At 39.1% G+C, this 144,179-nt stretch overlaps 5 protein-coding genes across 7 annotated transcripts; 2 read left to right on the forward strand and 3 right to left on the reverse strand.

The window, feature by feature from the left end:
- The first annotated feature begins 18,321 nt into the window (after nucleotides 1–18,321).
- On the forward strand, nucleotides 18,322–59,818 carry atf6 (activating transcription factor 6). The gene is made up of 16 exons (XM_087785471.1): nucleotides 18,322–18,522; nucleotides 20,898–20,962; nucleotides 21,183–21,261; nucleotides 21,535–21,632; nucleotides 23,309–23,432; nucleotides 24,163–24,363; nucleotides 32,052–32,218; nucleotides 37,007–37,192; nucleotides 37,314–37,405; nucleotides 44,798–44,938; nucleotides 50,065–50,160; nucleotides 50,317–50,419; nucleotides 51,012–51,079; nucleotides 51,598–51,709; nucleotides 53,223–53,307; nucleotides 58,987–59,818. The coding sequence occupies exons 1-16, from the start codon at nucleotides 18,429–18,431 to the stop codon at nucleotides 59,181–59,183; spliced, it is 1,908 nt and encodes a 635-aa protein (XP_087641597.1). The 5' UTR covers nucleotides 18,322–18,428; the 3' UTR covers nucleotides 59,184–59,818.
- Nucleotides 59,819–60,033: 215 nt separating this feature from the next.
- On the reverse strand, nucleotides 60,034–67,235 carry olfml2ba (olfactomedin-like 2Ba). Of its 2 annotated transcripts, none has more exons than XM_087785473.1 (8): nucleotides 66,976–67,235; nucleotides 66,637–66,829; nucleotides 65,770–65,877; nucleotides 65,419–65,580; nucleotides 64,962–65,166; nucleotides 62,511–63,230; nucleotides 60,959–61,135; nucleotides 60,034–60,717 (listed from the first exon to the last, which is right to left on the reverse strand). In XM_087785473.1, the coding sequence occupies exons 1-8, from the start codon at nucleotides 66,993–66,995 to the stop codon at nucleotides 60,101–60,103; spliced, it is 2,202 nt and encodes a 733-aa protein (XP_087641599.1). In that variant the 5' UTR covers nucleotides 66,996–67,235; the 3' UTR covers nucleotides 60,034–60,100. The 2 variants fall into 2 exon arrangements, with proteins under 2 accessions (XP_087641599.1, XP_087641598.1); XM_087785472.1 differs by having other exon boundaries at nucleotides 66,637–66,900.
- A 948-nt stretch (nucleotides 67,236–68,183) lies between these two features.
- On the reverse strand, nucleotides 68,184–71,951 carry LOC148087282 (torsin-1A-interacting protein 2-like). The gene is made up of 7 exons (XM_087783153.1): nucleotides 71,891–71,951; nucleotides 71,018–71,094; nucleotides 70,850–70,948; nucleotides 70,566–70,742; nucleotides 70,372–70,500; nucleotides 69,305–69,460; nucleotides 68,184–69,218 (listed from the first exon to the last, which is right to left on the reverse strand). Exons 2-7 carry the CDS (start codon nucleotides 71,064–71,066, stop codon nucleotides 68,470–68,472), a joined length of 1,359 nt encoding a protein of 452 aa, XP_087639279.1. The 5' UTR covers nucleotides 71,067–71,094; nucleotides 71,891–71,951; the 3' UTR covers nucleotides 68,184–68,469.
- Nucleotides 71,952–72,006: 55 nt separating this feature from the next.
- Nucleotides 72,007–76,824, forward strand: LOC148087283 (torsin-1A-interacting protein 2-like). 2 transcript variants are annotated; one of them, XM_087785475.1, is made up of 8 exons: nucleotides 72,007–72,168; nucleotides 72,568–72,684; nucleotides 72,752–72,922; nucleotides 73,652–73,753; nucleotides 73,868–74,047; nucleotides 74,413–74,526; nucleotides 74,588–74,638; nucleotides 75,007–76,824. In XM_087785475.1, exons 1-8 carry the CDS (start codon nucleotides 72,108–72,110, stop codon nucleotides 75,783–75,785), a joined length of 1,575 nt encoding a protein of 524 aa, XP_087641601.1. In that variant the 5' UTR covers nucleotides 72,007–72,107; the 3' UTR covers nucleotides 75,786–76,824. The 2 variants fall into 2 exon arrangements, with proteins under 2 accessions (XP_087641601.1, XP_087641602.1); XM_087785476.1 differs by lacking the exons at nucleotides 72,568–72,684; nucleotides 72,752–72,922.
- A 31,399-nt stretch (nucleotides 76,825–108,223) lies between these two features.
- Nucleotides 108,224–112,266, reverse strand: LOC148087284 (diencephalon/mesencephalon homeobox protein 1-B-like). Its single transcript, XM_087783154.1, has 5 exons — nucleotides 112,169–112,266; nucleotides 111,022–111,182; nucleotides 110,749–110,927; nucleotides 110,267–110,681; nucleotides 108,224–109,500 (listed from the first exon to the last, which is right to left on the reverse strand). Exons 2-5 carry the CDS (start codon nucleotides 111,173–111,175, stop codon nucleotides 109,100–109,102), a joined length of 1,149 nt encoding a protein of 382 aa, XP_087639280.1. The 5' UTR covers nucleotides 111,176–111,182; nucleotides 112,169–112,266; the 3' UTR covers nucleotides 108,224–109,099.
- Nucleotides 112,267–144,179: the final 31,913 nt, after the last annotated feature.

Consider the following 144,179-nt stretch of genomic DNA (forward strand, 5'->3'; position numbering starts at 1 on the left):
TGGTTCTAACACCATCCCAGACCTCTCATATCTGTTCCCCACTCAGCTTCACCTCCAACCTCCTCCTGTAGGTGTCCTTTGCCTCCCTCAAGCATCACTTCACCTCCTGCTGTGCTGACCTCATGGCGTCCTTGTCCCTGCCCTTGAAACCCACCTTCTTCCTGTTAAGGACATCCTAGACCTCCTTTGTTACCCACGGTTTATTATTAGGGTAACAGCGGACAGTCTTAGCAGGGGCAACAACATCTAAGCAGAAATTTAAATAATCCGTTAGACGGTGTGTCTGACTCTCGATGTCCTCACCATGAGACTTCAGCAGCACATCCCAGTCGGTGGTGTCAAAGCAGTCTCTGATGGCGTCCTCCACAGCTGGTGTCCACTTCCCGATTGTCCTGGTGGTTTCTTTACAGTAACACGCAAGCGTGTGCGTCTCTGTCCACTCTTACCGTGGTGATGCCCGGCAGGTCCACGTTAGCGTCCGGAGTCAGCAGAGTGAGCCACGTCTCTGTGAAGATCAACAAGCTGCTCTCACGGTAGATCCGCTGGTTGTTGAGGGCAGACAGCTCGTCGATCAATGTAATCAATGTTAACCAACCACGATTGGTAAATGTCAATCTGTTTCAATTTTCTTCACAAATCATATCAAATTTTGGGAAACTTGGGCGCATGACCTTGGCTCCTGCAAGGGTTTGAGTGATGTGATGTGACTCAAAGAAACTGAATCTCAGCACATGTAGGAGCTATAATATCCACACAAGAAGGAGCTGTCTCGCCTGCAGTTGATTCAGAACTCTGCAGCGAGAATTCTGACCCGCTCTAGTAGAAGAACTCACATTTCTCCGGTCCTTAAAACTCTTCACTGGCTTCCAGTTTCTTTCAGGATCAACTTTAAAATTCTGGTTCTTACTTTCAGAGCTATTCATGGTCAGGCTCCTCCTTACATCACTGATCTGATCCAGCCTTACACCCCAGCTCGGTCTCTGAGATCTGTGGATCAGAATCTACTTATGGTTCCACGCACACGGCTCAGGACCAGAGGAGAGAAATCTTTTCAGGCTGTTGCTCCTAAGCTTTGGAACAATCTTCCTCTCTCTTTGCGCTTGATGGAGTCTACTGACTCCTTTAAGAAACATCTTAATACGTTTCTATTTGTGCAGGCTTTTCCTTGAATTTCTCGAACTCCTGTGTTGTTCTCGGTGTTGTCTTGATCTTTGAAGTATGTACTGTTTTGAGTATTGTTTTGATTGTTAAAGCGCTTTGTGACCCTGGTCTGGAAAAGCGCTATATAAATATATATTACTTACTTACTTACTTACATTTTAATCAATTAAAAAAAAAAGATTAAAGTTGAACTGAGAAGAGGAATGTGGATAGACCCATTACCCATTAGGAAATATTTCTCTTTGACCGATTTCCCATTTTATCTGTAGAGTGTGAGTGGGTAGAGTCAGGTGCAATTGCTTCGTAAATGTTTCTTTCTTTCCAATTGCAGCTAAACGGTTTTAGCATGGAGACAACAGGCCACCTCAGGTTAATCTTGGCTGACCCGAGGTGCCAGTGAAAGATTAGTGCAGTGTACACTTGCAGCGGATATCTTAACATACAGCATCATACAATGCGAGGAACAAAGATCTCAGCGTTACTGGCAGACAACCAGGTAACTGGGTGATGAGGTGATTGAAATCTGTTTTGAGTTTGTAAATGATATTGGGATTATTAGTTTGATATGAGGGCCATACAGGAGAAAATTCAATCTAGACCTCTTACATATATACTCACTCTTACACACATATATACTCACTCATATACATCTATACTACCTCTCACACACATACAGTATATACTAACCATGTCACAAGGTTAGGTTCATGGTTGGTGAGGCACTGACTCCTTTAGTGTCAGTTTTACAAGTATATAATCCCAGAAGGGTAGCTTATTCTATTGGCTTAAATATTTAATTATCTGAGACCTTTCAATTGGCTATAAATCGAAATCTAAATTCGTTCGAATATATATTATAACTAATAAATAATTGTTATATTAGCAAACGTGGATTTAAACAGTATAGAATTATATGACTGTGATAATAAAGGATTGCAAGGAAGAAGCAGCTGATTAAATGCTCTTCTTTCAAAGCCTAACATTCATTTACTCCTACTATGGGGAGTTTACAGTAAAGTTTAGCGGGAACTGTCCAGATTTTAATTTAGCTCAAGAGTGAAGATCTCAACCGACTGATGGTTAGCTTTACAGCAGAATGATGTCAGTGCTGTATTTATATTAAAATGTTGTTAAGTTATGATCATATTATTGGGCGCTGAATGTAAAATTAAAGACACATTTTTTTTCGCCGATTCAGCAGCACCATTTTGCTAAGTTTTCGCAGATTTAGCCAATATTTCTCACATTTGAGAAACATAAAATCTTAATGTCAGATCTAAATCTAAATGTTAATATATATAAATCTTTCATTAAAATCTAAACGTTTAATCTTAATGTTAAATATATATGTATAAATGTTAAATATATATATATATATATATATATATGTGTAAATGTTAAATCTAAATCTAAATGGTTAATATATATATACATCTTAAATATAAATCTTAAATCGCTCGCCGTTTGTAAAGAGAAGATTAAGAGGATTTAGACACTTGTTTTTTTTGTTGATTTTTTTGTTGTTGAGTTGTTTGATGTTGTTGGCAGATTTGATCTTTGCACGTTCATAACTCACAAACACTAATGTGTTGAATTACAAATCGTACCTCTTTCAGAGTTACCTGCTGTATTGGGTACAAGTGCCTTTGAACTTTAATATTTCGTGGTATTGTCCTGATTAAATACACAGATCTCTATGCAGATGGCAAGCGACGCAGCGTTTAAGGGACCCTCCTTCAATAGACGAACACCGAAAAAGTGTTGACTTCTTTTAATTCCCGTCTTTATAACTCCTCTATTTTAAGTCCTATGGTCACCATCTTCATGTGGCTAAAGAAGGGCCTCCATATTATGTTACTACACTCATTAGTGGTTTTAATTTCTTTTATATCAATATTAACTAATATTTCATAAAGATTTTGTAATAACAACTCTGATGGGGAACCAAATTTACGTAATTTATAAAGATAATTCATATCATGTTAATTTACATTTTTTTTGTAAATTTTTCTAAATTCAGTATCATTTCACCCTTTTCAATAAAATATTTAAACTTGTTTTTTTTGTATGTTCACAGACTTTTAACTCACTACAACAACTTATTTATTCTTTTTGAGGTAGTTTAACTATGGTAGGACTCACTATAAGGGTCAACAACATAATAGGTTGCTACTTTAGCAGGTAACCATGTTGGTAGACAAAGATGGTTGGAACATGCAAAGATTAGTTGATCATCTGGTTTTTACTCATAATGCAACAAATGCAACCAATTGTAATAACAATTATCTACAACAAATCGCTATATATAGAGTAGTGGATAACACGTCATCTGTCTCTCAATAAATTTAAATAATGTCCTAATAATACGTATGAAATGAAATTGTCATTGTAATGGGCTCTCTAGCCTAGCAAGCTAACTCTCCAATCAGTTAAACGTTTCCCAATAAAACTCCACAGCGTGTTGAGGATTACTCATGTAGTTTAATGGTAATTTCCAACACGCTGCGGCCGTTTTTCTAGGGTGCGGCGGAGCGAGAGGAGGCGGTCATGCGCTTGTCTCCTGTTGTTGGGCAGCCGTTGTCTTGGCGATCGGAAAGGCAGAGGTCCGACCCAGCTTTTGGAGCTGTCTTGGTGGAACTCGGCATCCATGATGTGAAGGAACTCTTGATCCTCCATGGAAGGTGCAAGTCTGTGATCATCGGCAGTACGAGTGAAGATGGCTTGGCCTAAGCTGTCTTCTGCTAGCTTCCCTGAGCTGTATGTGAAGGTAGGTACTGGATGGTTTTGATATGTAGGTGCTTGACTGAAGACCTCTTTCACTTTGATTTGGTTGTTGCATGGCTGTAGATGGGTAGCACGACCGTTCTCCAGGATGGATGTTTTATAGCTGTTCACCTGTGGTGGTCTGTGTGCGCCTCCAAGGCAAACGTCGCCGATGACGACCCACCCTAGGTCCAGTCTTTGGGCAAAGGGTGCATTGCCTGGACCATTAATCTGATCCCTGACCTTGTGTAACCTCAGGATGTCTCTACCCAGAAGGAGGAGTACATTAGCATGAGGATCGAGAGGTGGTATTTCATCCGCAATGCGTTTCAGGTGAGTATGATGGCGTGCTGCGTCCGGGGTAGGTATCTCAGCTCGATTATCAGGGACCTCGTTGCATTCGAGGAGCGTAGGTAGAGGAAAGCTAAGTTTCTTATCCAGTGACTCGATAGTGTAACCGATGGCTCTTCTCCCCACTGTCTCTTTAAGCCCTGCACATGTCTTGAGAGTGTATGCGTAGGAGCACCGGGAGATCTTAAAGACATCAAAGAACTCTGACCGTGCAAGGGAGCGGTTACTTTGCTCATCGAGTATTGCGTACATTTTCTTGGACTCCTGTTTGTGTCCAGTCGGGTACACGCTGACAAGACAGATCTTAGCACAGGCTCTCGCACTTAATCCTTCGCCACACACTTGTGTGCACTTTGAAGTGACCTCCTGGGCCTCCGCTTTGTCCTCCTCCCCGCAATGCTCTGACACGGGAGGGGACGACTTGGACTTCCAGGTTGCTGGTCCAGGGTGTAGTGCTGTCGTGTGGTTGGTGCTTTCACATTTCATACATTTGACATCGGCAGAGCAGTTCCTGGCGAGATGCTCTGTGGAAGAGCAACAGCGAAAGCAGATGTAATGTTCTTTGAATAGCTGTTTGCGTTCCTCTAAACTCTTTTCTCGAAAGCCTCTGCATCTCCCCAGGGGGTGGGGCTTTCCATGTAGGGGGCAGTGTTTGCTTGGGTCTGCTGGTTTGTTACCTACTCTTGACTCAGGCTTGTCCACTGAAGAGACTTGGGTCTTGTGAACATATACAGGCGCCTTCATAGGCCTCTCCCACTTGTCCTTTTTCTCTGCTGGAACCTGTGTGAAGAGGTTGAAGCTTGGGTCTGTACGAGCTTTAGCCTCTTTGCGAATGAAGTCTACAAACACAGAGAAAGGAGGGAAACTGACTAAATGGTCACGTTTGTATTGTGATCCAAAGTAGATCCACCTTTCCTGAATGTTGTGTGGGAGTTTCTCGATTATAGGATTGACTCCTCTTGAAGTGTCCAAGTATGCAAGGCCGGTGAAGTAGCTATCTTGTTTGGCTGCTTCTAACTCTGACAACAGATCTGCTAGATCGCGAAGTCTCTGTGGATCCTTTGTTGTGATTTTGGGGAAGCTTTCCAGTTTACCAAAGAGGGCCTGTTCAACGGCCTCCGCTCCCATGCCATAGTCAATCCAGTGGTCGGATGTTTGATATTGACCGATTTAATCCGTTTAACCTGTTCTGCTGGCTCTTTTCCGAGATGCTTGGTAAGGAGGTTGAGCTGTTCTCCAGCAGACAGGTCCAGGTTGTCAATAGCACTATGGAACGACGTCTTCCATGACCAGTAGTTCGTTGGCTGTTCATCGTATACAGTAAGTCCTGATGTCACAAGACGGCTGCGGGCCAGATATTTAGCGAGGTCATTGGTGGTTTGAGAGTGGTCGCATCCAACTCCACAGGGCGTTCCATAGACAGGCTGATATACAGGGGATGGCAATGTGAGATTGTTACCATTTATATTAGCTGGCAAATTAACTTCAGTCATACTGGCTTGCTCTGTCACCTAAGCCGCAGTACGCTCTTCTTTGCTTTTTTTTGATACTTTACTGGATGCCTCACTGACCGTTTCGAAACCCTGTTCTCTCAAATCAGCCATCAGAGAATCGGCCTCTGCTATGGCAGCATCTTTTTCTTTCTCTTAGTTTAATGCATCAAGAGTAGCGTTAATCCGTGCTTGCTCTACCTTTAATTCAATTTCCTTTTTTGAATGTGCCGCTCTAGCTTGCGCTGCTTCAGCTTTTGCTTTGGCCATGGCCGCAGCCATAGACATCTTTGAGCTGGACGATGTCCTGGAAGAGCGAGAGCTCACGGAATTATTATCTCCGTATCTTTGTTTTTACCGTTAGCTGCTGACATAATGGCGGTGCTTTTTTAATACCAGCAACAGGTATGAAGGCATACAGGCTGTATGGATGTCTTTCTGTTAGCCGCTTAGCAATTTAGCTCCGTAGGATGGTTTGCAGGCTGGGTGGATTTCTTTCCGTTAGCCGCTTAGCAATTTAGCTCTGTAAGATGGCTGTCTTCGACTATCTTGTTAGCTGTGTTGGCGTCTTTTCACTGTAGCACTTGGTCAGCGTCTTTGAAAGGATGCAACTTCCAGAGGCTGCTGGAGGATGGAATGAGGGACCCTTTGGTTATGCACTTTAGCTCTTCTGCATAACAGTGGTTCTGGACACTCCTCATGATGAACACTTTAGCTCTCGCCAGCTCTTCCTGTGTAGGACGACAGATGTGTGGTCCTTCGAGCCGGATCATTAACATAGGAAACAAAACCAACATGGTCTTCCACAAACATTACTACAAAACCTATAAAGCTCTCTCTCCCATTGACTAAAAGTTTATGTTTGAATTCTGAATAAATGTAAATCTGCAATCAAGCTAGGTTAAGGTTCACGCAGAGATGAGGGGTTAACTCTGATCATAGAGGGCGTAACAACTTGGATTGGTAGAGTTTGAGGAAGACCAGACAGAGAGTAAGGAGAAGGTAACAGCATAGATATCAGGAGTAATCTGAACAACTAGAAAAAATAAGGTAATATTCCTCCCAGAGCCGCTGTATGATGTGTAAATAATAGCTCTCTGTTTGTTTTGTACGTGCGTCCAACAACTCCTCAACACAATTGTTTTCTATGTTAGTATGTTATGTATGAGTGACAGATGACGTGTTATCTATTACTCTTTGTATATAGTAACGTGTTGAAAATAATAATTGGTATTATTAAGACATTATTTACATTTATTGAGTGAAAATATAGATGTTATCCATTACTCTTTGTATATAGAAATGTGTTGTTAGTATAATTGGTATTATAAGGACATTATTTACATTTACTGTACATTTATTGAACAGGGTTCAATATTTAATTTAAAAAGGGTGAAATGATACAGAGAAGAATTGGACCAAAAAATATTATCATCATGATAGGAATTATGTTTTTAAGTGACATAAATTTGGTTTCCCATCAGAGTTGTTATTACGAAGTGATTACAAAATGTTTACGAAAAATTGATTTAAATATTGACATAAAATAATTTAGCGGAAGATTTGTTAAACAATGAGTGTAACAACATGATATAAGGTGACATAAATTTGGTGACTATTGGAGTTGTATTTACAAAGTTAATACAAAATGTTTATGAAAAATGGCATGAAAATATTGATTTTTAAGAATTTAGGTACAAATTTTGAAAAGGTAATGAGTGTAGTAACTTGATATGATGGTACTTCATAAGTGACATACATTTGGTGACCATCAGTCAGAGTTGTAATTACAAAGTTATTCCAAAATATATGTGAAATATTGCACAAAGATTGTGATTTTGAAAATTAAAAAAAATAAAATAAAAAAAACAACGAGTGTAGTAACTTCATATGATGGTACTCCATTAGGGACATGGATTTGGTGACCATCAGAGTTGTAATTAAAAAGTAATTACAACATGTTTATGAAATATTGCAAGAAAATATGGATTTTAGGAAATCCAGAGGGACATTTTAAAAACTAATGAGTGTAGTAACCTGATATGAAGGTACTCCATGAGTGACATGAATTTGGTGACCATGAGAGTTGTTATTACAGTTTTTACAAAATATATGTGAAATATTGCATGAAAATAGTCCATCCATTCCTCGTCATCCGCTAATCCATCGCCAGGTCGCGGGGGCAGACCAAAAGCTCATGTCCGTATGTTAGGGTGGGTATAAGGATTGATCAGTAAATAGAGATCTTTGCCTTAAGGCTCAGCTCTCTCTTACGCACAACAGTGCGGTAGCGCGAATGAAATACCGCCCCTGCTGCACCGATTTGCCAACCAATCTCCAATTCCCGAACACCCTCACGCAAGAACAAGACCCCAAGATACTTAAACTTCTCCACTTGAGGTAAGGTTAGCTTAATCCCAACCCGGAGAGAACCATCCATCTATCCCCTGCTGAGAAACATGGCCTCAGATTTAGAGGTGCTGATCCTCATCCCAGCTGCTTCACATTTCAGATACAAACCGATCCAGCGAGAGCTGAAGGTTGCAGCTTGATGAAGCCATGAGAACCAAATTATCCGCAAAAAGAAGCGATCGAATCTTCAGGCCACCAAACTATAAACCTTCCGCGCCAGAGTTGCGCCTCGAAATCCTGTCCATGAAAAATAAAAATAAATACTCCCGTAGCTTTGCCACTGTGAAGCTTTCTGATCACCACAGTGACTTCAGCACGAGAGATCAATGAAGCCCGCCCATCGGCCTCCAGCTCTGTCTCCACTAGAGAGGGTGGGACGCGTGGCTGGCTTAGGCATGGAGTAGGTCGCGTTTTCTTTGGCTCCCCAGCCTACGTTATTTAAACTACTTAAATTAACTTTTATCCGCACCTATATTCTACGAAACAGTCGACAAGGATTGGAACTATGCCTAAAAGCAAGAAGAAGAGTCAAAAAGTGCAGGAAACTCGCTCTGGTAGCGAAGACGAGTGCCAACCTCCGGAGCTAACGGGCGCTAGCTCACCTAGCTCACTGAGCCGAGGAGAAACACCTGAAAAGACTGAGGCTCCGGGCTCCTTCTCGCTCTTAATGGACGCTATTAAACGAATGGAACATTCTATGAACGCAAGGTTTGATAGTTTGGAGACTTCGCTTAGAAGTGTTAAATCGGAGGTAGCTGCTAACACTTCCCGCATTGTTAGTCTCGAAGCGACGCAGGAGGAAAATGGAGGACGTTTGGCTGAGCTGGAGAGAACGTGTACTGTGCTGCTGAAACAGAACCGGGTGTTGAGCGCTAAACTTTATGACTTGGAGGGTCGTTCACGGCGACAGAACATCAAGATTGTGGGGCTTCCGGAAAATATCGAGAAGGGCAACCCCACTTCATTTGTTTTTCAACTTTCCGGGCGGCGTTAAGGTGGACCGGGCTCACCGCATCGGTGTGCCAGTCGGCACGCCAGCCGGCGCACAATCCAACAAACCACGCACGATGATCGCCAAAATACACCACGACCCTGTGAAGGAGAGGATCATCCAGACGGCGCGGACCAAGGGCCCACTTAACTATGAGGGAAATCGGATCAGCATCTTCCAGGACCTCGCTGCTGACGTCGTTAAGGACCGGAAAGAATTTGACAACGTCAGGCAAAAGCTACGTGAAGCTAACGCCCGGAGTGGATTTCTCTTTCCTGCTCGACTCATCTTTACTCTCGGAGGTGTCACAAAAGTTTTCAACTCGCCAATGGATGCTGACAAGTATGTTGACGATCACATGAAAGCTTCTGCAGCTGCTGCAGACTGATCTCAACTTGGTAAAGATGCACATCTTATAGACTTTTTTTTGTTTAAATTGCTGTTCCTTAAAATAATTTTCCTGTTATATATTTTTTGCTTTGTTTGTCATAGTTAACTGACTAAATCGTTATTTGTTATTAACAAGAATATAGTGTTAATAAATAAAATAAATAAAAATATTAAAAAATTGTTTAATTTCCAATGTTAAAAACTGGGTGATTGATTCTTTTTTAGGTTAATTTTAAAGTAAAGTTGAAAAAATAGGGTGGGGGTTGCCATGTTTATGTTGCTTTTGCTCTATTCTCTTGAATAGCTTTCCTGGTTAGTTTACCAGAGTCATGGTGTGGTCCACGGACACACAGTCCCGTTATCATGGGTTTTTCTTTTCTTCTAATTTTTGTAGGGGTAGAGGGATACAAGGGTTGTTCACTTGTTTTTGTTTTTCTTGATTTAGTTTTGTTTTTCAGCACTTACTCAAATTTGTGTACATCAAGATCCAACATTTTAAACATTACATGCAATGGTAGGGGGAACCAACATTGAAAATAACGTCAATATATGCTCTTGGAATGTAAGAGGTTTGAATAACCCGGTTAAGAGAGTAAAAGTGTTTTCCCATCTGTTTAGTTTGCATAGTGACGTTATATTCCTGCAGGAGACGCATATTAAACATTCAGATACTTTGAAGTTGCGGTGTGGATGGATAGCACAAACTTATCAGTCAACATTTATAGTAAAGCACGTGGTGTGACAATATTGATTCGAAAAAATGTGCCCTTCAAGCACATATCCACCCAGATTGATCCGAATGGTCGCTTTATAATTGTGACTGGTATGATGTTGACGCTACATGTCACTTTTCTGAATATCTACGCGCCAAATTTTGATAACCCGAGCTTCTTCCGTGGTATTTTCAACTGTATTCCTGACCTGTCCACAACTACCTTAATTGCAGGGGGTGATTTCAACTGTGTCTTAGATACAGTAATGGATAGATCTTCATTGCGTCTAACGAATCCACTTGACTCCATAAATGTTTTAAATAACTTGCTGAAGTCATTGAATCTAATTGATATTTGGAGGATCCAACATCCGACTCAGAGAGAGTATTCCTTTTTTTCCACAAAAAGCTTTTGACCAAGTAGAATGGAAATACATGCTATTAACCTTGAAAAAATTGGCCTTGGTAATAGTTTTGTTTCCTGGGTGGAGATGCTTTATTTGTCACCAACCGCTACAATTATTACTAACTCTGACTGTTCTTCTTCTTTCAACCTTCAGCGTGAGGTTCGCCAGGGATGCCCACTTAGCCCTCTACTCTTTGCTTTGTGTATAGAGCCACTTGCAATTGCCATCAGAAACAGCCAAAATATTATTCCTGTACACCTCGGTAAAGTTGACCACCACATCGTTCTGTATGCGGATGACATTATCTTATTTCTGGAGCAAAGTGAAGACTCTATCCCTGACTTACTTAATATAATTGAAAGAGCTGGTAATTTGTCCGGATACACTGTGAACTGGCAAAAAAGTGAATTAATGCCTTTGGGAAATGGGATAGATCCGCTGTTTTTGAGTCATCTCCCCGTAAAGATAACTGATCAAATAAAGTATCTGGGAACCATAGTTGATAAACAACCAGATTCTTTGTATGATTTAAATTACCTTAAGTTAATCCATCAACTCCAAAGAAATATTGAGTATTGGCAAACACTCCCAATGTCAATGGTCGATAGAGTAAATGCCATTAAGATGATTACACTGCCCAGATTTTTATATATTTTTCAAAATATTCCAATATTTCTGCCAAAGACCTTTTTCAAAACTTTAGATTCAATCATAATGCCTTTTATTTGGGGTTATAAAGCACATCGGATTAGTAAGAAACATATTTGCAAGTCAAAAGAATTAGGAGGTTTGGCTCTCCCTTGGTTTCAACATAACTACTGGGCAGCTAACGCTCACGCTCTCATCTATTGGAATAATGCATTCCCTGGGGAACCTAAAGACTCAACACCACCTTGGGTTGCCATCGAACAGGATATTAATGGTACCTCTCTCCCAGCACTACTACACACTAAATAAGGCAAACCGAAAATTGAGAGAAATCTTAGTTTTATAGTAAAAAACTCTGCGAAGATCTGGAAACAAATAAAAAAAGTATTTAATGTACCAGAAACTTCTAGTTTGGCCCCAATTTGTTAGAATCATTTATTCACCCCCTCAAAACTCGATTCGGTTTTCATAGCTTGGATGAAAAAGGGACTTATTTCTGTTGCAGACCTGTATATTGACAATGTTTTTGCATCATTTGCCCAACTACAGCAGAAATGTTCTCTTCCTACGTCACATTTCTTTCGCTATCTACAAGTAAGGAACTTTGTTAAAAATAACATCCCAAATTATGAGGTTTACTTCCCCCTCGATCAGCTTGAATCACTCGTATCAACTAAACCTGGAAGCAAGCGATTAGTTTCTCTGTTTGTGAAGTTTTTTGATACTTACGTGGCTCCACCTACTGACCGTCAGAGGGTCTTGTGGGAAAATGACTTGGGAACAGAATTGACTGAAGAAATGTGGTCCAAATCTCTTAATAAAATCTACACTTGTTCAATAATTTCCAGGCACCAATTGATACAATTCAAGGTCATACACAGACTTCATTACTCCAGAGAAAAACTACACTCCTTTTATCCATCCACATCACCAATATGCGTCAAATGCAAACAATCAGTGGGAACTTTGGCTCACATGTTTTTCTCCTGCTGTAGACCAGCAAAGTTTTGGGAAGAAATATTTCATATTTATTCTGCAGTTTTGGGGAGAAATTTGGCTCCCGACTCCGGGACTGCCATTTTGGGTTGCTCACTACAACTGGAACGTTTAAACGATTCTGAGACAAAGGCAATTTTGTTTGGAATGGTTTATAAAATAAATTGTTCTTCAGTGTTGGAACAAAGAAGTACCTCAGATTTCAAAATTGGTTATTGACCTGCGGCTTAGGGAGCTCTGGAACCAAGTACACTTCCCTATGTTTGAACATGGTGTTTGTGATGGACAAGCCATGACAAGCACAGAAGTCCAACAACAAGATCAGGCAAACTGTTCTTCCCAATCACGCCTCTCCAGGTCTCTCCATTATTGCCCGAGTGTGTGTTGAAGTCTCCAAGAAGGACAATGGAGTCCCCAGGTGGGGCCCCATACAGGACCCCTCCAAGGACCCCCAAGCAGGCTGGATACTGTTTGGTGTATATGCACAGTTATACCTCCGTTCAGCCTAAGCCGTAGGGAGGCAACCCTCTAGTGCAGGGGTCGGGAACCTTTTTGACTCAGAGAGCCATGAAAGCAAAATATTTGGAAATTTATTTCAGTGAGAGCCATATAAATAATATTCAGATGTAAGAATCTGTGCTTGGCACGAATTCAAGCCCTTTTCCTTTGTTCATCAAAATCAACAAAGAATTCAGATGGGTTCATCCCTTTCCATGCCTCCATTTCAATATCTCGATCATATTCAAATGAAGCACAAGACTAAAATTTCTCCATTTCTGTGATCATGAAAAAACAAAAACAAATGAAAACATGAATTCAAACTAACAGTTTATATTTGTTAATTTTAAACATGTCTGATATGAATCACACAAGTGGATTAATTAAATTTCAGATGAAGTTTAACGAGAATAAAACTGTTCATCAGTAACTTCACATCATCATCGCTTTGTCTGATCGTCTCTGACGTCATTAGAATGTGTGGCTCACCTGCACCTGTTTAATGTGTTTGGGTTTGAGCGTATTCTTATTATATTCGTGAGATAAAGGTAATTTACAAATAGTCATCATGTGATGGTGTATTAGTGCAAGTGTGTTTTAAGGACCGCGATCACAAAAGGTTTCATTGGAACCTGCAGCTTAACTTTGATGGACCTGACGTCATGTTTCTGTGACTCTATTAGAGAAGAACCTGAAGCGATCAAACGCGCATTATTTTGTTCGATATATTATTTAAAAAAAACAAGCTTATAATTCTATATAGTTTTTCTGAATTGCGTAAAATGACTGTCGCAAGTTTTGCTCTTTTTATTCTCGATTCATATGATCTTTTCCGTGCGTTCAGCGGAAGAGGCGGGAGCTCTGATTGGCTGGTGTGCATGTCAATCAAATTTTCAACCAATCGGCGCAATAACCATTTGATTAATATGCACAGCAGCCAATCAGAGCTCTCTTTACTATTTTCTTATATCATGTTTTCTTAAATCACGCGATCTACTCGCAACAGCTTCGCGATCGATTGCCCACCCCTGAAACAAGTGATAATATTTTATGTTTTATCTGAAAAGGCAAAATCTGCGAGCCAGATGCAATCATCAAAAGAGCCACACCTGGCTCGCGAGCCATAGGTTCCCGACCCCTGCTCTAGTGTGTGTGCATGCGTCTAATACTGAAGGTGTTACAGCATGTTACAGATGCTGTATTAGTGACTGTGGAGCTTTCAGTTGGGGGCGTCAGGGCCAGCAAGGCCTTCTCTGCTGGCCTAAACATAATCAGAAAATAAATTTAATTTTTTAATTAAAAAAAAAAAAAGTTTAATTTTTTTGTTTTATTGTTTATTTTTCATAAATATATATTAAAGGATTCCTCATAGTCTTTTCTCTTAATTTATTTCTTCTTGCTTGCGCAAGTTGCGCACTGCTTCCAGGATTGTACTTCACGTGAGAGCGTTTATCCAATCATATTTGAGCAGCCAGTCATGTGTTACACGAGGCCTTCAGTCGTTTCAGAGCTGGCCCTTGCCCATTGAAATCAACGGCAGCCGAAGGATTGTGTTAACCAGTCAGATTCGAGTTAGCGACAAAACCTCAGCGCTTTGGAAGCTACCAGCGTCACAGCTTCCACGATGCTGGACACATTAAGCGTGTTTAACACGTGACACGTTCATGTCCTCTTATTAGATAGCACTGAGACTCGTCACATGAAACGTTGATTTGAGTTAATTTAACTGTTTGTTTTTTAACACAATGGCTGAAGAGCTTGATCTGGTCGTGGATATGCTTGCAAAGCAATTTTGAAGAAGGATATTTCAAGAAATATTATTAATATTTATAGAGAAGACGTTGTTAAGAAAGTTATGCTAACTCCAAGATGAGTCTTTCACGAGCTTCAACGTATTGATTTATTTCCTACATGAACTACGTGAGTAAATTAATTGTTTTTCTAAATAATGTTGCGCTTTATGAGATAGTGGTGCTTGTGTGTGTGTCGCTTTAGCATGTGTTTGTTTGTCACTGAAGCGCGTAGAGTGTGTGTGAGTGTGTGTGTTTGGGTCAGATCCCTGTGGTGTATAAAGAACCTTAAAGTAGTTACCGAGAGGTGGATTCATTCAAACGTGCGCCACTGAAGGCCTATGTGTGAATTGCATGGCCCGCCACTGGGAGCTTCCAATATGTTATTCTTTTATTGATTTCTTTTGAACTCGCCACAGTTACCAACGTCCTGTGAGTCTGTTTCCTCCTCCGCTCCTCATCGACACGGACTCTGTGGAATATCGGTTGATCTCTCGGGTACCTGGTGATTTCCTCAAGAGATTGAGGAGATCTGGGGTTCAGGTCAGGATGAGACACAGAGCAGCGATCGCTTGCGGAAACTCCAACGTCATCTGACGTCATTGATATTTTATCAGCATTCCTCTCATTGAAGAGTGTGACGACACATCAGCGCTGCCATCTGCTCGGACCTCAATGAGTGGTGTTCCGATCTTTTCATTTCCTCTTTTTAATTCGGCTTTTACAACAGAGTTGAACGTGAAGGACAGCTGTGACCCACGTGACCGCTGCTGTTCTCCTCTAAGTAAGTAAGTAAGTAAGTGAGCACGTAAGTAAGTATGTAAATAGTATTAATAGACCGCTTTTCTTGACCAGGGTCACAAAGCACTTAAACAATCAAAAAATACCCGATAAAATAAATACTTAAAAGGTCAAGACAACACCGAAACAAACATAAGAGTCTAATATATAATAATAATATATAATAAGGAAAAGCCTGCATGAATAAAAATGTCTTAAGATGTTTCTTGAAGGAGTCAGTGGAGCGCAGAGAGAGGAAAATTGTTCCAAAGCTTAGGAGCAACAGCCTGGAAGGAGTTCTCTCCTCTGGTCCTGAACCTTATGGAGGAACCATCAGGAGGTTCTGATCCACAGACCTAAGAGAGAGACCGAGCTGGGTTAAACTCAACCATTAATTAATTAATGTGGCTTAATGTACTGACCTTAGTTACAAACTTAAGATTGTGATAGTCTTGACCTTCAAAAGCTGCATAAAGAAGTGGAATGAACCGTGATTGTAGACTTTTAGTTCTTGTTTGGAAGTTTTCTGCTGATTATTACCTTATGGCAGTAGGGGGGTGGGAGGGGACTGTAGCCTATCCCACCATCTTCATGCAAGATGCAGGAACAACCTGGACAGGACGCAGGTCTGTTGCAGGGCACACAAAGAAATATGGCCATTCACATACACACTACGCCCTCTATCAAGCTTTACTATTGATCATTCCATGAGGATGACGTGGATATTTGCTTTCCTAAAGAAGGATACGGCCTTCTTTTCTTTTATACAACATGGCAACTATGTGTTCTTCCTCTGACACATTTGCCACTTCCTCTCGTCACTTGACAGCTCCAGTGACACAGAAAGGAAACGGAGAAGCTGTTGGAGCTGAGGGGGACCCTGGGAATGCACGCGAGGATGCAGGTACACGCCGGAGATTCTCCATGCAGGATTGCGAATTTCTCTCACAAAGTGTGAGCTTGAAGGCGCCGCCTGGACGTTCACAAATGTGGGCTAAGAAACCTTTTCAGCTTGAGAGTTGCCTGATTTTACTTCAGTCCAGATAAGCAGAGGGAAGTAATCAGGTTGGACCGTGCACTCCAATTTATACATTTTACAGGGGTTCTATTGACACACGTGGTGGAGCACCAAGACTAACTTGTCTAAGAAACTATTTTTTTCTCTATTCTCAAAAGGAGGAGAATTATCCGGTGTGGGCTGCAGATTTTATTTCAGCATCTCTTGGCTCTTAATGTGGTAACAGACAGACAGTCCTAATGTTTCCAGGACAATGGGAACTGGTTTTGTCTTGGTCACCTAGTGATGGATCTATTTGCTGCTAGAAGATCCTCAAATTCCCTTAGGTTCTCCCTCAAGGCCTCAGACAGGTCTCGACCTGGCGTGGAACCGCTGGCTCACCAACGGCTGAATGGGCAAATGCGTTGCTGTTTGGCTTTCCTCCACTATGACACTTCTCAATATTAAGACATAATGGGCTCCATTCTCGTAACCTCTCATTCTGCGAGACCTCAGACAGGGAAGAACTGTATAAAGTAAATACTTCAAAACAGAGCATCATCTTTACGACTGACTGCATCTTAAAAGTGGAAGACTTCGACATTTATAACATGTGAGTAAGTGGGGTGATTTAGGTGGAACCAACCACCAATCTTATATCTTAAATCTTAAATATTTATTGCATGAAATTATCCTACTTTGTAAAATACACATCAGTAGACCAGCGAGCACAGTTGGTCTCGCTGCAATGAAGAAAATGTGCATGTCCTAGCTAAAAATTGAGAAGAAGCTGAGAGTAGCAATATCATGCGTCAAATCACACTTTGAAAAACTGCATTGCAAATCTTTGCTCATTGAAGCCATGAGTCATTGTACTGACCTCCTCATTTAGATATCTGGAGACGGAACATCTTGTTTTATTTTTGTTTTGCATATTGTGCTCCTGAGTTGATCAATTAATATTTTTCTGAATTGTATGGTTAAGTAAATATGCTTAAGATTCAGCTAATTTATAGGTATGAATTTTCTATAATTCATGCACTTTAAATATTTTCTGTTAATTACGACTGAATTAGTCTATTGTTGTTGTTGTTGCAGGGTTTATATTGTCAACAAAACTCTGCTGTAGGAAAACAAGTATAGAGGTACCCACTTTGTTTCCTATGTTTGCTATTTGTTATTTATTCTTATTTAAAACCTACCTGAAGGAGGAGGAGGAAGTTTCTAGAAATCGGACACAAGCATCAAAATTAAAAAAACATAGATTTATTTATGCTTATGCTTACTGTCTAGGTGCCGCATAGTGACTGCCTTGGAGCCTATCCCAGTTTCTCCGAGCAAGAGGTGGAGTTCCAGGAGTAAACCCATGCAACACAGGGAGAACATACATACTTCACACAGAAAGTTCACACTGCACCACAGTGCACAATGTATTTTATCTTATTTAATTTATTATTAAAATTATTATTTTATTCTGTACTCAAAAAGCATATGTTGTATTACAACACAGACAATAAAGGTTTCTGAACTGTCATCATTTCATTACCATACAGGCAATTTAGCTTCACCAACTCACACGTTTAGTAGGTATTTGGACCTTACTACATCATCTCTGCTCCTGCTCCAGTTATACAGTCTAATACTGAGGACAGTTTTCAGGGAACGAGCTACGTAATCTTGATTTGCTTTTGTTTAATAAAACTGATTTTTTTTGGGCTTCGTTTGTTTCTCTACGTTATTAAAGGGTATATTAGAGCATTTAAACACCGGGAACATCTGAGCACAAAAACAGCAGACCAACGCAAGAAGTTGAACTGCTTTCATATGTAAATGCGGCCCTCTTCTGGCCTAGCTAATGCAATACATTCTCCAACGCTAAGTTATGACGGTCCCTCGGCGGCTTCCTTACACAGACGTTTAAGCCAGACGTGTATCTTTTACTTAATGACAGGAAACACAGCTACACATGAACCTAAAGCGAGAAATACACCCGCGTTACAACTTGATACAGTCTGATAGGATATTAATGAATTCAATGAAGGATGTCATCGGACTTATTGTTAGATTTGGAAAAGCAACATTATCCTGTGATGGACGGTGAGGAGGGATTTAAACGCTTGAACCAGGCTGACTGTGGTGAGAAGCGTTTAAATAAGGTTTAGACTCAAATGATAGCACAACATCTCTGATATACTGATCAGAAGCCCAGTTATTTATAATCATATAAAGCTGGTGTGTATATTCTTGTCAGACTTTAAGGTGTTGATGCGTTGCCTGGAATTAAATGTATTACGGAAGTTAGCATATGCTAGCTACATATAATAGGATGCAATGTGTGAATTGCCATCCGACATAGCATTAATTATAAGTGACTAACTTTGATATGTTACTTAAAAGTGTTTTACATGGTTTCATGTGTTTTAAATCTTTGACTCCCGAGTAGTTTTTTGGTTCAGCTAATGTAGCAAGTGTAATGCTGTAATACATTATTTATTCCTCGAAGCTGTTTTACAGAAACATATTTATTTTTCTTATTAGTGATATTGTATAGTAAAAATCCTTTGAATTAATTTCAATCCAATTCACGAGGATGATACTCATTATTTAAAAATGAAGAAATAGCTTTGCATTAGTTTTTAAATTTTACTTTAGTGCTTTTAGGCCATTTCAAAAACAATAGTATGCTATATACAATACACACAACATAGAGAAAATAGTTGAGATCAAGTCACTTACATGAACTTTCTACCATTCTGACCTAACAACGCTGCTAATTGATGTACATGTATTTTGCTTAGTGATATATATTTAGTTATATCTATATATTTGAAACCTTTTTATCATTGTAAATATCATTCACATAACTAACAGTTATATTCAAAGGGTCTGAATGGGACAGTGGGTGGTATAGAGATCTATAACACACAAAAGTTACTTTGTTTCTGTTATGCTATATATAAACAGAATAAATATAAAACATAAGTTAGTAACAGTTCACCCACAATGTAATTATTATTACTCCGAGTTCTAATTTCAAAGTAATCTGTTCTTGGAGACAAAAATGCTTGTTCATTTTAACTGAGTGACTGGAGCGCAGATCTCCTCGTCTTCATTTTCCTCCAAAAAGACACTCAAATATGAAGAATTTTTCCCAAAAAAATGTAACAAATATATATTTTAGGCTTGTTGTTAGTGGATGATACCAGGCCTGCAGCTTAAAGCTCTCATTTTGAGGCGTCAATACAAGAGATAGATCGATAGATAAACTTTATTAATCCCTCTCGAGGTGTCCTTCGGGAAATTGTTTTTTCAGCTCACAGCAACACAAACAATATATTTACAAAAAACAAGAACAAGAACTAAGTGCAATAAAAAGAAAAAAGGGCATTATGACAAAATCTAAGTATAAAGAACGTGTGTATAAAAAAATCCACAAAGAAAGGATACAAAGATTAACATAGAATAGAATACATCATCATTTCACTCCACTCCTGACCCTGAACTCAGAATTATACAATCTAATAGCACGAGGAATGAATGAGTCCCTAAGTCTTGTGTTGCATCTGGTGAGGAGCATTCGTGCTCCATCTGCTTCTCTGTTCACTGATGACAGTGTTCAGAGGATGACTGTCATCATCCATGATGGACAGTAGTTTGTTCAGAGATCTCCTCTCTGCAACTGTCACCATTGAGTCCAGCTTCATGCTAACCACAGAGCCAGCCCTTCTGATCTACCTGTCCAACCTGTTGACACTCCTCTTGAACACATTCCCACCCAACACACCACAGCATAAAAACAAGACACTGGCCCCACAGACTGGTAGAACATGCAGAGGAGTTTCCTGCAGATGTTAAATGACATTGTTAACTATCTCCACCTCGTCATCTCTGATGGACACTGGACGTGGCTTTGTCCAGGACAGACGAGCAGTGTGGAGGTATTTTGATGTTTTTAAATGTGTCATTTTGGACGGAGATGAAGACGAAGACAACTGAGCTCAAGTCACTACGTTAAAATGAACAAACCTTTTAGTCTTTAACACTAAAAAGACCAATATTATAGTAAAATGATTAATATTATCTAATATTGTCTGTAACTGGCTGATTTGCTGAAAAATATAAAATATTTTCTACATAGGCTGAAATAAATAATAGATTCAATTTTGTTTAGGTCTACATAATTCTGAAATAACATTTTTGAGCAAACTAAAGTAATGAAGATCGACAAAGTTCATTTTTACAGTAACAGTTTTGTGAAATAAAAGGTAAAGGGAAGGAGAGGTTTGCTTGTTTTCATGTGTCATTGGAAAAACGCTATGAAACATTTAAATTTAATATCCACATTTATACAAATACGTATTTTCAAAAACCTCAGTGAGCGGCATCAGAGGGCTGAAAGAGCCACGGGTTGCTGACCCCTAGTGTAAACTTGTAAAATAGATAAGTTAAATAATGCATACTTAATGTTTTAACCTCAATGTCCTTTTAAATACATTTTCGTACTTTCACAGACATCCCCGGTTTTGATCTGGAATATGCAACAGAGTTGTTTGATGCTATTCAAAATGCTGGCTATGTAAGTTATCTTTTATGAAAATACTCTGCATTGTTTGAGAAAGTTGAAGTTTTACTTCTTTGCCTTCACTACCCAGCATTACATTGCAATTGATTTTAGTGATCCATGTAACAACAATGGAACAATGTAACAAAGTTTAAAATTAAACTACATTTACAGTCATAAGCTATCTTGACACATTGAAATTCCATCTTATAAACTTATAATCTTTGTTTTTCAGGCCAGTGATTGTCCAGGGCTGGACTTTGATTTTGACTTGCCTCTGTGGTGTGATGTGAATGCCAGTAGTATCTATGCAGGTAAAGCTGGACTAAATGCAATGAAGACGACATTTGCTTTTTTAATTTTTTTTTATTAACTTTATTTGTGTATTATTTGTGAAATAAGGATAATCGCCCTTTCTGCCTTTATTGTCTTTCCGTTAAACCTAAAATATATATATTTTTTTCAAGTTACAGGTTCATAAACAATAAAAGGCTTCTTGCATTCTTCTCCCATGAGATCAACTAATATTTGGGTCAAAATGGTATAGCAACTAATTTAACACATTCTCCATTGCCTTGGCCACCCAGATGGTGAGGTGAGTTTGGACTCTCTGTCACCTGCCCACACTTCAAGCTCTGTCCCATCTCCTGGATCTATATCTTCATTCTCTCCATACTCAATACAAGTAAGTCACCACAAATTGCACTGGCAATGTTCTGTTTTCCACATTTGCCTGCTGTTTGTCCAATGCAAATGCTGTCTTGTGTGTGGACCTTAACTCACCTGAGGGACCCTTATTCACAAGTCCTTAATCACCTTGTCATTGCAATATCAAGCTGACAGCAGGCGTGTTCGCCTCTTCAATGTTAAATAAAGCAAAGCTGATGGCAACCTGTTTCTAATTAGCACAATATGGCAGACAGACGTTATCACTTTGTCTAAATGAGGACGAAGGTTAAATCTCTCTGAAACTGATCTTGCGGATGATTATTCAAGGACAAGTTTTCTTTTTGCAATGTCGTTTAATTTAAAACATTCAACCAATAAATACTCCTTGATGAAAGCTGAAATGTTTAAGGGATTTCTAGAAGTGGAAAATAATGACGGATGAATGATAACGGAAAAAGGGAACAAACCCGTAGCAAGCCGTTTTCAAATGTTGAAAATCTTTGGGCCACATATTGATGAATGGAGAGAAGGAATGAGAGATGTTGGGAATATGTTTGAGATTGTCCATATATACACGTTTCCTAAGTTGCATGGTGCATTATTACACCTATCACTGCGTTTAGTGTAGAAATATTTGTCACTAACTTAGGGTTTTGGAATGATGAACTCTGTACAAGACCTTGAAATGAATGAGTGTGAGTCGGGCACAAATTGAACTTGAAAATACTTTTTGGAGTGCTGAATTAATTTTCTATCTGTCAAATCTAGAAATACCAGAGTAAATTGGAGATGTTCTCAGAAAAATTGATAGTGGTTCAATAGCCAATGCAAACAGTAAAGGTGAAAGGGGACAACCCTGTCAGGTGCCCCTGATAATGTAAACTAATTTGACTGGATCCCATTGTCTAATATTCTTGCTTGAGGAGAAGGATACAGTAGAAGAGTAAAATAAATAAAATGACTGCCAATCCAAATTTACCAGGAAAAGATCATCCTACTCGACCCTATCAAAAGAGTTTTCGTCATCCATTAAAATGACCTCATCTGGTGTCGCTGTGATAATTTTAGATAAGAGAGAATATATATAGAGAATATTATAAAATATTTCTCAGTCTTTTATAAATCCTGTTTGTTCATTAAACATTTTAGATAAAAAGATGTTTTCTCACAAGTGTGCTAAGACTTTGGATACACTTTTTGAATCTGCAGCCATAAATGGGCATATAGGAAGAACAATGATCTGCAGCCCTACTTTTTTAAAGAAGAAGTTGTATTGAAGGGTGTCTTAATGTTTGGGGGAGATTACCTGATTTTAAGGATTCGGTATAGACAGAATGTAAATTTGGAGCCACATGTTCTTGAAACTTTTGAAAGAATTCTACCGGAAAGCCATCAGGGCCTGGTGCTTTATTATTTTTTTCATAGTAGGATATTAGGATATATATTTATATATTTTTTACTACAAATATTTTCAAATAACTTTTCTAGTACTGCTGTGTTTTACAGACCAAGAATCATTTGTATACATCAGATACCGGTCAATCTTTATGTGACCATTGTTTGTTCAACATTCTATGACAACAGGAATTATTCCTATGTTGTGTTTACAACACCGGCAATAGACGTTTCTGATTATTATGTCCATGGACTATCATTTGAATTGATATCTGATCTGAATTTTTTTCCACTCAGGGTGAGGCATTGTCTCCACAGTCCCAACCCTCCCCTGTGTCAGTGTGTTCAGATCTCAGTGGGATTTCTGAAGTCAATCAGCCACTTAAAAAGTCTCCAAGGAAAAGTAGTCAGGCCTCGAGAGGTGAGGGAAACACAAATCAAAAAATGTGTCTCAAATCGCATACTAGCGTACGCAAAGTTAGTTTTTTTAGTGTGTAAGTGCGTCTCAATTCTTAGTATGCGAAATGTGCGCCATGCACACTAAATTGGCGTACTAACACGCCCACAAAACTGATTGTGGTTCGATGGACACTAACCACCCTAAACAGCCGCTATCTTAATGACGTTTTAAACGGAAGTTACGTCATATATATATATATATATATATATATATATATATATATATATATATGCATGTACTTACTGGTGCATTTTCCGCAGCAGTAGGAGGATGACACTTCTTCGGTGCGGATACCAGCTTAAATATCTCGCGAATATTTCGATTCTCATATTTTTTCTTTTATTTCTTTTTCCAAAGTTGCAAAACGTGCTGCCAGCAGGTGGCGATAGTGTTCCAACAGCTGGTTGCGACATCGTTAAATAGAAGTAGAAGAAGAAGCTGTCATGTGATTTCCTGTTAGTGTGTAGCAGCAGAGTTTGATTTGAGACATACTATCTGTGGAGAATTAGTTACTAGTTAGTACGTACACTAAACTGATGCATACTAACTTCTACTATACTAAGAGAAGTATGCGATTTGAGACACAGCACTAGTGTCAAGATACAGATTTAAATTGTCATCACAAGCTTTACTGTGCAATTTCTTCAATCCATTTTTTTCTCTCTTTTCCCTCCTCTGTTTACAACAAAAGCGGTCAAGCTTACTCAGCAAATAAAAAGGCCAATTCATGTTGTTCCTAAAGTTTCCATCCAGCCTAAGCCCATGGTTGCAGCTGTGCCTGTGGCAGTAGCTTCCCTGCAGGCAAAGACCATCATCATCCAGCCTTTGCAGAACAACTTGCTGCCTGTCGTCAAACAAACTCCCATTCACATCCAACCAGCACCTCCACAAGGTAAGAGGACTTCAAAAAAATAAGAAATTATATTAATCTGCACCAGTTCAGTTAAAGGCATTTAGTAATCTCGTTGTGTTTATTCAGTCTTATTTCCAATTTGCACGGGATAAGTATTACCTGTAGACCTCTATTCATTGGCATAATTTACATGTCCCACCACTCCTATTGGACGTGATATTCCTATCTAATGATTTAATTTAGAAGTTATTCATAAAGAGATTATTTTTATCTTAGCTATGAATGGTATTATTTTGAGCAGGAGAAACCTAATAAGGATCCTTAAAACAAAGCAATTCTGCCATCGATGTTCGAAAATAGAGGAATTTATTTTATTGACGTTAAATCGTTGACAGGCCTTGGTTACATGTGGATGTATGAATATTCCTGTTAAGTTTCCGCCTTAACAGGCTAACTTAAGTTTAAGCTTAATCCTGTGATTCTTGTTCATCATTCATAAATTCTTCCAGCTCTTCTTTGACTTCTCGTCAATCAATCGATCACTTGGTCATCAATTAAATAACAATTAACAAAGCCCTTGAGATGGCATGAATTTCTTTTCAACTCAAGATACTCGTCTGTCGTGATACTTGTATCTTGTGATACTCATATCTAGTGATAATTGTATCTCGAGGTATACTATGTAATGAAATTCATATCTAGCTTTATTTTGTCCGCGCAGTTCATTCGGGTTGAATACATAAATGAAATTACATTATCAGCTACAAAGATATTCTAAGTTCAGTTGAATCATTATTATTCCTCTTAGATTTGGTTTGAATGTCTATTGCTGAAGTAAATGGATAATATCAATAGAAAAAAGTGCTTATGTGCTAACTATTCTGCAGCTGTTTCTGGACCTAAGTTTAGCCAATAAATAAAAGACTAACTAAGACTTACATTATGAATTTAAAAAAAGTAAAAATCTACTCTATAAAATATTTTTCCGATTATAATTATAATGATTCAATATTTTTCTTTTCTTTTCTTGTCCTTTGTTAGATATAGAACTCCACAAAAAAATTGAGAACCTTATTTTCCATTATTAACCCATTTTTCATCTTTATATTGAAGTCCAATAAAGGTAACCTAAAATAAATACCAAATTAATACTAGAGTTTGTTTAAGACTTCAGTCAAATCATTTTGTCATGTGGATGAAGAGTAGTAATTTCCAATGCTAATGAAATTCAATTCCTTCAATAAATTACACTTGCTGGTCCATATTTTAATTTAGAACTCAACTTTTATTTTCCATCAATCTCTTGCTCTAGTTCTTATTTCTGATCAAAAAAGATTTAAGGTAGATTTTTCTTTAAAAAAAAAAAAGTAATTTAGAGACTGATATGATTCTAAGTTTCTAAATATATTATTCACTATTTTCTTTCCTGAAGGCATCATTTATTAATTAATTTATTTCTGATTCTATTTTTCAGAGTCAATTCTTTTCTCTGCTTTATATTTTGTTCATAAAATGTTTATAGTTGCTTTAGAACATTAGAAGCCACTTTAGAAACATTTCCATTTCTTATTGAACTTTTTCAATGAATCAATTTAATATTTAATCCCAAGTTTCACTTTTCATATTGTGTATTGTATTATCGGCTGCCATTGATGTAGATAAAAGTATAATATTTTAATTTATTTAAAAATATATATATATAAATTCAGAAAATATGTTTTAATCATTAGATATTTTCTGTTCTTTGAAACCAGCCCCTTTGATTGTCCTTTTAAATATATAATACCAATATGTATCTTCTTTTAGCATTAATTGAAGTCTTATTAGTTTGAGGGAAGTTGTATTTATTTGAAATCATGATTTATTGTGTTTGGTAACATATACATCTTTACAAAGAGTAGTTTCTAAAACTACATTTGTTCATACATACATTTAAAAGTATGCTAGTCACGATTTTATCTTTACACATGTTGTCTCATGTTTCTTGTTCACCTTCTAACAAAGAGATCATTTGATATATTTAAAAGTCTGCAGTGGACAGTTGCTTTCTTATTTCTCTCTCACTGGAGAGCTTCTCAACACCACCTCTAACAGGATAAGAATGATCAGAAGTTATGAGAAGGTCAGTTATGAATCTATTCAGGTGGTGATGAGGACGTTGTGTGTGGGTGTAGATCTGTGGATGTCTTTTAAAGTTTGTCATGTGTTTTATTGGAATCAACCTTGAAGTTAGCAGAGAGTTCAAATTATCAGTATGTTTTGACTTCATGGAGAAGAGAGAAACAGAGGCGGGGGTTCGAAGGAATTCTTTCACTCTCTCACACACACTTTAATTAATATTCACTTCAAGGAGATTTCCTCTTAGTCTATAGGTGTTTGGTTTATTCAACTAGAAAGAAACATGTCATTTATTTTTCTCAATGTTTCTTTTAATTTATCTCTTAATGTATTCTTTTTTGCTTGACCTTCCCTCTTACAGTATTTCAGTCTCTATTATTAAGTTTTTAAGTCTAATTCCCAAAGAACAATATATCATAAATTTCACTCGCATCAAGATGGAATGGTTTAGTATAGTCTGTATAGTCTAGTCTATATAGTATAGTCTGGAGGTGACAAGTCAGCAGCTCTAGAAAGTAACTTTTAATTAATTAAAAATAAAATTCTGCATCAGCTGACCACACAGGTTTTTGTTTAGTGTCTTATGGCTGCTTTCATCATAGCTCTGAGTGGAGCAATCAGAGTATGTTATTCTGGGATTAACTGTTTACTGTTACAACTTGGACTCAGTAAGATATCATGTCTCTAACAGGCTAGATGTCTCTGCTTTTTCGTCAAATCGCAAACAACTTTGCATTTCTTAATCATGTGTTCCAGGGCCCTAGCTTGTCCACCAGCAACCACAGCAAGAGCAACACGAGGGACAGAAGTGTCAGAGAGAGCATAGAGAACACCTTGTTCGTTTGTTAGTTCAGCAGCCACAACATCAGGACCCACAAAAAATGTCACCGCAGACAATAGTCAAGTTCATATTTGCGACCAGATCGTGCCATTTGTCTTCATAATCAGGTTCATCCTCCCCCCCGAACATAGTTCATAGTGCAGTGTGGGGGGTCCAAAGGTAGATCATAGGAATGAAGTCTCAAAAGTATTTTCAAGATCATAGAAATCATCAGATGTTCATCACGTTGAACCAGTACAGCGGCCTCCCTCTCTGGAGCAGAAGTTCATTCTTGGTGGAGAGTTGGGCGAGGTTGAGTTCTTGTTTGTACAGCTCAGAAACATTGCTTCAATTGAAGGTGTCACCAATAGGGAACTGGACCAAAGTTCCTGGACTAAAAGCCAAAGATGCGCCATTGTTGACCAAAATCCTTTGTTTGTTTCCATACCCTCGTCCTCTTCTCCTGCCACACCCATGCACTCCAGCCAGTGGCCAATAGGGAGCTATGATAGGACCCTAGAACTATCATCATCTCTCTATTTTTAGTCTTCAAGTCTTTAAGTTGAATCTTAATTAGCTGTATCAAGCTAGCTCATGAGCTCAATAAGAGCAATTTGTTAAACTATTTCATTTATTATGAATTCTCAGAAATCATTGATGTGAGTAACCCACTTATAATAAGATTTACCATTAAGTCAAAAACAGAGTAAGTTTCTCATTTTCTTCCCTGTCAGGAGCTTTAACTTGTCACCTGTAGTAATAGTTACTTTTTTATAAGAGGAGGTCAAGGTAGGTAAAGAAGCAATTACCAAAATAAATAATTAAATGAAAATATGAAAGAGGAAGAATCTAAAAATCTAAATTAAGAACCAAAACTTTTTGTAATTTAAAGTAATAATTGAAAAATTAAGAAAACTAAATAAACTGCAATTGATTCAATTAATTAAATAATTACACCAATTGAGTCAGAACATAATTCAATCAAGAAGTAAAAAAAGAGAAAACCAGCAGGGGGCAGCACAGCAAACACAACACCAAAGATCAGAAATTGAGAGTAGAAGAACAGAAAACAGGAACTAGATATCAACAAACGTACACACGTGCAAGCAGTCAACGACGCACTTGTTTCAGATAAGCAGAATTAGCTAGACAAAACACCAAAAGTTACACGCAATGTGACCAATTGAGAGTTGATCAATTGTGAGTTGATCAATTGACCCTGTGAAATAGGAGGAGAGGGTGGTTAAGATAATGGGGTCAAAAGGTCATTAATACATGCAGAAACAAAGGATGTCAACAATCAATGGTAATTGTGTTATTGTTATTGAACACTGCAGAAGAAGGAGAAAATTGAAATGTGAGTTGTGAGTGTTTGTTTTTCTTCTTTACCAAATTATACCACTAATTACCTGTATATATACATATATACCTTAATTAAGAAATTAAGAATTAAGAAACAGGAATAATAGTAAAATAACTATTGTCAACAAAGAATGTTTCTTAATAAAGAGAAAATATAATTATACCAAACCCAATCCAAATACTTAAAAGGAAAAACATGGGAAGGGAAGAAAAAAGGAAACATTTAAAACAATAATAGTGATAACAAGAAATAATTGAAATCAATAAAAAATAGAAAAAATAGAAATGACAACAATTGCTAAAGGTTAGAGAAAACGACAGAAGTAAAACATTGAAAGGAAAAAAAAAAATCAGAACACCAAATTAGGAACCTGAACAATAACTTTACACATTAACTTTAATTAATATTACTTTCTTTCATAATAAACAGTCCAGAGAATAGAATTCAAGATGAAGAATTTGTGTGCGAAGATGAAACAGCAGGGGGGGTCAGTGAGGAAAAGAGGGAAGACTTAGAAGTCCAACCTCTAAGTGAAACCACTCCCACCAACAAGGAAACTTTCTTTCGGAGCTCAGTCGGACTTGCAGCAGCTGACAAGGCAACGTCTGACAAGACAACGTCTGCCAAGAAGCAGTGTTCTTATCAGCAAGAGATGGTGTCCAAAGACACACACATGGACTCTCAGCCGAGTCACACCGTAAAGTTTAGCAACAACTCTTCAGATTTAATATAGCTCATGAGTAGAGAAACTACAGAAAGCAGTACGATTTCAGTTCTGTGATGTTAAAATATTGTTGACAGGACCAAACTGTTATCTACCCATGTGTGTATTCATGCTGTAATGAAAGATACCAGTTTATTATCATGAAAAAAATAAATGTATCTATATACATGCATTTAATGGGTAAATATAAGAAGAATGGATCAAAATGCATCAGAAGAACGAAATTGAGAGAAAACGAGTCTTGCCTCCATCTGACAAGATGCCAAACGAAAATCAATCTATGAAATGTACATTTCCATACAGTCACCAACCAAGGCCTCTTTACTGCTTGTGAATAAAGTTACCACTTTACCTGTTTGAATATATTCGACCGCAAAGTTTCTGCACTTTAATGCTGATTATGTAAGAATCAGTGGAAAATAGTTAAAACTAGGAAAATATTAATTATTTGTAGAAATCCACATTTATGATGAATAATTATATGTATTATTCTTTCTCTCTCTTTGTTCAGATAGAAATGAATATATATTAACAAAGGGTCCTCTGCACTAGAACATCAGAAATACATTCTACCCACTTATCTCAAATGAACCGGAGACACTGCAAATAATACAAAAATAATAATTAAAATAAACTCGTAAAATTCAAACAACGACAGCGGGGATTGATCTGGTGAAACCCCACATCCTCTAAGGTCAAAACAGTGCGCTCTACCAAGTGTGTGTGACGAGGAAATTAGATTTAGTGCTTATTAATTCATTTAAAATATCTTATTAAGATGTTTAAATGAATTTAAAATATTCAAATAATTAAATGAATTTAAAATGATTGAATGTTAAATTAATTCAAAATGTTTGTATGGTTAAGTTTATTTAAAATGAATTTAGAATGTTTAAATGTTTAAATTCAGTTAAAATTCATTTAAAAATGTTTAATTAAAATGGATAGTTAAAATGTTTGTCTGTCTTTAAAGGTTTACAATCTAAATACTGAGAAGCTGAAAGAAAAATAAAATTGAATCGATTGACGACATAAACAAACGATTTCAATAAAGTTCTATCTATCTATAAACCAAGATTATACTCAGAACGTGAATGCACCAATGCAAATATAGTTTATCATTGTGATGAGTTCTACAAAAACACAAACTCATCACTGTTGATTATTATTTTCAAACAAAAAATAAAAACAATGTCACCTCCGGGGTTCTGTTAAAAAAACGCTCATATGGCATTATTGAAACTTCTGCCCAAGCCATCTGTTCTATAATTTAAGCCAGAAAATCCAATCGATTCAAACAATGTCAATGATGAAGAAAATGTATTTCTTCATCAGCTTCCTGACTGGGACATAAATGAGTGATGTGTTGGACCTCTAAAATTTGAACTTGTCTGTGTTATGCTGTCAAACTTAAGGATCCCAGATGGGTGTTTCAGACATGCCTGTGTGTGTTATGACGCTCTCTTAACTTTCCACAGTTTAGGACTGAACTGTGGGTGAATTTAACATCTTTCTCTGAGCCTGAAGGTTTATGGTTTAGGTTTAGGTTATTTTATTTTATTTACAGTTACATGTTTTCCAGGAAAGCACACTGCATTGCAAGAATGTAATTGTTAAATGGTGCAAAAAAAGTACGATGCACTTCCAAATAATTCTGTCCCTCAAAGACCTGTTGCTTTTTGCTTAAAAAAACCCTCTTCTATCCTCCAGTCGTTTACTAACAACTGTACCTTCTTAAACTTGTTATCTGGATGCAAGCAGCTTTGTGAGAACTGATCAACTGTTGGAGCAAGTATTAGAAAATGAAATGAATACAAAATAACTGACTATCTCCCTCGAGCAGGTGCTCCATGAAATATCTGATCTTGTTGCGTTCAAATGATCTTGAGGACACTGTAAAAAAAAAGACAGTCCCTCATTATGACGATACTCCGTTTTGAAGTTATTACTTACATAAAGTTGTTTCCCTTTCTGAAATCTCGGCGATCGTATCTGAATGATCCCAAGGAGGATTGGTAGAATTTCATGTGTTTCATGTGTGTATAACTCTTAATATAATTGCCGCTGACCTTTTTTTGATGGGGAAGAACTGCATCCCAAGAACAACATTCCACTTTGAAGCATGGGGCTGAAAATGTGATGTTTCAGGTATATGACAGTCGTCGGTGTGGTCCTGAGTAAGACCTTAACCCTGATTGCGCCAATTATTGTGTGATATGAATTATTCAATTGGCTTTAATTTTACTTTAACCCAAACACACTGTTCGGGTAATATGGGTGTTGCTATTTAAAAAGTATTTCTAGGTCCCGGAGTAGCCTTACCAGTCTCTAGACCTCATTTCAATTGAGAAAACAGCAACAGCCCCCAACAAACCATAACTCTTGTTAAGATTTGAGCAGCGCTCCACTTCAGATGTGTGCCCACGTGCACATTTATGAGAACTCTAGCACGTAAACTTAAACGGTTCGGAATGTGGAAGTTTAAGAGCACAGGTCAAGGTAGTAAACCTTTCTCCCATCTGTAATTGCGCTCTAAGAACAAGTCAAGTTAAGAGGTTAATGTAGGTTACCAGTTTGGATGGAATTTCTCAGTGGTGGTGTGTCACATCATTTCAAATGAAAGTGAAGCTTTACTTTGTAGTTAAACAGTTAAACAAACTTTATATTTTATATTTTAAATGTGAATCACAACTCTTGTTTAGGTCATCCCATGGTTCTATCCCAGCCAAGCAAGCTGCTACAGATCAACGTGCCGCAGACGCCGACTGTCACTGGCAATATGGTCACAAGTCCATCGTCGGAGAAGCCTGTTTCTGTTGCTGCTCAACCGATCATCCCCATCACTCTAAAAGCTTCCTCAGATGATGATGTAAGTGAGTCCATTTTTTTTTGTCAAACATTGATCATTTTCTTTTATATAATGCTGTTCCATTTATTCAGATAAATTATTGCAAACTTTTTTATTAAGATAGTCGTGAATAATCGTACGTAAGAATAAACATAAATGAAGGCCAGGACACGTTACTGTGAAGAAAGTCCTGTGTTGTCAGTATTTATAACTGTTGGCCGTCAGTCAAAAAAAGACCCAGAAGTGGAAGCAGTCAGTAATTCCACGGGGAAAGTTTAAAATGCTGTCTTTATTAAATAAATCCAGAACGATCCACAATAGGAAAAGGAACAAAAGGCTCAAAATGGCACCTAGGATGGACGCAGGGTATGGCTGGAGATCAGGGTCTCACTGGCAACTAAACAAAAAGACAAAAGGACTCGCGTGAGAAAAATAAGGTGCTGACATTGTCAGGATCTGTCCACAAGAAGATACAAAAATACAATCCAAGGCAAAACGGCGACAACTAGTTGAAGCCAACCTGGTCTGGAGACGCAATACTCTGGCGAACTCTTCGGGGTTGAGATGCTCCTTTCGAAGGGGAAAACCCGCCACTCAATTATCCCCAGCTGTGCACCTGCCAAGGCAAAGCACACGGAAGGACACTAGCAAAATAAATCCAGACAAACACAACATGACAATATGTATTCCACATGCAAAAGCCATTGTATTTTAGTCATGTGAGTAATGCTCATCGTAATTGCAGTTCAAAGAATTTGTAAACTTTCACGGAAAACTATTTCCGAAATTTTGACAAACCAAATTTTATTTAACATCTCTTTAACTTAAAGAATTAAAGTAAGGTTCATAATGTAACTTGGAGAACAAGTTTTGAAATGTATTTAAATTAGGGTGATACAAAAATAAGTACACCCCACAACAAAAAAATATTAAATCTAGTACTAGATCTACTGTCTATGGCCTCCATGATTTTTAATGACAGCACCAAGACTTCAAGGCATGGAATGAACAAGTTGAAAACATTTTGCTACATCAATCTTCCATTCTTCAAGAATGATCTCTTTCAGAGACTGGATACCGTTTTGAAGCCATCAGTTCCAAAAACATTTATCTTGGTCTCATCACTCCAAAGTACTGAGTCCCATTAGTCTTCATCTTCGTCAGCATGGGCCCTGGCAAACTCTAGTTGGGTTTTTATGTGCCTGGGCTTTAGGAGAGGCTTCCATCTCTGCATGCCATTCTTCTTAAGGGTATGCCGTATTCTGTCATGGAAATAGTCACTCCAGTTTGACTTTTTAATGCCTTGGATAACTGTACTGAAATTGCATTCCCTTTTTTCTTCGACCCATCCTGTCAGGAGACACTCCTGTTGGGGTGTTAACTTCCGTGGACAACCTGGACGTCTCTGTGAGATGTTTGCAGTTCCATCTATTTAAATACCACTTCTGATACAATATTCTGAATGATAAGTTAAGAAAATATATATATATTTTTTCTTTCTCAGGTCTTGAGCCATTTCTAACATGAAATGGGAAGGGGTCTTCTACACCTTCTTAAAAGCCCTATTCGCATGGGATAAGTATTACCGGTTGACCTCTGGTAGTTTGTACTAATTATGGGGAATGTCTGAGTTCTAATCCAGTGTGAATGAAAAAAAACATTCAATTTAACTTTCTGTAATAAACTATATTGTAAAAATAGTTCAGAATATAGTATTATTATATTTTATCACAGCAGCTTTGTATAATTGTTTTATTTATGCATTTTTCTTTTCCGTGATTTGAGCTTGTTTATATATTCCATGCCGTTTTCTGGTGAGACAAAGTCTTTCTAGGCACCTTGGTAGCTGATACTCAGTTGAGCGGGGAAGAACAGGCCATAACAGACACCCTCCTTAAGGACGTTATTAAAAGCAGCTCCAGCCCGAGCAACTTTTGCTGTGTAGTCTGGAAACACAGAGATTCCAGTGTCCCCAACCGTTAGCCTGCCCTTCTTCGCCCATCTCAAAATGTCCACACAGTCACTATAGTAGTGCAGTCTCGCAATGATGGGTTGGGGAAGTTCCCCAGGCTTCGGAACCGGCTGTGCGGAGCGATGAGCCCGATTAAGCCGCAGAGTCTCCTCAATTTGAAGTGCGTCTTTGAGAAGGGTGGCGACGCTGTCAGCGCCGGTCATCCCATCCTACGACACACCAATATTATTATGCCGAGACCAGGACTCGAGGTCTTCACCCTTAGCTACGAGTTTAACAAACTCGGCCGCTAAGTCCTCAAACTTGCTCTTCACGACATCGTCTGTGAATGTCGATAGCAATTCCTTTATCGAGCCCACAGTGTTTTCCAACTTGGCCATGTTTGCATCCGAATCCGCCTTATTGTTAGCGTGTTGTGTTTTCACTGACTGAATATCAGCTTTAATTGTGCTTAAAACATCACCGTGTTCCGCCTTGAGTTAAATTCTAACGATATCGGATATTTATTTTCTCAGGGATTTCATTAGCTCCTACCTGCCTGGGGAGGGGTGAGCTCCTCGGGGTGTATTCTCAATGGAGGACGAGGTCTCTGACTGCGCTTCGGGCCTTACTTGTTGAGATCCCTGTCAAAGTTTGCTGGTTCACTTGGACATTATGACTTAGGTCGCCTTCAGACATCAATTTACATCAAAAAAAGTTTCACAGAGAGTCGATGAATAACAATTTTTGTCAAATTCTGTGGGAGCTCTTGTGACTCGCGTCCTACACCATTAGTTGCTCACTGACTCCCCTTTCAGGCCTATTTCTAAGCTTCCATTCTTGTCCAAGCTCTTAGAGAAGGTGGTGTCTGAGCAGCTATCATTGTTCCTGGTTCAGAGCGACATATATGAGAAGTTTCAGTCTGGCTTCCGCAAACATCACTCTACGGAGACAGCCTTACTGAAAGTGTCCAGTGACATCATGATGACGGCTGATTTGGGTCAATACACTGCTCTGGTTTTTTGGATCTGTCCTCAGGATCACCAGATCCTATGACGTGGGACTGTCTGGGTCTGTGCTACAGTAGTTCTCCGGGTTTGTCCTCTTGTTTATACTATTGCAACAGTTTATTTTCGTGTCTATACAAGAAGGAGCTGTCTTGCCTGCAGTTGATACAAAACTCTGCACCGATAATTCTGAACCGCTCTAGGAGAAGAACTCACATTTCCCCGATCCTTAAAAGAAACAAGAAACATTTAAGACATTTTTATGCTTTTCCCCTGATTTTCTGGGACTACTGTGTTTGTCTTATAGTTCTTGGGCTTTTATAGTATATATTTTAACTGTGTATTTTTTTTTTTTTTATTGTTAAAGCTCTTTCTGACCCAGGTCTAGAAAGGCGCATTACAAAAAAACATTATTTACATACTTAATTACTATTTTGTGCATGCAAAACAATGTGGTCCAGAAATTAACTGTGCAAAATCCACATAAGAACATTATTGTGAGACAAATTGGTATTTAAATGTCAAAATTTCACTGCCATTTCTCTCCTCTGATTTAGTACAGTCTTTCAAGCTCCGCCTTACTCCACTCCCTGGAACTACTTTCTTGCAGCGTTCCCATGCTTCGTCTCATGGCACAGCTCCTAGATCAGAGCTCAGAAACAGAGGGGTTTCTCAGGAGACACAAGAAAAATGCTGGGATCGAAACAACTAAATCACTTGTGGTTTTATTTAGCCCACAGCATTTAAGCCTTATCCCACTAAGCATATCAATTTTAATGTGAATGAGACAAATTATACAGACGGCAAGAGTGTTTTATTGCTAATTATGAATCACATGTTTATTTAATGCTGACTTACTCAAATCTCTGGATTTATCTTTACAGAAAAGGATCTCTGTGCTGTTTATTTATGTCTCATTAACTGACCTATGTGTGATCGTAATTACTGCCAATCAACAGGAACTCCAGTTGTTTTTCCTCATTCCTATAATATAGATAACTTGTGTTTGTGCACATCTGAGGTGGACCGATGGGTTAACTACCAACACACTATAAATACATAATTCTCTCTGTTTTCAAAAGAGGCATTGTATTTATTAACCTTAGGACTTCATAAAGAATGTTGGCGAAAATAATCTTATTGTGTTCTCTTAAATGGTCTTTTGGGGTGATAGGCTTTTTGACATATTTATTTTTGTCCACCTCTGTAAACAGTAGCGTTTGGGACTTGGTTGTGGGCACGGTCAGAATAACAATTCAAGTTTGATTTTCATACTGTGTTCCCATTTCCTTTATTTTTTTTCTTTTTACTAACACGGTCATCTTTTTACTTTTGAAAGCTTACTGTTTTGACCAGCACCTACTCTGCTTCTTGTCCCACCATTTTTTTTCATTTATTTCTCTTAACGTAATTGCATTTATTGAACTATACACTTAAAAACAGAACTCTAAAACTCTTGTCTGTTAAATAAAAGACTAGAGAAAAACATTTGTGATACATTTTAAAGGAGTTCTCCAGTGTGAGTTAAGCCTCACGTCATTGAACTGTAAATGAGTTAGGTTAGGTAGAACTTTATTGATCCGTCAGGAGGTCTCCTTCGTGAAATTGTTTTTCCAATTAGACACAGCAGAGTTAACAGAGTTAATGCGATATGGTCAGTAGTTTGTCCCAGGATCTTCTCTCTGCTATCATCATGGAGTCTAGCTCCCTGCCAAGCACACAGAGCCAGCACACCTGATTAGCTTTCCTTCACACCATCCCACTCCAGCACACAATAGTATAGGAATCCTTTTGAATTAAAAACATCATCAAATGACTGCAACAATGTTGCCTTTTGTTGTCTGTCTTCAGGCAAAATTTTCCCAGAGGCAGCAGCGCATGATAAAGAACCGAGAATCGGCATCCTTGTCTCGGAAGAAGAAAAAGGACTATCTTTTTGTGCTGGAAAGTCGTCTAAAGATGGCTTTGTCTGAGAACGAGGTCCTCAAGAGCGAGAACGGAAACCTTAAGAAACAACTAGAAGGACTGCTCAATGAGGTGAGCTCCCTGAAACCACACTGTCGAATGAATCCATTGAAATGTCAACCCATGGTCTATGTCTAAGTCCCAATATATGATATAATTTAAATATTAATTAAAAAGGTTTCTCCCTATGCAGAACACTGATCTTAAAGCAATTGCTCCCAAGCGGAGAGCTGTTTGTCTGATGGTGATTTTGGTGTTTGTCGTCCTCAATATTGGACCACTTAAGTAAGTATTCAATGTTCAATGTCTACATCTTCATTCTCTATATCTCTCTCTATATCTCTATATCTCTATATCTCTCTATATCTCTGTATCTCTATCTCTATGTCTCTATCTCTATCTCTATCTCTATATCTCTATATCTGTAGCTCTATATCTCTATCTCTCTATCTCTATATCTCTCTATCTCCATCTCTCTATCTCTATATCTCTATATCTATATCTCTATATCTCTATCTCTATCTCTATATCTCTATCTCTATCTCTATCTCTATCTCTCTATCTCTATCTCTATCTCTATCTCTATCTCTATCTCTATCTCTCTATCTATATCTATATCTCTCTATCTATATCTCTCTATCTCTCTATGTCTATCTCTATCTCTGTATCTATATCTCTCTATCTCTTTATCTCTATCTCTATATCTCTAGCTCTATCTCTCTATCTCTCTCTCTATCTCTATATCTATATCTCTCTATCTCAATATCTTTATATCTCTATCTCCATATCTCTCTCTATATCTCTATATATGTAGCTCTATATCTCTCTATCTCTATATCTCTCTATCTCCATCTCTCTATCTCTATATCTATATGTCTATCTCTATATCTCTATCTCTCTATCTATATCTATATGTCTCTATCTATATCTCTCTATCTCTCTATGTCTATCTCTCTATCTATATCTCTCTATCTCTATATCTCTAGCTCTATCTCTCTATCTCTCTCTCTATCTCTATATCTATATCTATATATCTCTATCTCTCTATCTCTCTATCTCAATAGCTTTATATCTCTATCTCCATATCTCTCTCTATATCTCTATGTATCTATATCTCTATGTGTCTCTATCTCTATCTCTATCTCTCTATATCTATATCTCTATCTCTATGTCTCTCTATCTCTGTATCTCTTTATCTATATCTCTATATCTCTATATCCCTCTATCTTGCTATCTCTCTATCGCCATATCTATATATCTCTATATCTCTATCTATATCTCCATCTCTCTATGTATCTATATCTCTATGTGTATATATCTCTATCTCTATATCTCTATCTCTCTCTATCTCTATATCTCTCTATCTCTATCTCTCTATCTATATCTCTCTATATCTCTAGCTCTATCTCTCTCTCTCTCTCTCTCTATCTCTCTCTCTATCTCTATATCTATATCTATATCTCTATCTCTCTATCTCAATATCTTTATATCTCTATCTCCATATCTCTCTCTATATCTCTATATCTGTAGCTCTATATCTCTCTATCTCTATATCTCTCTATCTCCATCTCTCTATCTCTATATCTATATGTCTATCTCTATATCTCTATCTCTCTATCTATATCTATATGTCTCTATCTATATCTCTCTATCTCTCTATGTCTATCTCTCTATCTCTCTATCTATATCTCTCTATCTCTATATCTCTAGCTCTATCTCTCTCTCTATCTCTATATCTATATCTATATCTCTCTATCTCTCTATCTCAATAGCTTTATATCTCTATCTCCATATCTTTCTCTATATCTCTATGTATCTATATCTCTATGTGTCTCTATCTCTATCTCTCTATATCTATATCTCTCTATCTCTATGTCTCTCTATCTCTGTATCTCTTTATCTATATCTCTATATCTATCTCTATATCCCTCTATCTTGCTATCTCTCTATCGCCATATCTCTATATCTCTATATCTCTATCTATATCTCCATCTCTCTATGTATCTATATCTCTATGTGTCTATATCTCTATCTCTATATCTCTATATCTCTATCTCTCTCTATCTCTATATCTCTCTATCTCTCTATCTCTATCTCTCTATCTATATCTCTCTATCTCTTTATCTCTATATCTCTATATCTCTAGCTCTATCTCTCTATCTCTCTCTCTATCTCTATATCTATATCTCTCTATCTCAATATCTTTATATCTCTATCTCTATATCTCTCTCTATATCTCTATGTATCTATATCTCTATGTGTCTATATCTCTATGTCTATCTCTATCTATATCTATCTCTATATCTATGTCTCTCTATCTCGCTATCTCTCTATATCTCTCTATCTCTATATCTCTAGCTCTATCTCTCTATCTCTCTCTGTCTATCTCTATATCTATATCTATATCTCTCTATCTCAATATCTTTATATCTCTATCTCCATATCTCTCTCTATATCTCTATGTATCTATATCTCTATGTGTCTCTATCTCTATCTCTCTATCTCTATCTCTCTATATCTATATCTCTCTATCTCTATGTCTCTCTATCTCTGTATCTCTTTATCTATATCTCTATATCTATCTCTATATCTCTATATCCCTCTATCTTGCTATCTCTCTATCGCCATACCTATATATCTCTATATCTCTATATCTCTATCTATATCTCCATCTCTCCATCTCTCTATGTATCTATATCTCTATGTGTCTATATCTCTATCTCTATATCTCTATCTCTCTCTATCTCTCTATCTATATCTCTCTATCTCTTTATCTCTATATCTCTAGCTCTATCTCAATATATTTATATCTCTATCTCCATATCTCTCTATATCTCTCTATGTCTATCTCTATCTCTCTATCTATATCTCTCTATCTCTTAATCTCTATCTCTATATCTCTAGCTCTATCTCTCTCTCTATCTCTATATCTATATCTCTCTATCTCTCTATCTCAATATCTTTATATCTCTATCTCCATATCTCTCTCTATATCTCTATATCTGTAGCTCTATATCTCTCTATCTCTATATCTCTCTATCTCCATCTCTCTATCTCTATATCTATATCTCTATCTCTATATCTCTATCTCTCTATCTCTCTATCTCTCTATCTATATCTATATGTCTCTATCTATATCTCTCTATCTCTCTATGTCTATCTCTCTATCTCTCTATCTATATCTCTCTATCTCTATATCTCTAGCTCTGTCTCTCTATCTCTCTCTCTATCTCTATATCTATATCTATATCTCTCTATCTCTCTATCTCAATAGCTTTATATCTCTATCTCCATATCTCTCTCTATATCTCTATGTATCTATGTGTCTCTATCTCTATCTCTCTATCTCTCTATATCTATATCTCTCTATCTCTATGTCTCTCTATCTCTGTATCTCTTTATCTATATCTCTATATCTATCTCTATATCTCTATATCCCTCTATCTTGCTATCTCTCTATCGCCATATCTCTATATCTCTATATCTCTATATCTCCATCTCTCTATGTATCTATATCTCTATGTGTCTATATCTCTATCTCTATATCTCTATATCTCTATCTCTCTCTATCTCTATATCTCTCTATCTCGATCTCTCTATCTATATCTCTCTATATCTCTAGCTCTATCTCTCTATCTCTCTCTCTATCTCTATATCTCTATATCTATATCTATATCTCTCTATCTCAATATCTTTATATCTCTATCTCCATATCTCTCTCTATATCTCTATATCTCTCTATGTCTATCTCTATCTCTCTATCTATATCTCCCTATCTCTTAATCTCTATCTCTATATCTCTAGCTCTATCTCTCTATCTCTATCTCTATATCTATATCTCTCTATCTCAATATCTTTATATCTCTATCTCCATATCTCTCTCTATATCTCTATATCTGTAGCTCTATATCTCTCTATCTCTATATCTCTCTATCTCCATCTCTCTATCTCTATATCTATATCTCTATCTCTATATCTCTATATCTATATGTCTCTATCTATATCTCTCTATGTCTATCTCTCTATCTCTCTATCTATATCTGTCTATCTCTATATCTCTAGCTCTATCTCTCTATCTCTCTCTGTCTATCTCTATATCTATATCTATATCTCTCTATCTCTCTATCTCAATATCTTTATATCTCTATCTCCATATCTCTCTCTATATCTCTATGTATCTAAATCTCTATGTGTCTCTATCTCTATCTCTCTATCTCTATCTCTATCTCTCTATATCTATATCTCTCTATCTCTATGTCTCTCTATCTCTGTATCTCTTTATCTATATCTCTATATCTATCTCTATATCTCTATATCCCTCTATCTTGCTATCTCTCTATTGCCATATCTATATATCTCTATATCTCTATATCTCTATCTATATCTCCATCTCTCCATCTCTCTATGTATCTATATCTCTATGTGTCTATATCTCTATCTCTATATCTCTATCTCTCTATCTCTCTATCTCTATCTCTCTATCTATATCTCTCTATCTCTTTATCTCTATATCTCTAGCTCTATCTCAATATATTTATATGTGTGTGTCTATATCTCTATGTGTCTATATCTCTATCTATATCTCTCTATCTCTATGTCTCTCTATCTCTATATCTATCTCTATATCTATGTCTCTCTATCTCGCTATCTCTCTATCTCCATATCTCTATCTATATCTCTATATCTCTATCTCTATGTATCTATATCTCTATGTCTGTCTCTATCTCTATATCTCGCTATCTCTCTATCTCAATATCTTTATATCTCTATCTCCATATCTCTCTCTATATCTCTATATCTGTAGCTCTATATCTCTCTATCTCTATATCTCTCTATCTCCATCTCTCTATCTCTATATCTATATCTCTATCTCTATATCTCTATATCTATATGTCTCTATCTATATCTCTCTATGTCTATCTCTCTATATCTCTAGCTCTATCTCTCTATCTCTCTCTGTCTATCTCTATATCTATATCTCTCTATCTCTCTATCTCAATATCTTTATATCTCTATCTCCATATCTCTCTCTATATCTCTATGTATCTATATCTCTATGTGTCTCTATCTCTATCTCTCTATCTCTATCTCTATCTCTCTATATCTATATCTCTCTATCTCTATGTCTCTCTATCTCTGTATCTCTTTATCTATATCTCTATATCTATCTCTATATCTCTATATCCCTCTATCTTGCTATCTCTCTATCGCCATACCTATATATCTCTATATCTCTATATCTCTATCTATATCTCCATCTCTCCATCTCTCTATGTATCTATATCTCTATGTGTCTATATCTCTATCTCTCTATCTCTATCTCTCTATCTATATCTCTCTATCTCTTTATCTCTATATCTCTAGCTCTATCTCAATATATTTATATCTCTATCTCCATATCTCTCTATATCTCTCTATGTCTATCTCTATCTCTCTATCTATATCTCTCTATCTCTTAATCTCTATCTCTATATCTCTAGCTCTATCTCTCTCTCTATCTCTATATCTATATCTCTCTATCTCTCTATCTCAATATCTTTATATCTCTATCTCCATATCTCTCTCTATATCTCTATATCTGTAGCTCTATATCTCTCTATCTCTCTATCTCCATCTCTCTATCTCTATATCTATATCTCTATCTCTATATCTCTATCTCTCTATCTCTCTATCTATATCTATATGTCTCTATCTATATCTCTCTATCTCTCTATGTCTATCTCTCTATCTCTCTATCTATATCTCTCTATCTCTATATCTCTAGCTCTGTCTCTCTATCTCTCTCTCTATCTCTATATCTATATCTCTCTATCTCTCTATCTCAATAGCTTTATATCTCTATCTCCATATCTCTCTCTATATCTCTATGTATCTATGTGTCTCTATCTCTATCTCTCTCTCTCTATATCTATATCTCTCTATCTCTATGTCTCTCTATCTCTGTATCTCTTTATCTATATCTCTATCTCTATATCCCTCTATCTTGCTATCTCTCTATCGCCATATCTCTATATCTCTATATCTCTATATCTCCATCTCTCTATGTATCTATATCTCTATGTGTCTATATCTCTATCTCTATATCTCTATATCTCTATATCTCTATCTCTCTCTATCTCTATATCTCTCTATCTCGATCTCTCTATCTATATCTCTCTATATCTCTAGCTCTATCTCTCTATCTCTCTCTCTATCTCTATATCTCTATATCTATATCTATATCTCTCTATCTCAATATCTTTATATCTCTATCTCCATATCTCTCTCTATATCTCTATATCTCTCTATGTCTATCTCTATCTCTCTATCTATATCTCCCTATCTCTTAATCTCTATCTCTATATCTCTCTATCTCTATCTCTATATCTATATCTCTCTATCTCAATATCTTTATATCTCTATCTCCATATCTCTCTCTATATCTCTATATCTGTAGCTCTATATCTCTCTATCTCTATATCTCTCTATCTCCATCTCTCTATCTCTATATCTATATCTCTATCTCTATATCTCTATATCTATATGTCTCTATCTATATCTCTCTATGTCTATCTCTCTATCTCTCTATCTATATCTGTCTATCTCTATATCTCTAGCTCTATCTCTCTATCTCTCTCTGTCTATCTCTATATCTATATCTATATCTCTCTATCTCTCTATCTCAATATCTTTATATCTCTATCTCCATATCTCTCTCTATATCTCTATGTATCTAAATCTCTATGTGTCTCTATCTCTATCTCTCTATCTCTATCTCTATCTCTCTATATCTATATCTCTCTATCTCTATGTCTCTCTATCTCTGTATCTCTTTATCTATATCTCTATATCTATCTCTATATCTCTATATCCCTCTATCTTGCTATCTCTCTATCGCCATATCTATATATCTCTATATCTCTATATCTCTATCTCCATCTCTCCATCTCTCTATGTATCTATATCTCTATGTGTCTATATCTCTATCTCTATATCTCTCTCTATCTCTCTATCTCTCTATCTCTTTATCTCTTTATCTCTAGCTCTATCTCAATATATTTATATGTGTGTGTCTATATCTCTATGTGTCTATATCTCTATCTATATCTCTCTATCTCTATGTCTCTCTATCTCTATATCTCTATATCTATCTCTATATCTATGTCTCTCTATCTCGCTATCTCTCTATCTCCATAACTCTATATCTCTATCTATATCTCTATGTGTATATATCTCTATGTCTATATCTATATCTCTATCTATATCTATATATCTCTCTACCTCTACATCTCTCCCTATCTCTACATCTCTCCCTATCTCTATCTCTTCAGATTACTGGAAGATTCCTTTTCCAATTTGTTGTTTAATCAAACCTTATGTAACATGTAAAAATGACGAGTGTTTCATGAGGAGTTACATAAAGCTGTACAAGGAAACACAAAGGTTTCCCCAAACAGTTAGCAGATGTTGGGAATGAGACACAAACCTGTGGCCCAAATAAATATACTAAATCCCTGTTCTCTGGAAATTACTCTCTTCACAAAATGTATACAATCTGCTGTTTGTTCTTGAAAATGCTTCACACAATAGGTTAAGCTTAATTATTAATTATTATTATTAAGTATTAATTTACCTCTGTGCTCTTTGGAATATGCTCATGGTTATAGTTTTTCAGCCCAGAATGTTGTGTCTCTACAGTCACTTTAAGGACAACTCAGGGATGGAGGTTATGACCGCACAGCACAGAAGGCATCTTTTGGGTTTCTCTCCAGAGAAAGATCCTGTTGTTCATATGAGTACCAAGCCCTTAAGTGTCGACACCACTGAGACTGCAGACAGGTAATACACTCAGACCCCTACACCTCTCATTGTATACCTGCCTCCTCAGTACTCCAGGATGCACCTGTGCTGGGTTATACTCTGACCTGTTGCTGCTCACAACAGAATATGTAAACACAGTGATTGAAGGCTCAATTAATATTTGATTCTAGTTTGATTGAGTCACTTTTCTGCTTACTTTCTGAGCACAAGCAATAGAGGACTGACAGAAAGTATTACATCTTAGTCTTACATCTCGTGTAACATTCCATCACAGAAATGAATGTTATCAATGCCTGTAAGTGTTTTTCAGAAGTAAGGGTACATGCAGGAGTAAAGAAGACATAACAGAGCTTATCAAGCAATGAATGCACTTAATCGTCAGGCCCATTCGTTTCATGGTTTCAGGTTCTGGTAAAGATTGACCAACAGGTCAATCTTTACCAGAACCTTCAACATCTATCAATCAACCCCAATCAGAGTTTACTACTAAAGAAAATGTACAGCAGTCCCAGCCTGTTTTCATGGGTTAAATGTGGTTATGTCACATGGTTTACACAAACAATTCAATTCACTTTTATTTAAAGTGTCTTATCATAAAAAAGACAAAGACAATCTCAAGACTCTTTACAGTTGAAGTAAGACTATACTGGAGAAAGGAAAAACAGATTCCAGCAATTCAACAATGAGCAATAAGCAAACCACTGTGCAGTGAGCTATGGTGAGGAAAAACTTCCTTTTAGAAGGCAGAAACCTCGAGCGGAACCTGAATCATTGTTGATGGCCTCTTGCTATAAACCGGTTGGGAGGAAGGATGGGGGGGGTAGACAGATGGATGAAGAGAAGAGTGAGGGAGGATACAGTGAGAGGAAAGAGAAGAGTATGGGAGAGTCCATGGAGGTGCTGGAGAGAATTCTGGATCTGATGACGTGGTGGAGAACCTGGATCAGCAGCAGCTCTGGAAGTGGAGCCCTGGGGCTCCGGGAGAGAAATAAAAAGTGTGGGTTCAAACTGCACAGGTGGTGAATGTAATGCAGAAAAGAAGGATATAGAGAGCTCAGTGTCTAAAACTCCTCCAGCATTCTAGACCTATAGCAGCTAAGATAAACAGTTATGCTAATTATAGGCTTTATGGAAAAGTAAGGTTTTAAGATTGTTTTTAAACCTAGAGAAGGTGTCTGCCCTCCGGACTGAAGCCAGTAGTTGGTTCCACAGCAGAGGGGCTTGAAAACTGAAGGCCCTGGCTCCAAATCTACATTTAGAGATTTGTGGTTGTCAAGTTCTGTGTCTGCTCGGACCACAACTCTGCCTTAACTTGAAAAGGGCTTGACCACTTGTCGAAGGATGCAAAGGACAACTCGATTCTTTCTCTTTGGTTTTTATTTTCTTCTGATGATTTCAGACGAAGATTCCAGTTCGGAATATAATTGTCATAAACGAATAGGTTGAAAACCTTTAAAAACAGAAACATGCATTAGTTTTAATACATTTCAATGAAGGTCAACGTTTTGTTAAATAAAATGTTCATATAACTTGCTTTTCCAACCAAGTTTACAAAATGATTTAAGTAAGTGCTTTAACGATCAGTTTTAAGTGCAAACCAAAAGACAAAATGCAAGCTTAAATTAGCTTAAACAAAAGTATCTTAATAAATTATTAGCACTCAGGAGCAAACATAATCCTCTTTAAAAGTAGTTTCTTTCCTACCAGTTGCATCTTCTGGGTGATCAGGAGCTGTGGTCATGTCCTGTTTCCAGGAGCAGGTGAGAGAGACTGACTGGGCTCAGTCCAAACATTTAGGCCATGCTGTTCTGGTGGTTGCGCAGGTAAATTCGGTCCTACTGGCAACACAGGCCAGGATGTTGGTCCCACCAGAGTCTTTTGCACATGTTCGCCCTCTGCTGGTTTGGAGTGCAATTGAGTCTTGACTTGACAGTGGTATAACTAATAGATCTGAGTTTAAGGATCATAAGGTCCTAGAGGTTTGATAAGTTTGGATTTGTATTCTAAATTCTACAGGAAGCCAATGTAAAGAAGACAGCACAGGGCAAATGTGTTCGCGCCTCTTAGTCTTAGTAAGGAAACGAGCTGCAGAGTTCTGAATGAGCTGAAGAGTTCTGAGAGACTTCTTACAACTTCCTGACAGAAGAGAGTTACAATAGTCCAGCCTGGAGGTAACAAAAGAATGGATGAGTTTCTCAGCAGCATCCAAAGGAAGGAAGTGCCTGATTTTTGAAATGTTACGAATGTGGAAGTAGGCAGTCCGTGAGATTTGTTTTATGTGTGAGTTAAATGATAAGTCCTCGTCAAAGCACACACCCAGATTCTTTACAGTGGTGCTAGTAGCAGGAGCAAGATTGAGATGTTGCGGACGAACTAGTAAAACCTCTGTATTTTCCAAGTTCAGTAGGAGGAAGTTTTTGGTCAAACAAGTTGATGGTAGTCTCGTGTTCTCTTCCTGTGCTGTACCACAGAGGGCAGGAAGAAACACATACAATACAAAAGGGGTTACACAGCCAATGCTATAGAAGGGAGGATGACGGGGGATATATGCAAACTCATCTCTTGCTTGCTCCAAAAGGAAGGCTCGTTCAACTTGTGTGTGAGATGGTTGACGTTGGCCCCCCTAGTTAGTTATTATTGGGCCTCTGAACTCTGACATGCTGCCACACTAAACCATTTCCAGAACTTTTTACAGACAAAATTGGTGCATAGTCAACATGTTTGACGAGAGCAACAGGAGCCCAGTGAAGGGATTACTTTGCTGGTAGTTGTTTTTTTAAAAAGGCCTTTCCCTTTTGCATGCAATGGATGCAATACATCTAATAAGGCATGTCCGCATGAAATTCATATTCACTGGGTCACAGAAAAAGTATAATACTTTGAGTCTTACCTCCAATGGATGGGTTGCGTTCACTACCTTTATAAGTCTTTATAAATCTACAGATTTACAAATGTCTTGTTTATACATTCATAAACCTATTAGAAGTGTTTTGAAAGTCAATGGTTGCCAGGGTGCCCTCTATAATCACCTTTAATAAGCTCTCAGGAGTGAGGGGTCCATGAGGATCAAGGATGAAGTCAACAATCTTAGAAAAACGCCAAGTCACAGTCAATTAAACAGTGATACAAGGGGATCGGGCTTGTTGTAAACACAACACAGGAATTTGTGGTGGCATTACTAATGAACCACCTATATAGTTAGCAAAACCTACAAATCGCTGGACTGTAGTGGGCCAGGTCTGAAAATAATCCCTAGAAAAATCACCCTAAATTCATACTTTCCACCCCAGGAAGGTAAAATTATTCAATAGGCCAAATAATCAGTCATACAGGGTTCCAGAGCCTGCCACTATGAGGGAGACAAGTTGAAAAACAAGACCCTATCTTTGCAAAAAACCTCAGCCAAGTTGTAATACTCTAAAGCCCTTCTTCCTGTAGCCTTCTGACTGAGGAGAGCTCAGGAAGGGAACCTACAGGATAGGAAGTACACAAGGAGTTTGGAGCAGAACCAAGGCAGTGAGATTAACAGAATGAACCACAGCCCAAATAAAGAGAAGTTCTCAAAGTCCATTGTAGGGTTGTGTAGATAGAGCTAGGGAAGAGAAAAAACGATAGGTTAGGAGGGAGAGGAAATAACCAGGAAAGAAAAAAACTTGGAGTGTTTACCCAAAATAGTGAGGGAGTATACATATTTATCTTTGCTGTTGAAAGAGTCAAGGGAGGCAATTGTGTGACCCTCCTTTGTAATGCGCAGAGAGGAGGCTGAATGACTGTTTGGCCTGACTGCATAGAAGGTTGTCAGGTTGACCACAGAATAGGCAGAGACCCTGAGGCATTCTGTTGGCTTGTTGTTTGGAATTTAAATACATACAACCAAGCTGCCTGGATTCAGCCAGTGAGAAGGCCCAAGGTACATCCTGTGTAGTAGGAGAAACAGAGAGAAATACATGAAACTCCCTAGAAAGGTGCTCTGTGCCCTCTTAATGTGTTGTCTATTCTTATGAACAACACAATGAGTTTTTCCAGGCTGCTAGTTTTATCCTGGGTGGCTAATTGTTAATAATAATAACATATAATAATAATAACTAATAGTTTTACCTTACCTTACCTTACCTTAATTGGTCCCTAATCCTCATCCTATAGCCCCTGGATATAAACGGATTTAAGTGCAGGTTAATTTCATTCACACTCAATCAGTTGATACTGTCACAGGTGGAACATCAGAAGACCCCATAGTCAAAATGAAGAATATCCAAAAACATTGTCACTTATTAATAATCTACAGAATAGGATACATCAAAAAGGGCTACAATATGGGATGAGGGATTTTCAAAACTTTGTGCGTCTGTATTTGTAACTAAATTGTATAAAATCTGTGCCTACTTTTAAATGTATGTTTTTAGACTTAAAACTTGTACTCATCTACAATAATAACAGGCTACAAGTAAAAAAGTTTCAACTTTTTCAAAATTACTTAAAAATTATTAATTGATATATTATGCATCAAACACCATTATTTGTGTTTTAATTCCTTTCGGCAATACAGTGTACGAAATGATCCAGAGCTCCTCTCCTCTTGATCAGATTGAGAAGATACATGTGTGGTAAAAACGCCTTTTTCCAATAACATTTCTGAATCCTCTCAAGACTTGCATGATCTCAGTTATTGTTTGAAATGAGAGAATGGAAAAAAACTAAGAGAAGGTTCTAAGCATGTTTCTACTTTAAAAAGTTTGTTTTTCATTACCTCAGTGTGACTTTCAATTCTTCTTCTCTTTTGCCATAGATGTTTTTGTGATCAGATGCAGCTCACCCACCAAACCAGTGTTCTGGCAAAGATAGTCCTGTTGTTTCTTGTTATTTAAATGGTTTCTAACAGCAGTTTTATCTTGTTAGGGTGTCATAGTAAAGTATTGGCAGCATCAAACAATAATGCTTCCAAGTTTGCTCCAGGTTTTGGTTGCAGAATATCAGGTTGTGTAACACTCCAATTCAGCCTATTTTCTTAAAATCTGTGCTCATCCTCACAAGGAATTCATAATCATACAGTTTAATGTGCAGTATTTCTTAAGAATTGTTATTTAGTCTGAGTGTAGTATGGCCTGTGTATTTTGTTTGAGTTTCACTTTATGTGTTTACTCTAGCTCTGAGAACAAGGCACTGATGGTAATGAAGACTCCCGTGTTCATCCGTCACGCACAGCCATGCCAACCACCTGTGAACAGGACCAAATGTATTCAGTAAGTGTAATCTGTATCACATTTGTCAGAGTTGAAGATGAAATTTCTCCAATCCTGATATACAGAAAGATTGCTTTTAAAATGTGTAAATGTTTTCTGTTTTTTAATATCACAGTTAAAAAAGCTTTTTAACAAGAGCTGATTTTTGATTGGCAGGTTGGCCCATGAGTTAAGGGGTTGGGTCCACCGACATGAAGTGCAGCAGACCAAATCCAGGCGCATGAGTAACAGGAATCACAAACCCACCAGGACCATTCTGGTGTGTGACATAAAAGTCTACTTGCTAGACCGTGCTGCTATGTTGATGCTAATCACTGAGTAGAGGTTGTTTTCTTTCAATCTTTTCAATTTCTTGGAATCTGGTTGTTCCAAGAAAGTAAACACCTCACTTGGAGGGGTGTGGCAGCGGACAGTTTTTATGTCTTCCTTACCAGTTTGATTCCAGTTTTATTGTTTATTCCTCTTATTTTATTTTTCTATGAATTTAATTCTGCCAACATTCATGATGTGACAATGAGAAAGCGGCTCAAATTAAAGAAATGTACTTGTTGTCAAACCTATGAAAAGTACTGAAGCGCATTTATATTTTTATGATCGTCATTTAATGTTAGTTAAATTGAATAGTCCCACATGATTGGATGGAACAAAACAGAAACTTATGACTTATTGGACCATAAGAAATGATCAACTTTAACGTAACACCTCACTGGTAACATCCACACTCTAGTATTAGAACATATTGGTCTGTTAAAGAGTCATCAATGTGAAATCCTTGATGAAACAATTTGTCCTTGAGTATATATTTTTCTAAATTCATACACTCTGTTTTTTTTAATCTCCTGTTGGAGCAGAAAACTCCAGCTAAAGTGGGAAGTGGACACATTATGACAGTCCAGTACACTGAACCTGTAGAGGAAAGGTGAGTTATAATGCATCTTTTTTACCTTTTTCCTTTTATTGAACATTCAATGGCTGACAGAGGAAAACAACTGGTGTGTGATATGTGTTCTCTGAACAACAGTAAGCTGGTAGTGGAGAGGGACCTCATTGTCAGTTTAAGGTTTTCTAAATTCAGTTTTTTTTTCAAATGTAAAGGTAAGGACCAGCACAAGATGACAAGTCCATTCCTCTTTTCTCTTGTTATTCCTTTGTACCTCTGTTTTTTATTATTTATTATTATTATTCATTTTAGATAAAAACTTTTTACAGTGAATTATTTCAAATTAACAAACAAGCTTTATATTTGCGCTATTCTGCTGATATTTACTTTTTTAATTTTAAGTCTTACACTTCCTTTAATTCAGCGGTAAGATGTACTTGAATGTAACGCCTTTAAATTTTCTCTCAGTACACAGTTAATGAAAAATAAAAGCCTTGACATCTGTATTGTCAATATTCAAATATATTAATAAATATATATTTTGGTTACTTCACAAGGCTTCCTGGCAGTGAGCTGCAGGTCTACTATGCTCCACGTAACACATACAACGACTTCTTCGATGAACTCAACCGTCGTGGTGACACCTTCTATGTGGTCTCTTTTCGCAGGGTGAGTTTAAAACTGTCACTGCATGTATCATATTTCTTTAAGTTGGCTGCAAAATAGGTTCTTACTCAACATTGTCTTAAGTCTTCACACTTCTTGTTGTAATGGAAAGTTTCTTTGCCAGGATTCTTCTTTCTTTCTGAATGACGAAATATAGGAAGAGGTTGGATCAGACGCCCAAGGGTGTAACTGTCTTTCTAGTTCTGTTTTCTTGTCTGTTTGCCATTATCAGGGATATGTTTTGGTATGGTGGAATTACTTACTTAGCTGAACATGAATTAGCAAAGATTATTAGAAATTAGTTTTATGCCTGGTTGTCACTTAAAACCAGGTTTAATTAATCTTTGTGCTTAGATTGAGACGGATACATAAAACTATCGACATTTTTCTCTAGAGTTAATCTAGCAAGAGCAAAAACCTCCTTGAAAAATAGAATTTAGATTTTGTCTGTGAACTGACCTTTTTTAAAGGTCATATAATACGTTTTCAAAACACAAGAAAAGTAACAATATAATCAATACTGCTGTTACAAATACAAAACTTTTAAATTCAAGTTATTATTCAGTAGGGAGAGTAAAGGTCACCACACAATTCAAAAGTATTTTTTTGAGTCCCACGGTGATCACTGACTCCATCAAATACATACCAGCCTGTGTAAAATAAGTGAGCTGATGTAAAACAATCAGTGGGACCTCGTACTTGCCCGTCGTTTTTGTGGACCCTTAAGTCTTATGTGTTGCTTTAACACTTGTGGCTAGATATAAGTGTAGCGTGAGGCAACCTGCAGGAAACACTGGCTTCTTTCATTATGGACCGTGTCCAAGACGTGCCAGACCTTAGTCACCTGTCATCATGGAAGCTGGGGTTGAGCTGTAAGGCTCACTGATCCCAATAATGAGCAGCAGTGTTTTTACTTCCGCCAACCAAGGGCATTAATTACGTCCCCTGTCTTCAGAATTCCTTCTCTGTCTGCTGTCCAATTTTGTTTCTTACACTTATCACAAGAAATAAATACATAACAGTTTAACAAACATTAACACCATTATACTTTATGTTCATTCTTGTAAACATGTTATTTTTTATTTATGTTCCATTTGAGTGGAACAGATTATCACTCCACTTTTTCACATGATTATTTCACTGTTTTAGCAAATTTGACTTTAACAATCCAATAAATAATTCCTGTGGGGAATGTGGTTGGATTTCACGTCTTAATCTTAGAATTCCAATTGGTTAAACAAATTAGGTCACTCCACTGATATGTGTAATTATAGATTAAACTGCCACAGTTAGTCTGTGTGCCTTCCCAAATCAGGGTTTGCTGCAATTCAGTTCCCCCGGCATGTTTACTTGGACTAAGATTACTTTGGCCACAGTTATTGTTCTTTAATTTAAATACTTGGCTGACATTTCTAGATAATTTTTGCAGATATAATCATCAATTTTAAGCTTTTTACTGTATATGTGAAGAATTTGTGCTTTTGTAAAGATGTATGTCTGTCTTCTTGGTTTCCAGGATCATCTCCTCCTTCCTGCCACACATCACAACAAAGGAAGGCGCCCCAAGATGTCTGTAGTGTTGCCAGCAATGAACATAAATGGTAAGACTTCCGCTTCCCATGAGCCTTTGAGCGACTGCCTCGAACTTGAGCTCCAACAATATTTACCCAAAACAGTCGTTTTAACGACTACATGTCCTGTTATTATGCACAAATCACTAAAGATATGTCTCAAGTATCACGGATCTATGATCACGATGCTCTTTTCAACATCAGAGAGTTGATTGAGGAGTTTGACTCACTCGACAGTAACCAACGTTCTGTGAGTCTGTTTCCTCCTCCACTTCTCATCCACACAGACTCTGTGGAATATTGGTTGATCTCTCGGGATTTCCACAAGAGATCTAGGAGACCTGGGGTTCAGGTCAGGATAAGACATGCAGTCGCGTCAACCGCCTCACCCACGTGACCGCTGCTGTTCTCTTCAAACGATCCCGCTCTGCTCCGTTGATGACGCCGTTGACTCGGTGTCATCAGTGACGTCATCGGTGATGAACGTGGGACTTTTGAAAGTTCGCTCCATTACAAATAAATCCTTTTCTCTGAATGATCTCTTTCAAAGGCTCTTTGGGGAAAACATGGTTTCAGATTGTCTGGGCAGATGCATAAGTCACTTTGAATCAAAGTGTAGACATGAATTTAACTGGTTGGTATTTACAGCCAGAGACAAACATTACATTTGATTTATTATTTATTATTCATTTTAGATAAAACTTTTTAAAGTGAATTATTTTGAAATGAGCAAACAAGCTTTATCTTTGCCCTATTCTGCTGATATTTACTTTATTAAGTTTTAGTCTTACACTTCCTTTAATTCAGGACTTCTTATCTTCCATTATTCAAATGGGATCTTTTCTTATTCTCTGAGACTTTAATCTTTATGTTGATGATGTCACATCTTGCTTTATTAAAGAACGTATAACTTTAACAGAAGCCTTTAATTTTGTACAACATGAAAAAAAAGGCCACATTTTAGACTTAGTTTTTACTCTTGGCCTGGACATTTCTACTGTATCTGTACATTATGTTCATCTGAGTGATCATTCTCTTGTCTTGTTTAACCTGGACTTCATCCCTAAACCTAAACCCTTGAAAGTTATGTCTCAGAGGCGTGTCATCTCAGCCGATACTGCAGACAGTTTGCTAAGTTTGACCCTCTTTTCTTCAACGACTGCCCTAACGTGGACAGTTTGATTCACTGTTTCACTACTCATTGTGTTGAAATACTGGATCAAGGGGCACCTGTTAAATCGAAATTGAAAATTCAGAAAAAACTGTGCCCTTGGACCAATGAAGATCTCCTGAATCTGAAGAGACTTTGTCGAAAGACTGAGCATCTCTGGAAGTCCACGATTAATTATCTTGTTTCCTGCTCCTCAAAACACGCCCGTCTTCTGTAAAGCTGACAGCAATGCTTTGTTATAAGTTTTCATTGACAAAATGAAATTGATCAAAGAGAAAATCTCTCCCTCTTTGTGTGGAACCCCTGCTGTCTCTTAGCCCATCTCCACTTCTTGGTCTTCCTTCAGTTCTGTATCTCTGGGTGATATTTCGGCACTGGTGAACAAGATGAAACCCTGCACTTGCTCAGACGACGTCCTTCCTTGTAGGCTCTTCATCAAGGTATTTGTTGCATTTCATTGATCTGCCAATCAAATGAGGTCTGAATCAGCGGATTTGTTGTGTGGAGTCCCGCAAGGTGCTGTGCTGGGTCCTTTTATTGTTTTTGCTGTACTTGATTCCCCTGGGTAAAATCATTTAGAGATTTCCTGATGTTTCTTACCACATCTTTCCTGATGACATCCAGCTCTACTGCACTTTTGATCCAACTGAGCCCCAGAGGCTGAACAACTTAGTCAATTGTTTGCTAGAAATCAGCAGAGTGAAAATACTTTGCAGCTAAATGTGGACAAAACTGAAACTTTGGTTATTGCTCCTGATGATAAGGTTCAAGGGTGATTCAGTACTTGGGTAACTTTAGGTCAGTCTGTCAAACTGAGCCTGAGAAACCTGAGTGTTGGATTTGACAAAGACATGTCTCTAGTTAAACACTGCAGAAAACTGACCAGATCTAATAGAAGAACTCACATTTCTTCCATCCTTAAATATCTTCCCTGGCTGCCAGTTTCTTTCAGGATCAACTTTAAAATTCTGGTTCTTACTTTCAGAGCAATTCAAGTCAGGCTCCTCCTTACATCAGTGATTTGATCCAGCCTTACACTCCAGCTCGGGCTCTGTGGATCAGAATCTGCTGATGGTTCCTCGCACATGGTTCAGGACCAGAGGGGAGAGATCCTTCCCGGCTGTTGCTCCTAAGCTTTGGAATGATCTTCCCCTCTCTCTGAGTTTGATGGATCTACTGACTCCTTCAAGAAACATCTCCAGACATTTTTATTCGTGCAGGCTTTTCTTTGATTTTCTGAGACTCTTGTGTTGGTCTCGGTGTTGTCTTGACCTTTTAAGTATATATTTTATTAGGTATTGTTTTCATTGTTAAAGTCATTTGTGACCCTAGTCTGGAAAAAGCGCTCTACAAATATAAACTACTTACTTACTTACTGACTTTATTATAGTGAATGGCTGAGCAAGGAAAAGTGCTCAAACTAAATGTGAGCAAGCGCAGAAAGCGCTTCATCTCAACATTGAAGATTCAAGCTCCGGCTGGTGGCCACTCCTTCAGGAATGCCTTTGTTCTCCCCTAACTGAATGATTTTAATTTGTGGAGGTGGATGTAAATCTGGAGGGCTCATTTGGGCTATCTCTGTCGATAACTGAGTCCTGCTTAGATACTTTTAAGTGAGTCTTGAGTTTTTGTCATGCTGAGTGTCCATGGTTCTGTTAAAGATCCTCCCCCTGGACTTTTCTTTATTCTCTGTACGACTGGCTTTGCCTGAGCTGTGTCTCCTTATAAAGGCCGATGTGTGTTTATTTAAAAAGCGCTTGAAAGTAGCTCAATCAGCTCACATGTTTCAGGGATAAGATCATGTACAGGTAAATCAGCCTGAGCAGACATTTTGCGGTCTGTTTGTACTAGTGTTGAATGGCAGCGTTCTTCAGGGTTCAAGGTAGAGCTGTGCTCTATTCGGTGAGCCAGGGGTCGCATTTTCCTACTGCTAATTCAAACAGACAATCACCTACCATGTGACTCAGGCAGCCCGTTGCTGCTTGTATCAAACCTGACCTGTATTTCTTAGTACGACATTTTTTTTGCAAATGTATTAAAATGAGTTTCATTCTGTCCAAACTAACTACTAAACATGGGTTTGAATCCCAGTGCATTCTGCAACCATGTGTAAATGTGGTTTTACTTACGAAGATGAAGAAATAATCCCTCCGAAAAGTTTAACCGTCATTCATAGGTGTATGGAAATACTTAAATGCTTTCTCTGGCATTTGACGCCTGGAGATCGATCACTGGGTCACACGAGTGCAATAAAACAGATATTTTTTGTATTATATTAAGATTGTTCCAATTAACAAGATGACTGTGTGGGGTTTAGACTTCAGAAAGCTAATACATCTTGACTTTTTTTGTATCTAAAACCTATTGATCTGATTTAGATCTGCTGAGCTGTTACACACTTTATCATCCGCTGACTGCTGAAGTGGCTTTGGCTTTCAACGCGGAATTATAAATATCAAGCTGCGCCAAAATGTTCTCTCCGCTTGCAAGATCTCTGATTCATCAGTCATAGCGATCCTTTTTTTTCTGGATAGCAAAAGTATTGATTTTCATGTATACAGTTTGACAATTACCTCATAAGGGCCATATACAGTAGTCATGGTCAAAGAGGTACATTTGCCCCCCCAACCACAGTAACTTGACCCTTATGTGGTCTTTGGGTCAAGGTGAACAACCTCCACCATTGCATATGTATTCATGGAAGCTAGGGAGGTCATTCACTTTGACCCAGGGACAACACAGACGATACCATAAAAAACACTTGTGTTTTCAGGCCACTAGGTCACTTTGATCCAGAAACAACACAAGGGTTAAAGTCTGGAGATGCTGGAAGCTTTTTATTTTTCAGCATTTTTTTGTGTATTTTTCCCTTATCTGTTCAACATGATCCACTTTACACACTTTCTAGTGTTTAAAACGTTGACTATGATGGTTGTCCGATGATTGCGAATTCAGAGTCTTTGTCAATGCTGAACATGAAAATGTTAAGTTGCTTGTATTTAATGTAAATTGAGTTCATTAGGAGCCTAAATAATTTGCATCGTTGAGAGTTTTCATTGACAAAATTAAATTGATCAAAGAGAAAATCTTTCCCCCTTTTTGTAGAACCCCTATTGTCACTGAGCCTGTCTCCATCTCTTGGTATTCCTTCAGTGCTGTATCTCTGGGTGATATTTCAGCACTGGTGAGCAAGATGAAACCCTCCTCTTGCTCGTCCGACGTCCTTTCTTGTAGGCTCTTTATGTGTTTGATATAATTGGGCTCTGTGTTACCAAAATTGTTAACCTCTCCCTTTCCACAGGGGTTTTTCCCACTGAATTTAAACATGCCATTGTGGAGCCTTTGCTCAAAAAGCCAGACTTGGACCCGACTGACCTCATTCCTGTCATTTCAGGCCTATTTCTAAGCTCCCATTCTTGTCCAAGATCTTGGAGAAGGTAGTGTCTGAGCAGCTGTCATTGTTCCTGGATCAGAGCAACATCCATGAGAAGTTTCAGTCTGGCTTCCTTAAACATCACTCTACGGAGACAGCCGTACTGAAAGTGTCCAGTGATATTATGATGTCAGCTCATTCGGGTCAATACAATGTTCTGGTTCTTTTGGATTTTATCTCATCCTTTGACAGAGTTGATCAGCAAATCCTGCTGAGAAAACTGAGGGATGAAGTGGAAACTGTTTCCTTCAACTGAGAAAAAATTCTTAACTTGAGTAAATGTTGTCACAACATGATCTGGAGCTTGTAATCCATACATTTGTGTCTTCTCATTTAGACAGTTTGTTTTCATGTCTTAACAAGAAGGAGCTATCTGACCTGTAGTTGATACAGAACTCTGCAGCGAGAATTCTCTCCCGCTCTAGTAGAAGAACTCACATTTCTCCCATCCTTAAATCTCTTCACTGGCTGCCAGTTTCTTTTAGGATCAACTTTAGAATTGCGGTTCTTACTTTCAGAGCTATTCATGGTCAGACTCCTCCTTACATCACTGATCTGATCCAGCCTTACACCCCAGCTCGGGCTCTGATGTCTGTGGATCAGAATCTACTGATGGTTGCTCGCACACGGTTCAGGACCAGAGGAGAGAAATCCTTCCAGGCTGTTGCTCCTAAGCTTTGGAACGATCTTCCTCTCCCTCTGAGTTTGATGGATCTACTGACTCCTTCAAGAAACAACTCAAGACATTTTTATTCGTGCAGGCTTTTCTTTGATTTTCTGAGACTCTTGTGTTGGTCTCGGTGTTGTCTTGACCTTTAAAGTATATATTTTATTGGGTATTGTTTTGATTGTTTAAGCTCTTTGTGACCCTGGTCTGAAAAAGCGCTCTACAAATATAAATTACTTACTTACTAAATATTAAAAGGCTTGTTTTTATCAAAATGTGGACCCTTCTATTCGGCTCACATTCTCAGCTTAGCTACTGATGCGTCTACAGCTTAACCGGTCGCTCTTGATAATTGTCATCATGGTTCCTATTTTATTAGGTTATTCTGTCTGAAGTTTACACATTCTCCACATTGTCTCATCCTGTTCTCATCCACAGACAGCGTCATCAGAGACCAGGACCACGAGGTTATGATGCAGATCGACTGCGAAGTCACAGACACGCGGATCATCAACATCCGGTCCTCCTCCATCCCTCCTTTGCTGCGCGTCAACCGCACAGAGACGTTTTATCAGCGTACCCCAAACAACAACCAGACAGCCCCTCCTGTTGGGGTGCTGGTGGGATCTGTTTAGCACCACCCAGACCCAAAAACACAAGGTGATAAATAATGTTTAATATACTAAAGCCTTACTAGCTTCCCTGCATCACCCCAGATGCCGCACAGAAGGCCTTTTGCTTATTAGCAGGAAGGAAAGAAAACAACAACACAGTAAACTCAGGTCCCTGCTTTTAATAATAATATAATTTTGTTCCAGAAAATTTACTTCACTGTTTTTTTATTTAACTTTTCTTACTGGTTTAGGTAATACTGCAGTTACCAACATATATAATCTCAAAACTGCCAGGCTGCACTTTTTATACGGTATACATCCACTGTTAATCAAGAGTCATGAAAGTTGATGACGTCACTTATTAAAGTCGTTTCTCAAGCTAAACGTTTTTTTAATCATTTGTGCCGATGCTCTTTTGTTAATGTGTGCCCCTGGCCACACTGCAACCCAGATCTTTGTAGTTAAGTTCCGCAGATGTTCATAAAGTCAACAAAACTTATTTTTTTTACTATTTAGCCTCGTGCATACTTATGTGTGTTTATTTTTAATTTTTATTTGTTTGTTAAAATGTCATCCATTCCCACGTTCCTACTGAACATTGGCATGAGTTGGTTTGTTTTTGTTTAGTCCTCAATAAACACTGGACTTTCTCTGTAGATCTGCCTCATGTTATTTTGACTATAGTAAACACTATCACTTTATCCTGTGTTTATGTTTCAGTGAACTTTGTCCCAGTTGGTAATTTATTCCTGGTCCCCCTCACATTAAGCATTAAATCTGAAACATTGTGGATCTTAACAAACTGAACTGCTGCAAAAGAGAACAGTGAGGTGTGTGTTGACTTTAAAACAATGAAGTTGATCAAGCACTCATAATAAGGCTCTTTATTATTTTTGGGTATAAAAAATGATGAGTACACTGGACTGAATGTCAATCATTCACTTTGTTTCTATGTAAGCAAATCGGACATCGTATGTGACCTGGTGTCCCCTGTCCCATGCGTACAAAAGACCGTCTTTGGGGTTATAGTCCACCTGAGTGGTGAAGGTGTAATTGTTGGTGAATGGCATTCTGGGACTCATCTGAGTGTTCGTGTGCGTGTCGAAGGCGTATTCAAGGTTGGCATCCTTACGTTCATAGCTGTCAACAGCGTAAAGGACGCCGCACACAACAAAGCAGTTTCCGTAGTGGTTTCTCCTGAGACCGGTCCTCCAAGTGGTCTCCCGCTGCATGCTGAGGTCTGTGGGGTTGAGCCGACTCAGCACTATTACCTCATGCAGGAAGCCCTCATTGTCCAGTGCCGGGTAGATGATCCACAGTCCGCTCTCGTCCAGAGCAAAGTCCACATCGGAGTGACTTCTCCATTCCCACGGTGAGGACGACTCCTCAATAACGGCGTCATGCAGCAGGGTCCAGGCTGTGACCCGCCGGTAACCCAAGTTGAACTTGATAATGTCGCGGGAGAAGGCCCGGTTGTAGAAAAAGGCCCCATTGTAGACGACATGACCTGTGCCGATCCAGCTGTAGGGAAGCTTGTAGGAGTTTTTAACACGGCCTTGGAAGAAACAATGATTAAAGTTTGAATTCAAGCTGGAATCAAACCCACAACCTCCTTGCTGTGGGGCTCCTGCATGGACATTTGTGTCACGAAAAGTGTTGTGCTGCCATCATTAGTTAATTACAGTGAAATAGTTAATTCTGCTGAATCAGCTGTAACTGAAGATCATTCTCCAGATCTGTGATTCACCATGAATTCAAACAACATGAGGTAAAACTAGCACCCAACCTTCTCTCACCAGCTTTAAATGTGTCCATGTTGTGGAACTCCAGCAGGTTGTTTCCGTAGTAGAAGTTGGCAACGTAGATCTTTTCAGAGTCGGAAGTGGGGTCCTTCATCCAGGCCCCCTCGGTCCTGCCGTAGGTGTTGTGAGTCACTGGCTCGGAAATCGTTGCCAGTGTGTCTTTGCACTCGCCTAAGAAAAAACAGGGGAAAAAGATTAGCCTGATAGTGATTATCTGCTTTTGTTTAAATTGTAACAATCTGGACTCTAAATTGACTAGAAGTCATCATCACACACAGATGTGTGACATGTGTCTCTCTGACTCAGCATTGTTTGTGTGAATCTGATTGTTCAGATTTGTAAGAGCAAAAAAATATACTTAAAAAAAATGACAGAGGAGCTGACTTTCCCCAATATTCTCTTTGCTACTGCAACAATATGGCGGTACAAGCAACAATATATTTGTAATAAAGAAACAGTTAACATGTCAAAATATTGATTTTATGAATCTCTCTAGTCGGCGTTTAAATCATTGGAATTGTCGTTGCCACATCCATAGAGATTTTAATAGATTATACATTGAAGATCATAAGTTGATCATTAGTTTCTGAAAATGCAAATTTAATTCAAGCCAGTGTGATATAGTTATACCAACATTTAAATATTGATATTTATCTATGCTAGACGGAGGCCCTGGGCATACCCAGCTGGGGGCGATGTATCTGAATGAAAAAAGGGCAACGAGGATAGTCCAGACCAGAATAGTCAAGACCAGAATAGAAAATGTAAAAATCATACTTAAAGATATAGGGAAAAAACAGCTTTTAAAACAATGTATAAATGTAAGCATTACATAGAACTATTAACCTGGACCAAACATTAGAAACTCTGTCGAGGCATAAGGCACATTTGTAACTCAAACCAAATAGTTTTATTTTCTTTAAATACACAGGTGGGATCAAAATGTAAGATTTAAGAAATTAAAAAAGGAAGATTCTGGGCTTACATTAGTTGAGTGTCAAATAGTAACTTAATTTTTATCTTTATTAATTTTATTACACTCAACTTACCTAATACAATAAATCAAATCAGCATTTAAGTGGTTTGATTCCAGCTCGAATTTTTGATTAAAAAAAATCGACTGAAAAATACCTTAGTTGAATAATGGAAAAGTTATATTAGAAACAAATGTTTAAAGCAGGGGTGGTACAGGTTTTTGTTCCAGCAAATCAAGCATTTACAGTTTAACCAATTAGCTGCTCTCAGCGGAAACAAGCAACACCAGAATGACAGTCAACTGAGTACACTCTGAAGACAGATTTGGTTTAAAGGGTTGCTCTTGATTGGTTGGAACAAAAACCTGCACTACCCCAGCCCTTTGAGGACCGTTTCCGAGAGCCCTGGTCTAAAGGTTTAAAACCTTGAAATTGCTGAACATAAAACAAAAGGTTCCCTCCTTCAAATGGTATGGTGGGTGAGTGGTTAAAATGGTTTGAAGGTGTTTTAATGTCTGCATTGTGTTGAGTTTTGAATTGACATTTTCATGTTGAAACATGAACATAATTACCGGTTCGTCTCACTGGGCGTCCCTCCTCTCTCTTTATCTGCTCTTCTGTTACCTGATTTACAACCTTCTCCTCTTGGCTGACTTTGTATTTCCTACCACTGCTGGTGTGTGCCAGAGTGGCTGGGGGTAACCACTGGTCTGTCGCCGGTGTTTGTGAGTAAATAGCGGAGGCTGGTGATGTGGTCAGGCCAAGGTCTGTGGGTGAGGTGGGGACCATTTTGGTTATGGTTGATGCGGCGGTGGCTGGTATCGAGTGCGTAGTTTGGTCTTTCAGCTTCTGTAACATGGTGGCTGCTGTATATGTTTGTGTAAGTGCTGATGTAGACAGTCCTTCTGATTGTTGTCTCCTTAGTTTTGTTGAGGTGACCACTGATTTATCCTTCAAAGGATTCCACTTGTCCACATCTGCAGGTTGCAATTTATCAATCGTCACCATGCCATCATCTGCAGCAGATGATGCCACCGGATAGCTTCTTGTTGTGGGACTTTCCTTTACCTGTGTTGTTTCCATGACACTGATCTGTCCACCTTTGACACTGACACTGTTTTTTTTGCTAGTCTGACTGGTCTTTTTAGAATTTTGGAAAAGACTTGTCCTTGGACGAGAAGACCGTTGTCCCACCCTGACCCAAGGCAAAGAAGCTCTGTGTCGTAGAAGGTTTTGCTCAATGAAGAGGTCGTCGAGTGGACTGTCGCCACTGAATCCATGGTAGTCAAAAACTGAAATAGAGACAACTTGAGTCATATGTTTCATACACAAGGAATATGTTTACATGCATCGAGAACTCTGAGAACTCAGAACATGCATTTGTTGTGTCTTTTATCATTTCATATATCGTTGTTTCTACTGTGTAGTACTTTGAGAAAGTGATATATGGATCAAATATATTATTATTTTCAGTTCATTTGTACAAAACTCTCTTTTAATTTAAATATTTACATTAGAAAATGTGCTTCAGCCCGCCCACTGAAGACACTTTTCTGAAGAATAAATTGGATTTTCTCCAAAGGCAGTGCTCCAGACTAACTTTTTGACCTATGAGCACTGTGCTCTTAACCCCTTGAACCCCTTCAATAAATTGGGAGCACAAGCAAACCTCAGGGCCATAATATCTAAAAATTTCCCCTTGTGGGACTAATAAAAGAAAATCTAATCTAACATGTAATACTCCGATCAATAAATGTTAAAAATAGAATAAAGTATTTGAATAGATTATAAAAGATAAAGCCTACATTGAAAGGTGCAAAACAATTGGCAATGTGTGGTTTATAATGATATAATGATATAATGATCGTTTAGCACAGGGTCAGCAAACTTTACAACTCAAAGAGCCATATGGAGCCGTTTCCTACAGGAAAGAAAACACTGGGAGCCACAAAACCCTTTTGATTTTTAAAGTTAAATATAATTCCATATAATGTTCACTTTATTTTTATTTCTTTATGCTATATTTAAACAAACTTTAAATAAAACGTTAGTTAGTGTTAGTTCACCCAAAATTCAAACTTACTCACCCTCATGTCGATTATTTTCAGAGTAATGTTTTCATTATAGAGTTATACACAGAAATGTATATTCATTTTAATGTAGCGACTGGATCTCAGTATTCTTCGTCTACACTTTCCTTCAAAAAGACAATTAAAAACATCCAAATATGATGAATTGTTACCAAGAAAATTAAGCAGGTCTATATTTTAGGCTTGTTCTCAGTGGATGATACCAGGCCTGCAGCCTAAAGCTCTCATGCCGAGGCTTTAATATAAGATGGACCTTACAGACGAGCACTATGGAGGTATAAAGACAAAGACAACTGAGCTCCAGACGCTACATTAAAATAAACACAAACATTTTGGTCTCCTAAATTACTCTGAAAATAATTTCAACCCTTAGTCAACCCTTAGTCATCATGAGGGTGAGTAGAAAATGAGTTAAGTTTGAATTTTAAGCGAAATGTAACTTTAAGCATTGATAATTATCATAACATTGTTTTGTATTTTTACTGCAGTTTGTCCTGATGAACTGACTGTTTGTTTCAAACTCTTCTCTGATGTAAAGCACTATGTGACTCTAGAAGGTTATATATACATTAATATACATCAAAATAATTGCAAAACCATTATTAGTATCATTTCAACAACTAAATAATAGGACATTTGAAATCAAATTATATCTTATCAAACTTAACCTAATTTAAAATAATGTACACATTTGTAACTGACATTTGATCGCTTGTTTCTTCCACGGGCGCTTGAGAGAGGGCGGGGACTAGGTTCTCACACTTCAAGTCAGCAAGCGGTGGTTGGATCTTGATTATTTTCAGTTTACGGTTTAGTTCTGCAGCCATTATCTAGGAACAGCTTAATCTGTAAATAATCCCAAACTTTGGTCGACATGAGGGTGAGTAGAAAACATGAATTTCTTAGAGCCCCCTCAATATCAGATTGACTTACAGTCTCCGGGCTCGCCATCTGCTACCATTGGTTCTGGATCTGATTTGTAGAAAGTCATTGATCTGATAATCATTCCATTAGAATCTGCCTTGGTTGCCTGAGATGCCTCTTTTTGTTTTAAAACCGGATCTTTCTTCACGTCAGCTGATTGGTTGAGGAGTTGGAAGGACGCCTCATCCTCAGTGAGCTTCTGCTCAAACACTTCCTGTTAGTGATTGGGCAGACAACACAGTCCCACATCAATAATTAATGTTCATTATTTATGTATGAGAACCCTAACACAGAATCTATCAGGTTGTCATTTGCTTCAAGATAATTGTCAAACTGACATGATGATAATTACAAATTGGAGAAGAAACACTAAGAATAATATAAACATTGCACCTGCAAGTAATGAAATAGTCATACTTTTAGCAGTATATCATCAACTATTATTTTAGACCAGCAGGAGACTCGCCTCAAGGCCAGTGGCTGTGGTGGTTGGAGCAACAGTGGCGTTCCACTTTGTCTCCTGCAATGGTAGGGAAGCAGATAATGGAGGGTTTTCTATTGCTTCTTCCAAAGTTTGGGGACCCTTTGTTGGTTTCAGTTCATCTTTTGTTTGCTTTAGTGACCCAACCTGCAAGGAGAAACAGAAATATTAACAACAGACCTGTAGGTGGGGAAAATGTATTATTAATTTACTTTTAAACCATCATTAAGAGGCATACTGCGTGGGTGCCTGTGTGTCTGCATCTGTGTATTTCTGTTTGTGTCTGGTGTGTGTCAGTGTTTTAGTGTGTGCGTATGTAGAGGTAGTCTGATCTACCTTCTCAATGGGATCCACATGGCCGACCAGCTTGCTGGTGATGAGGTGGAGTTTCAGTAGATCAAGTCCATAGAAGGAACCCTCCAGAAGGTCCAGGAGTGTGGATAGCTGCAGTAAGCAAGTTAATGATGAGTCACTACCACTTAACAGGATGAAGAAGTTACATCAATGTTTTACACCCTAAAAAGTGGCAGATCTCTTTAAATGTAGAAGCCATACTGCATATACAACAGCATTGTTTCAGATTAAATATACTTTATTAAGGCCTCTGGAGATCTCCTTTGGGAAATTGGGTTTCCAGTACACAGCAGACGATAGTTTAATAAAAATAAGAACAAAGTGCAAATAAAAAGAAAACATAACACATATTGTATAAAATCGAATTTAATTTAACGTCAAAATACTGTCCTATGTCATGAAGTTTTCTTGCCATGAAGGGTCAACAATGGATCCAGCAGTAAGAAGTAGTTGGAATAAGCAATTATGGTGAAGCTAGATGAATGGGCATAAATAGAATTGAATGGTAAGTAAGGGTAATTATTATTTAAATAAAAAATGGAAAATTAAATATATAAAAAACACAAAGGTTAAAAAATATCATAATTTTAAAATTGTCAAAAACTTTTAACATTTGTTTTCATTATTATTGAAAACCAAATAGCAATAATGCTTTGACCTTAGACCTTAAGCAGAAAATATTATTAATTAAACAGTATAACTTTCGGCTTCTTATGAACATTTAAACTATACGTAATATTCGAATTCTTGTATTTGAGGACTGTTTTTTAGGTAGTATTTAGAAAAAAGCCCTGAAATGTCAGGGTCCTTACAACTGTTGTTGCAAGGTTGAAAGAAGGTCAGCTTCACCTTCACATCTGCCCTCGCAGCCTCCTGGAGCTTCTTCACCCAGAACTCAGCTTCGCAAGGGTTGACCGCCGAGTGAGGCGCCACGCATGCGCACTTGCATCCAGGGCCGGAGCTGACCGTCTCGACGGTGTAGTGGTCCTGCGCAGACGCACTGCCCTCCTCTATCCGCCGGCACGCGCTCCTGCTCAGGGGTCTGACAACACATGTACAGCGACAGTCAGAACCTTCCGAGAGGGCTTTCACTTTGTCATAATCACCCAGCAGCTAGAAGACAAGAAGGACGCAGGGGTTGCTAGCACGCTCGTCACGTGAGAACGTGCACGCGCTTGTACGCCTTACTTGTGACAGTGTACTTCCATTGTCCCTCTCTTCCTCTGCGACCTTTGACCCCGAGTCCTCGGCACCAGTCCGCGATAAAAACACGCTCAACATCGCGGCGACGAGCCAGTACTTTCTCATGGTGCGAGAAAACATCATCTTCTGTCTCAACTCGTCAATTGTACAGCAGTTTAAATGGAGCCCTCATGCGCGGAACCTCCAGAAAGTTATTCCAAAGCGATGGAAAGTGAAGAGCAGGCGCGTCATCCCTGCGTGTCTGTGCAGCAACACAAGGAGTGGGTGGGCCCTGGGTGGACCTGAGGGTCGGGGGTGGGCTTCTCCAACCACCTACATACACACAAGTTTCAACAATAAATGTCTAATGTGTTCTAAGTGTATACAAGAAAACTCATCATTATATTTCATAATCAAGCTCGTGCTGCGCCGAGTTTCAGGTCTGCTTTAAACCAGTGGCCCCTAGAGGGCGCTGGGGCGCCGCCCTCCCACGGATTTGGATGTTTTTTAACTTTATTTACAGTTTTATCTTTTTTTTTTTTTCTTTTTTTTTTTTAGTTTTAAATTAACATAGTTTTAATCATCCCCATTGATCATTTTACATATTTTTAGAACCCTTTGTATTGATAAACTATATTTCGTTGATTCCCGTTCTGATTATTATCTTGGTCTGTGTCGTCATTGGATATATCCGGTCTATGGCATTGGTGTGAAGGCTCCTCTTGAATAGCCCACCTGTGACGTCGTGTTTACATAGCTCAACACGCCGCAAAAGCAACGCAGGCGCGCCAGTGCTTAATGGGACTTTGGAGCTCTGGAGAAAGAGCATACATTTTATTTTTATTTATTTGAAGAATTAATAGTAAACATTCACGTCAATTTGTCAGGTTGGTTAGCTCAGTTGGTATTTTTCACCAGTCGCCAGTTTTTTTTTTTTATTGTATATTTTTCATAAATGTGTATTAAATTATTCCTCAAAGTATTTTCTCTTCAACGGGACCCGGATAAGAGGAAGACAAAACCTAAATGGTTTTCTGAGAAGTAAATGTGCATATATAAAGTTAATAGAACAAGTTAACTGTATCAAGGTTTAAATTAATTTTCTTTAAATTAAACAATGGTGTTAGATTTATCCAGACTTTAAGGCACTCTTGCAGACATGACTTGAAAAGTCCTCCAAAATCATTCATTTTTTTGGAAGAAATTTGCACTCGTTTTAAAAATATGAACAGTTTTATTTTGAATTCAATTTACCATTTTATTAGACATGATAGTAATATAGTAAAATATGCTGTGTCAAATTACAACTCATATAAAGAGTAAGGTCATTTACACATGAAACTCCACCTACATCTTCAACTGCATTTAAAAAAAATCTTGATGTCCATCATCCCAATAAAACATTAAAATATTGTTGGAGTAAACATTGTAATTCTGAGAGCAAAAATCCAGTTAGTCTCTAATTTATTGTGTGAGAGTTTCACTTTTAAATCAGTGCTACTAGCATCCTACCTCCTCTATTCTCTCCTCTCTGGCCACTGGCAAAATAAGATGCGAAATACGACTCCACAGCCCTCCATACTTTTCCAGGTCCATTCTGTCAAAAGACACAGGCTGACCGTCCGTGAGGAACTTCCTCTGAAGATGGTCATCCACCATCTCCTCCACCATGCTTAAAGTTAACTTTTTGGGTATTTCATTCATACTCAGCAGAATAGTGAAGAGAAGAAAAGTATTTTTGTAAGCTGCATTCTCATGGTCACAATAGCGATAGAAAATGAGAGTTGAACCTGGAGGCAGCTCATCAAATTGATTGATGACTGCCACAGGTGTGTCTCCTTCAAAGGCTTCCTGCAGCAGACTGTCAATGTCCAGTTTAACTGTGTCGCTTTCAATGTAGGCTTTGCTGGCACCGTCGATGTGAAGGACGGAGGCATTGACAGCACTTGAGTAGACTGAGGCAAGGTTTTGAGAAAGACATTGCAATGTCTTCTTTGCTTCAAGTCCAGCAGTGAGTATCAGACTGACTGGCTCTGAAGGTTGTGCAGTCTGGAGGTGTCTCTCAAGGTGGATCCTGCTTCTGCTCCATAAGTCAGACCGCTGGTGAGGAAACTCAGTCTGCACTCGCTCCATCTCTCGGAGAAAGGTATCCATTTGCTCCACATTCTTCACCTGAGGCATTGGCTGGTCTAGATGATGCACCAAGATGGCGAGAATCAGCAGAACAATTGCTGCCATGATTCTTTTTGCTGGGAAAAAAGTGCAAATATATATATGAGAAGATTTATGAGATTACAATAATTTCACCAAATGAGAAAATAGTGGAATTGCACACCTTTATTTACTCCCGACTCTTCCAAAGGTTCCCTTTTTTGCATGACAGGTCCAATATCTTCAATCATGCTGTGACCCACAATGGTTTTCTGTGCAGATGAGATTTGATCGGGGACATTCTCTTCTTCAGAATCAGGTCCGGAGCATTCCTCCACCACTGGCATATTAAATGAAAAGATGTGCAATAGTCAAAGACACACATAGATACAAATTCGTAAAGAGCAGAACATTTTTCTTTTACCTATTAGACCATAGCAGTGTTCTTCAACTGCACATTTATTCATTTGGATACATTTGAATGATGCAAACTTAATATGAACTTATTGAAACAAGCCTAGGAACACATTTTTCAGAACTGTATTCAATTAAAGGGCAACTAATGTGTTGATTTAAGTGTCTCTTAAATTTATCTTGGACCTCTATTGTACTCATCAGCATATGTCTGTTTGTATAAAACTATCATTTAATTGAAATAGTTACATTACAAAATGCGCTTAAGCACAGCCTACTGAAAACCCTTATTTTTTCTGGAGATTAAATTCCTTTTAACATAACCACACCTGCTCTGCTGTTATTGGTCGAGCGTTGGGGTTTGTCACGCAGTGTCATAAATCCCCAGAGTCTCCACCTCCATGGGAACCTTTTTTAAAAACGTAGCTGGCTGGAGTAGGAATAAAACCTATTTTTACCTCATATTAGGCTTTGCTCTGGTAACCTTTTGTTAACCGAGATTTCAGACGTGGATAACTTTATGAAGTAATAACTTTAAAAATGAGGTACGCCATGATGAAGGACTTGCATCTTTGAGAGAGACTAAGACTTTAACTATTAAATCATGCGAGTAAGTCAGGAGAGTTGGATTTTCATTCATTCATTGGTTTGACTTTTAAATTGAAGCATTTCCTACACCATGTTGTGTTAAAGTGTCATTACATTAAAACCCATTTTGGTCTGATAAACAAATATCTCAAATAAGCATTCAAGTAACGAGTTGTCAAACATCCATCTTTTAACAAACAAGCTTGTTTCAAGTAGTAGGCTTTAAAGTGTTTTTAAATGTATTCTTACTGCATGGATCTGCATCGTCATTACACGCCTCTTGAGAATCCTCATGGACAGGACAATTAGGGCCATCTTCATGTTCAAGAATTGTATCACATGATGCTGATCCATTTTTTTTCTCGTTTGAGTCATCATCTGTAAAAAAAATAGCAATGCATCAATTGATGTCCCTGACATTCCCTTAAATACATTTTACTCACTTGATGACACTTCCCCATCAGAGCTTGGCTCCCCGGTTGTGAGTGACTCGCTGGGTTTCATATCTGGAAGAGCAGGAGCCTGAAATGAATCACTGGTCGGCTCTTCATATGTTTTGACGTCTTCCTGAGGACAAGGACTTTCTGTGTGAGGTGCCACATCTTGGAGTAGATTGCTGTCTGTAAGTAAAAATGGATTAATTGACAAAGATACAAATGGTTGAACAGTAAACACCACATCTCCATCCAAATCCACCGTTAGATAGATTGATGCATGTTTAATTTACCATCTGGGTGCGCTGCCTTCTTCAATTTTCTTCTTTCTTTTATGTCTCCATCACATGCTGAATTCATAAATGGATCCCTAGATTGGGCTGCTTCTTCCTCTGATAAGTAGAATAAATCAAATTATCAACAAAATACTTTATAAGCACAATCATCTGAATTATATCTACCCATTGAAACAGGAATTTTGGCTACATTGATGTCCAGGTGGTCTTCCATTTCTGTGTCAGCCTGGGTGTTATGGTCACTGTTAAGATATTTGAAAAAGTCTTTAGCAAACATGCTCAATTGTGACGGTTAATTGATTGGTTTTCAAGGTTGCAAAAATAATTGGTCTGTGAGCACTTTGATAAAGAAAAGCTGACGATAATCCAATAAAATAAAGTCAGTATGCTCATCTAACATGTGGCTGGAAATGCAAATATAATCTATCAAGTGCTATCAGATGTAGAAATCTGCCCAAAAAAAGATCACCACCCGAGGTCAACCAGTTCAACGAAGATTATAAAGCTTAAGTAGGACAGTTAAACCTCGTCAACTGCGTGACTTGTTTTTGGTTAATATTTTACAAGTCAAGTTGAGAGAAATCGTCCTACATTTCAAACCCCATCGGCGTAGTCTAATCTTTAATATTCAACAGTTTAATGACTTAAATTGGTCTACGAATAGATAAAACTAGACGTATTTAACTCTTCTGAAAATCTTGTTGTTAAAGCTTTGTTTCAGTCAGTCAGATTGTTTTATTGGCCGAAACGAAACCAACAACAAACGCTACCTTATCATTACATAACATGACAACTATCATCTACACTCTAGTTAAAACAATGAGAAATAAACAAAATGTATGATTTCTTTCATTAATCGACATAAATTCAAAAACATGCAAAACATAAAATCTTCTAACATATGTTGCTAGCGTCAGAAAGCTATGTGGTGTATCCAGTTATATAAGAGTTATAACAGTCTTATTTTAAATATTTAATCTCTGGTAACATGTGCAAACCACATGAAGTACTATTAATGTCATAACGTTGTTAACGTACCTTGGATGACATGACAGGAATTGAACATCAAAGATAGGAACTAGTGTTCTCGACGTTAACGGCGGAACCTTCGACACTGACTTTGTTTCTCCAGGCAGAGGTTCCAGTGACGCATTTCCGGGCAGCGAAAGTTCATGAGCTGGAACGCTACTCTGGATGATATTTCTTATTGTATAAATGTTTGTTTGTTGAAGAATTATTTTGTGAAAAATGAAAAATGGATCTCGATAAAGCTGAACCTCGCCTACTGAGAAGGTCCGTACGACAGTCGTCGAAGGGTGAGTAGTTTGTCGACTGTTTATTGAACTAGCAGTAGCAAGCATGGCTAACATTGGCGCAGAATTTAACAACATTATCCCAAGTTATTCTGTCAAACTTATTACAAAAATATTTACTGAGGAGTCTTGTTTCAATACAACGACACCATAATATTGACTCGCATCTATGGCCTGATAAAGTTGAAGAGGTTTCGTAATATATATATAATTTTAATGAAGACTTAGACCTAGAACGAAGACAAATCGCAGAGTTTTAAGACTACTCTTTAATATAGAAGTGTCTGTCCTTCAGATTGAAGCCCTTCGTTTGTTCCACTGCAGAGGAGCTGATAACTTATGGAATGTGAAATCCCTTTTTTTTCTTGTCTTAAGATATTTAATATTTCTGTTCACATTTAGCTTTACGTTTTGAAGCCACGCCTAGGCTTCCTATCAAGAGGACCAAGAAGTTGTTTCAAAATACCCCTCCTGCTGTGGCAGTTAATGGTTCCAGTGAAGAACATTTAGAGGAGGAAGGTCAGTCAGATTTTAATTTGTTGGTAATTCTGTTTTTGCGTTTGGTGACAATGATATTTTTAAATAGCCCCCCCAAATAAGAAGAACAGAAGGCACACAGTGAGAAGAGTTGATGGGAGTCAGGATAAAGAGGACATGGACACCCACGAATCAGATGGGGAGCGACAGCGATATGAAGATGAGAGTGATATTGAGCAAGATTTATCTCTGAACTCCAACCATTTAGGAATGCATAAAGGTATATTTGATATTTCAGTGCTTTCAGACACTGTACAGATGCATTATTTCTGACATATCTTCCATTTTAACCTACACTGCACATACACACAAATAAAAACAATTTAGAGGGGCAACTCATTTGTTGATGTAAGTGACTTTTAAATTGATCTTGGACCTCTATTGTACTCATTAAGTGTGTATCTGTTTGCACAAAACTCTCTTTCAAATGAAATATTTACATTAGAAAATGTGCTTAAGCCCTACCCACTGAAATCTCATTTACCCGAACAACACTCACTCGGCTGTGATTGTTCAAGCTTTGGGGTTTGTTACCCAGGGTCATTGATCCCCTTCCAATAGACTTAAAAATGTATCAAGTGTAATTACAGCTGGCAGGAGGAGGGGTGAAGCCCATAATTAAGTCTTTATTGGCTCCACTCTCGTAGCTTCCTGTTTTCCGAGATTTCAGACGGGAGAACTTTATATACAGTACTAATTTCAAAACAGAGCCTCTTAATGAAAAAGGACTGCTTTTTGGACAGAAGAGGTGAACATTTGAATTGTGAATAATTCAGAATAGTTGGATTTTCACTTGCACTTCATTTTAAGTCAAGCAAGATGAAGATGTTTTTTTTCATTATTTGAGCACAAATCAGGATCCTCTTAATTAACAAGATACATGACCTATTGGAATTGCACTTAGAAACTCAATTGAGCTCAGATTAAAAAAATGTATTTGTTCCTACAGGTGATTTGGATGATAAGGTTTTCGCCACAATTTTGTTAGATGATGGCTACCAGTTGAATAAGGCTAAAACCAAAGAGATGGATGAGTTAAAAGACAAAAGAGGTATGTTTCCCTTAACTCTGTTGTTTGTGAAACTAGCTACCATAGCACAGATGAATGAGATTATTCAAGGAAATATTATTCAACTTTGTGTTTTTTATTTTTCATTTGCCCTAGTACGATCATTAGCAAAACCAAATGCTATTGTCACCGAGTCTGTTGAAACAACTAGATCACAAAATCGTCAAGGTGTGTCAACTTACAAAGTCAGCAGCATGGCTGAGTACAGGAAAACCATGGACATGAAAGCAAAGAACACAGACGTTATGGGAGTTACACAACTGATGTCTGGTGATGGTAAGTTTTTCAGTATTATACCCTAATACTCTTTTATCATTTGTGATGGTTTAAGACACTTCCCATCAGTGAAATGCATTTATTCACAATAGTAATCTATTAATTAAAAACATAAAATTCACAACACTCATTTGGATAAGATTAACATGAAAGAGTACATTTACATGATTAAAATTTGGTCTCCATCACTGGATCTGAAATGCGTCTAAAAACCTCAAATAGAAAGGCGGAAGACTAATTTAATATTTGATAAAACCAAGTTGAATCTCAGTTACTATTCACATCATTACTATTCTATGTTTGAATTGAACACTGATGCTGTCTATTATCTAACTAATGCAAACATGTTTCCCTTTTTATGGTAGAGTTGGGGAGAATAAAGAATTGTCACAGCAAGTTTCTGGAGAAACCTGATTTAGTAAAACGACCTGTGAAAAACATTCAGCCACATAAAGAAATTCTTCAGGCTGAAAAAAAAGGTATTTTATGAAAGGCTAACTATGGTTACACAGAAATCACATTTCTTATACGTTTTTGCAGGGAAAAAGACACAAAAGGTCAAAGGACAAGACAAAAGAGACTCCTCTAAAGGTAAGTTTGGACTACTCGATTGTTCATTTTATTCAGCAAGTCATCCTATTGCACCTTAGCTTCATGAACAATATTCCATCTCACTCGCATTCTCTTCATGCCAGCTTTTTCTGAAGCCATTAAGTTTTCCCTTCTCATTTTACTCAATATAATTACTAATATTCTTGTTCTATAATGTCTACAGTTTCTGCTCTCCACGAGCCCAAACAGTGTTTTTTTTTGTTTTTTTTACATGAGTTGTCCCTCTAATACTCCCATGTGACAATATATCATAACGCTTTCGTGTGTTAGTAACTTTCTGCAGAGGAATGTAATTTTCAAAAGATCATGCACTTTACTAAGCATAATTTTCTTATTTGTTGTATCAGGATTCCTGTGGTATTTTTGCTGCCTGATACTGCTGATACTGTTTGGGTCTGCTGCCATGTTTGCGTTCAGAGCCCCCAATGAACAGCAAAGGACTAAAGAAAGTGCTTCAAAAGGTTCCAGCCAAGAGAAGCTGGAAACATTTTTAACTTTACTGTCAAATCTCAAGGCACAGTTTCTCAGTCAGAGGACCGACTTGTGGACAAGGAGCAAGATCCACCTAGAGAAGCACCTCAGAGATGTTCAGCCAACTGAGCCAGTCAGCCTGATCCTTACTGCTGGCATAAAAGCTGAGAAAACTCTTTACTGCCTTGCAAAAGGTTTTGCTTCAACATTTTCCTCTGCTCATAATGGATCGGTCCTTCATGTCAATGGTACAAGCAAAGCTGGGCAACTGAGTGATACAGTAAAACTGGACGTTGACTTGCAACTGCAAAAGGCTTTCGAGGGGAATTCATTTGCAGCTGTCATTCATAATCTGGAGGAGCTGCCACCAGGATCCACCATCTTATTTTATCGATACTGCGACCATGAGTATGCCGCATATAAGAGCATTTTCTTGCTGTTTACAGTTCTGTTGCCTCAGGATGAGGTGAGTGGTGAGCTAATGTATGTGGAGGAGATGGTGCAGGACTATCTGAAGGAGAGACTTGTGGGCTCCAGCAGCCAAACATTATTTAATGAAATGGACAACGACAAGTTTGGAGGACTCTGGAGTCGCATCTCACATCTGATCTTACCTGTGGTTTCTGAGATGGATGTGGAGCTCAAAGGATGCTGATAAAATCTAAAAGACATTTTATACAAAACTTCCTAAATTGAACACAGTAAATATGAGGATCGTTGAAACTTGAACACTTCTATCAAATAGGGTATTCTCTTTATTGCTTTATGTTGAGCACGATCGTATAAAAATGCCCGAAGATTATTTAGTTTACTTAAAATATGATTTACTGTATCTCTCGTCAGAATCAGAAAGATGTTTAATCCTTGTGTTCATTTAGGGTCAAGGTGGCTCATAGGCCGATAAACACTGTGATCCTGAGATAACACACAGGATATGAATAAATAAATCAAATTTTTCAGGCGCCTTAAAAATATAAATAATTAAGCAAAGACAATGAGGAAAAAAAATCGTAATTAAACACAAGGAAAAACATTAGATGGGGAAGACCAGCAGCATCGGTGCAGTATATAGTAATACATTATCAACCCATGTTCATTGTAAAACCTTCAAAACGGATGGATGCAAGTAGCATTTGAACTGTGACCTTTGTCTGAATAAGTCCGTTTTAATAGATAGTTATACCAGGGGAGAGAGGTCAGCTCCAATCTTACCTGCATGTCTCAATATCCTGTACATTTAATGATCCTAAAAAGATGGACGATGGCAGCTGTAATGGTTGATGTGCTGGTGAAGTCCACAATGGCAGTGTAAAACTGCACTCCATCAGCTCCATGGTCGTCTTTCACTTTAGATGACTAAAATGGTTCCTATTTTAAGTACACTTGGACAGGTTTGCACTATGAATGTTACTTTATGTGCTTTTATTGATGAATATGAACGTGTATGTGTTAATCTGTATAATGTTGTACAATGTGTATATTTGTCTTTTCATTCTAGTTTGAAATATTTTTTCAGTCTTTACCAAATTCTATATCATGAAAATGTTCTCTGCATTTATTGTCTAAAACAACGTAATGCATTCTAAAGCTAAATAGCGGAAGTCACAAAGTGCCCTTAACTAAAAAAGATTTTGCTGTCAACAAGTTTTACATTTTTTTCCAATAAAAATGATTTTGTGGGCATGGTTGTTTAACTTGTGTCTTGGCCCTTTATAGTTTTAAAATTTGTAGCCATTTTTAAATGTGTTTTGTTTTTGATTGTTCAAGCGCTTTATATTTTCAAATGTCAATAGTTCCGATGTGCATGCACAACAAAACAATACATAATATATTCAGCTACCACCTTTTAATTACAAAAAAAGAAAGCCTGAAAAACGTTTTGTAAAGTTTAACACATAAATTACAGTGGCAACCGGCAATATACTACTGAACATATTTTAAATTTGCATCACAAATCACCTTTGTTTGGTACGGTTGTCTGTTTGGAACTTTGAGTTCAATATAACACTGGGTGACTTATAATCCTTTTTTTCAAAGAACATGCGTCTAGTTGTACTTTAACTACACATCCACCTTCAAAGAACCAGGAAGAATCAAACAGTGGTTGCACACCTGCGCTCATATAGGTATATCACCCCACCAAAATTCAATTTTCTAAAAAGGCAAATATAAGTTAATATAAGAATGAATGTCTTATCTTCAATTGACTTGCATTCACAAAGTAATTGCTATTATCTACCATTTCCTTGCAAAGGGATTGCATGTCAGTTAGTGGAAAAAAAAGTTAAAAAAAAATTGAACAGCTCCAATATTTTTTCCCTCTCATCATCGTTGATGAGACTGGCTTCCTTATATGATAGAGATTCAAACCGTTTTACTGCTTCTTCCAGGATCTCTCCCTCCATCTGATGAATGTCAGTATTAAAGTCAAACACAACGTCTGCGCACAGTAACCAGTCACTCCCGTCCTGGGTCTTGTACTTAGATTTGTTGATTTGTGAAAGGAACAATCCAGAGTATGTTCGGGTCGTTTATTTACCAATTCAATTCAATTTTATTTAAAGTGTCTTATCATAACAAAGTTATCTCAAGACACTCAACAGTTGAAGTGGGACTATAGTGGAGAAAGGAAAAATAGATCCCAGCAATTCAACAATGAGTGAATCACAGTGTGGCGTGAACCATACTCATTGTTGACGGCCTCCTGCTGTGACCGGCTGGGAGGACGGATGGGGGGGTAGACAGATGGACAGAGAGAAGAGTGAGGGAGGATACAGTGAGAGAGAAAAAAAAGGAGTCCATGGAGGTGCTGGAGAGAACTCTGAATCGAAAGACGTGGTGGAGATCCTGGATCAGCAGCAGCTCTGGAGGTGGAGCCCTGGGGCTCCGGGAGAGAAATAAAAAGTGTGGGTTTAAACTGCACAGGTGATGAATGTAATGCAGAAAAGAAGGATATACAGAGCTCGGTGTCTAAAACTCCTCCAGCATTCTAAGCCTATAGCAGCTTAGGTAAACAGAAAGGGCTGATTCACGCAAAGCCTGAGTCACTAAAAGGAAGTTTTTGGTCATCCAGGACTTGATATCTGAAATACAGGACTGTAGTTGTGTTGGCGGATTTCTTTCATCTGGCTTCTGATCAAGTCCTCTAGTGGGAGCATATAGATTGTGAATAGGATTGGACCAGGAACAGAACCTTGTGGGACACCATAGCTGACCTTAGAGTGTGTCGACGAGAGGTGGTTGACATGTACATTGTCCTTCCAACTGACAGGTAGGATTTAAACCAGTTAATAGCAGTTCCACGTATGCCTTTATGGTTTTCTAGCCTCTGTAGAAGGATTTGGTGGTCAACAGTGTCAAATGCAGCACTGAGATCTAGAAGAACAAGAACTGAAACACAGCCCTGATCAGAAGCCATCAGCAAGTCGTTACTAACTTTTACCAGAGCTGACTTGTTACCACTTTCTCCAGAATCTTTGAAATGAAGACAAGATAAGAGTTAGGCCTATATTTAGTGAGAACCTCTGGATCAAGAGTGGGCTTTTTAAGCAGAGGTTTAAGTACTGCAAATCTGAGGCACATAGCCTGATGTCATTGACAAGTTAATAATGTCTTGTATGAAAGTGCTAAGTAAGAGGAACAATTCTTTAAGTAGCCATGTGGGAATAGGATCCAGAAGACATGTTGTGGACTTTGAGGAGGAAACACACTGACACTAGACATTTTTCCGAGCACTGAGGGGATTGATTCCTTAAATTTGGTTATGGCACTTTGTAGACATGGGGTATTTTAGATAAAATCAAAGGTTATTAATTGATGGTCAGAAAGAATTTAATTCTGAGGAGAGACAATAACATTTTTAATTTCAAGTCCGTATGCTAGGACAAGATCTAATATGTGTTTAAATGAGTAAGTCGGTTCATGTACACACTGCGAGAAAACAAATGACTCCAGAAGAGTTAAACCTGTTAGCCAAGCTATCATGGACCATATCCACATGGATGTTAAAGTCACCAACAATAACTCAAGAACTCAGGTAACTCAGACAAGAATTCAGAATATGGTCTAAGAGGACGATGGAGTCCAACAAAGAGAAGTGACTGACCTGATCTCAAGGTTGTAAAACTAAAACTTAATAGTTGACAAAGATCTGACTTTATTTTCATGTTTCAGCATGTTTTGAAGTATAAGTGAACAAAGTTTCATATATTTTTACTGTGACCTGACCTGATCTCAAGGTTGTATTAGATATGCTAAGTATAATACTTTCAAAAGAGTTGAAATCAGATTGTGGTCTAGTAAAGGTTGACAGACATGAGTTGATGATGGCTGCGACTCTGCCACCTCGACCGGAGCGTCGAGTGGCTTTAAAGTTACTGTGGCTGGGTGGTGTTGATTCATTTAAAGATACGTAATCATCTATAGACAGCCAGAAAAATGGATTTATTGTCAATTTAATGCAGTGTATTAATGTCACTGTTAATCAAGCACAATATATATTCATTTTTATAAAAAAAAAACCTTACTAGGTGACAAAATCTCACTTTATTTTCATGTTCAGCAGGTTTTGAGTCGCAGCTATCATCAACTCATGTCTGTCAACCTTTACTAGACCACAATCTGATTTCAACTCTTTAGTATTATACTTAGCATATCTAATTCAACCTTGAGATCAGGTCAGGTCACAGTAAAAATATATGAAACTTTGTTCACTTATACTTCAAAACATGCTGAAACATGAAAATAAAGTCAGATCTTTGTCAACTATTAAGTTTTATTTTTTATAAAAAGAATACATTGTGCACAAACAGCTTTTTGAGTAAATTATTTCAACAACCGTAAATTAATTATTTTGCAAGAAAACAAAAGAATAAACGGGAAATTATAACAGATCAGCAGAAAATAAATATTTCATATTTACACAGGGTGATTCAGGCATGTATCACACAAGCCCCACACAAAATTCCCTCTTGGCTTCAGAAGCCTCTGTAGTGTGAAGAGCAGTGTCAGGGGAAGAGCATAAAGATTGATTGTAAGCAATGCATGTGTAGTAGTCCCCAATATTGTATGGTCTCAGGAAGGTAATAAACTCGACACGCCATGACGCCAGATTAGAGTTGAAGAAAACCACCACCTTATAGATCTTAACACAGACGAAGAAACCTACCTGCTGCTCTTCCTGCTGCTCTTCCTGCTGTCAGTGAATCTCGCTAGACAATCTCGCCAGACAAGGCCGACAAACTGGACCTCAATTGCCGACCACTTTACCCTGGCCCACACAAGGAGTCCTTTGACCCCAGACCTTGAAGCAAGATCCAACGATCTGCCTCAGGCATACAAGGTCTAGCAGACCTCAAGGCCCCACTATGCTGGCCTTCAGCCCACATTAGAGCGCGCACACAATGAACTCCAAGTGCAGAAACACAAACAGCCAGCACAAAAAAGCCCCCTACTCATAGTCTGCCCACGACTTTGAGGGAAAACATGGAGTGACTTGCCCAGCCTCAAATGCTTCCTGCTGCTTTAAACATACTGTACAAAGCACAATGCGTGGGTTTCCGCATTCACTAGCAGAGCATCGCACTCCATGCACACACAGAGGAAGTGCTGCACCCAAATTAGTTGCACCCAGCAACATGCACACAATAAAGTGCAATCAGCTAAAAGTGAGTTCATTGAGCTTTCACATTAGTAAGGCAGGGCCTCGAGGAGCAATAGCAAAGCTTGTTATATAGCACTGTTATGTAGAACAGAGAACAGAAGAATATTAAATAATTCTTGGAGTTATAATGTGATTTCTCAGACAGCAGACAATATAAATATCCCCTGATTGTAATTTGAGATGATTAAATAAATTATAAAAATTGACTGGTATCAAAGCTATCTTACTCTTATCTCAGGTCAATATTAATCCTAGGCATTCATCTTTTATATTAATTAACATGAATGCATTTTATAAAATAATTTAGATGGAGAATAAGCAGGGCAAATTTGAAGCAACTCGACTAAATTATTTTATCAACAGATCTATAGAAGTAACTCTCATCTAAGGGTTGTTTACTTTGAAAGCGCTGGATACGCCCAAGCTTCTCTGAGCATGGCTCGTGCAGTCCGATAGGTGAAAGTACTGCTGGAGCAGGCAGGACACATGGTGAAGATCTCCACCTATGTTCATTTTAAACATTTGTTCATGCTCATATATGTTTTTTATCTTAAAGATGTAGCTTGTTCCCTACACTCAGGGTCACTGCAGCACACTGTCCCAAATTTCCTGTTGAAAAATATTGTTGCTGATGGAGCCTCCAGTCTGATGAAGTCATTTGTCCATTGTCACCACCGGCCTGCTGATTACCTGATTTTCTCAGGCATGGAAGCCCTCTAGACCCAAGTCTCAAATCTCAGGTGTCCCCCTACTTCCAGTCCAATTGGCTGAGGACTGTCATTGCCTTCTTTCCACAGCTCTTGGTGGGTTTACTTCTTTGTTATAGTGTTAAAAGAATTGTATAGGTCTTATTAAAGGGCACCTAATGTGAAAACCCAACTCTCCTGACTTATTAACATGTTGTAAATGTTAAAGTCGTCCTCCTCAATATGCAGTATGTCATTCATCATGACGTTGCTCTGTTTTGAATTTATTACTTCATAAAATTGTCTCCCCTTTGAAATCTCGCCAAACGAGACTACAGTTTAGATTAAACACTCTGACGTCAGTCTGGTGGAGGTGTCCTCCCCTAGAAGCCCTAAATTAGTTAAGAACCTACATGTTAATCGTGAAACAAAATAAATATTTATGTAAACATGGCAAGCTACTTTAGCAAAATCCTTGTGAGTTTTAATGTATTTAATTAAAGCACTTGAATCAAACAAGAGATGAAGATAGAATTCCCTGTTAATTGTAAGTAAGTAAATTGTATTTATATAGCGCTTTTCCAGACCAGGATCACAAAGCGCTTAAACAATCAAAACAATACTAACTAAAATATATACTTTAAAGGTCAAGATAAAACTGAGAACATCACAGGAGTTCCAGAAAACAAAATGTCTGAAGATGTTTCTTGAAGGAGTCAGTAGACTCAATCAAGCGCAAAGAGAGAGGAAGATCATTCTAAAGCTTAGGAGTAACAGCCTGGAAGGATTTCTCTCCTCTGGTCCTGAACTGTGTGCGAGGAACCATAAGTAGATTCTGATCCACAGACCTCATAGCCCGAGCTGGGGTGTAACGCTGGAGCAGATCAGTGATGTACGGAGGAGCCTGACCATGAATAGCTCTGAAAGTAAGAACCAGAATTTTAAAGTTGATCCTGAAAGAAACTTGAAGCCAGTGAAGAGTTTTAAGTATCGGAGAAATGCGAGTTCTTCTACTTGAGCGGGTCAGAATTCTTGCTGCAGAGTTCTGAATCAACTGCAGGCGAGGCGGCTCCTTCTTGTTAAGGCATGAAAATAAACTGTTGCAATAGTCCAGGCGAGGAGACACAAACGCATGGATTACAAGCTCCAGATCATGTTGTGACAACATTTTCCTAAATTTAGAGATTTAGAGAGGTAACCATTTCTGGTCAGTTTTCCCAGGTTTCTCAAGCTCAGTTTGACAGACTGACTTAAGTCACCCAAGTACTGACTCAACCCTGGAACCTTATCATCAGGAGCAAAAACCAGAGTTTCAGTTTTGTCCACATTTAGCTACAAAGTGTTTTCACTCAGCCATTGTTAGATTTCTAGCAAACAATTGACTAAGCTGTTCAGACATCAAGAAATCTCTGAATGATTTTAACCAGGGGAATCAAGTACAGCAAAAACAATAAAGGGCCCAGAACAAAACCTTGAGGGACTCCACACAACAGATCCGCCGATTCAGACCTCATTTGATTGGCAGATACACTAAAACTGCGCCCAGAAAGGTATGAGGAGAACCACTGTAACACAGACCCAGAAAGTCCCACTTCATCCCTCAGTCTTCTCAGCAGGATCTGGTGATCAACTGTGTCAAAGGCCGAGGACAGATCCAAGAGAACCAGAATAGTGTATTGACCCGAATCAGCCGACATCATGATTTCACTGGACACTTTCAGTAAGGCTGTTTCCGTAGAGTGATGTTTATGGAGGCCTTTGAAACTTCTCATGAATGTCGCTCTGATCCAGGAACAAAGAGTATTGCTCAGACACCACCTTCTCCAGGATCTTGGACAAGAAAGGGAGCTTAGAAATAGGCCTGAAATTACTGAGGTCAGTCAGGTCTAAGCCTGGCTCTTTGAGCAAAGGCTCCACAGTGGCATGTTTAAATGCATTGGGAAAAACCCCTGTGGAAAGGGAGGGGTTCACCATATTGGTAACACAGAGCCCAATTACATCAAACACTCTGATAAAAAGCCTACAAGGAAGGACGTCATCTGAGCAAGAGGAGGGTTTCATCTTGTTCACTAGTGCCGAAATATCACCCAGAGATACAGAGACAGCAGGGGTTCCACACAAAGGGGGAGAGATTTTTTCTTTGATAAATTTAATTTTGTCAATGAAAACTCTCAACAATTGCTGTCCGCTTCACAGAAGACAGGCGTGATTTGAGGAGCAGGAGACACGAGAGAATTAATCGTGTCAAACAACACTAGGGTTTTTCTTATTTGCTGCTACCAGTTTCCTGATGTAATCAGATCTGTAGCGAGACCTCCCCCATGACCAGAGAGGCGAGGTTTCGCCATGACAGCGCACACTACTGGACAGAGTATGTTCAGCTAAATAAACTCTTCCTCTCTCTGCCAAGTCTTAAAAAGACATAATAAATCCGAATTAACTCTTGTGAAAAGATCATTAAGAATAAAGGATTTATTAGTAATGGAGCGAATATTCAAAAGTCCAACGTTCAACACTGATGATGTCACTGGTGACGCCGCGTCAATTACAGGTGAGCTGAGCGGGACCTTTTGAAGAGAACAGAAGCGGTCAAGTGGGTGACAGCTGTCACTCATGTTCAACTCTGTTGTGAAATCCGAATTAAAGAGAGGAAATTAAAATATCTTACCACCTTTCGTTGAGGTCTGGGCAGACACTCTTCAATGAGAGGAACGTTGATTAAATAACGTTGGAGTTCTTCCGAGCGATCGCGACTGCGCGTCTTATCCTGACCTGTACTCCGGATCTCCTTCTCGGTCTCTTGTTGTAATCGCCCGTACCCGAGAAATCAACCGATATTCCACAGAGTCCGTGATGATGAGAAGCGGAGCCGGAAACCGACTCACGGGACGTTGGTAACTGTAGCGAGTGAAGTCCTCCATCGACGATCATAGATGCTTGAGACCTATACCTACATTTTGTTTAGCTTCTTATAATTTACCTGAGCTACATTTGTGAACCTTCTGATGGTTAATAGTGGTGGACAAACCACTGATGAAGATCAATTCTTTGCTAGTTCTAGCCCATGATGGTCACGACTGAACTTTTATATCTGAGAGTTTCAAGTTTGTGTCACAAAAATAAGTAAGTAATTTTTACTTGTAACAACACAACAATATCTGACAGAATAGTGGTCAGTGCTAATGATGATCAGTTCATGAGTTGAGATCATTTTCTAAAGAAGTTATGATAATATCAACCTTGAAATAAGGGCCAATTGTCTTGCTTTGGAATTACATGATTAATTGTGACCTGGATGAATGAAAAACTAAACTCCTTGAAATTAAGATTTTCCGATTAGATAAGGTTTTGTAATTAAACATATAATAAAATAAACAATAATGTTTAAATAATAAAACAATTTCAAATTTCTTTAAAGGGCAACTAATGTGAAAACGCAACTTCCCTGACTTACTTGAATGTTCCTGTTTTTTTTTGTTTTTTTTTTAGAATCCCTTATTAGTCCCGCGAGGGGAAATTCAACCATTCACACATACTGATGTGAGTAGAATAGAAATAGAAAAAGCTTTATTCATCCCCAGAGGGGAAACACACTTTCACAACAGCGCAGTTGGAAGAAAATAAAGTGCAAGGAGAAAGAAATAGTACAAGAGATAATACAAAATAAAATAAAAACGATCTTAAAAATATACAAATTATTTACAAAATTAGAAATTGACACTATTAACAAAATAAAATAGAATAAAAATAAAATAAAATAGAAATAAAAAACGGGAAAAAAATAAAATAAAAAGCACACAAGAAGAAAAACACGCTACGGATTAGCATCAGGATATTTAAAGTAGAGAGTTAAATATCCTGACACCAGTTGGGATGAAGGACCTTCTATAACGCTCCGTCCTTCACTGGGGGTACCTGAGCCTGCCACTGAAGGAGCTGGCCAGCTCCTCCACGGTCAGGTGCAGTGGGTGGAGAGCGTTGTCCCTGATGGAGGATAGTCTGGAGAGTGTCCTCCTCTCTCCCACCTCCTCCACCGAGTCCAGCGAGCGGCCCAGGACAGAGCCGGCCCTCGTGACCAGCCTGTTCAGTCTCTTCCTGTCCCGGTCCGTGCTGCCTGCTCCCCAGCAGACCACAGCGTAGTGGATAGCAGAGGCTACCACGGAGTCATAAAAGGTCCTTAAAAGTGGTCTGCACACTCCGAAGGACCTCAGTCTCCCCAGGAGGTGGAGGCGACTTCGGCCCTTCTTGTACACGGCGTTGATGTGTGTGGACCAGTTCAGTTTATTGTTGAGGTGAACACCCAGGTATTTGAAGCTGTCCACCAGCTCAATGTCCGAGCCCTGGATGCTCACCGGTTGATGTGGTGGGGACTTTTTCCTGAAGTCAATCACCATCTCCCTTGTCTTACCGGTGTTTAAGCAAAGGTAGTTGCTCTCACACCAGTCAACAAAGTCCTTGATGACTGACCTGTACTCCAGCTCGCCCCCCCCAGACACGCAGCCCACAATGGCCGAGTCGTCAGAAAACTTCTGGAGGTGACAGCTGCTGGAGTCATAGGTAAAGTCCGCCGTGTAGAGGGAAAAAAGGAAAGGTGACAGCACTGTCCCTTGAGGCACCCCGGTGCTGCAGATGGTCACCTCAGACCTGCAGTCCTGCAGCCTCACATACTGCGGCCTGTTGGTGAGGTAGTCCATCGTCCATGCTGCCAGCTGTGTCCCAACTCCTGCGTCCTCCATCTTCTTCCTTAGCAGCGCCGGCTGGATGGTGTTGAAAGCACTTGAGAAGTCAAAAAACATGACTCTCACAGTGCTACCGGCGGCTTCCAGATGAGTCAGTGCCCGGTGCTGCAGGTAGATGACGGCGTCGTCCACCCCCATCTTTGGCCTGTAGGCGAACTGCAGCGGATCCAACGCAGAGCTCACCGTCGTGCGTAGCTCGCGGAGTACCAGCCTCTCCAAGGTCTTCATCAGATGGGAGGTCAGGGCGACTGGTCTGAAGTGGCTCGGCTCCTTCGCGTGCACCGCCTTGGGAACCGGAACCACACAGGAGGTCTTCCACTGGACCGGGACCTTCTCCAGTTTGAGGCTCAGGTTGAAGATGTGTGTGACCAACTCACAAAGTTGATCAGCACAGTCCCTGAGCAGTCTGGGGCTGAGTCCATCTGGTCCAGCAGCTTTCCTGATCTTTAGTCGCCTTAATTCTCTCCTCACCTGTTCCGATGTAACAGAGAGAGGTGGCTGTGGGGGGTTGGGCAGCTGAGGCAGTAGGGCTTGTTGGGGTGGAGAAAGGTGGCTTGGAGGTGAGAACAGTTGGGGGGAGGGGGCTGAAGCAGGGGAAAAACAGCTTTGTGAAGAGTGAGGGGCAGAGGTGGAGGGGGGAGGGGGGCCCTGATCAAACCGGTTGAAATACTGGTTCAGTTCAGTGGCCCATCTTTGGTCTCCCCCTGCTGTGGCTCTGGCTCCACTCTGGCCATGACCTGAGATGTTCTTCAGGCCTTTCCACACATCCCTTGTGTTGCCCTGCGCCAGTTGCTTCTCCAGTTTCCCCTTGTATTCGTCCTTGGCCATCCTGATCGCCTTCTTGAGTTCACGCTGGACCTCCTTAAGCTCCTCTCTGCTCCCTGAAGCAAACACCCTCTTCTTCTTGTTCAGCAGAACTTGAAGTTGAGGGGTCACCTATGGCTTGGTGTTGGCAAAGCACCGCACCTTGCGGGTCGGTGTGACGTTGCCCTCACAGAACTTTATGTAATCTGTGGAATGGTCATTGAAGGTGTCGATGTCATCACCATGAGAGAACACGCTCCAGTCTGTAGACTCAAAGCAGTCTCTCAGCCTCTCCTTGGCTTCATCATTCCACATCTTAACAGTTCTTTTCTGTGCAGGCTGTCTCCTCACCATGGGAGTGTATTCAGGTTGTGATCAGAGCGGCCGAGGGGGGGCAGGGCGGTGGAGGTGTAGGCACCTTTTACATTTGCATATAAAAGGTCCAGAGTCTTGTCCTCCCGGGTGTGGCACTTCACGTATTGTGTGAAGGTGGGAAGAATGGAGGAAAGTGAGGCATGGTTGAAATCTCCGTTAATGAGCAGGAGAGAGTTCGGGTGTTTGAGCTGCAGGTCAGACACTGAGGCGCTCAGCCTCTCGCTCGCTGCGGCTGCGTCCGCAGAGGGAGGAATGTAAACAGTGAACACAATCACATGTGAGAACTCCCTCGGGATGTAATACGGGCGGATGCCCACCGCAACGAACTCTATGTCCTTAGTGCACACTTGTTCTTTAATGGAGACATGAGCGGGATCGCTCCATCTCTCATTAATAAACACCGCCACTCCTCCTCCTCTCCTCTTTCCATCCATGTCCCGGTCCGCACGCACCATCTTGAACCCCTCCAGGGAAACAACAGAGTCTGGGATCTTCTCCGTCAGCCAGGTCTCCGTGAAACATAGAAGGCTGCTCTCCCGGAAGTCTCTCTGATGCCGGGTCAGCGCAGCAAGCTCGTCCGTTTTATTCACGATCGAACGTACATTTCCCATGATGATCGATGGAATAAAGGGACGGAACCTACGTTTCTTCTCTTGTTTCATCCGACCTGCTCTGCATCCGCGTCTTTTTCTCTTGATTTCCACGGGAATCGTCCATTCCGCGCTGAGAGAGAGAGCGGTGTTGCGCAACCCCAACAGCTGATCCCTTGTGTAAACAATAGACCCGCTGAGCGTGTCTGCCGTTCCCAAAAGTGACGAAAATAGCAGAAAACCGTATGCAAAAGTTGTAAAAGTGGTCTCGTTTTGTGCACAACGGCAACAAGATCCGACCACTCTAAAGAAAAAATTAGGCATGCACACTTGCGCCAAGTTCACCATCAGGAGCAATCAGGGTGAAGTGTCTTGCTCAGGGACACAACGACACAAGCTTGTCTGGAGCTGGGATTGAACCTGCAACCTTTTGGACTGCAGGCAACCACTCTACCATCTGAACTATGTCGTCCTCTGGTTGTGAGGTTGTGCACATCTCTGAAGGTCTCTCCTTGAGCCAGAATACAGCATCACTAGCCAAAAAAGCCCACCAGCGCCTGTACTTCCTCCGCAGACTGAGGAGAGCAAGAGCCCCTCCACCCATGATGCTCATCTTCTACAGAGGCACCATCGAGAGCATCCTGTCAAGCTGCATCACCGTGTGGTGATCACCTGCACAGTTTCCTGCCTGAAGCAGCGCATTGTGAGAGCAGCTGAGAGGATCATTGGTGTCTCTCCCTCCCCTCCTGGACATTTATAACACCCGCATCACCAGCAAGGCCATCAGGATAACTGGTGACCCCACTCACCAGTCTCACAGCCTTCAACCTGCTGCCGTCAGGGAGGAGACTACGCACTCTTCAGGCCAGAACCAGCAGGTTAAAGGACAGCTTCTTCCACCAGGCTGTCAGGAGACTGAACTCCCTCCCTGTCCTACCATCACTCTTACCTCCGCTTGCACTACCTGTGCATTAACTTTTTTTTGTTGTTGTTGATATTCTTTTCAGTTTTAGTTAATCATTTAAGTATTGTTGATTATTTATTTCATTTTGTTGGTTATTTATATTTATTTATTTTCTTGAATGTCTTAATTATGTCCTTTCAACCTTCTTTATGTTTCCATTGTGGTTCTGAGAGGACCACAATTTAATTTATGCTGTATGTCTTGATACATGCATATTTGACAATAAAATAACTTGAACCTAAACTTTCAAGGTGTTCCATTGTTTGTGGTGTACAGCAGTGTTTTTTAACCACTGTGTGTGTGCTGTGAGAGATTTTAGTTTTTAGTTACTGATCAACTGTTTTATCCCCCTCTTAAGATGTTTCAAATACGCCACTGATCACCTCTGTAAAAACGTTTTCTTTTAAATAACTGTGTATGTAAAATGTAACATTATACTGGAACTCATCTCAACTCATTCACAACAGCGTCTGATCAATGTTTAAAATGAATCAATATAAACTTCATACATCTGAATATTTTTTAAACCATTTTCTGGGTTTGAGTGTATACAAGTTTTTAGGTAGGAAATCAAAACAGTTCTTAGTAAATGGGGCACCTGAGCTGGTCTGCAGTGAAGATTTTGACACTACAGGTTACAATTGGTAACGTTTTGGAATTGGAATGGTTGAATTTCCCCTCGCGGGACTAATAAGGGATTTTTAAAAAAATACTGTCATAGCTGGATAAGTAAAAACCTGACTCACGTGCTTAGAGCTATGCCGACTTCTCAGTTTAATTAGTCCTGTGCAGGCTTTTCCTTGAGACTACTGTGTTTGTCTTGACCTTTTAAGCATATATTTTATTGGGTATTGTTTTGATTGTTTAAGCGCTTTGTGAGCCTGGTCTAGAAAAGCGCTCTACAAATATTTTAATTTTACTTACTGAGAGGAAGCTAGATGAAGAGAGAATTGTGGGATTTTACTTTATTGAATGCTAGTTGAGAAGAGATGTTTACCTTTTTGAGTCACAATGAAAATATTAGTTTCAGTTTCAAGTCCTCCTAATACACCATCTGAAAACACTTGGATATTGCTTTTATTTACTGGTAAAACTAAATCATAACGAAAGGTCCAGTTATCTATGTTAATGTGTAAATAGATCCATCGGGGTAAAAATATGTAAATATATTCAAATCATATCATTGATAAAGTTGTTGAACTCCAGTGTAACGTATCTAGGAAATATAGACCTGGATACACTGGCGGGCTGTCAGGGCCAGCAAGGCCTTCTCTGCTGGCCTAAACATAATCAGAAAATAAATTTAATTTTAATTTTATTATAATTATTATAATTATACTTGCTTACGCAAGTTGCGCACTGCTTCCCGGATTGTATGTTCATGTGAGAGCTTTCATCCAATCAAACTTGAGCTGTCGCGTGTTGCTAGAAGAAATCTACCCGAGGCCTTCAGTCGTTTTAGAAGTGGCTCTTGTCCATTGAAATCAACGGCAGGATTGTGTTAACCAATCAGATGCGAGTTGGCGACATCTACGTCACACGTGACACGTTTATGTCATCTGATTGGATAGCCCTGAGACGCAATGGCTGAAGAGCTTGATCTGGTCGCGGATATACTTGCAAAGCCAATTCAAGAAGGACTTTTCAAGAAAAGCTGGACGTTGTTAAGAAAGTTATGCTAACTCCAAGAGAGTCTTTTATGAGCTTCAAAGGATTTATCCGCCACATTTGCTCTATGAACTACTTGAATAAATGCATTTTTTCTAAATTATGTTGCGATTTATGAGATCAATAGTTGTTATTGTTTGTGTGTGTGTGTCACTTCAGTGTGTGTGCAGCTGTCGCTGCAGCATGCAGTGTGTGTGTGTGTGTGTGTGTGCCGCTGAAGTTTGCAGTGCGTGTGTGAGAGGGGGTCGGCTTCAGTGTCTGCGTGTATGTGTGTGTGATTCGCTGCAGTTTAATGAGACTCGGATTTTGATGCTTTGATCATATTTGCGAGTCTCAACTTGACGTAGCTGCTGATTAAATTCTAGCTCTTGTTGTTCCTCCGTGTGTTGTTGTGTTACTAAGTTTCGATGCAGATGCATGTCGTGGCCATGGAAACCACACAGTAGTGATGGGCACGGCAGTTCTTTTGAGTGTACTGAATCACTAGAATCAGTTCATTAAAATGATTTGTTCAAAAGATTCGTTCAGTTCGTTCATTCACCAAATCAATAACTCTGTGCTTATGGAGCTCTGACTGCAATTTCTTCTACTTCCTGAACACAGCCAAACAATCCGTTACTAGTTTTAATGATTCAGACCCGAGGTTCACGTTCACTGCACTTGAGGGACAATGCAAAAAAAAAAAAAAAAAAGACGCCCGGTGCGTTCACGGACAAGGACGAGTGACATTCGCGAGGAATTAGCAAATAGAGAAGATCTTGAGGTGTGTTCACAGCCGAACTTGAATCCTCATTCACTTACCGAATCCCTGATGCGCGAATCACCGGAAGAGAATCCTTTTCACTGAACGACTCTTTTAAGAATCCCCCGGTGAGACCTCGTTCACTCACTGACCGACTCTTTTCGAGAATCCCCGGATGAGACCTCGTTCAGTCACTGACCGACTCTTTTCGAGAATCCCCGGATGAGACCTCGTTCACTCACTGACCGACTCTTTTCGAGAATCCCCGGATGAGACCTCGTTCAGTCACTGAACGAATCTTTGAGAATCCCCGGATGAGAATCACCGGAATAGAATCACCGGATGAGAATCTTCGTTCAGTCAAAATAAAACAAAAATAATAATAATAATAAAATGTAATATAAACTTAAATGCAATCAACAATAAATTAAAAAGGCCTCGTTTAAGTAAAAACAAATATTAAAATAAGAAATCCTTTAAAACTAAATGTTCTGTAGCGAAGTCACTCTCTCAGTCTCTCCCCCCGCACCCACAGTAGCTGCGTCGTTCGCTGACGCCGAGGATTCAGCGAGTCATAGAATCATAGAATCACCATCATCATATCATGATAATCATCATCATAGAATCCTCCCACCGGCACGATCGCGGCTAAGTGACTTCAACTGAACTGAGAAAGTAACGAATCACTTCACGACACAACACTACCACACAGACTGTAGTCGGAGTGATATTTAGATGTAATGCACTGCTGTGTTAATTTGATGATGATCTAAATGTCTTATGGACCTATAACATTACACGGTCAGATCCCTGTGGTGTATAAAGAACCTAAAGTAGTTATTGAGAGAAAGTGCCTGTCATTATAGGTATCCTTCCGTACACGTGCATGTTTAACCTCCTTCATTTCCCTGCTGGCCTTGTTCCTGTAACCACGGTGACTACTGAGGATAAGGAAGAGCTACGACACTTCAAGGGCTATTCTCAAGATGGCTTTGATAATCTCTTTAAAGAGGTAAAATCTTTAATATTCATGTTTGTGGAAACAGTCACGTGTTCTAAAAACATGGATCAAAAAGAATATTCCGCAGATGGTCATGATCGTAATTCATTGAGCGGGTCATGCAGTTCCAAAACTGTCCAACAGATAGAGCTAGCAGTCCACTGCCTCTACTTACTAATAAGTCTGTGCAGGCTGTGTCGGGAGGTGTGGGCTCACCAGTCGCGGGCCAATGTGTGGCTCTTTCCTGGCAGGAGGAACTCTGTCTTCGTTTCATTAAGGAGGTGGAACAACTGGTAGAACTGGGAAAAATCTGCTGCTGATTGAAAATCTTGGAATCTAAAGCTGTTGTTGGATCAGGTTATTGCAGGCCCTTAAATTGACATATTATAAATTGACAAGTTATAAATCAAAACTGAGTGATATAAGTCATATGCCTGCACAAATAATACTAAAACAAACAAAGTAATCAAGAATGTATGCACAGCAGTGAATGCATAAAATTCATGAGAGGTGTTGTTATAACATGTCTCGGCTAAATGGTTGATCCCTATGGGGCAATGTAGCAATTCCATGCACAATTCGCTGTTAAAATTGTTTTATTAACCATTTCCTTACCTTACCTTTGGGTCTAGGGTAGCCATTAGTCGCAAGCAATTGTGTTTGAGGAATCCCTTGTGTGGTGAACGTGAACGACCTCCCTGGCATCCAGAAATACATTTGCAGTGGTGGAGGTTGTTCACGATGACCCAGAGACAACACAAAGGTTAAGCAAAAAATACAATATGCCCATGTTAGAACAACACAAAATAGCTTATCAAGTCAAAGTCTTTGAAATACATAAATAAAGGGTTTGCAAATAGTATGAATTAAAGAAACACACTCAAATATGATCTTATTATTAGAACAACAGAAATTATGTTAACAAATAAAACAAAGAACACTTATCTGTACTGTTTCATAAAACACGGTACCGCTGAGTTTTTAAATGTAAAAAGCTGAGTCTTCGTGTCAGGACAAAGAATGATCCTACTAAAGCAAATTTTTATTGAATCCAAATGTTACTTTTTTGTTAGACAGCCATTAGACAAGTTAGTTTAACCGTACTATAGATGTGTTGTCTCATAGTAACATAGCAACTTTAGCTAAAGTTAGTTGGTACACTGTTTAACGTTGTTGTGTTATAAACTAATCTTGTGTCATGACATCACACAGACAGAACCTGGCGCTCTTAGCATTAATTTAAAATGTATTAAACACATTTGAACTATTATTGATTTAAGGTAGATTGGAATTATGAACACCATAACAACATAAACACCCCAGCATCCTCAGGCAAGAAGTCACCATGGGTTATTGGCTAAGTGTGGTAATCAAGCACTGTTTAATGATATTTAAAAAATGCCATGGTAACCATAACAAAAATGTACCACAGCACATCTAAAGAAATCAGAGTGGTTGATATGGGTGATCAACTTTTTTGCGACTATGAGCTACTCCAAGGGCCCGCTCAGGGCTACCATGAGTTTGGTATACACTACTTACATTAGTTAATATAAATAATTATAGCTGAAAAATTATATTCCTCTAATACACTATTCACATTAATGATCGTTATTCATCTTATTTTGTTTATATCTATTAAATGTATTCTATTATTAATTATTAAAGTAATCATTTGGAGCCTGGTACTTTCAAATGTTAAAGTGTATATAATATTTGCTGACATGATTATATATTGGCTTTGGTAATCATTTTGAAATGAAGAAGAAACACTTGAAGCATCACATATATGAAAAAAATAACTATGAAGTAGTACATTCTTGAAGCCTGGAACTTTGAATTACGAATGGAACTAGTTTATTTTTAAACTAGTGAACTAAACTTTGAACTAGTCACATAGGAAGGGAACTTTTCCAACACTGCTGTACACAGCGGCCTCCATCTTCAGAGCCAATGCAACATTGCCTCCTGTTGTGATTAAAGAAACACTATTGGAAAAAAAATATTAACCTAAAACTGTTTTAAGTTTGAAAAAATATATACAGTACATTTGGCACCAAACTCTCCAGCATTAAAAACAATAATCAAGTGCTTCCCATTTCATGCTGAATATTGGAGTGCAAATAGCCTGCATGAATATGTTGGAGGAGGAATTGATCCATTCTCATACTTCTTACATCTTGGGTGCGTTGAGGTGGGGGACGGGCTGATTTCGCTGTGCTATTCTGTCAGCGAGCATTAAGCATCAAGAGACTCAAGTTGACTGAAGAAACTCAAGATTAGTCATAAATCTGTGTGTATGGGAGATGGAAGCAGTGACAAATTTACATGCTTCAGTTTCGACTTTAAATTGGTTATCCAGCTACTTTTGCAGATGTGCAATAACGGTTGAATTAGTCTCAATGGTTGTGTGAATAAATTCATGTAAGCAAAGGTTTTTCTCGTGGAAGTGGAAAATATTGCCATTAAAATAATTATAACAGTACTCCGGAAAAGTGAAGGGCAAGCGTGAAAGAAGATGCCAAAACAAAACATCCTTAAAAATGTTCAAAAATAAAATTTGTACAATAAATCAAATAGTTTTAGAATTATATTCAAGTCTTTGATCAACACAAGAGCAACATGACACAAGTAGTTTTCTCTCCAAGACAATGATTTCCAAGCATACGGAAGTTTCTAAGTTTTGCTGTTCAAGTTCTGTCAAAGAAGCACAAAGATATAGGCAATGTTGAGGATAGCCGACGCAAGGCACTTGGTGATTGATGAAAATAAATAAATAGATAATTTTTTTTTTTTTCAAAGGTAAACTCCTAGTAGACAGCATTACTTTACACCTGCCTATGACTACTAATGTATATATATATATACAAAAATATATATCAAATGAAACAATCATCTTTTTTTGTTTGAATAATTAGATTAAAAAAAAGTCAAAATATGTTGTAGTTCATTCTTCGTAAAGATTCATAATTATTTGGTGAGTCACAAATAGAGCTAAATATTTGGCTTCTGTTGGTTTGCAATGTTTGGAGGGACATATGAAGGCCCATAAGATCAGCATGTCGTTGATAAGAGTATAAACACTCATCTGATAGAACCATGAGATATAAGATCAGGTACTTTAAAAGCCATCAAAAGGCACTCTGCCCTACAAATCACACACCTGGATACCAACCCAACTAAACTCGGATGATTCTGTCTTAATGTCTCATTTCAGGGACCATAGATCTCAAAGTCTTTATGACTCGCCATAATAGCAGGTGGTGATATTGAAAGCAGCAGGAATCCAGTGTCTCAGATGATGATGCCGACAGCTTCTGACACTTGCTGGCAATGTTGCGAAGCAGCAAGATTGGCAACTTTTGCGCTGTGGTCCATTTCATCAGCCATTCCTCCCAGCAGAGGCAGCATGCTGTGCAGGAGTAGTGAAAGGAGGGGTAGGCAGATTAACAGACAGCTGATACAGGTGTACAGGCGGTCTCAAACAGCAGCTCTGTCAATGCAGCAGCTGCCAAATATCTGCAGAAGAGTCTGGGATCCTCAAAGTATGCTTTCCGATTTCACTATGACAGGATTAACTGCTGCCTCTCTACGATTTTCTCTGATTCTGTGACTCAACAATTCGGTGATCCACATTCTATCGGCTTTGAAGGCTCCTGTCCCAAGTTTCAAAAGCCTACCACTCGAACAAGGGACACTGCTTTTGCCATATGTTCCGCATTTTTTCTGCAATATTCGGTCCATTGTGAAGCCCTCATCCTCGCCAGCTTCCCTCTCTGCACATCTGCTAACTTTCACTTTTTATTCTTCCCTCAAACGCCAGGCCTGGCCCGAGGCCCTTTTAGCAAAATTGGTTTATATTGCAGGGATAAATTCTACACAAATGGGCTTAAAACACGTTGAGTAAAAAAATGCAGACAGTGCGTGTCAGGATAATCACCAAAGTCAGGGGGAGAAAGGAGAAGCTCCCGCAGCAAAGCTGTAGAGCCAGAGTGAAGCCTGTAGATATTCTTCTCATCCATTTCTCTGGAGAAAGGATGGAGAGGATTTAACATTTGCCTGCTAGCCTGTGATTCCTGGAATTATATAACTTGTCGCTAACAATCACATTTCAGTGGTATTGTGAAAATATTGTTTCACACCGAGATTAAAACTAAACCTGCACGCTGGGAGTGCAGACTACCTCATACATTTAACCGGTCTGCCTCCTTCTACGGGAATGACTGTCATCCTCACTATCTTCGACAGGTTCTCCGAGATGGTCAAAACTCCAGTCAGCCCTAGAGACCGCCGTCCTCTTCTGTAAGGCACTGGGTGCCATCTCCAGCTACCCAGTTGATCAGACAATCTGAAAGAGACAACCAGGACCTGGAATCAGCTCTCCGCTGTGACATCGTCAGTGACGTCATCGGTGCTGAATGTGGGACTTTTTAATGTTCGCTCCATTACTAATAAATCCTTTATTCTTAATGATCTTTTCACAAGAGTTAATTTGGATTTATTATGTCTTTCTGAGACTTGGCAGAGAGAGGAAGAGTTTATTCATCTGAACGAACTCTGTCCAGTAGGGAGCGCTGTCCTGGGGAAGCCTCGCCTCTCTGGTCGTGGAGGAGGTCTTGCTACTGTTTTTAGGGAGAGTTGTTCTTGCAAAGTGATTCAGACACAGGAATTCACTTCTTTTGAATCTCAGATGATCTTGGTTGGTTCTACAAGACCTTTCTATTGTGTGTCTATCTACCGTCCGCCTGGTCCTGCGGCGATGTTCTTGAAAGACTTTAGTGACTTCTTATCTTCCATTATTCAAATGGAAACTGTCCTTATTCTTGGAGACTTTAATCTTCATGTTGATGACGTCACACCTTGTTCTGCTAAAGAACTTTTAACTTTAACAGAAGCCTTTAATTTTGAGCAACATGTTTCTGAACCCACTCATCAAAAAGGACACATTTTAAACTTTGTTTTTACTCTTGGCCTGGACATTTCTAATGTATCTGTACATGATGTCCATCTGAGTGATCATTCTCTTGTCTTGTTTAACCTGGACTTCATCCCTGAACCTAAGCCTTTGAAAGTTAGGTCTCAGAGGCGTGTCATCTCAGCCGATACTGCAGACAGTTTTTCTGCTATGTTTGACCATCTTTCCTTTGATGACTGCCCAGACGTGGACAGTTTGATTCACTGTTTCACTGATCATTGTGTTGAAATACTGGATCAAGTGGCACCTGTTAAATCAAACTTGAAAATTCAGAAAAAACGGTGCCCTTGGACAAATGAAGATCTCCTGAGTCTGAAGAGACTTTGTCGAAAGACTGAGCGTCTCTGGAAGTCCACTAAACTTGAGGTGCATAGACTTCACCTCAGGGATCTGATGACTTCTTACAATGAGATGGTAGAAACTGCTAGATCTGATTACATCAGAAAACTGGTAGCAGCAAATAGGAAAAACCCCAAAGTTTTGTTTGACACGATTAATTCTCTCGTGTCTCCTGCTCCTCAAATCACGCCTGTCTTCTGTGAAGCTGACAGCAATGCATTGTTGAGATTTTTCATTGACAAAATGAAATTGATCAAAGAGAAAATCTCTCCCCCTTTGTTTGGAACCCCTACTGTCTCTGAGCCCCTCTCCTCCTCTTGGTCCTCCTTCACTGCTGTATCTTTGGGTGATATTTCGGCACTAGTGAACAAGATGAAACCCTCCTCTTGCTCAGATGACGTCCTTCCTTGTAGGCTTTTTATCAAAGTATTTGATGTATTTGGCCCCTGGGTTACCAATATGGTGAACCTCTCCCTTTCCACAGGGGTTTTTCCCAATGCATTTAAACATGCCATTGTGGAGCCTCTGCTCAAAAAACCAGGCTTAGACCCAACTGACCTCAGTAATTTCAGGCCTATTTCTAAGCTCCCTTTCTTGTCCAAGATCTTGGAGAAGGTGGTGTCTAAGCAGCTGTCTTTGTTCCTGGATCAGAGCGACATCCATGAGAAGTTTCAGTCTGGCTTCCGTAAACATCACTCTACGGAGACAGCTTTATTGAAAGTGTCCAGTGACATCATGATGTCGGCTGACTCTGGTAAATTCACTGTTCTGGTTCTCTTGGATCTGTCCTCAGCCTTTGACACAGTTGATCACCAGATCCTGCTGAGAAGACTGAGGGATGAAGTGGGGCTGTCTGGGTCTTTGTTAGAATGGTTCTCATCTTACCTTTCTGGGCGCAGTTTTAGTGTATCTGCCAATCAAATGAGGTCTGAATCGGCAGATCTGTTGTGTGGAGTCCCTCAAGGTTCTGTTCTGGGTCCTTTATTGTTTTTGCTGTACTTGATTCCCCTCGGTAAAATCATTCAGAGATTTCCAGATGTTTCTTATCACATTTTTGCTGATGACATCCAGCTCTACTGCTCTTTTGATCCAACTGAGCCCCAGAGGCTGAACAGCTTAGTCAATTGTTTGCTAGAAATCAAACAATGGCTGAGTGAAAACACTCTACAGCTAAATGTGGAAAAAACTGAAACACTGGTGATTGCTCCTGATGATAAGATTCCAGGGTTGAGTCAGTACTTGGGTGACTTAGGTCAGTCTGTCAAACTGAGCCTGAGAAACCTGGGTGTTATATTTGATAAAGACATGTCTCTTGTTCGACATTGCAGAAAACTGACCAGAAACTGTTTCCTTCAACTGAGAAAAATCTCTAAACTTAGGAAAATGTTGTCGGAACATGATCTGGAGCTTGTAATCCATGCGTTTGTTTCTTCTCGTCTGGACTATTGTAACAGTTTGTTTTCATGTCTTAACAAGAAGGATCTGTCTCGTCTGCAGTTGATTCAGAACTCTGTAGCGAGAATTCTGACCCGCTCAAGTAGAAGAACTCACATCTCTCTGGTCCTTAAAACTCTTCACTGGCTTCCAGTTTCTTTCAGGATAAACTTTAAAATTCTGGTTCTTACTTTCAGAGCTATTCATGGTCAGGCTCCTCCTTACATCACTGATCTGATCCAGCCTTACACCCCAGCTCGGGCTCTGAGGTCTGTGGATCAGAATCTACTTATGGTTCCACGCACACGGCTCAGGACCAGAGGGGAGAAATCTTTTCAGGCTGTTGCTCCTAAGCTTTGGAACAATCTTCCTCTCTCTTTGTGCTTGATGGAGTCTACTGACTCCTTTAAGAAATATCTTAAGACGTTTCTATTTGTTCAGGCTTTTCCCTGAATTTCTCGAACTCCTGTGTTGTTCTCAGTATTATCTTGATCTTTAAAGTATGTACTTTTTTGAGTATTGTTTTGATTGTTTAAGCGCTTTGTGACCCTGGTCTCGAAAAGCGCTATATAAATAAATATTACTTACTTACTTACTTACATCTTGCCTCCTGGAGCCTCCAACTGCCATGGGTGGAGTACGCCCATACCTCTCTCACGTCCTCTGCCACTGGTATGTCCCCTGTCGGTACACCCGACCTTCCCTGTCTCCCTGAAACCTGTCACCACCAGCTACCTCAAACCACCCTGCATTCCGGGTAAAGACAATTCTAGATGTCAGCGGGGTCGGGAACATCAGTACCTGGTTGACTGGGAGGGATACAGCCTGGAGAAAAGATCATGGGTCTCCAGATCCCTCATCTTTGAACCAGGGACTTCCACCGTGAGTTTCCCCACAAGTCAGGTAAGGCAAATGGGTGGGGGGGGGGGGGTTACTGTCATAGTTTTATGAGGAATCACCAGCCGCAGGCGATTAGGCAATCATGGAGCGATGCTGAAAGGTCCAACGGTACATAAACACATTGCCAGAAGATCACTTCTCGACGTATGGTAAAGTTTGTTCTAGATCGTTCCTTCACTACCTCGACATTTATAGTTGCCAGCGCTCTTTTTTTTTACAGCTTTCCCAGTCACCGTTTTTTTTGTATTTTGTACTTAAGATCGCCTGCAGTCTGGACTCCTCCTTTGTTCCCCTTCGGTTTTGATTTTCCTGTTGGACGTTTTCTGCTCTGGAGTTTCGCCACCTCGACTTTTTGGTGCCATGGTGTGGAAAGACTGTGCACTGTATTTCGAGTATTTAATAAAATTAAAAGTTAATAAACAACGGAGAAGTATGCAATAAAAGTTTGAAAGAAGGCAAGGAGGATTGTGGAAAAATGGAAGAATACTAGATTTTTCCCAGTGAATAATTGCGCTATAGCGGACCAGTGTGTGAAAAATGCTTGAGTGTAGTACTGACAAGTGAGATGGAGAGTAAGAAGAAAACGGGGAGAAGAAAAAGTTAACCTAAGGAAAAATTGAAAGCTAGACATGCTCTGGGTGTTGACTGAAATGGAAATGTTTGTGAGACTCTGCAGGAGAGTCTCTGCGAGAGGACAACAGTGGGGAATTCCTCACAGCCCCGTCAGCACCCGCAATACAGAAACACAGAGGATAAACCTGGAATCAGGCGCACGGCCAACCTCCACATCACACTACCCATCTCCGATCGACACGAGGAAACAGACAACTTACATAAAAGTCCTCTGAGGGGTAAGGTAAGGTAAGGTATAACTTTATTGATCCCTCAGGAGGTCTCCTTCAGGAAATTGTTGAGAGGGCAGTGACTTGACGTGGAATTATTGTAGACCTCTGACTAAACACACGAAAACACACTCATTGTGAATGGTTTGAAACCCTAGGCCTTAAAATATTCTTATTGAAAATAAATATTGTTATTAAAAAAATATATCAATCCGGTCCGGACTTAAATGAATCCAAATTACTCCGGCGATCGCAACGGAGTCAGAACAGAGTGGCGACGGATCCAGTGGAAATTTGGGGTGAGTGACTGATTCAGGAAAGTGAGTTGTTCTAGGCTACGAGAACTACACATCTGACATGTTATAATGACACAGCTTAGGTTAACTGTTAAATATGAAAATTAATTGTAACACATTTAAGTTAAACCAGTTCCATTAGGCTCATTGTTGGGCAGAGCTGAGTGGCTTAACACAGGGGGATGGTAAGGTCAAAGGGACACTGCGTCAACGGGCATCCCTCTATACTGTGAATTTTTTATTTTTTACTTTTTGTAAATCTTTTGTTAAAAGCTTAAAAGACAACCCACATTGTATCATGCGATAAGAACTTATTGAATTTATTGTTTGATAATAATTGATGAGTTTAAAGTTGAAAATATCTTTTTCTGTTTTGGAATAATGATACTATATTGGTTGAACAATTGAAGAACTACTACTTTCAAGTCAAATCAAGTTGTTTCTATAGTTATTCTGTGAATTGATGTTGCTTGACTCTATATGTATATATTTGTCTTGGCTGATAAAAAGTAATTGTTACTTGTTTAAAGACAAGACAAGAAATCATTTGTTAATTAGGTAAGGGACCTCCAGGACTCAGGTAAGATCATACAATTATTAATAGATTATAATAATTATTAATAATTATTGATAGAATCAAATTTTACAACCATGAGTATGCTGCTCAAAAGAGCATCGCAAACGCTGGGCCTGTAGCCCAGAACAACTGAATTGTTTTATTTTTCTTTTGGCAATTATTGTTATTATTACTATGATTTTTTTTTTACTATTTCCAAAACTAAGGAATGAACACACAGGGTGTTCGTAAAGAATGAAAGAGTATATGAGACTAAGTTCTTGAGGGTCATTTTTGATAATGAATTTAGTTGGAAGCCACATATAGAGTATAATCAAAAGAAATTAGCTAAATCTTTTCGTATTATCTACAAAGTAGGGGATTTGTTAAACAATAATTGTCTGTGTATATTTTACTTCTCACTTATAATGACATATTGTGTTGAGGTTTGGGGAAATATATGCAGGACATACATAGTCTGTATTTTAAAATTCTTAGACATTGTACATAAAAAAACATTAGAAATATTATTTCGAGCTAAGAATCAAAGTCTTCCCATCTGTATTCAGCATTTATTTTTAAACTGAGAGAAAAATGATAGTTTAGGAAGTTTGAGTGTCTTTGAAATATGTGAATTGAGAAAAAATGTTAAATATAGATGTTTTTCATCTAAATTATAGAATGGACTTAGTGACACATTTTATTGAACAAATAACCAATTGAAAAGGTAAAATACCTAAGAATTACAACGTAAAATGACTAAAATGTGAATATTTTTGTGTTTTCTTTTGCTTTGTATAATTTATATTTTGGGTTTTATCATAGGAAAAATAAGCCTGGTCTTCAGCCTATTCCTTTTCCGATTACATAGTTTGTTCAAAGTTTTTTGGTGAGAAAAAGTTGAGTAAAATTTATAGTAATAATTACCAAATGATTGAAAACAATTGATTTTATATTGTAACTGAAATAAAGCTATTCATTTACTCATTCAGAACCACCCCCAGTAGACGCTGCAAAATGCTTGATCAGATTTATGTCATGAATCCTGTACAGTGTTTTAATTTGTTGAGCTCTCTTCCTTTTTGTAACCTTTCAGCAAGAGTTAGTTGCACGGCTGGATTTGATTTGTGGGGGTCTATTCCCTCTTCTTATGGAGTTCCAAAGCAGGAAGAGAACACCAGTTGATCGCGTCTCCACAGGCGTTGACAACTGTTTTGGTAATATTATGGACAAGTGGTTTCGAAAATGGAAATCTCTCTTTCTGCCTGGTACTGCCCGCTCCTTATGCAACTGTGTTATTGTATCTGCTATTTCTGCGCTTCCCTCTTATCAGATAGCGTTGTTGGAGAATCAAGATGAGATCTGATGGGCGGTGACAAATTAATAACCTCATATTTTACTTACTTACATACTATGTATAAAGGGATCGTGTGATATGGGTTTGTTTAAACTTAAACAATTTTAAGGTTGACCTCTGGTTTCAGAACTCAAAGGAGGGATTTACGATATATCCTCAGATTTACCCACAGATATGTACTCATGTTTATCAAATGTTAATGTTAACAATATTACCTCTTCTATTAGAATTAATATTGAAAGGTATGTGCTAAGAGGCACATCTTTGTTTGTTAAGATTATCTCTGCTCGTTAAAATGTTGAAGACCCAGAAAATATTGTAAACATAACAGGTTTTAGATGACAACTCAGAAGATATGGCTGCGGCTGAAAGGACAGACTAATCCGCATTCTGTAGTCAGTACGGGTTGATTAGAAAAGAAAACTGACACAAAACATAACTTTGTTTTATTGAAGAGATAGAGTCAGATAGAGTCCTTATCCAGCAATGGGGTAATGGTCATAAATCCCCTGCAGAAGGGGAGCCATGGAGGCAAATGAAAGGAAGACAACTCTGGAGATTCTTCCAGAGAGTGCTCTGGCTTATTTTTCATAATCATTTACCTTAAATAAATGTATTGTTTTATTTCCAAGTTTCACTCTTCCTTGGATCAAACGAATTGCGCAGAACTCAAGAGAGAAGCAGAGGACTGACTTCTTCAATACTGGTCATCGAACTCTATTGCAGGATGGAAGGAGGATTGCAGTTAAAAGTCAGACTGTGATCATACCTGTCTTTCAGGGGGTACATAGAAAGCCTTCCTGGTGGGTCAACGTTTCTGGCGGCCAAACATGCTCAAGGATGTCCAGGACCACCAGAATGCAACCACCAGGTAAACTGCAACCCTGGCCAGTTCTATTCATTTATGTGCTCTCTTGTCTCACTTACTGATTTTATCGTGAATTTCATCTTATCAACTTCCTCTTGTGCTCATGACCTGATTTCACTGATTTGTGTCACCTGTATCTTCGTCTTCTTTTGCCTGTCATGACTTCATAGAATGTCTGGTAGGTGTCTTACTATATTGCAGTTATTTTGTGTGTCTATTCAATATATTTGATCGATGTTTTCTGCCTTTTTATCAGTGCCTTTTGCCTGCTCCTTTTATTAGCTTTTTGTGCCTGTGTAGTCTCATTTTCTTCCAAACCCTGACATTCTCCCCTGCAGAACCAACTTGAATTGGTCATCAAATAACACCCACAGCATTCTGTAAAATGTTCAGGAGAAGTTTCAACACATTTGTTGTTTAAGCATAGGAGAAACATTCACCCCTCTGCTATACCCATCAATTGCACCATGTAGGAATCGTTTCTATCTCACTATTTGTGATTTCCATCTATATGCCTCATATAGTTTGGACAAGGAACAGAGTAAACCCACTGCTTTTTGGCAGTTCTCTTCATGGACTCAACAACAAAAAATATTCAATAAGAAACTAAGTCAACTCTTCAATATAGCAATAAGCTATTGGAAACACAGATAAAGCTTATGATAACAATGTTTTAAGACTAATGTGTTACAGATGTGTGTGTGGTGTTAAGTTCTGTCTCAGTGACCTAACACCTGCTCCAGTGTTGTCCCATGGGAGACCCCAAGCTGCTGTCCACAAGCATCAGTGTAAAACCCTTTACATGCTTCACCATGTGGGTGTAAACTTTTAGGAAATACCACCACTCCACCCTAAACTTCTAAAGAAAAAAGAAAAAAAAATCCTTTTTCTCTCCCACGATATCAATGCTTCCCGTCTCAGACCTCCCAACACAAAGCCCTCAGAGCGCAACCAGCACCCGAATCATAGCACACCATTCAATTATTGTTTTCCCCCCTCTCTCACCCCTTTTATGGTCCCACTAAAGGTTTTAGCCCGCTAGAGAAGGAGGGCTGTCACTGCGGAAACCTTAATCCATTGATGAAGTGACAGGAGCTGCCAGAATATGATCCTAATCCTGTTTCCAGCATTCTTTTAGCCTGCTGGCAATGCAATTCCTCCACACATTCTCTAGGCTGTCAACTAGGAAAATCCCTAATAGTGCATTGCCCAGATACACATCAAAGAGCTCCTGGAAACCTTCATCAGCTTAGCAGCCGTACGCACTCTCACACACTTAAAACCCTGCGGTCTTTGACCACACTCATTTACAGGACAAATTGAACATTAATTCGTTTTCAAGAGTTTGACTGTAAAGAATGACATCCCTATCAGAAATAAATATCCGTAAAATAAAAATTTCAAGAGCACATTGAAAGATATGACCATAGCCTGGAGCCGCCTATCTTATTTTATTTAGTTTTTCTGTTTGTCACTATTCTAGTCGATAACATGATATTTATTATTTATCATTTTTTCTCTGATTCAGCCTACAGTATGTATATCAATTGTTCAACATTGTGAATGCAAGTTAAATATACACATGATAAAAGCTTCAAACTAAAACTACAAAAGCAAATAAAAAGACCTCCACCAAGTCACATTCCCACCCACTCCTTTTTCAACATTATTTTTTACACTGTTTAATTGTTAATTTTGCTGACTATGATGTTTTGTTTTATGTCTAATCAATCTTTCAAAATGTCTAATAATTTGGCTGGTTGTTTACTCCTTATTCAATACTTGAACTCAGAGTACATGTTATTCTACGTATAGTATAATATTTAAGTGTGCTACCAACGTTTATGATTCTGAGCAGAAGTTGTTTCCTTGATAACAAGGAGTGCCTCTGTCTGACCTGACATCACTATCAGAAGAAATTTTATTTAAAACATTTCTGAGGGTTAGTTTCACTTTGGACTACCACACAGTAATCTTCATCATTGTTAGCCCAACTCTTCACTGAAAATCTTCTCCTCTCCCGCCGAACCTGATATGATCTTCAAGGTCACATGGAGAAAAACAGGTGTCTGAACTTTGGTGACACCAGAAACCCTTTCACACTCATTTTATCTTCTTCTTTTCTAACTTAATCCATCGTTATATACCAACCAAAGGCAATCTTCGTATGACACAGCTTCAGTTTCGCTGCAGCCAAACTGAAGCTGTCAGTGGAGCAGCAACATAAATGGCTTGGGAGGGAAAGGCTCTTGAGATCCACACACTGCTTCATTTCACTCAGGATTAGTTGTTGTTTGCAGTGGGTGAACAAGTGGCGATAAAATATCCTTTGTGTCGTGTGTAAACTGGCTATCAATGATAGCAGAACCCCCTCCAGTGAATTTCTTTCGGCCTTCCAGACTGTCCTCTATGTGTCAGGTCCACTGTCATGAGAGATGTAATAATATCATAGCTTTAATGTAAACACTGTCGCCATGGTTTTAACATTCTGTAAAATAAATAGTTAAAAAGTATTTCAGATTAATATATATATATATATATATGGATTGTCCCACCAGAAACAACGTAACAATTGACCTTCTTTTATACCAACTTGAAGAATGCGTACAGAGCCAAACCTCTTCCTCCACATGGAAGGTCCGATCATAACCTGGTCCACCTTCAGTCACAGTACACTCCTCTTGTGCACAGACAGACTGTGACCACTAGGACAACCAGGAAGTGGACACCAGCTGTAGAGGACACCATAAGAGACTGCTTTGGCACCACAGACTGGGATGTGCTGGAGTCTAATGGCGAGGACATCGAGGGTCAGACACACTGTCTAACGAATTATTTAAATTTATGCTTAGATGTTGTCGCCCGTGCTAAGACTGTCCCCTGTTACCCTAATAATAAAATGTGGGTAACAAAGGAGTTGCAGTTTGCCTACCGACCGGTGGTTGGTGTAGAAGATGCCATCCTTCATCTCCTGCATCTGACTTACTCCCACCTGGATAAAGGAAGTGGCTCAGTGAGGATACTGTTCCTGGATTTCTCAAGTGCCTTCAACACCATCCAGCCCAGGACAAACTGACTGAACGACCACAGTATGTCAGGCTGAATGATATCACGTCTGACACTGTGGTGTGCAGTACAGGAGCACCTCAGGGGACAGTACTGGCCCCTCTCCTCTTCCCCATCTACACCTCAGACTTCTGTTACAACTCTGAGTTGAGTCTCCTATGCTGACGACACTGCCATTGGACAGGAGTGAGCTGAACCACTTTCAGTTGAACACCTCAAAGACCAAGGAGCTGGTCTTGAACGAAGCCACATCCAGTGTCCATTAGAGGGGATGAGGTGGAGATAGTTGATAACTATAAGTACCTCAGTGTGTGACAGGACAATAAACTGGACTGGTCCTTCAACACAGACCATGTATATGAGAAAGTTGAGATTAGATTGTCTGTGGTGGCCAGTGTCCTGTTTTATGCTGTGGTTAGTTGTGGTGGGAATGTGTCCAAGAGGAGTGTCAACAGGTTGGACAGGTTGATCAGTAGGGCTGGTCATGAAGCTGGACTCAACTTGCTATGAATTGGAACCTAATTTCCCGAAGGAGAGGGATTAATAAAGTCTATCTAATCTAATCTAATATAATGTTATCTAATCTTATCCAAAATGTTCTGTCTCTCGATCAAAAAAAGTAATGGGGATGATGGCAAGATGTAAATACTTTGGTCGTGTTCTGAATAATCATCTGAAAGATTCTTCACTCTCTGTAGTGCAAAACAGGCATTTCTTGTTTTTGCATGAAGTGTATTATGCAGATATGTTCTGAGATACTCCGGCCACCTTGAACAAAAAATAAAAAATAACAATATGTGTTTCTTTCATTCTCTCTCTTATGCCTTTCTAGTTCTATAACTATATCTAAGTATTATAACACACATAGAATTAATTGAATTTAACTTTTTGGTTCTTCTGTTATTATATCTTGGATATTATTATTATCTCTTGTGTTCTGCATAAAAGCCAATTTTACAGTTGTTCAAGCCACAATTACAATTGTACAATACTGTATTTACAACTTTTAATGTTTACATTTGAATACCAGTAAAGTACCAATTATGTGATAATTATACTGTAATTTGACATGTGATAAAAACTTCACATCTGTTAATTGATATCAATAAATGATTAGTGTATTCGCTTGTGCCGTATTTATGTGCCTTACATTATCCTGATAGCAAAGAATGTTGGCATCCATCAACATCTGGTTCAGTGTTAGGTTCTGCTGTTTCATACGATCTCAGAACAAACTCTAACATGGATGCCTGTTCGTCAACATTATTTATTTGATTCCAATAAACTGATGATTTACCCACATTTCAAACAAGAAACACTTCCTAGACATACACTTGTAAAATACATCTCTGCTGGAGGAAAAAAAAAAGTTTTCAACTTTAAAAAAAAAAAATTGAGTTTTACTTACTTCTTGATATCAGATGAAGTTCAGAGAACTGTAAGCATGCATTTGACGACTCCATCATTATTAAAAAAAATTGTTCTTGGCTACAGCAGCTTTGAGGCGAAATGTAGTTATTATGAGCTGATTGATGATTGATGATCAGTGTGGATGAAAAGCAGCCAGATACAAGCAAGAACATTTAGCTTTTATTCATGTGGTAAGTCGTCCCAGAGTTCCATGCTTGTGATAGGATAAGAGGAGAACCAGTAAAAGTTGACGTTGTGGTGCATTCAGGTTCACAGCTAAGTCGGGACAAAGAAATTACTTTCAATAAATCACATTTTGTACCTGTTGTCACTTTCATAAGCTTGGCTGACACTTCACCTGGGCAGGTTATTTATTTACTCATTGTCGCAATATCTTTCCCAAAAAAGTGCCACTGTGCGTTTTGTGTGTGAGGTTTAATTCCTGCTCTTGGCTGAGAGTGCAAACGTATGTTTAAGGGTGCTGTGTTTTTGACACTCTAAACTTCTGAGACAATCTCTGTTCATGAGGAATGGAGACGACTAGTTTTTTCTGAAAATGAAATTTTGAAAATGTTTGGTCCACTTTCTGTGGAGATGTGGCGCTATGAGGTTCATTGTTTTCATATGAAACCAGACCAGTCAGGAATTTATTATACAGGTTTGTATGGCTAACTGGCAAGTTTAAAGCCAAGAGTCTTAGTTGGGCAGTGTGTCCAACCCCAGTGATGCCGCATGCTGCTTGGCTCTTAACCGCAGGTTTTCAATGCTGGTGGTCTTACTGTTGAGACTTCCTGGTGCGGCTGGCATCAGAGGGCTGTTCCACACCTGCTGGGCCTGGGACACGGTCTGGTAGTAGGACTGGCATGGCAGCGAGCCTAGAGTGGATGGAACGTTTATTCCTAAGTAGGGCAGAGAGGAGGGCCCGCTCATGTCGAAGGGTGCGTAATGCATCAGGCTGTTGGTGGCAGCCATGTGCTGCCGAAACTGCTCCTGGAGCCGGAATAGGCTGAGTGGGGACGAGGCGTACGAGTTACTCTGGGCCAGACCACCATTCATACTGCTGGAGGAGGGAAGGGCTGGCGAGCTTAGGGGTGAATCTGAGATACACAGAGAGAAAGGAGATTTATATTTAGTCTACATTTTATTCAGCTTCATGTGTGCAAAGTATTTTTTTTTTTACAAACAACGGATTTAAAGACCAAACATCTTAAGCTACCAATGTTTCAATATTTAGGCCCTGTTTTCACACATTTTTTTAAATCACAAGATCTCATGAAAGAGATCTGTGTGAACTAAAACAATATTGTTTTAACCTATGTTGCACCCTCAAGCAGGAATAGACTCCATCTCTTTATTTTTTGCAACTTTTATTCTTCCAGTTTGTCGTTTATTAATTGCAACAACAAGACAATGCAGTACTCGTGCCAAACAAACTGCAACACCGGAACCACACACTCCACGCCGGCTGATGACATCATCGTTTTGTTCCGTCCAAAGAATTCAAAGAATAAATCAAATAAACAAAATATCTAAATATTCCTATTACTAATCAATTTACTCTTTCAATGTATTGAACTAAACTTCTAAATAATAATCTACAAATGTAAATTTCTTACTAATTAATACTTCTAGGTCTCAACACTAACATTTGTTAATTGGATTTTGGATTTTCTGAGACTGAAAGAGCAGACCAAACGTCTGTAAATGGCTTGTTTTTCAAGGTCTCATTACCGCTGAATGTTTCCATGTTTCTACTTTCACTGTTAGGAGCAAACTGATCTGAGGAGACTGGTGGTCGCTAATGCATGGCTATGGCCACATGGTGATGCTACGCTTTGACACAGGTTTTTCGAAAATGCGCACCTGGATGTGAACTGTGTCTTTTGTGGGACGGTGAGTCGTGTCCAAATTGGCCTCCATCATCTCGTTCCAGAAGGTGGTCTCTGACCTTCAGCCGGTCTCCTTCTCTCAGGTTGTTTTCCAATCTTTCAGCGCTGTCCTCTGGTCCTGACTCTCCATCTGTAGGTTCTGAAAACGTGACATCGACTTCCACGCTCGCCTCTTCAGGCTGCAGCCTCCCTGTCTCCAAGAGGCAGGAGGAGGCAGACGGAGGAGGTGTACGAGCCTCAGGGATGGGGCTGGAAGTGGAAAGGTCAGTTGGGGGATCCTCTGATGGGGCGTCTGCAGATCCAGATGCTTCCTTCTGCTTCTGGATCTGCTCCTTCTGCAGGCTTCGCTGCTTCTTGCGGAATTTGGCCCTGCGATTCTTGAACCAAACCTGTAGAAAAGAGCAACATTCAGGACCAATTGACTTTGGGTGAGCAGGTGAGCAGTCTCGGCCTCACCTGGACACGAGCCTCGGGCAAGTTGGTGCACATAGCCAGACGTTCTCTCATAACCACGTCAGGGTAGTGAGTCTTTTGAAAAGTCTTCTCCAGAGCTTCTAGCTGCTGGGCTGTGAACGCTGTCCGACTACGTCGCTGCTTTCGATGCTGAGATCCATACCGGGCCTCTAAGATAATGTCTTGAAATGCACAGCCGTTGATGGAAAAAAGGTTTAATTGAAGGCCCATCTCAAAGGGCACTACTTAGGTAAACTTTAAAGTTCTGGTTCTTACCAGCCAATCTTTCCGCCAGTGTCAGCGCGTGCACGGAGGGCCTGTAGTCAGGGCCATGTTGCGCCTGTTGCGCTGCTTGCTGGTGCAGGTTGTACATGGCACTGAGGGAGTTCATGGCATGGAGGGAGTAGCCGTTGACCCCGTAGTGCTGCATGTCTTCACTATCAAAGAAGTGTGTTGATCAGGCAGGTCTCTAGCACTTCATTTACGGTGAAAAAATGGTTGGCACTAAGTTGCAATAAATTTGTTATTGACAAATATTTTAATCATATAATTAAATAAAAATACATTTAAACAAAAACATTACTATTATAAATGTCATTTAGTGAATCAAAAATATGTGATTTTCCAAAATGTAGCAAAATTATTATTGTGTCTTTTATATCATAAATGTACTTTTAAATTTAAATCACCTTAATTTGGATCATTAGGAAAGCTCATATGTTAACTTCACTTTATAGATACTTTTAATGTCATTGAAAAATTAACATGATTTTGGGGAATTTTATCATGATGCAATTCCTCCAACGTTTTATACTTGTTTCCATTTATTTTCCTACCTTTTAAGAGACTTTAAATATGTTTTTAATATTTGTGTTTTGATCTGTAAAAATCGTTTTTATTAACACGAAAAGTTAATTCATTATAAGTTTCATCTTTTATTTATTACGTACTTATATTATGAACTTAATCAAACATGCATGCACATCTCATACACTCCTTCATTTGGTTTGGAAGCGTTCATGCGGCCCCTTGGGTCACCATGCGAACCCCGCGGACGCTAATTACCAATGATGCTTTTCATTTCATTCGCTTTTGGGAATTTCATTTTATCTAGTTTAAAAATATGTATAAAACCCGTTAAATTACTCTGATACATGATAGTTATAAAAATTACTTGAACAGGTTTTATTATTGTTGCAGACTTTTACTCGCAGATGCTTTTATGGTTCCTAAATTAAACTAATTTAAATATATATTTAGAAGTAACCTTGTGTCAAAAGACAGGTTGAAGACTATACATCAAATTAGACAGACAACATGTTGGCTTCGGCAATTCAAATAAATTACTGTTTAAAAGAAAAAAAGTGTACATTCTTCAACTTTTAACTGAAAAAATATAGGAAGAAGAAATTCGTAAACCTACCTCCGTATTTTCAAAGATAAATAGCTCCGCGTATTTAATTAAACATGTCCTATAAAGTCCGTCAGTCTATCTTCATGTTTTTTTCGTGGGTCCGTGGGCAAGTGGGTTTGTCCGTGGGAGTGACGGGAGATGCTGAGACTCCATCTCTCGGCCTTTAAAGAAGGGAGGGCGGGCTCAGACAAAACCCCAGTCAGCCTATCACAGATGCTTCATCCGTTGAAGTAACCCTGCCCACGTCTGTTCGCCGCACGCATCGCTCTGCTCTGGCCTGCGACTTTCCTTTTAATTTCTATAGACATGTAAGTCCGATTTTAACTTAATTTTTTTTTTTCGTCGTTAAAAATGTTGCCACTTTTAAGTGCGTCACAAAGTAAAATAAAAAAAACAAGTACGAATAAACAGTTTCTGTAATTATAATTCAGGGTATCCAAATATAGCTCATAATACATTTGCTACTTAACCTTTCACAAAACTCTCAACTTGTAAATGACGGTCAGATCATGAAAAAATATTTGTTGTGATAAATAGTTTGATTGAATGACGTGAACACACATTCCGTGAATTAAATCCAATTTGTCCTTCTTTCCTCAGTCCTCCTATATATAAAAATAATGAATCAAATATATGATTATTAAATTGTATGCTGTTGAATTTTGTTGCTTTTTTTAATTTTACGTAACATTATGGTGAAGACAAAATTATTAAATTTATAAAAAGAATGTTGCAAGTACAATAGTCATTTAAATAAAACGAAGGTAAGCGTATTTCGGTTTTGTGTAAAAGACGATAATTCATGATCGTTGTATTTTTTTTTTTAGTAAAATGCAATAATAAAAAGAAGAGCCTTCTTTTTTTTTGTTTAATTATATTTTCATCTTAAATATTTTGTCTATGTTGTATATTGTAAGTGCAGTTGGAATTCTTCATTAAAATCCAGAAGACCCATTTTACGTTACTTACTATTTGATATTTTGTCAAATGTATTTTTGTTTCATCAGAGGAATGGGTCTGTGTATGAATGGTTTTCTGTCTTTGTGTGCCCTACGACCGACTCGCGTCCTGTCCAGAGTGCCCCCCGCCTCTCGGCCGTAAAATCTATGAAAGGCTCCAGCCCCCCGCGACCCCATTATGATTTAAGGGGTAAAAAAATGAATGGATGAAAACTTTTTTCATTTTTTGGTAATTCCCAGTAGTGTATATAAATAATGCTTAACAATTTGTGTGCGATAATGCTTGTTGATGCGTTCGGGCGTGGATGTGTGCGCACGCGTGTGTGTGTGTGTGCGTCGCTGTGTGTGTGTGTGCCTCCGGGTCCTCAGGGATTTAAATTCGGATTGAGGAGACAAGACGCCGTTTCACCCTCCAAAATGACTGCCGTAAGAGGATTAAAACAATAATGCCCTTCTCTTCTTCTTCTCCATTTTAAAGAAAAGATTAATTCTGAGAAAGAATAAAGCATTACCCTCAAGAACAGAGTAAGTGGCCTTTAACGTGGAGCCTTCCTCACTCCCCACACAAGAAGAAACTACAACCGGTTATGGTCAGACAAACGTCGCAGAGGCAACAAGTGGTCAGTTATAATCTAATCTATAAAGGGACTATTTTTGCATTTCAACGGCTGCTGAGGATTTCTTCTCGGAAAGATTAAATAAATCGGATTAATTTGTGATCTCAGAGAGTTGAGAACTAATTTAAATTAAAGCGAGAAAAGATTCATGCTACCGCATTTATCAAATCATTTTATTGACGACTTAAGATAAGTTGGCTCGGTATTGACACATTAGACATTTGCGCTCTAATACATTTTTATACGAGTAATTAAAAATAACAAATTCAATTTCGATTCAATTCAATTTTATTTAAAGTGTCTTATCATAACAAAGTTATGTCAAGAGCCCGATGTATTTTGATCACTGTAACACTATGTACACCCTCATTTCTTTAAGAACAAATGTGTTGATCGCACGTAAGCAGCAAAAAGATTTGAAAAAGTAATGAGTATAGTAACATGATATGAATTTGGTGACCATCAGAGTTGTAATTACGAAGGTATTACAAAATGTTTATGAGAAATTTCCTGAAAATATATCGATTTTTATTAATTAAGATAAAAAATTGAAAAAACGAATTAGTGTAGTAGCATTATATGAAGGTCCTCTATAAGTGACATGCATTTAGTGACAATCAGAGTTGTAATTACGAAGTTAATACAAAATTTTAAATGAAATATGGTATAATATTATAGATTTATAAGAATTGAAAGGTGAATTAGAAAAAGAAAAGAGTGTAGTAACATGATATGAAGGTCCTCCATAACTGACATACATTTTGTGACTATCAGAGTTGTAATTACGAAGTTATTACAAAATGTTTATTTAACAAATGCATGACAATATTGATTTAAAAGAATTTACATAACAATCTGTAAACGTAATGAGTGTATTAACATGACATGAAGGTCCTCCATAAGTGACAATCAGAGTTGTAATTACAAAGTTATTACAACATTTTTGCAAAAAATTGCATGAAAATATTGATTTTAAAGAATTTAGAGGAAATTAAAAAAAAGAAGAACATAATGAGTGTAGTAACATGATATGAAGGTCTTTCATCAGTGACATGAATTAAGTGACCATCGAATTACGAAGTTATTACAAAATGTTTATGAAATATTGTATGAAAATATTGATTTTAAAGATTTCAAAGGTGAATTTGAAAGATTAATGAGTGTAGTAACATCATATGGAGGTCCTTCATTAGTCACATACAGTTTTGGTCAAATGTTTACATAAACTTGTAAAGAACATAATGTTTCCAGTTATTTCTACAATTCAAAAAGATTTTTCTCTGATAGAGTGATTCGAACAGATTCTTCTTTGTCAAAAAAAACATTCATGAAGTTTGGTTCTTATGTCTTTATATTGGGTTAACAGGGAAAGTGGCGAAAATCTGCTGGGTCAAAAATATACATACACCAGTGCTAATATTTGGTTGCATGTCCCTTGGCCATTTTCACTTTAATTAGGCGCTTTTGGTAGCCATCCACAAGCTTCTGGTTGAATCTTTGACCACTCCTCTTGACAGAATTGGTGCAGTTCAGATAAATTTGATGGCTTTCTGACATGGACTTGTTTCTTCAGCATTGACCACATGTTTTCAATGGGCTTTAAGTCAGGACTTTAGGAAGGCCATTCTAAAACCCTAATTCTAGCCTTATTTAGCCATTCCATTACCACTTCCGATCTATGTTTGGGGTCATTGTCCTGTTGCAACATCTATTGGCAGCAAATCAACCCCACAGCATAATACTACCACCACCGTGCTTGACGGTAGGCATGGTGTTCTTAGGGTTAAAGGCCTCACCTTTTCTCCTCCAAACATATTGCTGGGAATTGTGGCCAAACAGCTCAATTTTTGTTTCGTCTGACCACAGAAGGTCTTATCGTTGCCCATGTGATCAGCAGCAAACTTCAGTCGAGCCTTAAGGTGCCGCTTTTGGAGCAAGAGCTTCCTTCTTGCATGGCAGCCTCTCAGTCCATGGAGATGCAAAACATGCTTGACTATGGACACTGACACTTTTGGTGGTACTTAATTGACTCTTCACGCTCCTGACCAATTTTCTCTCAGCAGAAGGTGATAGCTTGTGTTTCTTCCTGATTGTGGCAGTGACAAAACAGTGCCATGCACTTTATATCTATAAAGAATTGTTTGCACTGTTGCTCTAGGGACCTGCAGCTGCTTTGAAATGGCTCAAACTGACTTTCCTGACTTGTTCAAGTAAATGATTCGCTTTTTCAGATCCATGCTGAGCTACTTTGACTTTCCCAATTGTAGCTTTTGTGGGCGTTTGTATCCAAGGATCTCTGAGACCAAGTAAATAGGGCATCAGAGAAGTTGCCTTGAACAGCGATTGGCATATTTAAATGGAGGCCTGGAAAGGGAGAAACCCATCTGAATTCTTTGTTTATTTGGATGAACACATTTTCTCTCAGCAGAAGGAGATAGATTGCGTTTTCTTCCTGATCTTGGCAGAGACAAAACAGTGCCATGCACTTTACATTTACAAACAAATGTTTGCACTGTTGTGCCTGGGACATATAGCTGCTTTCAAATGGCTCCAATTGACTTTCCTGACTTGTTCAAGAAAATGATTGGCTTTTTCAGATCCATGCTGAGCTCCTTTGACTTTCCCAATTGTAGCATTTGTGGGTATCCAAGGATCTCTGAGACCAAGTAAATAGGGCGTCAGAGAAGTCGCCTTGAACAGCGATTGACATATTTAAATGGAGGCGTGGAAAGGGATGAACCAATGAGTCAGGTTCCGCTCGAGGTTTCTGCCTTCTAAAAGGAAGTTTTTCCTCGCCATAGCTCACTGTACAGCTCACTGTACAGTGTTTCGCTTCTTGCTCTTTGTTGAATTGCTGGGATCTATTTTTCCTTAATCAACTATAGTCTTATTGTATATGGTCTTGAGATAACTTTGTTATGATAAGACACTTTAAATAAAAATGAATTGAATTGGATTGAATTGAACCCATCTGAATTCTATGTTGATTTGGATGAACAAAGGAAAAGTGATTGAATTCAAACATCTGAATATTTTTTTTATCCATTTTCTGGGTTTTAGTAGTAAATCTATGGACATCTTTGTACATGAGGCCCCTGAACTTGAATCCTGAGCAGTGGAGAATGAGATTTTGACACTTCAGTCTATAACTGACACTTTTGGAAATTACTCACGTAAAAGTTTCCAAATATGAGGAAAAATTATACTTTCTTGACTGAACTATCTGGGTCTACTTATTTATACAAGTTAAACTTTTTTCTATAAAGATTATTTAATCCACACATCCTTTCATCATGACTTTTTATCAGTCTGTTCAGTCATCTGAGTAAAGTATGTACCTACTTATGCTGAGCATATTTGAAAAGGGTAGATCTTTTGAACTTGATCAGGTAGCTTGTGAGCAGAAAAAGTGTGTGACCCTTTGACTACAGAGTATTAGTTTTCAACATTTGGGCTCATGATTTTTTTTTAATGAATAAGGTGTGCCTCAAAAAAGCTTGAAAAACACTGCTCTATTGTACTCATCAATATGTGCATTTTTGCAAAAAACTCTTTTAATTTCATTTTTGAATTAGAAAATGTGCTTTTACCCTGCCCACTGAAAATGCTTGGGTTTTCTGGAGATAAAATATTTTTTACCATAGTCACACCCACTCTCCTGTGATTGGTCAAGCATCAAGGTTTGTCAGGCAGTGTCAACATTGCCGGAAGTCTTCATCTCCAAGGGGTTTGTGTATGAAAAAAAAAACAGGGCGTTCTTTGCTGCTGCAGGAGGAGTGATGCATATTATCATGTCATAATTGGCTTCACTATCGTAACTCTCGTTTCCCGAGATTTCAGACGGGGGAGAACTTTAAAGAGTAGTAACCTCAAACAGGAGCATGGTCATGATGAGGGACTTACTGCAACTTAGAGAGGAAGTCTTTAACATTTTAGTTATTATGTCTTGAGCATGATTTGAGGTAATGCAGCATGTCCAATTTGTTTTCTTGCTTTTAATGACATCTTGTTTAGCTTTGTTTGCTTCTGAACTAGATCTCTCCATTTCTTTTTTCTGAGTTAGTGTCATATTTAGTTCTTTAGTTCAAGTCATTCTGTACCTTATTTCGTTTTATTCACTTTTCAGCTGATTTTAGATGTTGGATCCTTACAGCTCTGAGTTATGTTTGAACGGCAAAGCTTGTATCTGCTAGATAATGTTCTCCAGCCTTGTTTATGCACAGCGAGTTTTCCATCTCTATTTGTGTTACTTGTCCTTCTTAGTTTATTCTCGGTCCTTATTCACCACGCATTCAAGTCCTTTTTTTATAGTTCATTTCCACGGAGCTAGCTACTTCACCGTCCAACTTGAAGTTCTTTTCATTATCTTAACAAGAGATGCATGTGACAATGTGAGTGAAAGATGAACAACAGTAGTGAATGGAACCTTACCAGAGCTTAAAATGGACTTTTACTTTGTTCCGATTAGTTCAGTCTTACACTAAACCTGAAGAAGAGTGTGTGCTGGTGAACGCAGCAGAAAATATTCCAAATGTCTTTCTGACCTTTAATAATAATGAAAGTTAATAAGGTCTCATGTAGCGGACTGTTGTAGATAAAGATATTTGAGTGGTAAACACATGCCCGAGTGCAATTAACATGATTAAAACTGAATATGGTATAAAAATCAGTGTCTGCGCCTGAGCTATGATTTAAGTTGATTTAAGTCCTGATGTGAGATGAAGTTTGAATGCAGGCATGAATTGGAGAGCAAAGATGATGACGTGGATCCGTGGTCTTTGAAGTGATGGAGCTTGATGCAGCCAATGTGCAGAGAACAATATGTTTGCAGAGAAATCTCAGATTAGTTTGAGCTTTAAAAGGTTAGGATGAATCTGTGCCGCAGATTCTGACGCTGATCAGGATCAGAGAGGGAATAAGCTCACAAGCGGCCAATTATTGTTAATGAGCACAAAGCAGCGAGTCAGTGTAAGTGTGCCACGTCAAATAGAGCTAGAAGATATCACAGAGCTATCTGCTCAATATCAACCAGCTATTGGTTTCTCACACTTGTATACACAAACACTCTTTACACAAATTCATAGTACAGTAGTTATGTAACCAATTCAGCAGGTAACCTTTTTTTTTTTTTAATCGGGGAAAAAAAGCTTTAATATATTATTGTTGGATAGTGCTTATAGTTTTGTTATTATGTCCATAAACACACACAAATTATGCACAGCTGTGCCCGAGTGCACTTTTGAAGATAACAAAGAACTGAACAAGAAGACAGGCAAGTTGCAGGCCCTCCTCAACTGATTCTGCAGGTGGTACCTCAGATGTTTGCCACATGAAATGCTTGAAGAGAAAACTTGATCAATAACATTCCTAAAATATAACAAAGTAATAAAGTAAGAGTGTAGTAACATGATATGAAGGTCCTCCATTAGTGACATGAATTTGGTGACCATCAGAGTTGCAATTACGAAGTTTTTACAAAATGTTTATGAAATATTGCATACAATTATAGATCTAAAAGAATTGAAACTTCGGGTCGATGATTTAAGATTATCTTGAAGAATTTGAAGGTAATCCTCCTTCTTCATTATCCCATTTACTCTCTGTAAAGCACCATATCCATTGGCAGCAAATAAACCCCTCAGCATAATTTCACCACCACCGTGGTTGGCGGTAGGCATGGTGTTCTTAGGGTCCTGACAAATTTTCTCTCAGCAGAAGGAGATAGCTTGCGTTTTCTTCCTGATCGTGGCAGTGACAAAACAGTGCCATGCACTTTACATTTACAAACAATTGTTTGTACTGTTGCTCTTGGGACCTATAGCTGCTTTCAAATGGCTCCAATTGACTTTCCTGACTTGTTCAAGTAAATGATTGGCTTTTTCAGATCCATGCTGAGCTCCTTTGACTTTCCCAATTGTAGCATTTGTGGGTATCCAAGGATCTCTGAGACCAAGTAAATAGGGCGTCAGAGAAGTTGCCTTGAACAGCGATTGACATATTTAAATGGAGGCCTGGAAAGGGAGGAACCCATCTGAATTATTTGTTTATTTGGATGAACAAAGGAATAGTGTTTTTTGACCAATTTTCTGGTTTTTATTAGTAAATAAATGGACATCTTTCTACATGAGCTTTAGTCACTCATAATCACTCACAATAAGTTAATAGGTCATGCTATGAAGCTCATTTCATTGACACAACTTTCTAAGTCACAAAATTGCTAATTCATGTTGCTGTATGTATATTTTTGACCCAGCAGATTTTGCCACTTTTCCTGTTAACCCATAATAAAGTCATACAAGAACCAAACTTCATGAATGCTTTTTGTGACAAAGAAGAATCTGTTCCAATCACTCTATCAGAGAAAAATCACAGTTGTAGAAATAACTGGAAACTCAAGAGAGCCTTGACATTATGTTCTTTACAAGTGTATGTAAACTTTTGACCACAACTGTAAATAAAGTGACCATATGACTTAAAGTTAAGGAGTAATAAAGACACATATCAAATGAAGTAAACCCTTTTTCACTGTTCATCTTTTGGAGGACGGTCACATGCCGCCTGCATATAGATCTGTGTATTTTATCAGGACAATACAACCGAATATTAAGGTCCAAACGCGCTTGTAGTAAGTATAGCACGTAACTCTGATTAGAAAGAGGTACGATTTGTAATTCAACACCTTAGCGTTCCCGAGTTATTAAAGTGCAAAGATCAAATCTGCCAATATCGGGCCAACTTAACTGAAGTTTATTGACGTACAATTTGTTTTCAGGATTCAATAACTAGATTGAATATGATGTACTTCACAGTTTCTACAAGTGTGGACCAACAGCAATCATATTGTTCTCATAGAAATATTATTTAGTTGATTTGACTGACTATTTTTGTCATGAGTCTACATGTTCCTCCTTGTGTTTCCGGTTTTATTGTGAAATCAGCTCCCTTCTGTGTCTGTGCTAGTCTTACTTCCCCCCTGTCTGAGTTGTAATTGTTCCCAGCTGTGTCTTGTTAGTCCCGCCCCCAGCTGTTGCTGATTGCTCCCCTGTCTACTTAAACCCCCACTCTCTGTCACGTCCTTGTCTTGACGTCATCTTCGTATAGTACCCGTATGTTCACGCTAAGTACTCGTACCTCTTTCCTGCCTGTTTTTGTGTTGGATTATGTCTTTGCCTTCCCCCTCGGAATTAAAATCAAGTTTCTACAATTGAACTCTGCGCCTGGGTTTCTCCGTTCTGCACCCTGACAGTACGTCAAGACCAAGATGAACCCAGCAGAGAGTCCTCTGCCCGATGCTCCACGTACTCACCAGGAGCAGACGGTGAGGAACACTTCCAACCTAGCCACATTGCAGCTAGGCATGGAAACCATGGCGGCGCATCCTCCAGAGTCTGGGACACCAGATGTCGGCTATTGTCGCCCAACTCCAGCTCTTGGCGGCCGCTAACGGAACCGCAACACCACCTCCTGCTTCGGCTAGTCCGGCCACCGCACCGACTTCAGCCTCCACCGGAGAGCCAGTCCGGGTCGCCGTCCCGGTTCCACACTCCTCCATGATCGTCCTGCAACGGCCCGAGTGTTTTTCCGGTGACTCTGGAGATTGTCGGGGCTTCCTAACCATGTGCAGTCTCCACTTCGAGCTGAACTTCACCGCCTTTCCCAACGAACGCTCCAGAGTGGCGTACATTATCTCGCTGCTGAGCGGGCAGGCGGCAGAGTGGGCCACGGCAGAGTGGCGGAACCGGTTGCCTCTCTGCGACTCTGTGGAGCGGTTCACCACGGCGTTCCAGCAGACCTTCCAACGCATCGTTCCGGGAGAAGAAGCGGCGTCTGCTCTTCTCCGTCTCCGCCAAGGGTCCCAGCACGTGAGTGACTACGTTATCTGGTTCCGCACTCTGGCTGCAGAGTGTCGCTGGGAGCGGACCGTCCTCACCCGAGTCTTCCTCGAGGGTCTCTCCCCGCGCCTACGGACTATGCTCATTCCCCTCGAGCTCCCGGAGGGGCTAGACGAGGTCATCGCCATGGTCACCAGGATCGAGACAAAGCTGCGCAACGAGGAGGCGCGCAGCCGGTCGTCTCCCCCTCCTCTCCAGTGGCCGCAGCGGTTTCCATTCCACCCCTCAGTTCCCCGCCAGGAGTCCCCACTGGCGCAGGAGGAGCCTATGCAGCTGGGACGCACTCGTTTCACAGACCAGGAGAAGAGGCGCCGAAAGGATGAAGGGCTCTGCCTCTACTGTGGCGGTGATGGACACCTTGCAGCAACATGCTCGCTAAAGGGGCAAGGCTCACCCCTGAAGAGGGTCGGGGTAAGCCAAACCAGCACGTCCACTATCCCTCACGCCCCACCATCACCATTTCCCTGGAGGCTGCTGGGAGGGCCTCCCCGGTCCAAGCCTTCATTGACTCTGGGGCCGATGGCAACTTCATTTCCATGAAGCTTGTCAGATCCCTCAACATTCCGCTTCAGCCTCTCCCGGTTCCCGTCCAAGTTCAGGCCTTGGATGGAAACCTCCTAAACCGACTGACCCACTCCACACACCCAATTAGACTCTTGTTCCCTGATGGACACACTGAGGAGCTACATCTCCATGTGCTGGCGTGTTCCCCTCACCCCATCATCTTGGGGTTTCCCTGGCTCCAGCACCATGAGCCTCACATCCAGTGGTCCCCTCTCTCGGTGGTTGGGTGGGGAAAGGCTTGCAGTCAGAAGTGTCTAACCCCCTCTGCTTTGTGCTCTCCCATTAGGTCTAGCGTCTCTCCGGTACCTTCCACTACTTCTGCGGACTTATCATCGGTTCCGTCTATGTACCACGATGTGGGTGAGGTTTTTAGTAAGGCCTTCCTCCTCATCGCTCTTATGATTGCGCTATTGAGTTATTGCCTGGTTCCCATCCCCAGCGTGGTCGCCTTTACTCCTTGTCTCGCCCAGAAACTGATGCTATGAACCGTTACATCTCGGAATCTCTGGCCGCAGGGATAATCCGCCCTTCTTCATCCCCGGCTGGGGCTGGCTTCTTTTTTGTCGGTAAGAAGGACGGCTCCCTGCGCCCATGCATTGATTATCGCTCTCTTAATGATATCACGGTTAAGAATCGTTACCCCTTACCACTAATGGTTTCAGCGTTTGAAATGCTCAAAGGAGCCACTATTTTTACCAAATTGGACCTATGTAATGCTTACCACTTGGTTAGAATCCGCCAAGGGGATGAATGGAAGACCGCTTTTAACACTTACTCTGGTCACTACGAGTATCTGGTAATGCCTTTCGGTCTCACTAACGCCCCTGCCGTATTTCAAAGCCTAGTTAATGACGTCCTGAGAGAATTTCTTAATCGGTTCGTTTTTGTTTATCTTGACGACATTCTCATTTTTTCGCCAGACAAGCAGTCACACCACCAACACGTGCGTCTAGTGTTAAACAAGCTACTTGCTAACCAACTGTTTGTGAAGGCCGTGAAGTGTGAGTTTCATGCTACGACCGTCTCCTTCCTTGGTTATGTAATTAGTCCCGGTAGGATAGCCATGGACCCAGCTAAGTAAGTAAGTAAGTAATATTTATTTATATAGCGCTTTTCGAGACCAGGGTCACAAAGCGCTTAGACAATCAAAACAATACTCAAAAAAGTACATACTTTAAAGATCTAAGCTTCAGGCTGTTGCTGACTGGCCCTCTCCCGATAACCGAAAGGCACTCCAACGTTTTTTTTTCCAACTTTTATCGAGGGTTCATTAGAAATTTTAGTTCTATCTGTTCTCCCCTCTGTGTCCTGACCTCTGACTCGCAGCCTTTCCACTGGAGCCCGACCGCCGAGAGAGCATTACGGGAACTGAAGGAACGGTTTACCTCTCTCCGCCAGCCTGATCCCCACCAGCAGTTCCTGGTCGAGGTGGACGCCTCTAGCACAGGGGTCGGGGCCATCCTCTCCCAACGCTCTAGCACAGACGGTAAGGTCCACCCCTGTGCATTCTTCTCCCGCAAACTGAACCAGGCGGAGAGGAACTACGATGTGGGAGACAGAGAGCTGCTGGCCATCAAGGGTGCCTTGGAGGAGTGGCGTCACTGGTTGGAGGGAGCGGAAAACCCCTTTGTGGTATGGACAGATCATAAGAACTTGGAATATATACGCACTGCACGACGCCTGAGACCTCGCCAGTCCCGCTGGTCCTTGTTTTTTGCTAGGTTTAATTTTGTTGTGACCTTCCGGCCTGGTACCAAGAACATTAAGGCAGACGCCCTCTCTCGGATGTATGACTCGCTGAACTCCGTTCAAGCCCCTGAGACTGTGCTGCCTTCCGACTTGGTGGTCGGGTCCCTGGTCTGGGAGGTCGAGGAGAGGGTCAGGAGGGCTTTGCGGCAGACTCCTCCTCCGGCCTCCTGCCCCACTAACCGCCTGTTTGTGCCTGAAACTCTCCGTAAGCAGGTACTGCATTGGTGCCATTCGGCCAGGTGGTCCTGTCACCCACAGCAACGCACCCTGACACTCATCCGGCGGCGGTTCTGGTGGCCTGGTCTACAGCGGGACGTGTGCGAGTACATGGCGGCGTGTCCCATCTGTGCTGCCAACAAGCCGTCGACTGCTCAACCCACGGGGCTCCAGCCCCTGCCGGTACCCGACCGACCATGGTCCCACATCTCGATGGACTTCGTCACCGGGTTCCCGCTGTCTGAGGGCATGACTACTGTCCTCACCATCGTTGACCGCTTCTCAAAGATGGCTCACTTCATGCCCCTACCCAAGCTTCCCGACGCCAGAGAGACTGCGGAAGCGGTCCTGAACCACGTTTTCCGCCTGCATGGCCTACCAAGGGACATTGTCTCGGATCGGGGCCCCCAGTTTTCTTCCCGGTTCTGGGCAGAGTTCTGTCGCCTCATCGGTGCTCGCCCCAGCCTGTCCTCGGGGTACCACCCCCAGAGCAATGGACAGACCGAACGGGTAAACCAGGACCTAGAGACCTCCCTGCGCTGCCTGGTTTCCCGTTCCCCCTCCGCCTGGGCCAAGGACCTGCCCTGGGTGGAGTACGCCCACAACTCACTGACCTGCTCTTCAACCGGACTTAGCCCGTTCGAGTGCGCCTACGGCTATCAGCCCCCACTCTTCCCGGACCTGGAAGGGGAAGTCCAGGTGCCATCGGCAGCGGCGCTGGTTCAGCGTTGTCGGGACACCTGGGCCAAAGCACGCCTGAAGCTCCAGAACGCTACCTCGGCTTATAAGACTGCAGCCGACCGCCGGCGCTCAGAGACTCCTCCCTACAAAGAGGGAGACCGTGTGTGGTTGTGCACTAAGGACATTAAACTCGATCAACCGTGTCGTAAACTGTCGCCCCGCTACATTGGTCCTTTTTCAATTGTAAAGATTGTTAACCCTGTCTCGGTACGCTTATGTCTACCTAAGACCATGCGCATCCACCCTACGTTGAGAGGGGGGTACTGTCATGAGTCTACATGTTCCTCCTTGTGTTTCCGGTTTTATTGTGAAATCAGCTCCCTTCTGTGTCTGTGCTAGTCTTACTTCCCCCCTGTCTGAGTTGTAATTGTTCCCAGCTGTGTCTTGTTAGTCCCGCCCCCAGTTGTTGCTGATTGCTCCCCTGTCTACTTAAACCCCCACTCTCTGTCACGTCCTCGTCTTGACGTCATCTTCGTATAGTACCCGTATGTTCACGCTAAGTACTCGTACCTCTTTCCTGCCTGTTTTTGTGTTGGATTACCGAGTGCACTCGGACACAGCTGTGCATAATTTGTGTGTGTTTATGGACATATGAACAAAACTATGAGCACTATCCAACAATAATATATTAAAGCTTTTTTTCCCTCGATTGAAAAAGGTCACCTGCTCAAGTCACAATCATTGGGCTTTACAACCACCATCACATCTTCAAGTCAACCTGTCATACACAGAGAAGCGCACAGATCCATCTATCTCATTTCTTCCAGATATATATATTATTTTTGCGTAAATTTGTTAAATTGTTATAAAGATTGGGAGCTTTGTTTTGTGAATTTGTGTTTTTTTTTTAAAGGTCCAAAGCTTTGGTTAGTCAATTTGGTTTAATTGTTTCAGTAATTGGGAGTTTTATTTCATGAATTGGTTACATTGTTTAATTTATTGTGGGTTTTGTTTTGTGAATTTGTAATTTTGTATCGCTGATTGTGGGTTTTGTTTTATGAATTGGTTTATTTGTTTTGCACCTTTTAGCCACTGTAGTTTGAAGACCTGCACAAACCACACATCAAAAGACATATTTTGTGTACGTAAAGTAACACTAACAGTTACCATTTCTTTCATCTTATGAGTATCTTTGTACTACTGTACTATGTATTTGTGTAAAGAGTGTTTGTGTCTTCTAGCTCTATTTGACGTGGCACACTTACACTGACTCGCTGCTTTATGCTCATTAACAATAATTGGCCGCTTGTGAGCTTATTCCCTCTCTGATCCTGATCAGGGTCAGAATCTGCGGCACAGATTCATCCTAACCTTTTAAAGCTCAAACTAATCTGAGATTTCTCTGCAAACATATTGTTCTCTGCACATTGGCTGCATCAAGCTCCATCACTTCAAAGACCACCGATCCACGTCATCATCTTTGCTCTCCAATTCATGCCTGCATTCAAACTTCATCTCACATCAGGACTTAAATCAACTTGAATCATAGCTCAGGCGCAGACACTGATTTTTATACCATATTCCGTTTTAATCATGTTTATTGCACTCGGACATGTGTTTACCACTCAAATATCTTTATCTACAACAGTCCGCTAATTAACTTTCATCATTATTAAAGGTCAGAAAGACCTTTGGACTTTTTTCTGCTGCGTTCATCAGCACAGACTCTTCTTCAGGTTTAGTGTAAGACTGAACTAATCGGAAAAAGGTACATTTTAAGTCCATTTTAAGCTCTGGTAATGTTCCATTCACTACTGTTGTTAATCTTCATAAACATCAAGTTGGAAGGTGAAGTGGCTATCTCCCTGAAAATGCAATATAAAAAAAAGTACTTGAATGAGTGGGGTATAAGGACCAAGAATAAACTAAGAAGGACAAGTAGCTGAATCAACACAAATAAAGATTGAAAAAGGAATCACTGTGCATAAACAAGGCAGGAGAACATTATCTAGCAGATACAAGCTTTGCCGTTCAAACATAACTCAGAGCTGTAAGGGTCCAACATCTAAAATCAGCTGAACAGTGAATTAAACGAAATAAGGTACAGAATGACTTGAACTAAAGAACTAAATATGACACTAACTCAGAAAAAAATAAATGGAGAGTTGTAAAATGAATTGTGGAACAAATCAATCAAATAAGCTAATTTATTACTCTACAAATCGAAAGTCAACATTGAAAAGAAATTAGCAATGTTGCAGAAAATGTGAACAGTTAAATCCAAATCATACACATATCTGTCCAGGGCTTCTCTCTGGATTCAGTTGGGGAAGTAGGAGAAAGGAGGACTATGACCATGCTGTCATCCATGATTGGGTACATGTCCCAGGCACAAAATATCACCATTAGTTCCAGACTGATACATCAGTAGAAATGAGAGGATCCAGCCATTTCTTCCTGCCCACTGCAGTCAGGTTTATTAGTAAAACACTAGTGACTATAGAAGTAAAACACTATCTAACACTAGTGACTATAATATTATAGTGACTATAATATTGTTATGGTTCACTGTCAACCCAGGCAAGGTTACCCTGGTCTGTGTCTTCGGTAGCACCAGATAAACAGAGAACCTGAATGCAGCAATGCAGGAGAAACTTGCGAGGACGTTGAAATTAAAGCCAGGAGTAACTGGTTTTTATCCGTTTATTGTGTCTGGACTCACAGACTCAGACCTCACCAAGCGAATGCCAGGACTTGTGAGCCTCAAGTCAGGATGTTCAATGTTTCTTGTAGCTTCAGTGCTGACCTTGGTTAAGAGAAGGCAAAGAACACGTCTGTGTATTGTATGTGTTGTGATAATGTTGTAGGCAGGACGCATGCCAGGTGTTTTCCAATGCAGAGCCGTATCAGTCAGGGTTCACCACCCTAAACAAGAGTGAGTGTTGGAGTCTCACTGCTCAACACATCCTCACACCCAAGTCGTCAACCGTTCCATGCCGTGTCAATTCCCCAAGCAGTCAGTAAGGTGACACAATAGGGGGGACATAGACGTCAGATTTAGCTGCATTGAGTCACCCATCTGATATACAGAAAACCCCCACAACATCAGATTCAGATGAACCGGGTAACATTTGACGGGTTGCCTAACTCTTCGTTGCCATGGTAATGTGACATGTCGGTGTTGTCAGCTTTATTCACTCCTGATTTAATAGAGGCGTTTCTATAAGTACTTTGAACAAACTTTGAATGATGAAATATTGACTACATGGTAGAAACTCCGGGACCTTCTAATCGGGCTTCTTAAAACTGAAGCAGAAGAGGAACAACCTATTTTCGATAGTGTCTTCATAGCAAAGGATGATGACGTCACAGGTTAAGTAAACTAAATCCACAGAAAAATTAAACATGTTAAGAATATATTCATTTATATTTAAAAGTGACTATAATCTGAACATCATAATTTTGGTCTGCAGCCAGAGAGACCTCCCATAGATCAGCAAGCAAACTGGATGAGGAGGGATTGGAACTAGCTGTCTGTCGCCATGTGTGTGCTCCTTTGTGCCTCCTTTGTGCCCTTAACATGTACAGGGGAAAGATCTTTGCCTATCCTTTGTACCTGCAAAAGAACCACTAGTATGTTTTTTGTTTTTTACATGAAAGTGACCTGCAAGAACTGCCCAGAACTCCAGACGTGCTTGACATGAAACCTTTCCTAAGAACCTAAGAATAGTGAACACAAACTTGTAAACCTACAGCACATCTCATCATGTAAATAATCTAAAATGCAATTCTTTGTTTCTAGGTGAGATGGAGTGCTGCATATTAGACAGGTGCTGGACTAACCATCGGAGAAGAGGTGGAAGAGGTAAATTCCTTCCTCTCTCGAATAGCAGTGACCACCAAACACATGTCAAAAGCAGGTGAGATGTTTACATCATACACACTTTGTTAATTAAAATAGTCATGTTTGGTAATAATGATAAATACATTTCTGTCGCAGGACGCACTGACATACTGATGCTTATGGCCATGGGTAGAATCAGCAAAAAGGTTTTCTGGGTTCTGTTGTCGGAAACACTTGGTCTTTCCCATCAAGGTGGTAGGTACACCAGACTGCAGAATGTTTTTCATTACATTTTAAAGTTCAAACGATCATAATCATACGACTATTTTAAAAAATGATGTACCACAAAGTTTACTAGGTTCGGTTGACTTTCGGACAAAGAGCAGATGATTCGACATTGTTATGGCAGTAAGGAGACTGCAGGAAGAGAAGGATTCTTGAGAAAGACATGAACCAACACTGGAAATCCCTGTCAAGTCGTTGTGATTCCCTGAAAGTATTGTCTCACATGGAGCAGAAACTACTACAAGCAAGTCTTCGCTGAGGATGAGACCATTAACAAAGTGCAAATTGACTCTGATGGTTATTAGGACAGTGACATTTATGATGATCTGTGAACAATTGTTTGATTTGAAACCTCTAATAAGGTACAATTTGATGTATGTCATTTTGAATGTCCCATAGCATTCATCCCAACATGATCAATGCAGTTGTAACATCAGAGATGCCTATAATTGATACCAATGAATGCTTAAAAAATGAAATAAAGTTTTTTATGATAACAGTGCATCTTTAATTATTTCAGGGTTATAAAAAGCCACTCATGTAAAATATTCATAGTGGAGTTAATAGCTTATCCAGTTTCAAAGGCATTTACACCTACATAACATAACATATACAACTTACAGCTAATCGTTAATTAATTAAGTTGATTGTGATGTGCATGAAATCAACACAAGTTGGATTATAAATACATTCATTTATTGGTAAAAAAATAAAATAAGGAAAATATATTCATGAAAAGTGAAGAAACCAGGAGTGAAGAAAGTTTGTAACATCAATGTGTCATTATTAGTAGTCAAAATGCTAGAATGGGACTTGCAGATTCAGACAAAGTATACAAGTACGACAGCCTCAAGAGCAAAGACTACCTCTGTCTGGTCATGTTCTGCGACAAGTGGATTTGTTTAGTAGAACTGTAATAGACTTTAATAGACGAAAATTAATTTTATGCTAAGCAGGCTGCAAAGGAATTTATTTCAGCAGTAATATATGACTACACGAGCAAGTATACTTGATCATGCATTCAGAGATAAGCACTCCATGTTTCATCGACCCAAATATTTTATGGTGATTCCCATCTGGTTTACCTTTTTATCTTGGAATTTTAAATACTTTTTAAAAATTATTATTCTATACATATTTTTTCATTTAAAGAAGACAACAACAGATCAAATCACTCATCCAAAAGGGTTAAAATAAACTCCCTGATAACATACGTTAAATATGTTATCTGTATGTAAGGACCTGGAATAAATGAAATCAAAATCTTGAAAATAATTAACTAAATCACCTACCATGACCTAACAATACAGCAAATTTTGGAATATAAATATATTTCCGTTCTTTCAAAATAACAAACAAAATATGCGTGTCAGTTGCATTTTTATTTAAAAAGGTATTCAGTGTTTTAGAGAACTAGCTCTTGTGTTAACTCACCACAAAAAGTTACATTATAGGTAATGAAACATTATTTCTGAGTCGACTTAAAGTAATAATTATATCTTACCTCAAAAGACGAGTAACCCGCACCTTGTTCTGTAAAGTTACAGCAGAATTGTGAGCACAAAATGCTGTCGTTGTGTGTTGGAGGAAGTTGCGTGTGGAATGAGGAAGTTGGAAGACTTTTTAGCAGATGCTTCAAACTACAAAACGGAACTCGGTCTTTATACAAGCACACATCTGCAATTGACAGGTATTGATGTTGTTGTTCAAGATTCAAGATTCAAAGTGTTTATTGTCATATACATCGAGAAACACGTTTCCCTATGCAATGAAATTCTTTCTTTGCCGTCCCTCCACAAATATCGGCGTAACAAAAAAATAAAAAAAATAAATATACATAGCAAAAAAAGTCAAGATAAAATAACAATAAAAAAAATAATAATATAAGAAAGGGAGGGGAACTGTACATGAGATGGATTTAAAGTGACAACAGTGCAGTGTTCAGCTGTTCATGATTCTTATTGCAGTGGGGTAGAAAGAGTTTCTCAGGCGTGTGGTCCTGCATTTTGCACTCCTGTACCTGCGTCCCGAGGGCAGGAGTGTAAACAGTCCATGTTGTGGGTGGGAACTGTCCTTGATGATGGTGGCAGCTCTCCTGTGGACTCTGTGGTGGTAGATGCTGTGCAGAGAGGGCAGTGGAGACCTGGTGATCCTCTCCGCTGTCTTAACCACTCTCTGCAGACGTTTGCGGTCCATGGCCGTAGAGCTGCCGTACCACGCAGTGATGCAGTTGGTCAGACTGCTCTCCACGACACAGCTGTAGAAGTTTCTGAGGATCTTTGTCGACATGCCAAACTTCCTCAGCCTCCTCAGAAAGTACAGCCGTTGCTGTGCCTTCTTGACCAGCTGTGTTGTGTTGGTGGCCCACGTTAAGTCCTCAGTGATGTGGACCCCGAGGTACTTAAAGCTGCTCACCCGCTCCACTTCAAGATCCCGGATAAACAGTGGTTGGTGAGGTCTCCTCTCCTTCCTCATGTCCACTATCCTCTCCTTTGTCTTGTCTGTGTTGAGGGTGAGGTTGTTGTCCTCACACCAGGAAACCAGACTGTCCACCTCTGTCCTGTAGGCCGCTTCGTTCGCCGCGGTGATGCATCCTATCACCGCGGTGTCGTCAGCAAACTTTAGGACGGTGTTGTCTTTGTGGGAGGCGACACAGTCATGTGTGAACAGGGTGTAGAGGATGGGGCTGAGGACACATCCTTGTGGAGTGCCAACGTTTGTGATGATGTTCGGCATGTGATGATGTTCGGCATGTTCTTCCATTGCGCTTTTAAACAAACGAGCACAATTTTTAATTTTAGTCCTGTGGTGTGAGGACACTACATTCCGTGCATGGCGGAGGGATACAGTAATGACGTGACCTGATAGAAATCAGCTATAAGCATGTTTTGATCGGATTCTACGTCTGAGGTGTGTAAAAAGCTCAAATACAGATTAAATGTGCCTTTTTCAAGTTAAATAAATTGAATGTTTAACCAAGAACTGGATCATGACTTTGTCAATGTGTGTTTTTACACCCTAACGCCTGTTTATTAGTGTGTGTGATGGCACCTCTGCAGGATCGCGCTTAGTGTTGACAAATGTCACGTAGGTCGCTCATAATTGCAGCCGAAAAAAAAGAAAACATAGTTCATAAATGCAATCTGAATGAAAGGGTCTATTTTCATACAAAAGCGCACCGGATCAAGCGAAATAGCACATCCAGACTTTGTAATTTAATAAAAAATTCTCAACATTGTTGGGGTGTAACACCTACAGATAGACAATATAGTCACTTTAACAGGACCTTTTAAGCATGTATTACTCCGCGAGAGTCGCTGTATTACTCCGCGAGAGCCTCTTGAATTCCGCGATGCGTGAACAATCCAAGCGTCAAAAAATACAAATGAAGCATTTTTACCGATTTGTAAGCATGATCGGGTGTAGAATCGCACTGTCGACATTTAACATTTCAAGTGCGCTTTTAAGTTTTAGAACACCGAAACGTCACGTCACGTTAACATGGCAAAGAAGAGTTAGGCGACCCATCAAATGTTACCCGGTTCGTCTGAATCAGACGTCGGGAGGGTTTTCTGTATATCAGATGGGTGACTCAACTCTATGGTGACTCTATGCCCCCCCCCAATTGTGTCACCCTAGTGACGGCTTGGGGCATTGACACGGCATAGGACGGTTGACGACTTGGGTGTGAGGACGTGTTGCAATGCTGCACAAGACTTGGTCATTTTCCCAACCACTTTCAATATAATCAGATTTTTTTGAATAATGTTTTATTTTCATTTTTATTAATGCATTTATCAATATCTAATATATATTTCATCTTGTAATATTATCTTTATTATTGTTTTTGTTACAATTGTATTTTATATGTGTACTCTTTGCCCTAATATGTATACTGTATGTACCACTGATGCAACAATAATTTCCCCAATGTGGGAAGAATAAAGGAAAATCAAATTATAGATCAATCTTACAGAGTTTTCCTTTAATTCAACAATTTTGGAATTGTATTGTCTGTGAAATGTTTGGTTAAACACTCCGTGGATGTAAAATATACGTAATTGTATCAGAAATGGATTCGTTTTACAGGGGTTGTTAAAATAGGTTGAAATACAAAGAAAAATAACGTACCAATGGAATTAAAAAAGTTAAAGGTTTTATTTACTGAGGATTTTTTTAAGCATTGTAATTTGTGTATCAGTTTTGGTTTGTTTCTGCCAACACACACTTGGTCAATCACTTTATTACGTCTCACATTAAGTATACATTCCTCCCGGAAAGTGTTCAGCTACATTCTCCTCTCACATGGTTTCAGGAGTGTGATGCTGTAGAATCAGCCAGCCTCAGAACTCTTTTTCCTTAAACAAACTTGACATAACGAGGTTGGAAGGTTAGTTTCCTCCTTCTTTCTCAGCGCTGCTTTTTGGTTGTGCCCCTTGGGCTGCAGCCCAGTGCAAGGGTTGCTATTGTCAACGACTAATTCAGGGGCTTCACAGCTTTACCAACACGGAGGGATAAAGCCCATAAAACCACTACTTTGTGGTGGCAAAAACTTTTCTAAACAAAAGAAGAGAAACAAGATGATAACATTTTTTTCAAAGGGTTAGAGTGGGACCTTAGAAGACACTAACTGTTTCTGACAAGCAGTCTGCAAACCACAGACAAAACAGACACCAATAATCCAAAAAGGGCTGTTCAGGCTGTTTTGATTTTTGATTTAATCCCAAACATCCTTGAAGGTATGTGTTGTTGTTCTTATTAGCAAGATCGGATTGATAAACTGAGTGTTAGCACAACACTGCAGGGGTTGGTTGTGGACGTTACATTTTATTCTTCATTTAACTGACCCTAAACGTTTGAGACAGAGTTTTTTTGTAATAACAAAATACAAGTTTTAATCCTCAATTTAAGACACAAAGAAAATTAACTGACAGACTGCAAGAAGTTAATAGAATTATTTCAATTGGATGTCATCTGGGGGTACCATTTTTAATCCAGCAGACTTGTTTATTGTCCGAGCACCATGATCAACAGGTCTGACCCCATTTCACATCTGCTGCCAATTCCAATTTCTATCTTTTCTCTTTAGCAGCTGCCCAATCCCAAGTGTCGCATCTGCAAATGACTATGAGTTAGAGCCTCCATTTTCTGCCCCTGCCAAAAATGCTTCACTAGAGGACTATTTGGATCCCAGCGGTGTAAAAACTGGAGGAGATTGAGCACAAGGCATTCAGCCCTGGCTCCACGTACATAAACAACATAGCTCAGGGGCTCTCAGGTAAAAATTTAACCATCGTGACACACATCATTTACTCTCTGCTATCCATGGTGTTTACCCCACTCAACAGGGTGTTTAACGTTGCTTTTTCATTAGATAATTATAGACGATGATTAGACTTCATTACGTGAGCTTTAAAGGGTTTGAGCAGGGTTGGATCATATAGGAAGAATTGTTACGTACCAATGGATTTGTATGGACTAATAAATTGTCATCCAGGAACAGGGCTGGCAGGATCAGTGGAACAAGATTATCAATACATGCACATCAATCGTGTATCCCTGGAAGCTTTTTTTATTTGTTGAGTTCACTTCCTGTTTTGCGACATTTCAGCAGGAGTCAGGAGCACGGCTGAATTTGATTTTTGGTTAGTAAAGACACTGACGTTTGTATTTACCCTTGTTTGTTTGGCTGTTCCTGCTTCTGGGTCCTCTGACGTTCCCCCTTTGACAGACTATGGACTTTGTGTTCCTACTTTTCAGAGTTACTCTTGTTACCGGTCACAGAGTCCTTTCGCTAGCTTAGGTGCTACTACCTAGAAATGTATTTTTACTTTTGAGTAGAAAAATGGACATGAGATAGAAAGGGGAGAGGTTTCTGACCTCTAAAGAGAAATCTGAAAAGAATAAATCAAATATTTTGGTTGCATTTCACAGGCTGCAGAAGAGATTCTCCAGAAAAGTATTATGAAGTCAAATTGAGTTCTCTTCCTCATTTATATCAAGTTGTACATGAAGGCTTCCATCCACTACTACTACTGCTGCGTGATCCTGTATAAGTAGGAAAGTCTTCATTTTATTCTTCCTAGTCCTCAAAAAGCTGGTCTCCCATCCAGGAGTAATCCTCTCTGGTCCATATCAGCCACTCAACGCAGTGAACACTTACATGGAAACTTAATTTCTCTCTCTATTTTATCTGATTTGGAAGCACTTAGAAACAGCTCTCAGTATTTTCTGGGATTACAGGGACAGAAGGAAGAATTCATCTGGTGTGATAACAGCACCCTCCTACCCTTGCTACCTCTCAACATCTGTCTTTTGTTGTTAAATCCGCTTTAAAGCAGCTGTGGGTCATCAGCGTTGGAACATTTAGAGAATTGAGGCTCATCTGTTGAGCTTAAGTCACCGATGGAGTTGCACTTTTATCCTCAAATCTAATCTGATCAGTTTATTAGGGATGAAGGAAAGCGCCTCAAACATGTTCGCCCATCAGACTGATCAATCATCTATAGTCAAAAACACCCCGATTTATAGTTGGTGTAGAAGTGCAACAGTCACTTTTTAATCATTAAACAGCCATTCACTCATGTTAAAACAGATGAATAGAGCAGTCCTGGTTATCGGACAATCTTTGGAAAATGAGTGTAAGAGATTTTCTTCATTGTTGTTTTGTAATCTGGTTTGATGCCTCGTTGGCCAAAATCCTCCTTGAAAAGCTTTGAACTAGCATCCTGCATTAACCTAGTAAAGCAAAGTGAAAAAGACTCAAAAATATTTAAATTTTCTAACCAGGTGAGGTCACAGCAATTTTTTCTAACAGCATCATAATTATATGTTAGCTAAAAAATATTTATATGAACATTTATATTAATAACTTAACTGACCACACTGTTCTGCTTAAGTTTTGTGTCATATGAAGATGTTTAACTCAGTTTTTCTCTCACGGTTCCAATAAATCTGCTATCGGAAGTGTAAAAAATAGACTTTAAATGTAAATATATTAGGTCTATACAAAAGTAACAGGCCTGTTCAGGAGGACTTGGTCCTGCTGATTAGAGAAGTGTGAAGAGAGAGCTGCTGTCTTCTTATTGACTAATCTATCCATCATATAGCAGGGGGCACTGAAGTGTTGATGGATTGGTGTTGCCGATCGACTGCTTGCCATGCGTCAAAACAGAAACTGTAATTCCAGGTAATTAACTTGTCTAGAAGATAATTTGCCAAAATTCCTATAACTGACACAAGTTGTCTGAAGTTTTGCTGCATGTGTTATCCATGTGGCCTCTAAGACCAGCAGGCCGCCTGCCCTGCAAAGGGGAACCCTTGGCAAAGATCTTTGAAATGAAAAGGGATCAGTAGGGAACACACCAGGGAATGTCATGGAATCTGATGATCAGGAATATTCAGAAGGATATAAATAATGTATAGGTAGTTCATAAAATGTACCCTTGTGTTTACTTGGCTCAGCTGGTCGGGTCACGGGGGATGCACACACATTTTGCAGGGTCCCCAGAGAGAAGTGGAGGCATGTTCCCTTTTCATTATCAATCAAGTGAGTAAACTGTTTAACAATGAGGCAGTTAAGAGGCCTATGCTTCATGCCAGAAGTGTTGATAATTACCTTAAAATGCAGTTGTCAGAGTCTGGCCTCTTTTTGATGATGAGCCCGGCCAAGCTTGACTCGCACACTATTGAGATGGACAGTGATTTTTTAAATTAATTTTTTTTGTAATATTAATTTGACCCTTTTCAATGTTTCTGTTCATGTGGAGAAAGGCTGTTAGTTAGTGACGTCAGATTTTCTTGATAGGGTACATCATGGTTATCTTCTCAAGCCTGAATGCAGGAGTTAATCCTAACCTTTGTCACACCCTGGAGAAGTTGCCAGTCCAAATGCACTTACCAGAATAATCAGGGAACACCCCATAATCATCCCTTGTTTGATTCATTTGTGAGATCTAATATATGAGTCATATGAAAGCCTGATAGGTCATCTCATCTTTGAATAGAACCTCTTCATAACATCCTAAAAGTAATCCTACTAGAAATAATTCCTTGATAATGAGAAGTATAACATTCTTTATAATTCCAATACTATATACGATATATTATAATACTGCAAGATTTATGATATCTAACAACAAAAAGGAAATTAATAAGTACATTGCATTTAATTATTTCATTATGTGTTCATGAATTTCATTTTGGCAATTTTGGTCCTTTATAACTAAAAATTCATATGACGCTATAAGAGAAAAAAGATCCACTGAAAACTGCAACTCCATAAGTGATGGATAGGAAGGAAGGGGTTCTGAGACTCAGACTCTAACTCAGTATTAGAATTACGCTTTGTCAAAAAGAAGAGTTTTAGTACTAGTCTTAATTATTGAGAACATTTTTGCCCTCCATACTGAAGCTGGTAATTGGTTTCACAGCAGAGAAGCTTGATAACTGAAGGCCCTCTACATTTGAACATTTGTGCTATAACTAGTAGATCAGTTTTTTTAGAGTGTAACATCCTTGCAGGATAATGTGTTTGAAATAGGTCTGTGATGTATTATGGTGCTGGACCATGTTAAGCTTTGTCAGTTACCCAGGTAGCATAGAAATGTGATCATGCATCTTAGTCTTTGTCAGAGAAAGAACTCAATAAGCTCACAGTTCTGAGTGACTTTTTTAAAGCATCCTGACAACATTAGGGACAAAGGGCTCCTTTGTTTATAACTTCACACTCAACCCATTTTAAAAATGATTCAAACTCCTATGACTAACAATCAAAAATGAATTTGTTATCAAGCTTTACTTCATAACATTGTCCTTTTCGGCTGTTGCCATGGTGTTTTAAGACAGAAAATTTGAAAAGAAATGCAACATAATGTAAATAATAATGAATAAATGTTAAGAAAAAATTATTCTGCTCAGCTAAAGTTTGAACACACTAGCTTGGTGAGTTGGGCAGAGTTGCAGGTGTGTTGTCCAGCCTTGAGAAAATAATCCATGATATTGATCAGTGTGTTTCCTGTTGGTCCCTTCATCCATCAAAGCGGCAGAATGGGAGAGGCCTAATTTATATCAAGTGAAAGGTGTGATCAAAGATGAATGAGCCATAGCCAGATATAAATGTGCACTGGCACATAATTTCTACCTCTGTGAGTAATGATGTGAGAAAATAAACAAACAAAAACACACTCATGCAAGAATAGAGTTAGATGTAGAAAGTTTCAATGCCAAATCTTTTCAAGGGAAACAAACAAAAAGTATCTAAAATAATACAAACTACAGATATCCAATTTAATAATTTTTGGGGGAGATACATAAAACAACAAAAATGGTTGATATGGTACTATAATATAAATAAAGGAATGATTGCAGTAATAATTTAAGAAGTTAAAGAAACCTATTTCCAAGAACGTTTTTTATTATTACATAGAAAATAAAATTATTAATACTCAAACTTAACATAATGATTATAAATTAAAAATTTGTAAAGCCTAAATTAAATGGCAAAGCTGAAATAAGTATGACATATATTTAAACAATCATTTCATATAAATATTTCAACCTTGACTATTTCAGCAGCGGTATCAAAATGACTGACTCAATGAAAAGATAACAAACATTGAAGTGTCACGTTCTCATTCGGTGCCAAAAACTACTTATCCGCAGACCTTAAACTACCAGGTGACTCAGATTAAAGCAAAGCGTGTCAATTCTGTAGACACTATGACACATATAAGACAAACGTGTGTATTTCAGGCAACGTTGAAGAATTTACTCTTGTGTGACAGCTGCAGGCCTCAAAGCTGGTCGTCAAAGACCTTCAAGCACCAGCATGAGGCAGAGGTTGTGAATGTATGTTTAAAAATGTATAAATGTTTGGTTTTTAAAAGCCACTTAAGAACTCCAAACCTCTTAAATAAGGCCAGGAATAATCTGTTTCCTACATAGCGGTAGATCCAGCAGGGATTTGCAGAAACATTCGCCAGTGACACAGATCTACATAATCATTTTAAGTTTCTACCCGCTCCTTCCAGTGATTCTCCTGCTGTCACTTTAGATACCGCTAAAACTGATTTGGGCTCCCTAATCTCCCAGTATTTTTCCACTTTCAGAATCTCTAATATTATAAGAAGATTATTTCATTCATAATTGATTGAGAGCATTTAAAGAGTGCCACTTCAAAGTTGCTGAATTAAAGATGCATTTAAGTAGTCTAGTGCAGTCCGCTGTGAGATGCAGGGTGGGGTGGGAGGTTATTTTAGGGAGTCTAAGAGCCACATATTTCACTGATTTATGCTTGAATTACTTTAATTATTTACTAAAGCTGTAATCGTCTAAAGAAATAGTTGATAATTTAGATTTTAATTCACATGACAACTGCATTGACACATTTAAATACATTCTCACATGTTGTCATCATTGCAAAATGCTGAATATTCAATAAACAATGTTTCACTTTTTATCTTAAATTTATTTATTTTATCTGTTAATTTAATTAGGTCAAAGTGTTGGAAAGTAGAACATTTTGTTTTGATGCTAAACACACAGCAGCAGTTTCAATGCAAGGAGTCTTTTCCAGACATAATTCTCATTTTCTCTCTATTACTCCACATTCTCTGGTCTGCAAAAAATCTTCTTTTGAGCTGTCTTGGTGGAGGTTTTCAGTTATAACTCAACATTACTAAACATGCAACACTAAGACCTTTGCCCTGTGGCGTGACTTTGCCATCTCTTCATTCTCGAACCACCACCAATTACAAAAAGACTCATTTTCAGGTGAATATAAACATCTTACTCTCTACTTCGAGAATCAATTTGGGTTGCCAAAAAAAGAAAAAAAGCTCCTTTCTTTGGATTTCCCTTTGGATTCCAAAGTCTTTACAGTTCATTGCTGATATATGAACCCCTTTCAGTCTGATCCCCACTTAGACGCCAGCTCTCCTCTCCTCATTGGCTTACCAGTAGCTCCTCCTTTTGGACTACTTGCAGGATCTTTACTAAGGATCTTTATTAAAGAGATAGAGGGTCTCTAAAGACAATCTCCTCCTGGCCCAGAAGAACAGGGAGAAGATATTGCCCACCACAGAGCCCAGGCTTAAGTCCCGGTCCCAACCCACCGTGTGTGTTTATAGTCCGTACGTGTTTTGGGGAGGCCACGGCCTGCGCAGGTGGGTTCGCCCATGGATTGAGAAGAAAAGGATTTAAAATGTATGTATTCATGTGTGTATAAACATGAAGAAGTTTATTATGTCAAACATATAATAAAAAAAATAAATATCTTATATAAAATCAGCCTTTACTTTAATATTAAATACCAGAATGGTTCCGGTCTCACTTTTTACTTACTTTGAGTCCACACTTCAAAAAAATCTGTAATTTTTAACAAATGGTTATAATAAATTAACAATGTTTCTTATCTTTTTTAATAAAAAAAAACCCAACTTTTTTTGTTTGTATAAATTTGCCCCATGTACTATATAAGCTAAGTACACATCAAGGATGACAAGCACTTTCAAGTCAAACCAGTTATTTATTACACTCAATAACACAACTACTAAGTAATATGTGATAATAGCATAAGAACAAGAACATTCCAACATGCGCAACGAAAAACAGTTGACACTGTAGTCCACAAAACCCCTAGTCCACACTGGAAGCGCACACTCTGCGTGCTCCAAAATCCGTACTCAGGCGGTACTCACCACGTATAGATTTCCAAATTTTGCCCACGTTTTTGCAAGTAGACAGCACGTAGTGCAAATACGGCAGGTTGGGACCACAGCTTTATGTGGGTACTTAGTTCTGACTAAATGAATCTTGACAGTGAGAAGGATGCTCTCTCTCTGTCGGCATTGTAGCACCTAAACACCCTGTAGCCCCATACTCCCCCACCCCTCATTTGGCTGCCTCAGATGCTCCGACTCCCCTCCCCCTGTTCACCGGCAGGGCCGTGTCCCAACCAGATCATAATCCTTTTTAACGCTCTACCTTATTAGTCATTCATCTGAATGACATATAGAAAGCGACTGGTGAGAGGCAAGAAAAAAATTAAATTATTTCTCCAGGAATTATGTCCTTTCCCATCCAACGTTTACAGTACAGTGTATTTAACATTTTATTATTTGCCAAGTGTATCTTGAGAGCGTATTGAAGGCCTGTCAGCCACATAGCATTTAATGAGGGCCCCTCATGTGCACATAATAGCAACCCAACACATGAATACTGCCAATTAAGATTATTCTACTTGTAAAAAATAATTGGATGATTTAGAGTACTTATTTATCAATTAAAGAATTAACGGATCTCTAAGACTAACAAGTAATAAATGTCTAATCTTCACATACTCCAGACTTTGGCTCATTCATTCTCACAAGGAAGATTACGTGACAAGTTATTTATTGGTTTTATGAAACAACAGCAGGTGTTAGCCATGTTGCTAACTAGCATAAAGCTTACACATCACTCTGTGTGAATATTTTACAGTTAACCAAAACTAAACTACATGAACCTTGCTTCTTCTTATTTCAAATCTTCTGTTTGATGTGTGTGTGAAAAAGGCTGCAAAAAGAATGACAATAATTGTAAATTGACTAATATGTTTGTCTTTAAAAAACAGACGAATAATAAAGTCTCAGTGTGTTCTGAAATAGAGAAAGCAAAAAAGTCACAAACATTAGTTATAAATGTTGATTGAATCATTTTAAAAGTCTGTCAATTGATCAATAAACAAAAACTGATCTCTCCCTTAATCCTTTATTTGTTCACGCTGTTTATAATAATCCCATTTAAGATTTCCGCGATCGTAATTTTTTTTTTTAGCTGTTGATGTGTTCTGGGCTACTGATGGTTCCCTGAAGTTCTCAAATTTTCAAATAAATAGTTGCTAAGATACATTCATGTCTTAATTCAATACTATTCTTATCACATGAAGACGTGTGGCCATTAAATACAGCAGTGGTCTGCGTGAGGACCTGCTGAGATAAAATTGAGCTCACATGTGCCTTTCCTTTTATTCCCCTAAGTGAACAGTGCATTCCTGCAGGTTTATTAAAGACACCATGTCAAAGGCTTAGTAATGTCTGTTTGGTTCCCTCATATCTTGTTTTCTAGGGTCTCTTTAAGTCCTTTTCATGGTTTCTATGGGGACCTGCCTGGTGGAGAGAAAGCTGTGAGTGTGTTTGCTCTGGGAATAGTCAGCTGAAGCTAAAGGGACATGTCAGAGCATCGGTCGCAAAGTGTTTTCTAAAGAGAAGTGCTACCTCTGAGTAATCCAACCTTCTTGGCTAATCTGCCACACCTCCCTCTTATAGATTTTCACAGTGAAGGGTGCATATTTGCCCTGCCATCAGAAGGGCCAACATGAGGTATTGTCACAGTGGACTAATTTCATGGAATACATTTACCTTGAAAGTATCTTTGTTCCTTTTTGCTGAGATTAGGACTTTTTAATAATAAATAATTTAAAATAATTTAGATGATTGAGAAGGTACTGATTTAAATGTGTGACCTTATCAAATAGAATACACAATATAGAGTATAAATAGAAATGAAATATAAAATATTTCATCATTAAAAACTGTCATCTGTCAAGTGAACTTTCATGCCACAAACAGATGATTACTTTGTTGTCTAAATAATGATGGTACTGGCAGAAGTGTTTATCTCTTGGCAAATATTTAAAGCCAAATTTGTTTCCCATGTTTGGGTGCAGAGTCAGTCACAGTCACACATGTGATAAGGTAGAACAGGAAAGGAGGATGTGCTGCAGATGTACAGGAAGGAGGTGGGAGATTTAGCAGAGCCGGTTGAGGGGCTAATTCCTTTGCTGGCGTTGGAACTCCTCGGCTCCACAGTGCCTCAGATATCCAGATTCGGGCGGGTCTGCAATGTCGGTTTGGAGATACTCTTTGGCTGGTGCCGCCCTCGTTCTATTTAAGGCCTGCGAGAAGCCTCAGCACGGCGTTTAAAAAGGAGATTAATTTTCCTGCTGAAAGCAAAGCTCCTTAAGGGCCTATCTGTGTGCCTTTTAGTCGCCTGGTCAGTGACGAATGAGGGGGGCTTCGAGGTGAAATGTGATAGGAAAGAGGCGGGTCATGGGGTAACTGACATCCCGCAAATCCTGTTGTTTTGTCAGCACAAGTATCTTTATTCATTCCGTCCGCCAGCAGGAGATTATGATGAATTTTCAATTTGTATTTGAATCTCATTGCAATCAGAAGCTCAAAACAAAAAAGTTTTACAGCTAATTAATGAAATAGAAGGTCTGCCTTGGAAAAAAAAACATAAGAATTGAATGTTCATTAAAGTCAAATGTGTTTCTGATTAAATGTTAGTATAATTAATATTTTTATTTAACCAGTGTCCCAATACAATGAAATTATTTTCCAGTAAAACCCTCCCATAGCAGACAAACATATTCAGACAGTCAATAAGATTTAACCCACAAATTCTCAGGCCACAAGCCAATCACTCTACCGTCTGAGCTATGACACCCCATGAGAACAATAGAGGTCCAAGATCAATTTATGAGGCAATCAAATTATTAGTAACCCTTTAAAAACTGTGACTGAGTCAAAGTGATCAGTGTCACATTTATTAGGTAAAAGCCTGCAGGTGGAGGGATATGCATCCATTTTGTTTCTAATGTTTGAAGATCGTCTTATATTTGCTAGGCCGCTTTCGACGATGCTACCTTTCTTCATGTTTGGTTGTCTGACAGGTGTAGGGTCTGGATAATGCAGCCAGTGGGAGACTTTGCAGGGAGCTTAAATACAACGAGTCCTCCTGCTGTACATATCTAAACCCCATTTTACTCCTTTCCATTCGTAATTCTCGCTCACTGATTTTTACTCACTGTCAAGTTTAAACTGCTATTTCTAAGAGGAGCATTAGGCTCATTATGCATTAATTATTTTTTCTCTGTGCCTCTTGTGCACAGCATTTCCTTTCTGGATTCTTGATACCACATCATGAGGCTATCACAAGGTAGGATGTTGCAAGTTTGTGTGAATGGAGGCTTTTCAGTCACATACATGTGAAATATGAGGAATAAAGTAATGTCCAAAACCAAATTTTGACTAGAACTACATAAAGGTATGCGGTGCATGCATAAAGGCTGTTTTGGCATCTTTAGAGACAACACAATTAATCTGCATTTCCAGAGACCAGGTTCTACCAGGGCTATACCCTGGTTGAGGGGTAAGTGATGGTTCTGAG

Source organism: Callionymus lyra, chromosome 2 (genome assembly GCF_982586985.1).
Source record: "Callionymus lyra chromosome 2, fCalLyr1.hap1.1, whole genome shotgun sequence".
Lineage (NCBI taxonomy): Eukaryota > Metazoa > Chordata > Actinopteri > Syngnathiformes > Callionymidae > Callionymus > Callionymus lyra.

Bases quoted from the DNA above. Each gene is read 5' to 3' on its own strand.
- olfml2ba (XM_087785472.1), bottom strand. From the start codon at position 67,113: ATGATGTTTTCTCGCACCATGAGAAAGTACTGGCTCGTCGCCGCGATG. The intron at 65,878-66,636 runs GTGAAGCTGACC...TGCTTACTGCAG, and splicing joins CTGCGAGGGCAGATGTGAAG to CTATCCACACTCCTGGACCT. The intron at 65,167-65,418 runs GCGAGTCTCCTG...AATCACTAACAG, and splicing joins CCACAGCCACTGGCCTTGAG to GAAGTGTTTGAGCAGAAGCT.
- LOC148087283 (XM_087785475.1), top strand. From the start codon at position 72,108: ATGGATCTCGATAAAGCTGAACCTCGCCTACTGAGAAGGTCCGTACGA. The intron at 72,685-72,751 runs GTCAGTCAGATT...ATTTTTAAATAG, and splicing joins AGAACATTTAGAGGAGGAAG to CCCCCCCAAATAAGAAGAAC. The intron at 73,754-73,867 runs GTATGTTTCCCT...CATTTGCCCTAG, and splicing joins TGAGTTAAAAGACAAAAGAG to TACGATCATTAGCAAAACCA.
- atf6 (XM_087785471.1), top strand. From the start codon at position 18,429: ATGTCATCGGACTTATTGTTAGATTTGGAAAAGCAACATTATCCTGTG. The intron at 21,633-23,308 runs GTAAGTCACCAC...TTTTCCACTCAG, and splicing joins TCTCTCCATACTCAATACAA to GGTGAGGCATTGTCTCCACA. The intron at 32,219-37,006 runs GTAAGTGAGTCC...GTCTGTCTTCAG, and splicing joins AAGCTTCCTCAGATGATGAT to GCAAAATTTTCCCAGAGGCA.
- LOC148087282 (XM_087783153.1), bottom strand. From the start codon at position 71,066: ATGGAAGACCACCTGGACATCAATGTAGCCAAAATTCCTGTTTCAATG. The intron at 70,949-71,017 runs GTAGATATAATT...TCTACTTATCAG, and splicing joins CAAAATTCCTGTTTCAATGG to AGGAAGAAGCAGCCCAATCT. The intron at 69,461-70,371 runs GTAAGAATACAT...TTAATATGCCAG, and splicing joins TGACGATGCAGATCCATGCA to TGGTGGAGGAATGCTCCGGA.
- LOC148087284 (XM_087783154.1), bottom strand. From the start codon at position 111,175: ATGCAGCACTACGGGGTCAACGGCTACTCCCTCCATGCCATGAACTCC. The intron at 110,928-111,021 runs GTAAGAACCAGA...GTGCATTTCAAG, and splicing joins ACTGGCGGAAAGATTGGCTG to ACATTATCTTAGAGGCCCGG. The intron at 109,501-110,266 runs GTGCGCATTTTC...TGTGTATCTCAG, and splicing joins AAGACACAGTTCACATCCAG to ATTCACCCCTAAGCTCGCCA.